This window comes from Peromyscus eremicus, chromosome 1 (assembly GCF_949786415.1).
Source record: "Peromyscus eremicus chromosome 1, PerEre_H2_v1, whole genome shotgun sequence".
Lineage (NCBI taxonomy): Eukaryota > Metazoa > Chordata > Mammalia > Rodentia > Cricetidae > Peromyscus > Peromyscus eremicus.
Genome location: NC_081416.1, coordinates 43,477,256 through 43,621,434, shown reverse-complemented (window position 1 = coordinate 43,621,434; position 144,179 = coordinate 43,477,256). Strand labels below are relative to the sequence as shown.

General features: G+C 40.9%; 1 long non-coding RNA gene across 3 annotated transcripts; it reads right to left on the bottom strand.

Moving 5' to 3' along the window:
- Nucleotides 1-66,744: 66,744 nt before the first annotated feature.
- On the bottom strand, nt 66,745-106,018 carry LOC131896893 (uncharacterized). Of its 3 annotated transcripts, none has more exons than XR_009375541.1 (7): nt 105,613-106,018; nt 100,302-100,452; nt 99,498-99,580; nt 93,923-93,990; nt 91,937-92,051; nt 91,362-91,636; nt 66,745-67,162 (listed from the first exon to the last, which is right to left on the bottom strand). It is a non-coding gene; the product is annotated as an uncharacterized LOC131896893 (long non-coding RNA). The 3 variants fall into 3 exon arrangements; XR_009375543.1 differs by lacking the exon at nt 66,745-67,162 and adding an exon at nt 69,176-69,293; XR_009375539.1 differs by lacking the exon at nt 66,745-67,162 and having other exon boundaries at nt 91,213-91,636.
- Between the last annotated feature and the right edge of the window lie 38,161 nt (nt 106,019-144,179).

Genomic DNA, 144,179 nt, shown 5'->3' with positions numbered 1-144,179 from the left:
AAATATTGTTCATTATTTTGTTTGTTCGTGGTGCTTAGAATGGAACCCAGAGCCTTGTACATGCGAGGCAAGGGCTCTACCACTGAGCTATATCCTCTTCATAAATACCACTTTCTATAAAGGGAACATGAGCTTCTTGTGGAAATGACAAATTCCAGAAGTAAGGGGGAAATGTAACCAAAGGATTCTGAATCATCTTGTGCCAGAAAGCAAGGCAGCATTCAATAAGTCAGTGAATAAACACATTGGCATGTCAAAACGATACAGGATAACACTCTTCAAAACTGCCAGTTTGACAAAAACAAGGAATGTCTGAAACTTGTCACAATAGTCTAATGACCAAGACAGTTGAATATAATGTGCCACCCTGAGAAGGATCCTAGAACACAAAAAGGAAAATGGAGGAAGCTTATGAGTGTAGTTAATAGCAAGGGTCAATACTGGCTTTTCATCTGCTATAATTGTGTTATAGTCATATAAGAAGTTAATAGTTGGGCAAAATAAGTGCAAGGCATGCAGAAATAATTTATTGTGTTTTGTAATTTTGCTGTAAAATAATTCTAAAATCCAATGTTTTTAAAAATACACTTCAGAAAAGCAAAACCGTAAGGGATCACCTTGTGGAGGCTCCCACTGGCTAGATCTAGGACAATTGTATAATAACAATTACAGTATAGTCAATAAAATAGGAATCTGTAAGTATATACTGATAATAAGCATCTTGGTGACACAAGACGGTCAGCTCTCGAGTGTGAATGGAACATGCATTAAACATCCCTCCATTCCACACCAGAGTTAGAGGTTCAGGCAAGAATCTTCAGTAGGTGCTAAATCTATTCAAATTGGAATTTGATGAAAACCATATATTTTTAGTCTATAATGTTTTCAGAGAGATGGCTTATGAGTTCCAAGTGTGTAAAACATTAATTTTACTATGAAAAAAAAAACCACTCCAAATCCAAGAGACTGGGTGACCACCATCAGCTTTTCTGATGAGGAACAGGTGGCCATGCTGCACTACTCCAGGACCAGGACTTTGTACAGCATGCTAGGCAGTGAAACACACTCAGATCTAATCATGAGGAAATACAAGAAACAAACATGAAAATCCTCCATCCCAAAAGTATGTCACAGAAGACAAAGCCGAGCCAGGAAGAGGAAAAGATCTCTCCTTGTAAAGGAGCAGAAAGGGACCACAAAAGACAGGAGACAAGTGACAGAAGCAGGAACCTAGACTGAAATTATATCTCAAATGTACATTCCTGTTGAAGTTCCTCAACAGAACTGTGGTTGTATAAGACAGTAGTATTGTTTCTAGGAGAAATAAAAGAGTACTCTTGTTTCTAGGAGAAATCAATGAAGAAATACTAAAAATTAAAAGAATAATGCACATAGTCTACCTTCAAATGGCTCAGAAAAAAAAAGATAAGAGAATGAGAGGGGAAAAATCATAAAGGAACTTTGGGGTGTTCTTTGTATTATTCTTACAAATTTTACTTGGGTTTGAAATTAAACCTAAAAGGGAAACTGAAAATATTTTTTATTTCTAAATTTTTATTAGAATTTTACATTTCATTTTGTAGGGGTGGGAGATGGAATATGTGCCCAGGTAAACACGTGTAGGTCAGAAGACATGTGGGAATTAGTTCTCGTCTTCTACCATGTGGGTACTGGATTGAACTCAGGTCATCAGGCTTGGCAGCAGGCAGTTTTACCTAGTGAACCAAACATCTCTCCTGCTCACTAGCCCAAGGTGTGTGTTTGGTGGGGGTGGGATGCGCACATGTGGGTGAGTGCACGTGCATGTGTTCATGTGTATATTTATTTAAGATATGTGTAGGGCTGGAGGGATGGTCTAACAGGTTAAGAACATTTGCTGCTCTTTCATTTGACCAGATTGCCATTCTTATCATCCATATCAGAGAGCTGACAACAGCTGTAACTCCAGCTCCAATGGATCTGGCACCCTCTCCCAGACCTCTGCCAGTACCTGTGTGCACATGCCTCTACACTCATAGAGATACACATAAATAAATGACAGAACAAAATCTTTAAAAATTGTATGAACACAAATGATCAAAATGTCAACAAACATCAGCTTTTTTTTCTTGTTTGACTAATATAATTACTTGAAAATCATTGCAAAAATTCCTGAATGGAGAAAAAAATAACTATCAATTTTTTTTCTCCCCTTTACTAGGTAAAGAAAGTAAACTAATATCCCAGTTTCTCCCTCAAAGAAAGGAATATAAAGTATTTGAGGGTTTGGATCACAAGGCATCTTTTTTTTTTTTTTTTTTTTTTTTCGAGACAGGGTTTCTCTGTGTAGCTTTGCGCCTTTCCTGGAACTCGCTTTGGAGACCAGGCTGGCCTCGAACTCACAAAGATCCGCCTGCCTCTGCCTCCCGAGTGCTGGGATTAAAGGCGTGCGCCACCACCGCCCGGCCCCAAGGTATCTTTTACTTGGTAGCTGTGAGCTTTATAATCTTTATATGTTTGTGGTTTCATATGTAAATGAACTGAATAAATGGATCACATGTATGTGTGTGTGCGCACACACACACAGAGACAGAGACAGAGAGAGACAGAGACAGAGAGAGACAGAGACAGAGAGACAGAGAGAGACAGAGAGAGACAGAGAGACAGAGAGAGAGAGAGTCAGATGGTCTAATACTCAGTTTCCCCTTTAGATACTGAGAAATACCAGGAAGAGATTGTTGCTAAATAGAGGAGTGGGTGACCTTTCTCTTTCCTTGACGAATCTGTAGGAGTTTTACAATGTGTTCATTTAGAGCACACCAGTGTATTTGGACACACCCAGATTAAAAGATACAGCATAAATTCACTTCCATTTGACAAATAAGACAAGATTGTGAAACAAAAGGAAACTAAGAAAAGCCTCAGCTAAAACAGGCATCTGGAACTGAATTGACCCAGATATATTCTGTATGTGTGACTCCTTAACAATCCCTCTACACCCAAATTACTCTTGAAGACAATATTTAGGTGGTAACAGGAAGTGAACTGAGACACTGGGTGTGGCTTGAGCATGTATGAGACCTCAAAGCCTGCCTCCACAGTGACGCACTTCCTCCAACAAGGCCATACCTACTCCAACAAAGCTGCATCTCCTAATAGTGCCACTCCCTGTGAGCTTATGGGGGCCAATTACATTCAAACTACCACACCTGCCTTATTTATTCACACAGCACATCCAAGGAGAATCTGCGTTTTCACTGAAATGATTATACTCTGTAGCAGGACTCTTAAAAGTTCTTATTAATAAAATCAAACCCGGGGCCAGTTATTGGGGTGAAATGCTGGATGGTCAGAGAGACAGAGCAAGCCACAGTTAACCTTACCTGGCCAACTTCTCAGCTGGTCTTGTTCCCTCAGACTGGAAGCCTCTGTGTCCTCATCCCAATGGCTCTCAGCTGAACTGTGCTCCAAAGCCTGAAAGCTTAACCAGCCAAATGCTTAACCAGCCAAAAGCTTCTAGTTTCTGGTCCTCATGCCTATACATCTTTCTGCTTTCTACCACCACTCCCTGGGATTAAAGGCTTGCTTTCTGGGATTAAAGGCGTGATGAGTCACCACGCCTGTCTGTATCCTTGAACACATGGATTTCTGCCTCTGGAATGCTAGGATTAAAGGCGTGTGGTACCACTGCCTATCCTCATGTTTAATATTGTGGCTGTTCTGTCTCTGACCCCAGATAAGTTTATTAGCATGCACAATATTTGGGGGAATACAATACCACATTTCCTCTCTTCTTGTCTAAAATTTAAAAAAGCTTATAACTAATACAAGAAAAATTATATCCAGTAAGTATATACAATATACACAGTCAAAATTGCATTAACGATGTCTAGTCCATTAACATTTGACAGATTCATATAAAAACTCCATTATATATATTAACAATGTCCAGTCCAGTAACATCTGATAAACTCAGACCAAAAAATTTTCATTACTTATCTTATTTAAAACAAGTAGTTCCTTTTTAAAAGTAGATTCCATAATCTCCCTTTTTATCTTATCATATCCATATTCTCTCTTTTTTCTTTTCATAATACATTCAGTAGTCCACCTTTTGTCATTTTTATATCTTCCCCTTTTTCTTCAGTGTAGATTCAATGATCTACCTATTTATCCTATTATTTCTTTATCTTTTTTCTCAGAGTAGATTCAATGATCTATCTTATATCTTATTCTCTTTTTCTTTTTGCTTTCTAGGGATGAAGATATCTTTAGGGAATCTTGAAAAGAAAATTTTTGGGTTAATTGTCAAGTCCTATATCATTTGTCCAGTCTCTGCATAATAGGAAAGTTCAGGGCTTGTCACAAGTCCTTGTTCGAGTAGTCTGTCAGGCTGGATCATCTCGGCTAACCATCTCGAAATTGTCCTGAGTAGTTTGTAGTCCAAAGTCAATCTTTCCTTGGTGTTAATCAGCTTAATGGCTTTACCATAGTCCATGTGCAATCATCTTTGTAAAGTCACTGTTAGGCATGGTTATAGTTCTCTGCAGATTTTTTGTGTGTGTGTGCCTCCTCTGTAGTTTGGAGTAGTCACAGTCTGATAAATGTCTGTCTCTTGGAACCATAAACATTCTTCCCTAGAACAGAAAATCTTCACAGCAATTTCTCCCACCATTTGTCTTGCCAAACTTTTCCAAACTGACCTTTGCCGATGCTTTCTTGCAACATGATGGTCCTGGCAATTCTTCTCTGAACCAGCAGCAGTAAACCCTTCATCCCAGGTAGCAGCATCACCACAGTCACCAACATGATGAGAAGGAGCGGGCAACATGGAGCAGTAGCCACTTCCTCCATGGTCCCACTGCTGTTTGTGGCTTGGCCCCAGTCGAAGTTTCTCCTAGGTTGGCCTCAAACTCAGGATCCTCCTGTCTTTGTCTTCTTCAGTAAATCCAACCAGCGTGCACCACCACAACAGGCAAGCAACTTTTTCGTGAATTCATACCACGAACATTGAGCGCCAGATGTAGATGTAACCGACCATCTTATTAAATAAAAAACACAGAACCAATGCAAAGAAGAAAGCCAAGAGATCAGAACTAAGAGCCTTACCCGCCTGCTGCAGCTATCCTCTTCAGCCAAGAGACCTCTCTGAAAGAGAGCTACTTTCTATCTGTCTTTATATAGACTTTCTGTTCTGCCTTCTCATTGGTTGTAAACCCAACCACATGACTGCCTCGTCACTGCCTGTCTGTACAGACCTCCAGACACACATTGGAGCATGTGTCTCCAATGCTGGCTGTATCCTTGAACACACAGAGATCTACCTAGCTCTGCCTACCAAGTGCTGGGATTAAAGGCGTGCGCCACGAATGCCCAGCTCTGCTATGGCTTGCTATTAGCTCTGACCCCCAGGCAACTTTATTTATTAACATACAAATAAAATCACATTTCAGTACAATAAAATATCACCATAATACTCAAAACCACCATCTTCTCACATTTGAACTAACAACATCCAGTCACCTAGGGTGATGTGTAAACCCAACAACTCAGCTCAATCCCTATGGAAATCCCATTAGCAATTTTTTGTAGAAGTATTTTTAAGCAATCTTAAATTTTGGTGGAATCTAGAAGCATCCTAAATAACTAACAAAGTTTTGGAGGAAAAAAAAACAAAAACAACTTAGGAGGCCCCACATTTCCTTATTTTGAAATATATTACAAAACTACAGTAATCACTTTGATCCTGCTGTACAGACAGAGGTACAGATCAAGGGATGGGATAGATGGCACAGCTAAGATCATCAAATGGTCTTGACAAGGGTACTAAGACAGCATGAGGGGTAAAGGAGAGTCTTTCCAGGGATATTAGAGAAACAAACAGTCACGTGCACGAGAATGGAGTTGGGCCCAGGACATGGGCAAGCCACCATGAGCTGGGTTTCAGCTCAGCCCACAAATTAGATATTTATTTACCTCAAATTTATAACTACTTAGCTGAAGAACACACAAACTTTATTTTAAAAGGGCAATGCATGTATTACAGAAATGCATGAGCTATAGTTTAGAGCCTAAGATCCCCACTGTTCCCCATGTGGCTCTCTCTCCAGCTTGCCACTGTTGAAAAACAGTAGAATCTTTAAGAAGTATAGCTTAGAAGGACTCCTATAAGTCATCTGGGAGCATACCCCCTAAACAAGATAGTAGGTCTCCAGCCCCTTCATCTCTCTTTTACAGTGTCCATGAACTTAGCGGCTTTGCTTCACCACACACTCACTGTGATCTGCCACAACAGATCCAAATCAATCGGAACAATGGATATTGTACCAAACACCTTATAACAGTGAACCAAAACAACTATTTTTTTAAATATGCTGATTATGTCAACATTTTAGTTATCGATTTAGATTTAAGTGCTGTAAATCTCACTAACAACCACGTCGATATCACAGTGAACTATCACCCAACATCTGTTAGAGTATCTGTTATCAAAAAGACAAAAAATATTAACCATTGGAAAAGATGTGGAGAAAAGAAAGCCGCTGGCCGTTGTTGGTGAGAATGTAAAACAGTACAGCTGCTGTGGAAATGACATGGACCTTCCTTGAAAAATCTCAAAGAGGGATTAACCATACAATTCAATGCTGTGGATTAGCTATATGTAAATAAACTCTGATTGGCCAATAGCCAGACAGGAAGTATAGGCGGGACTAACAGAGAAAAGAATTGAGGGAACAGGAAGGGAAGAGGGAGACTGCCTGGAGCCACCGCCAGGACAAGGAAGATGTAAGGTACCAGTAAGCCATGAGCCATGTGGCAAAGTAAAGATGAATAGAAATGGGCTAAATATAAGAGTAAGAGCTAGACAATGACAGACCTGAGCTAATGGCCAAGCAGTTTAAATAATGTAAGAGTCTGTATGTTTATTTTATAAGTGGGCTCTGAGACTGGCAGGACTTGGTGGCGGGAGCTGGAGAGAAATTCTCCAGCTACAATTCAACCAGCCCATTCATGGAAATAAATCCAAACTACTGAAACAGAATCTCAAGAAGTCCGGTAGCCGTGTGCATAGCACACTGCTGTGGGATGTATGGCAAATGTGTTGCTAATTAATCAATAAAACACTGATTGGCCGTTGGCTAGGCAGGAAGTATAGGCGGGGCAAGGAGGAGAATAAAGCTGGGAAGTGGAAGGCTGAGTCAGAGAGACACTGCCAACCGCCATGATGAGAAACAGCTTGTGAAGATGCCGGTAAGCCACGAGCCATGTGGCAAGGTATAGATTAAAGGAAATGGATTAATTTAAGCTATAAGAACAGTTAGCAAGAAGCCTGCCACGGCCATACAGTTTGAAAGCAACATAAGTCTCTGTGTTTACTTGGTCGGGTCTGAGAGGCTGTGGGACTGGCAGGTGAAAGAGATTTGCCCTGACTGTGGGCCAGGCAGGAAAACTCCAGCTACAGAACACCAACCGCAACAGCCAAAGGTTGAAGCATCTACATGTTCTCATGTATAGATGAATGAGTAAAGGCATTTTGGTACACAGATATAATCAGATATTCTCCAGGTTTGAAAAAGGAGGAACTCATAAAGTTAAACAGGATAATATTGAAAAAGTCATGCTGAGTTAAATAAGCCAGTCACAAAAAGACAAACAGTGTATCATTCCATTCAAATAAGAAATGGAATTGATAGAAAATAAAATGACAATGGCCCAGGCTGGGGAAGGGAGAAGGGCACTTAGCCGGCCAGTGGCCATCACATCATTTGTGCAAGAGACGTGCACAATGGCATGCATATGACTTACACCACCGAACTATGTACTTTTAAATGGGAAAGAGGGTATACTTGATGTTATGCCATGTTGTTGGTTTTGAGATCACAGTTGGATTTAAAAAAAAACTAATTTCTGGTTTATATAAATGTCTTCTCAATAATCTTGGGGGGAGGGGCACTCTCCCCTAGATATTTTCTACCATTCCTGAAAAGTTTGTAATCACTTCGGGTTCTGTGCTGGAAGGAGGTGAATAGTGAGGTCTTTAGGACCTGTTCCTTGATTCAGCCCAAACCTGATAAGTGACAGGATTTTCTCATGTGTTCTCTTGTGCCATTGAGTTCCACTAAAGATTTTACTACTGTTTACACATTTTCATTTGAGCACTCATCATTTCCATTTCTTTCATCATTTTTTAAAAAAGTATTCCTTCCTTGACATATAATTGCATAATAGATTCATTTATTTATGTATTTACTTGAATGCATTCACTGTACATAGTGCTGGGTTTCATGAAGGACATTTCTTTTGAGTATTTTTGTCCTTTTGAGGTCCCTGTTCCCCCTCTATTTCCTGCCTCCTGCCCCTTCCTGGCAGTCTCTGTCTTCCTCCCTTCTGCCTTCATGTCATGTATGTATATATTACAAATTCTAGATCTCACACATAAGGGGAAACATGTTATCACTCTGAGTTGGGCTTATTTTGTTCCATATGGTGAATTAAGTATAAAAATTTATTTTATGTACTATTACACAGAAAACAAAGTATAGCATACTAATGGCTTAGAGATGTATGGATTTACTTTCCTCTCATATAAAGAGAGATTTCACTAAGATCCATGTTGCCTCATCTTTCTGCCCATTAGCCTTTAGCTCTGCTGTCTGTCTTTAAAGTTTCCTCATATTTGGTACGCTGCGATCAGAACTAGGAACTCCAGATGTGTTCCTGGAAGCTGGTAAGAGAAGGGCAAGAGTTGACTCACAGGAACCATTGATGACATTCTCCAACTTACAGTGTTCCTCCGGCTAGAAGAAGAGAAGATAGATTCAGGTTAAACAATTAGCTGTCTCTGCTTGGTTAAAATTGAAAAATTAGCCAAAGTTAACTAATTTTGATGACAAAATTGATTCATACTATAAAAGACCCACAAAACTGATATTTTAGATGGAAGCATGATTGTTGTTTACTCACGAGATGAGGAACCAGTAAAGTATTGTTTCCTTATATGAGCTATTTAATGCTGGCTATTAGAAATAAGTAAAAATAAATTAATTAATTAAATTAAAGATTTCTTTAAATTCCTAGCAGAATGCCTTAAGAATATTACTTAAATAATTTTAACTTATCAAAAAGAATGATGTTTGGTTTCCTTAACATTTCAAAGAAAGAAATTTTTAGCTATTGCACGAATGCCATGCTGCAGAACTCAATGATAGTAGACCACGTGTGCAAAGGCCTGAGACCACTCTAGCCAACAAGGTGAACCTCAAATAGCCTCCATAATTAAAGCAAACAGAAGAAAAGCACATGGGTTGGAGCTTGCACCTCCAAATGAGTCACCTTCCAAACTCTGGATAATTTCTAGAGGTAGGAACTGGGACAGAAAAAGACATTGTCTCAGGCGATGGTTTATGAACCTCATGGGAGTTTTCACTTCAAGAGGAATGTTACTGACCCCAGCACTTGCAAAGCTGAGACAGGAGGATCTCACATTTGAAGCCAGCCTAGCCTACATGTAAAGGATTTGTCTCAAAGGAAGAAAAAGACAATGATGGAAGAGGAAGAGGAAAATGATCAGAATTCAGTAATGGATCCTCTAGTCCTGGCTCTAAAGGGCTTTTCTTTGCTTCCAGTAAGATTGGCCTCCACTGAGACTGCTGGCATCTATGCACTGAATTTCATCAATTCATATTCTCGGGCCTCCTTTTTTTATCTGAAAATTATGTGCAAGGACAACACAGACAGTCACCAGGTTCTTTGCAGAGCGACTTCAGTGCGAAGTCAGGTCACCACCAAGAAATTAATTTATTTATGCATTGGTTAGCTTATCTTAAGATTTATTTATTTTTAAAACATTTTAATTAATATATAATCATATCACTTTCTCCTTTTCTTTCCTTTCTCCCAGCCCCTCCCATGCCTCCCACTGTCAAATTAATAACCTCTTTTTATTATTGTTATATGCATTTTCATACATATCTGTGCACAGAAACTTAAAGATAACCTACTGAGTTCAGTTTATTATTTATGCATACATGTTTTCAGGGCTGACCACTTCATACAGTATAGCCATTTAGGTGGCTCATTCCTGGGAACAGCCAATTCTCCCTCTCCCAGTGGATTATAGCTATTTGTCTAAGGGTGGCACTCCAGGAAAATTTTCCCTTCGACATTAGCATGTCTATTGATATTACTATTGCTCTGGTATTATCTATGCAGCCATGTCTGGGGGAGACTGTTTCATAGCAGACTTTCTAGTACTCTGGCCTTTACAGTCTTTCTACTCCTCTTCTATGATGTTCCCTGAGCCACAGATGGAGTAGCTATGGTATAGATCTATACCATAGATCTATATGGTATAGATCTTGGGGCTGAGCTTCCCGTGATCCATTGATCTCTACACCATGTCCAGTTGTGGTTTTCTGTTATGGTCTCCATTTGCTGTAAAGAGAAACTTTTTTGATGATGGGTGGTAGCTACACTTACCAAGATAAGATTTAGAATGTAGTAAGAAATTATGCTGGTATACCACAATGGTAGAAGCTGGGGGGAAAGTGGAACCTCATTCACTGTTTTGGGTGACACAAATTGGTGCAGCCACTTTTGAAATCAGTATGAAGAATCCTCAGAAGACTAAAAATAAACATACCATGGATCCTGAAAGTCTCCTTCCTGAGATCTAGCTTCCATGGTTCCAGAAAACACTACACAAGCTGCCAGGGGAGGAAAACAATTAATAGTTCTATCAGTTGTGACCCATATGAGCCATAACAATGGCTCTAGATCTTCTTTGAAAGTTGGGTCGAATTCTGCTATGAAACCATCCAAACCTATACTTTTTTCAGTTGTAAAGATTTTAATTACTGTTTCAACCTCCTATTTTGTTATGGATAGGTTTAGGTTATTTGTCTCTTCTTGGTTCATCTTTAACAGTTTGGATGAATCAAGAAATTCATCTACTTATTTTACATTTTTCTACTTAATGGAGTACAGGTTTTTAAAGTATTCTGTAAGTAAATTTGTTGCAATTTTGTGGATTTGGTCCCAGGTTTTGGCACCAAAATGTGAGTTCTGCAACTCTGGGAAAGGTATCCTGACTACTTGGTTAGTCAGGCAACATCCTGAGCTGCTTAGGACAGCTCTGATGGCTGGAGCTGCAAAGAGATAGTTCAGCCCTGGAGGGTGAGTATCCTAGACACCTCGAGCTGCTCAGAACAGCTCTGTCCTGGAGGTACCCCAGACACCTAGAGCTGCTTAGAATAGCTCTGATGGCTGAAGCTGCAAAGAGACAGCTCAGCCCTGGAAAGGAAGTTTTTTTGACTGCTTGTGATAGTCAAGCCTGGAACCGCTTCATCAGGGAAGGGTCTCCTGACTGTTTGGGAAAGTCAGGCCTGGAGCTGCCAGGACAGCTCTGCAGGGAAGGGTATCCTGACTGTTCTGGAGAGTCAGGCTATACCTGGTGTGATGGGGGATGGTCTCCCCACAGGATATTGCAGTCCTCCTTTCCTGGAGAGGCACTACAACTGAGCTTTGCTCAGCCCCCACTTAAGGGGGCTTCCCAGCAGAGCTCTGCTTCTCCAGCCTAAGAAATTGCAGAAATGTAGCAATCTTCTCCGGCTCTGGAGAAAAGTGTTGCTTTTTCAGCTCTTTCAGCTCTCCCTTGCTTTGTCCACTGAGGGACATCTCAACAAAGATCTTCTGTTCAGCTCTTCCTTGCATTGTCCACTGAGGGACATCTTAGCGAGGATCTTCTCTATGCCAGTGAATGAAGATCTTCACACCCAAAACTCTTTTGAGAAAGAGATTTATTTGGGAAGAAGGAGTCCAGGAGAGTAGCTGCCTCTACCAGGGTGGAGAGAACAGCCCACAACTGACCAGGCAGAGTGATTTATACAGGATGTCTTGGGGGCAGAGTCAACCAGTGGTTGGTTAGTTTTGTTCTGCCTAGGGATTTGCCAGTTTTGTGGGCGAGGGACAGAGATGGTCCTGATTTTGGAGCCAAACTGTGTTTCTTTCACTGGCCTTTCTTGGCTTTTTGACACTGCCTCTAAGACCAGGGCACATTTCTTTCACTGACTCTGATGCTGGGGACTGAGAGTGTTATTTTGGCACTAGTTTCAGAGTCAGAGCATGTTTCCTTGGTTCTGGGTTTGGGGATAAAGTGTTCATTTCTCTGGCTCAGGTCCCAAACCCAGGCTGTGTTTCTTTCCCTGGTCCTGGGCCCCAGGGCCAGGATGATACTGTACTGCTCTGTGATTGGTTGGTTTCATAAGTCATTTGGCCAGGGGCAAAGATGGCTCTGATCTCACTGAGCCCAGGGCCAGGGTGCTGCTCTGTGATTGGTTGGTTTCACAAGTCAGTTGGCCAGGGGCAGAGATTTCTTTCACTGGCCTTACTTAGCTTTTTGACACTAATTCTAAGGCCAGGGCACACTTCTTTCATTGACTCTGGTTCTAGGGACCAAGAGTGTTTCTTTGGTACTGGTTTTAGAGTCACGGTATGTTTTCTTGGTTCATTTCTCTGGCTCACGTCCCAAACCCAGGCTATATTTCTTTCCCCGGTCCTGAGCTCCAGGGCCAGGGTTCTACTGCCCTGCTCTGTGATTGGTTGGTTTCACAAGTCAATTGGCCAGGGGCAGAGATGGCTCTGATCTGAGCTAAACTGTGCTTCTTTCACTGGTCTTATCTGAGCCATCTTTCCCTAATTCTGGGCTCCAGGGTCAGGGTGGATTTCTTTAGCCAGCCCCCTTTCCCTACATATTCCCTTGTAATATTCTTAATTTTTGATGTTTGTTGTAATGTTTCCTTGCCCTTTTCTGATTCTGTTAATTTGAGTCCTCTCTTTCTTTTTGTTAGTTGGGCCCAGGATCTGTCTATCTTGTTTATCTTCTCAAAGACCAGCTCTTAGATTTATTAATTCTTTGTAATGCTTTCTTTGTTTGTATTTCATTAATTTGTCCTTTGATTTTTATTATTCTTGCTGTATACTGGGTTTGGGTTTGGTTTGTTCTTGTTTTTCCAAATTCTTGAGTTTCATCATTAAACCATTTATCTGTGCTCTTTCTGATCTTTTAATGTAGGTACTTAAGGCTGTAAACTTCCCTCTTAGAACTGCTTTTAATGTGTCCCAGAGGTTTGGTTTCATTTTCATTTTCATGTCATCTCATTTCATTCCAGGAATATTTTCATTTCTTTCTTGATATCCCTTTGAACCATTTATCATTCAATAATGAGTTGTTTAATCTTCCTGACTTTATATACTTCCTAGAGTTTTGTTTGCTATCATCCTTAAGTTTTATTGAATAATGGTCAAAAAGAACGTGGAACCATTTTAATTTTTCTGTATTTGTGATGGTTTGTTTTGTGTCCCAGGATGTCATCTGTTTTAGAGAAGCTTCCATGCCCTACTGAATAGAATGAATAATCTTTGACATTTGAATGGAATAATCAGTAGGTATCTGTTAGGTTGATTTGATCTAAGATAACATTTATTTCTGGAGTTTCTCTGTTTACTTTTTTGTCCAGATCTACTTGAGGAATGTGGGATGTTGAAATCATCTACAATCATCGGGTTTGTGTTAATCTGGGTCTTTAATACCATTAGTGTACTCCTTTCATGTTCTTTTTACAATCTCTCAAGTTCTTTGATCATTTTGTCTAGATCCTCTACTTAATCTTGGTTTATTCTACTTGTAAGGCTTTTCCCCTGAGTCTAACCAGGATACTGAGGTTTTTCTTTTCAGTTCTATCTTAATTTCAGCTGTGTATTCTTCAATGAGTCTATCTCTTTATTGAACTCAGTTTTCAAATTCTGAATTATCTTTGTCATTTCTTTCAACCATGTATTTGCATCTTCTTGAATATCACTCAAATATTTATTGTTATCCTCTTCAAGTTTAATGAATTGTTGGTTCATGTCTTCTTTAAATTCCTTTCATTCTTTGATCAGGTTTATGAGTGGTCTTTTGAATTCTGTGTTCTGGTCTTCATCTACTTAGTTTTCTTTAGAGAACATTTTTATATAGAACTAGTGGGTTTATGAGAAACATGACATCTTGGCCATTCACATTGATTTTGTTTTTGTGATTTGACCTGGGCATGTGGACTTCTTTCTTTGGTTGTGGTTCTAATGTGATAATCTGGACTCTCTGATTGGATCAGTACAGAAGGTGTATGAGATGAGCTAGAAAGTGGCTTAATCAACTGTTTAATTAGACCAGAGAGAAATGGCTCCCAAATCCTAGGCCTGGAGCTAGCATTGGGAATGAAGAGATGGCAGTGGACAGAGGGAAGGATGGGAGAGAAAAGAACCATCTCACCAGTCAAAAGTGGTTCTTGAAGAAAGCAGGTCCAAAGGCAACCAACCTGGAGCTAGGCCTTTGAGGTGTGGACATGACGACAGGCATAGGAGTTGGGGTACAATGAGGAGATGAGAAGATAAGAAAAGGAAGAAATGACTTACTTACCCTACAAAAGTGTCTGGGGAACTAAGGTTTGTAGGTCATGATCCAAAAGTAGGCTTGTGGATTTGCAGATGGCTGTGGGTTGGGAAAAGGACAGCAAAAGGGAGATGTGACCTGCCCAGGAGAGGTGGCTACCTAACAAAGAGGGTTCATGGAACTTGGCTCACTTAATAATTTATAACTGTTTATTTACAAATCTCATTTTTGCTTGAATTAAAAATATTGATTACTAAAATCCCCACAGTAACACATTAACACACAGACATGCATATCTTGTATGTACATATGAATAAAGCAAATGAATATGTACAAAGTTTTTAGGAAATAAAAATAACCTACTACTCAAAACTTAAGCTAATTTGTGTTACTTTCATGGTGAGTTCTATAATATTTAAATTTCTAAATGGGAAGAAAGTCAGTAAGGGGAATTCAAATTTAATAAAAACTGCTGAAAATTAGGCCACTGTTAGCATTTTCTGTCACTGTCTTTATGGTTCACAAAGGCCCCTGCAGAAATGTCCTTGTAGCTGTTATGCAAACAACCTGGAGTTGTTCTTAAAGCTAACTTTCAGACAATACTATTTCCAACCTAATAGTTGCTCAGTTCCAGTATCTGCATCTGTATCTGCATCTACTTCTGCATCTGCATCTAGCACTTCCTCCCAATGCTCAGTCTTAGCCCCCAGAGATCTTCAGACGTAACTATAAGTCTGCAGCTCTGTGAGGATCAAGTACCAGGAAATACAAGGCTCGCTTTGTAATGTGAGTCCCAAGTTGACTTTCTTAAAAAGTATGCTCTGATCCATGTCCTCTTTATAAATCCTGAGTTGCTGCATGCCAAATATTCTTTGCCCATTTCCACTGAATGGCAAACTTTATAAGCATAGGCATTTCAACTAGTCATGTCTGAAGACAATGTGTTGCCAAGACCGTAGGCCGCAGCTTGTATTGTGAACACAGAAACCTTTGATACCCAGAAGAGTATTAAATTTATCTGAGAGGTTTCAATTTTACACTAAATCGGTGTTTCATTTTGTACTTGCTGGATTTTTCAAACTGTTTACAGATGAAAAGAACTCTGTGTGCATTGAACCATTCAATCCATTTTGGTTAGAAGTATGATATTTTCATTTCTAACAAAAGTGCCTGTAAATCCCAAGGCAGCCTCATGCTGAGTTTTCTTTAATGTAAATTACCCCCGTGGACTGCTACTTAAAAAGTTCAGCCAATATATAAATTTCCTGTTCCCTGCAGTCCTTCTGAGGGCATTTTCTACAATCTAGCAAAACTCAGCTAGCCGTAATCAGATTTCTATGTTTAAAATAAGAGATACAAGCAAGCTGATTTACGACAGCTGAGCCGCCAGTGATGGCACTAGTGGAGCATTGATACAACCCTGTGCACATCTGGCTGATGCTTTGAAATCTTTGAATTCTTGTTGGTAATCACAGAGAAAATGGAAGGCAGAAACCATGGGATAATAGTTGAGTTGCTACAGTTACCAACAGGGGAGGGAACAAGAACCATGTCAATGGGCCTAAGAAGACAGATTTATGCCAATATTTATCTGAGCTCAGGGAAATACACATGCAGAAAGTGCATAGGAAGGTCACAGGTTCACAGAATCCTGGTGGAAACAAGTGGTAGCTGTCTAAGTACAACAAAACCTCCTTTATCCAAGTCCGTGTCTCAGCAACAGGAAGGACAAGAAGCCCACTGGGTTGTTATGGTTAAAAGTGTGTTTGGCTCATTCTGTCTGGGGAGATAGTGTGTGCTTTTCTCCACTCCATCTGTACCTCATCTTAGAAACCTGCTTTCAACAGCAGCTCTTAACAAAGTTCGGGAGGGCAAAGCAAAGCGGACCCAATGCTGCTTCTTTACCTCTGGCTCCATTGTGTGAGCAGCTTTGCTCACCCCCTCCTCACTCTCTGCCGTGGTGCTCTGCCACACCACAAGCCAACCTGACCAAGCTGAGCAACCACAGCTGACACCTCTGAAACTGTGAATGCAAATTTTCCTCCTTTTATGCTGTTTACCACATTAGTTTTGTCACAGGCAACAAAAGCTAACAAAGAGTACAGACTTATCAGAATGTCCAGGAATCAGAAGGCTTTCTTTATTGTGCTTTTACAACTAAAAAAAGCTGAGAACTTGCTACTTCCAAATATACCTGAATCACAATGTCAAATGTTCTGTTGGAAACAACTCTCCCTTCCCTTTTTCCCCTGTTGAAGTTCTTGCAGCAGTTTGTTAAGGCTTGGCAGTTGGCTCGCTCAGAAATGGCCTCAAGCTTGTAATTCACTTCTTTAAATCACAGAACACCTATTGGGAGATAATAGGACCTGTTAAATTGACAGACTCTAATAAAGCCCTATACTGGAAATAAAGCTGATTTAGTTATCAGTCAAGTGGATAAGACTGAGATAGGATAGTTTTAAGACATCCTAGAAGAGTTTAGAATGTTAGATTCCACCATTTCAGAGACAGAGCTAACTAAATGAGTTGTAATAACTGTTCTTATAATACTTATGTTCATATGTTTACACAATTTCCTATGTTGTGGGATCATTCCACGTTTATCCTCACCCCCTTCTCCTAAGATCTAGTATATCATTTAGCAGCAGATTGTCAACAGAATTTGGTGAAATGAGTCAGTTGAAGTTGGTGCATCAGTCAATCAATGTCGCATTTGATGAGAACATCTTTGTGATAGTTTGCACACCATGTTTACCATCCTTCCATCTGAGAGTAAACTGTGTTGCTTCTCTGAACTACAGAATCTACAGATGATCCAATTAATCATCATCTATAGAAATTTTCATGTTGAAGTTTTAAACCATGCCATGTAGGAACACAAAATTTCCTTACAAATGAAACAATGAGGTCTTGCTTGAGTCCTTTAATAATATTTTATATCTTTCTTCATTTCAGTCTTATGTTTCTTTTTCTTGTGAGGTTTTTATCTAAGAGTCACATAGTTCCAGTACAGCAGCTGTTTCCTGTATAGGACACTATTATCAGCTTTCATTTTGTTCAGTTACATAAACAAGTAATGTTTACCATCAAAACAGTATTGTCAATTACCCTTTCATCATATATTATAAAATAATAAGCTATCCCCAAAGAGAAAAGCTTAAAATAAATGCCATCACTTGATCTCATGGCTTTGGGTAGCATAAATTCAAGATCTCAGTTGACAAATTTTGTTGGTATGCTATCAGCTAGACTTAACAATCGGACAACGCTAAAAACATGGATTGATTTTGAGGACCCAGGAGGACTTTGCTCATAAACTTGCTATCTAAACGGGAATAGGTTTAATGACTAAACCTGACTGATTGGGATCTATCTATAAGCCTTTATTCTTGGGACCTCTATACATTGTCTACTCATCAAGATATTTGTACTTTTTATCCGATGGCTTAAAATCCCACGATAACAAGGTGGAAGTTTGTAGTCCTCCTAGAAGGCTGGCCTCAAAATCAGTGTGATATTACTCATGTCATGCACTATGGATTAAGTAGCTGCAGACCTGCTTAGATCCAACAGTACCCTTTTAAAAATTAAAATAAAAATAAAGCAAAGATGTTATCACAATTTCCTAAAGGAAAATATCTTCTGGACGTCTGGGTTAGATGGTAGATTAAAAGCCACATTGGTGCAATCAGATGGAAAGAATAGGATAAAATAATAGATTCTATTCATGTACGAGAAATATCTAAAGGAAAGGTTAGGTGGGAATCCTACTAGTGCCCAGTCATGCCATGCTTACTCACATTGGCTTAGGTCAGCTGTAACTATTAAAAAATTGTCTCAATGGTGGGCATCAAAAGATCCAGAGAGAGAGGGTCAATGCTGTGGAGATGCAGCAAGAGGCTAGATATGGCATGCATGGAGAGAAGGCCCAGGCAGAGAAGGCTGTGGAGACTGAAGCTAAACAGCAGCATAGGAGCCAGAAGTTAACACCGGGAGATGTTCACCTCAGCCCTCACCTTTCCCTGGGCAAGCTACCCAGAATTGTGCCAAGTGTGCTGCAGAACTTGGCACAGTATCTTTATGGGTTCCAAGAAGACAAATACAATCACATGAGCCCTCCACACCCCATCAGCCTCCTGCCTACAGAAAGAACAATCCAGAAATAACAGAGACAAAGTTGTTCAGGCAGCTGAACGGGGAACTCTGGCAGAAGGTGGACTCCAGCCACAGAACTTCTCCTCTGGAAGGACACACTGACTTAACTTGTTGGAACTGCTGAGACCAGAAGCCCTCTTCTCCACCTGTGAACACTTAGAAAAAAGACAATCCAAGGACAAGGCGAGGACTCAAAATTTTAATGAGGCTTAACTGCTAACTGAGGTCATAGTACCTTCCTTTTCATTTCATTGGTTTTAAAATTATTTACACTTTATACTTTAATTATTTGGTTGTGTTTTAACTTGTATCTCATTGGTAACAGCTTTTATGTATGTTCTTTCTTTCTCTCGCTACTCCACAATATTTTCTCCGTGACACATCTAACCCATATATTTTCCTTCTCATTCATGCCTTGCTCCCTCTTTTCTCTTCCTTCTTCGTTTTATTTTTTAAATATTGCTGCCTTTAGCTCTAACAATAAAAATAAAAAATGAAAACTGTGTGTTCCCCAAGCTGTACCCTAGCAGTATCTCTGAGCCTTATCAGTGACACATGTGAAATACACAGTATCTTTTATTTCAAGTTAACACCAAGAATGCTGTCAAATCCTGTTACTGCAGTGATCTTCCCTTCTGAAAAGTAGTAGGGAATATAAATCGCAGTGAAGACTTACATAAAATCAAACAAACAAAGAGAATGGGGGAAGGGGCCGGGGGAGGATTAGAGGACACATTCAACCCAGGAAATGCATAAAACACAACAGAAACACAAAAATATGAGACAATAATCTACTATACCACCTCAGTGAGCTCATAACTCAAGACCAGAAACCAAAGATAATGAGATACCTGAAATGCTAGCAAAAGATTGTAGAGTCTTCATTAAAAGAATTGATGACCACGTGAAAGTGTTCAAACAAGTAGATGAAGGAAATAAGGAAATCAGTTCAGGATTGAGACAACAAAGCCAGAGAAGAGGATGCATGGTCAACATTTAGAAATAAAAAAAATTAAAACATGAAAAACTTTTAACAAGAGAATTGAACTCTAAAAAAGACCCAACAAATGGAAGAATCAATCAAATAAAAACACCATGGAAAGTATTATCAATGGCAGTTATTGCAACAGACTTAAATAAAATACAGAGTTCTCAGGATGTAGGTAGAGTATAGCCCAATTCTTGGTCCAAATATCCCATGAGTAGTCTCTAGCTCAGATTCAGATAGAATCCTTGTTTCTCTCTGAAATCTCCTGAGCTGGGCCTCCATGGTCCATAGTTCTCCCTGTGGTGTTATCTACTAAGCCTTTTGTAACCCTAAAATTCAAAGTCTTGTACTACATTCTTCTCATAAATCAGTTCCACATGCCTAAATCCACATAATAAGGTTCATCACATCACCAGCTCCACTTCTTAATACCAGGATTTTTTGCATTTGTTACTGGTTTTGTTGATGTGATAGAATACTTCAACAAAAGCAAGCTAAGGCTAGAAGGGTTTGTTTTGGCTTACAGTGTGAGAGTACAGCCTATCATGGTAGGAAAGTCACGGATACAGGCAGCTGGTTAAACTACATCCACAGTCTGGAAGCAGAGAGTGATAAATGCTAATGCTCAGTTCACTTTCTCCTCTTTATTCAATCTGGGATCTCAGACCATGAAACAATACTACCCACATTTAAGGTGAGTCTTTTCACCTAAACCAATCAAGACAAGCTCTCATATGCATGTCCAAAGATTTGTTTCCATAGTGATTGTAAATTCCTTGATCTTCACTGTTAAGCATCTTATCACTTAAACAGCATTGAGGACAGAAATCTCATGATTGTCTCAATAGATATACAAGATTTGTGTAACAAAAATCAACATGACTTTATGATAAAAGTCCTGAAGAAACTAGGTACAAGCAGAACACATCTCAGTATAATAAAGGCTATATACAATCAATCTGTAGCAGAAAATATGTTAGTGGGGAAACAGAGAAATCCCTTCAAAATGTAGAACGATACAAGAGCACCCACGCTCTCCTTCTTTATTAAATATAGTACTCAAAGTTTTAACTAGCGATGTAAGATGAAATAAATAAATAAAAAGTGTATATGTAGGAAAAGAAGTCAAATTACCCATACTTGTACAGGGCATAATCTAATAAACCCTACAAACTACACGAGAAAACTCTTAGACCTGATAAAAATATTTTCAGTAAACTGACAATATATAAAATCAATAGATAAAAATTAGTAGTTTTTCTGTATACCAACACTGAACATTCAGAGAAAGATATTAGGAAAAGATACTCCATTCACAATAGAGTCAAAAAATTGCTAAGAATAAACCTAGCCAAGGAGGTGGAGGACCACTATAATGAAAATGTCAAAGGAAGTGGAGGATGGTACTAGATGATGGAAATACTATCAATGTTCAAAGATTGGCCATGATTGTAGATGAATTTCTAAACCGTCTTATTAAATAAGAAACACAGAGCCAAATACAGGGTTACAAGCCGTAGAGATCAGAGCAATAGCCGCCAACTAACCTTAGCTCACCACGTCGCCATAGCTTCCCAAGAGAGCCTCTCTTCCTGTCTAACCTGCACCTTTATTGCCTCCCGTTCTGCCTTTTCATTGGCTCTAAGCCCAGCCACATCACTTCCTCGTCACTGCCTGTCTATATAGACCTCCAGGTCTCTATATTTGGTACTGGGATTAAAGGCGTGTGTCGCCATGCTTGACTGTGTCCTTGAACACACACAGACTCTGCCTGCCATGTGATCAGGTTAAGGGCATGTGCTACCACCATCTGACTTCTATTTGTGGCTGGCTATGGCCTCTGATCTCCAGGCAAACTTTATTTATTAACATACAAATAAAATATTACATTTCAGCACAAATAAAATATCACCACACATTATAGTAGTGTAAATATGGCTAGATCACCAAAAATGGTTGCTGTGAAGAAGTTTCCTTAGAGATTAAAAGCTTCCATTTAAAGAGAAGCTCATTAAGACACAGGGTATTAAAGGGGAGGTAAAACAGGAGAATATTTTAAGATAGGATGTTAAAGAGTTGGACACATTGCTCAGCAGTTAAGAGCACAGGGTGGTCTTCCAAAGGACCCTGGTTCAATTCCAAGCACCCACACAGTGGCTTACAACTTTCTGTAACTCCAGGTCCCAAGGGATCTAATATCCTCTTATGGCCTCCAAAGGTAATATGTGCATGTGATACACATACATATATGTAGAAAAAACACTCATACTCATAAAATAAAAATAAATGAATTTCTGTTTTAAAAGATAGAATACCAAAAGTGAAGTAAAACAAGAGAATGCTCTCAGGGAAGGTAAAACATTCCATCCTGCAGGGAAACTAGTTAAGTTCAGGAAGTAAAAACTCTCTACCTTCAGAAAGTCCCTGAAACAGAGCAGATTAACTAGGCCTCTCCCTCATCAAGCATAAATAAGCAACAAGGACTGCTGATAGTGACTTTCAAACAAACTGAGTTGCCTAAAAGAGGTTTAGATCAGCTGAGCCACCTGGAAAAGATGGAGATCATCCAAGATCTCTGCCAAAAGCAGAGACCAGCTGAGCTTCCTGGAAGAAGCTCAAACCAATTGAACTACCTGTGAAGAACACTGTCAGACGTACAGCTGCCTGAGGAATTGTTTGTTCAGGGAGCTCATTCAGCTTCCATAGGAGTTTTGGTGATGTAGCTGTCTTTGAATGGTTTCTGTTCCTATACATAATCCTTCACCCATATTCTTGTCAGTAACCCAAATAAAGTTCATGAAGTTGGACATCAGTTCACTACCTGGGGTGAATAGCCTTTGTTCACATCTCTTCAAGAATAGTGCCACACAGCACTGGTCTTTAGATTCAACACATTCCCCATCAAAATCCCAATGATGGCCAGTGCATACCTTTAATCCCAGAACTCAGGAAGCAGAGGTAGGCAGATCTCTGAGTTTGAGGCCAGGCTGATCTAAAGAGTGAGTTTCAGGACAGCCAGAAAAACTGACTTGAAAAACTAAAGGAAAAAATTCCAAGGATGTTCTAGGAAGAATAATATCGAGACTACACAAAGAACTCACATAACAAATAATCGAGAAAACAAAAGACCTGATCTACAGGCTACAGGTCTGGGCTACAGATTTGAACAGAGAATTCTCAAAAGAAAAAAAAAAAAAACAAGTAAGAGTTATCTTTAAACGTGTTCAAAATCTTAGCTATTAGGGAAATGTAAATTAAAACTTCTTTAAGATTTTATCTTACATCAGAATGACCAAGGTCAAGTAAACAATTGTCAACCAGTTCTAGTAAGGATGTGAGAAATGGGGAACCTTCATTCACTGTTGGTGGGAATGCAAACCTGTGCAGCTACTATAGAAAGTAATATGGAGAATTCTTTTGAAATTAAAACTAAATCTACCATATGACCCAGCCATACCATTTTCCTTGAAGTCTTAGGAAATGCTCTATTGCTATGAAGAGCCACTATGAGCTTGGTAGCTTTGATAATGGAAAGCATTTAATTGGGCTTGTTCACAATTCAGAGGTTTAGTCCGTTGTCATCATGGTAGAAAGCATGGTGACATGCAGGCAGACATGTGCTGTAGAGTAGCTGAGAGTTCTATATTCTGATCTGCAGGCAGAGACAGAAACACTGGGCCTGGCTTAAGCTTTTTAAACCCCAAACCCCACCTACAGTGACACACTTTCTTCAACAATGCCATACCTACTCCAACAAAGCCATACCGCCTAATAGTCCTACTCTTTGGTGACCAAGCATTCAAATCTATAAGCCTATGGGGTCATTTTTATTCAAATAACCACATGTGGAATATCCCTAAATGCAATTTCCTACTCCACTAATATTGCTTAAATATGTTCATTGCCACTTTATTCACAATTAGCTTAGGAAACAGAAACAAGCTAAATGTCCTTCAACTGATGAATAGAAATGAAAATGTAGTACAAAAATACAATAGAATACTGATGGGTGATGTCATTCTGTATGCTGTGAAAATGTGTTGCTTTGATTGGTTGATAAATAAAGCTCTTTGGCCAATGGTGAGGCAGAATAAGGTTAGGCAGGACATTCTAAAGAGAGAGAGGGGAAGGAAGAAGACAGAGCAGGGGAGACACTGCTAGCCGCCACCAGAAGAAGCAGCTATCTAATTTGGCTTCAAGCCCTGTCGGGAGGGAATTCATACCTTGTAGTGTAAATATAGATGACTACCTGGGAAGACCATGGAACGCAGAGAAGAATCTGCAACTGCCACTTTCCTAAACAACTGTAATGCTTAACTGTATTCTAAATACTTATACTGACACACCTGGGTAAGTTTAGTTCTCAGCCCTCATAAAAGAAGATTCTCTTTGCAGCAGACAGACAATTACAGAAATCTGTAGCTGGTCCAAACGCAGAAGACAATTGACAGTGGGGTAGACAACCTCAACTGAAAAATCTATACCTATACTTAAGGGTAAGGGAACATTGACAAAGAGAGGGAAGAAAGATTGTAAGAGCCAGAGGACCAGGGTGTGCACTGCAAGATGGTGTCTTCTATAAATGACAGGGAAGGTGAATCTATGCATCTTAACAGTATGGTTACCTAAATAAGACCCACATAATGATAACACTATTGTCATGCTAATGCAGATAGGGGAAGTCTAACAAGGCTTAGCCCTAGATGAATAATTATAGGCCATTAATGACTACAGAACAAAAGAGTGTCTTCTCTAGGGACAAACTCCCTGATAGGTTATCCTGTCCCAAGAAGTAATACCTAAACATATACATAAGAGAAATACTACATGGACCCCATCAGAGTTCTCTCTCTCTCTCTCTCTCTCTCTCTCTCTCTCTCTCTCTCCCTCTGTGTGTGTGTGTGTGTGTGTGTGTGTGTGTGTGTGTGTGTGTAATTAAAGAGGTCAATAACTTGAGAGGGAGTGGGAGGACTGAGAAGGAGTTGGAAGGGGGAGAGAGAAGACAGAAATGACATAAATACAGTATTCATGCATGAAATTCTTAATTAAAAATTTAAAGAAAAAGTTAAATAAAATTTTATTTCATGTCAATATGAAGTTGAATAACAAAAGTCAATCTCCATGCAGAAAAGTGCAAGTAGATGCTTCAAACAGACCACCATCTTAGTAGGTTTGGGGAGAAAGAAGCAAATATTTGCACATCAAATAAAGTGTTTATCATTGGAAATATTTCAGCTCTTATCTATACTGATGTTAATGGTTCAGGGGAGAAGGAAAATTTGCCTACATACAGTAGTGAGAGAGAAGTGTTAGCATGATGTCCATGAGTACTCAGGAAGAGCTGTGACCCAGCAGGTGTGGGTCACAAAAGAGGGAGGGAAGAATACAAGGGCACAGATTTTAATGAGTGAGTGAAGATGTAATAACATAACTGGGAGAAATGAGGGTGAGAGGGTCTTAGAGATTGTAAAAAAAAAAAAAAGAGGATGTAAGATAATTAATACAGAGAGTAAATAGAAGAAGAGATGGGGGCCTTGAGAATGCAGAAAATTAGATGGATCATCCATGGAGCTTCTGAAGTTTCCTGGGCAGCTCTTGAATAGGAGTTGGAATGACTTTAAGTATTAGTCTTTCTAAGCACATCATAGTAACTACCTTAGATGATATATCATTGCTATACCAATCATTTTGGCAAACTCCAAGAGTTAAGTATCACACAAAAAGCATGGCTCAGGAAGGGAGACACACAACACTTTCAAAACCTTTTGAGGTGCTGTAATTAATAGGAGATAAGTACAAAACCTCTACTGTGACTGCCCTACTTTACACGCCCGCAAACAGTGCAACAGTGTTCAGATCTCTCTGCCTCATTGTGGACTCCTGATATTTTCTCCTACTTGGGTTTTGTTCATGGCACTCTAATGACTATCAGATACTATTTTATTGGGTTTTGGTTTTCCTTTCCCTGATAATTGGTAATGTTGAGTGTCTTTTCATGGACCTGTTGGCCGTATGTGCCTTTATTTGGAAAAATGCCTATTCAAGTCCGTTGCCCTTTTTCCAAGTAGGTTGACTATTTTGTTATTGAAATATAGCACCATATGTGTTTTAGATAATGTCTTATCAGATCAATTACTTGCAAATATTTTTGTAGGTTACCTTTTTCTCTGCTAATTGTTTCCTTCACTGAACGGAAGCTTCAGGTTGGATATAAAACTAGCATATATTCAAGGAATCCTACTGAGCTCTTACATGAAACAATTGAAAATGGATCTTAAGACAGTATTTGCACCTCAAGTCCATTGCAGCATTGTTCACAGTAGCCAAGACGTGGTCGCAATCTTCATGACCATTCTCAGATGAATGACGCACAACTGGCACACACTGCTTACTTCACGTAGAGTAGGAGCCCAACAACAAAGACACAGGAAATGGATTCCTGGTACCAAACCATTGGCATACATAACAATTGCTGATGTAAATATCTAGCTTCACATCCACATTCACACATAAAGATCTTGTTTCACATTCCCAGATTTTCTAATGGCCTAGACAGTGCAAACATATCATAATGTGCTGTAACCCAAAGCCTCCTACCCATCCACCAGTAAAGACCCACACCAGCTATACAGCTATAACAGTGTGTTATTTCTTACTTTCATCAACTCAAACAAAATGAAAAAAAGGGGTTTCTTCGGTTTTATTTGGGGGTAGTTTATTTATTCATTTTCCTTAATTTGAGAATCTGGTTAGCCAATTCTAACACTGCTAATCTCCAATGACTAAACATTGGATTTGAGATTTTTGTGTCTCGGGGTGACTTCTCTAGTATTGTTTGGTTTCACATTATCTTTCTTCCTGCTAGCACCCTTCACTAAACCAAACCAAAGATCTCCTATCAACTTCTACCCCTACGCTGATCCCAGCCCTCAAAACCAAAACAAACAAACAAGTGTTTACTACAGTTGCTTGTTGTTTCATCTTTTTCTGTCTCTCCTGCCTTTAGGTTGGATATTCAGCCACATTCTATTGCAATCCTTCCTTTACCCATTGATAGAAAAGCAGCCAATGCATTCCCAGTTCCATGGAGCTACATGGAGAGAAGGCTGGATGCCTGAATCCCTGGGAATCTGGAGAAAGAGCTACCAGAAGAGGATGCCCGCCTAACAGACAACATAGATGGAAAGTAAATGGCTTCTGTCCAAAACCACAGAAATTAAGTTTGTTTCTGATGCATTCTCTAGCTCCCCTCTATCCAATAAAGCAGCCCAGATAATGTAATTTACCATGTGACTGTTGTGTGTTGTTTTTTGCTGTGGGATGATCTGTATGGCAAATGTGTTGCTAATTAGTCGATAAATAAAACACTGATTGGCCATTGGCTAGGCAGGAAGTGTAGGCAGGACAAGGAGGAGAATAAAGCTGGGAAGTGGAAGGCTGAGTCAGAGAGACACTGCCAGCCGCCACGATGAGGAACAGCATGTGAAGATGCTGGTAAGCCACGAGCCATGTGGCAAGGTATAGATTAATAGAAATGGATTAATTTAAGCTGTAAGAACAGTTAGCAAGAAGCCTGCCATGGCCATACAGTTTGTAAGCAATATAAGTCTCTGTGTTTACTTGGTTGGGTCTGAGTGGCTGTGGGACTGGCAGGTGACAGAGATTTGTCCTGACTGTGGGCCAGTCAGGAAAACTCCAGCTACAAATGGCGTCCAATGTGGGGGCAAGAGTTTCCACCTAAAACCTGAGAAAAGATTCTAAAATGGAGCTAAAAACAGTTCCTAACTGTCTCTCTCAAATGAGCTGCAGCTGCCGGTTTGAGCTACTTGTGGGTTCCTGGCGTCTGCGCTCGACCTGCATATGGCGGGAATGAGGCCTCTGCAAGTGGCACATTAAACTGCATGGTGGATTTAGACTTTGCTAGTACAAAGAAAAAAAAAGAGGTTTCTGGGCTACACACTGCTTGGATAAAAGCATAGACCCACGATAGCTCCCAGAGCTGGAAGTAAACTACCACCACCATGTTGGGAAGCTGAGGTGGTCGGAGCCAGCAGCCACAGCTGCTACAGTTTAAGGCAATAGATTCACAATAAGACAGATTCAGATGTAATAGTTTACAATGTGTGTAAAAGATATGTAGGCTTGAAAGAGACAAAAAAGGTGATATATAGAGTTATAGAAACAAATACATAGTTTTAAAAAATAAAGTCTTTAAAGAGACAGTAAAGGTAGTATAAAAAATAAGCCACGTAAAAATGGATATTACACAGAGAATCTGGATTGTGTTGTCTTTGGGATTTTTAACTGCAGAAAAACATTTGATTGTAAAAGCTGTTGAGTTATGCCAAAATGCATATTTTAAAGATATCTTGACTTCAAAATTTGGATATAAGGATATGTTGCTTTGGAAAAGAGTTTCTTTTGTTTCCACAGAAAGCCAGAGGCTATGGATTTGTTCCAGATTAAGATACATCAGGTTTGACCAGCCAAGACCCCCTGAAAGGTCTCTGATGACACCATGGCCCAGATGATCCAACATCTGGAATGGTTTCAAGGCAACTGGCTCAGACGATACACCCTCATGGACTACTCTATAATCCTAAAATTTTCTTTGTATCCCCATAAGATACAGCGCCCCCCTCCAGCAGGAAGTAGTAAGAGAAGCTACGCCCAAATTCCCAAATTATATGTAATTTTACTTTGTTAAGGTTAAAACCTTCCTTTTGAAAAAAAAAGGGGGAAGTGCTGTGGGATGTTCTGTATGGCAAATGTGTTGCTAATTAGTCGATAAATAAAACACTGATTGGCCATTGGCTAGGCAGGAAGTGTAGGCGGGACAAGGAGGAGAATAAAGCTGGGAAGTGGAAGGCTGAGTCAGAGAGACACTGCCAGCCGCCACGATGAGGAACAGCATGTGAAGATGCTGGTAAGCTACGAGCCATGTGGCAAGGTATAGATTAATAGAAATGGATTAATTTAAGCTGTAAGAACAGTTAGCAAGAAGCCTGCCACGGCCATACAGTTTGTAAGCAATATAAGTCTCTGTGTTTACTTGGTTGGGTCTGAGTGGCTGTGGCACTGGCAGGTGATAGAGATTTGTCCTGACTGTGGGCCAGGCAGGAAAACTTAAGCTACAGTTTTTCTTTAATGAACACCTAGGATACTGTGATTTTACATCAAGGGGTCTTACTGTACAGAATTACTCAAAGTTTCAGAAAGAGCTTGGGCTTGCCAAGGATCCCTCGAAAGCTGCTACCACAGATTGTGTGGGAAGGATCTTCATCATGGCCCTGCACATCCTGTGATGTGCTTTCTCCTGAAAAGCACATGGCACCATCCAATAAGACTTGACAATGACTTCATGGTTATTAAGTCAAAAGGCAGAGATTGTTGTGGTCTCAGAGAAGCCCGATAGAATATTTTCCTACACTGCTAAAGTCAGCTCACTTCAAGAGAGTACATGGCCAAGCGTAGGATCACTAGGCAATTAGACTTTATCCTACATTAATCTCAATCCCAAGGTGACACACCCATTACTTCTTAGCTAGACATTTTACCTTTGAAGAAAGAATTCGTCTAGCCTTGTATTTAAAATGAAATGCATCAATTGCTTTTAGGTATGGTCATAAATGATATTTAGCAAACCCATGAATACAATTCTTGCCCCTGACTAGTCAGGCTGTTTTCAGAAAGAGAGCAGCAGAGACAGCTCTTCTAACAGCTCCTGGCAGGACACTGTCTGTGTACTGCATGTCTGTGCAACAAGCCTACAGATCATCTGCCTCGCTGATTGTTTTGAAGTTTCCTGGAGCTGACACATCCTGAGCCCCACATGAACATCTCCGAAAATAAATGATAAGCTTCAGTAGTAGCCTGCAGTGAGTAACAATAATAATAACAACAATTCCCTGTGTTACTTTAAGTTGAAAGGCCCAGCCATTTTTCTGAATGTTTGATTTTGGTTTTGTTTTTTTTCTTCTTCTTCTTCAAAAAATGTACTTTCCCACTGTATGCTCTATTTCTAACCATCAGCTGACACTCAGAATCACTTAGAAGTCTGTTCTGATATTGGCATACTGCTGTGCCTGGGTATACCTGTCTGTGTATGTATTCCTAAGTTGCAATGTGACCTTACACATTATTTAACACCCAGATTTTTAGCCTTAAAATCTTCTGAAGAGCAGTGCTGATGCCTACTCATACCTAAGTAAAGAACTCGCTTCATGTCATCCTAAGTGTAGGTTCCGATTTCAGCTCTGCCACCTACTGTGTGACCTTGAATGAGATTCCTAAGCTCTCTGAATCTGAAGTTTCTAGTGATGGTTCCTGTGGCCTAAGAATTAAGGAGGTGATATAAAAGTTCCCTAACTCAGTGTGTGATACATTGTAAATATTCAACAAGTATTGATTCCTTACAAAGTACTGTGGGAAGTCACTAGCCTAGGAGTATTCCAGACCATAGGGAAGACCCCACAATCATTCTCACTGGATCACTTTCATCCAGATACTACTCACAGAGGGAGAGCTGAGGTTAGTTACGACTGTGCCTGTTTGTACTAGGGAGGGAGAGGTAGGGTGTGCAAAAAACAAATGTATCTTGGTTTTATGACATCCAAGAGTCAGATTTTTTTTAAAGAATGGCTATGTATGTTCCTGTCAGACAGGTGAAGCCCACTGTCCTAGGGTCAGAAGATACATCAACCAAGAAGCTAATGAAGAAGGAAAGAAATGACGTTCCCAACACACGTCATCCTACCACAATTCCAAAGTAGCTACTGGTTCTGGGAAATGTCAGAGGAGGACTATATGTTCATCCATGGAGCACCAGCTCAATCAAAGCTACTGCACTGTAGCTTCAGGACCTCCAAGATTAAACCCTTTGAGGCAAGAATCTTTAGAATTGAAGTCAATCCCTCACACTTAGCAGAAGCATTAGGAAGGAAAGATTGAATGGGAATAGGACTAGTGTAAAATGTACTAAAAGTACCCAGGGGAATCTGAACTCATATTTATATCTTTGGCCCAGGCTCAGTTTTGAGGACAGTGAAAGCATACAGGGGTCTGTATGACTGTTTCTAACTTGATCGTTTCTGATTGGTACTGCCAAAGGCCGTATAAACACCACATTTTCTTCTATTCTATGTCTGTACTTTCGATGAATGCCATTTCTTTCTTCTCCAAACTTGAGCAAGTTGCACATATTTTCTCTTATATAGAAGAGGTAGAGAAGGTCAACAGCCATACAGACCTCACAGTCCAGCAGCCCTGAGTTGAAGGTCTGCCTTTCCCCTTAACTCAATACGCTTAGTTCTTGCTGAGGCTTAATTATCTTAAACACAACATGGTACTACACGCAAAGTTGATGAGCTTTAAATAAAGTTCCACATGTAAAACATTAAGCAGAGTGTCTGGCTCATAGCAAGCATTTGAAACATTATGGTTATATTATGAATGTTCCCGTTCTCATTGTTTTCTCTCTCGTGCTTTAGCATAAATTCTCAAGGAGTTAGAGCAAGGTTTCATCATGCATGGCTTCCTCTGGAGGACTGGACTGAAAAAGAATTATGAGGAAATGTTTGCTGAGTGTATTTAAGTTGGATGTAGTGTTTAGCTTTTGTCAGGATGATTTTGTATCTGATGGAGACCACAGTTAACCAACTTAGACAAATGGGAGATTCTTATGAATAATACTGAGTCTTTTACTCATCAGAAGGCCATCTGACTGAGATGGAAAGTGAGGCAGAAGGAAACCTGAGAAAGGAAGAAAGGCACCCAGATTTGAACACCAAAATTTAATAGAAAATGATGTACAAATAAGGAATGAAAGGAGCATTGTTTTTCATAATAAAATAGCAGCTCATGGGGCAGTGGTGGTGAGCGCCTTTAATCCCAGCACTTGGGAGGCATGTGGATCTCTGTAAGCCCGAGACCAGCCTGGTCTACAGAGCTAGTTCCAGGACAGCTAGGGCGGTTACACATAGAAAACCTGTCTTGAAAAAGAAAATAAATAAATAAATAAATAAATAAATAGCCGCTCATTTCTTACACCCCCCCCCAAAAAAAATAACCATCAAGTAAACCTGAACTAGGCTTTAAGCAATTATGCCCATGATCTCCTTTTAATATGTTACCTGGATATCATTGACAAATCAAAAGGGTTTGATATGACACACTAAAAACAGAACTAAGAGAAACCCATCCTTATCAAAATGACACTGGAAACAAAGAGGACCCTGTTTTCACTGCTTGAGGGGCAGTGTCAACTCAACTTGTCTAGTACACCAGATTCTTGACCAGACAAACACCAGAGAAGAATTCAGCAACTCAAGGCCAGTGGCAATGGTGCACTGCCATGTCTTTGTGCTTACAAGGGTGTGGGAAGGTTGAGTTTACTGAAGACAGAAACAGAGAAGGCTAAATATTGAGAGTCACCAAACACAACTGTAGCCTCTCTCTGGCCACCCTGCAAGGAGATTGCCATGGAAACAAACTCTTGGCCTTTCTCTCTTCCATCCACTGATCTGCTGGAGCTCTCAGTGAAGCTTCTGGCCAGAGTACAAGATTGGCCTCCAGGCCCTACAGCTAAAGTAAACTGTGTAAGCATTAGACTCAGGTCACCAGGAAATGGCCCTAATATACACAAGTCCTCTGATGGTGTCACGTCAAGACTTTAGTCCTCACTCACTCCATCCACACGGTAAGAGATTTACAATAAAATCGAAACCTCGTATAATTTCATATTCTACAAGCTGGGAGAGAGCTGAAAGCATTTTCTGCTTGAGCTCATGGATTTAGCGAGGACTGTTTCCCTTCTCCTTCCCTGGAGATCTGAGGTATTCACAGAACATCATTAAAGCAACACCAGGGAGCAGGCTGCCCCTGACGGCTCTTAGGGACAATGACCTTTGTGGCACAAAGCCCTTATTCTACCCCGGCCACATGCTCTCTTGTAGCATTGGGACTCAGGCTCCACTGCACAGCTTCCAGGGATCAAGACCCAAGCCTGCTCCTGTGGTGTGTGGTGTCGACAGAATTATGGCCTCTTTCCTCAGGGTTTCTGAAAATCCCCACAAGGGAAGCAGGGGGATTACAAGAGGGGAGTACACATGGGCTGTCTTACGAGGCTTCACATGTCCTTGCACAGACCGCAGAGAGGCTTTTGCAACGTGCAATTGAAGCCACAAGTGTGTCCAACATAAATTTTTCCATCTCTTGGGGAAGCATTAAAATTGTTATTCTAAAACTAATACATGTATTACCAAACGATATCTCGCCTGAAGTGCCAGCATTTGTTGCATTCCATAAGAATGGAGAAGTCAGCTCTATTCCTCTCCTTGCAAGTAGCTTTCTTACTGGAATTCACATTAGACATAAAAGATCAAAATCTTCACTCCCAAATGAGCTTTATGGAACACTCAACTACAGAATCGGTTCATCATTGCGGTCATGATTCAGATAAAATACTGAACTCAGAAAAAAAAAAAGAAAAACAAGAAAACATATTTTTGACATGATTTGCAAAGCACAAACACAGGATTTGTTGATTTTTTTTTTCCTAACTATGATTGTGTGACATAGTAACTCGGTGTTACTACTGTCCTTGCCTTAAGTTATGACTCGTTGACACCTGTCAGTATCATGAAATTTCTAAGTATCAATACCTAACCCAAAACCTGTGTACTTGGCTATTGATATCATGACCTTTAAACGGTGCCTTGATTTTTATGAAAAGGAGCGTTCCACTAGCACAGCATTGCCTATGAAGTAGGGTGTCACAAAAGTCACCTCACAGATAAACAAATAGATGGTTAAAGCAAACTCCTGTCTTCATCAACTAGACCTATCTATAGCATACCACAAAAACAAACCATTAATCCTCCATAGCAACCCAATGCCTCAGGACTAATGACCGTTGAATGCTCTGATGTTCAAGACTAGCTTGAAGGGCATCGTCTAGTTATCCTCCCATGTGGAGAGCCCATTTGTGGTAGAATGCAGTTCCCCTTGCTCACACCTTTGCCAAGGAATAATTAGTAAAAAAAAAAAAAAAAAAAAAAAAAAAAAAAAAAAGGAGATGTTGTGTCTTTCCCCCTGTGATAACGACATTGGTGTTTCTTCTGTTCTTAGACGGGGTTTTGTTCTGTATCCCAGGCTCACCTGGTACTCACTATGAAAGCCAGGCTGGCCTAGAACTCACAGGAACCCTCTAGCCTTAGATTTGGGAAGCTGAGACTATAGGCATGTGCCACTGTGCTTGGCTGATATTTTTAGCACAATCAAAATCTTCAATACTTCAAAAATTTAGCCAAAGGTTCTGTAGAAGCTCCTGAGTTTGCTCAAATTTGGAAAAAGTAAGTTCAGTGCATACAACCAGATGAGACAGTGTGTGTGGCATTATCTGCACAGCACTTGCCACTGTGCAGACCATTAGATAGGGATGAATCTGAATTATTTCACTAGGACTTTCTATCCTGGTCAACATACCATTTTGTATTAACTCTAGAGAAGGGAAAAAAATAGTGATTTATTCTTCATCTTTCTACTTTAATAGGCAATCATCTTCACAAAGTTATAATGGATTGGTGAGAGAATATATGATTCAATAATAATATGATACTAAAATTAATAATAATGGCCAAGAAATATGTGTGTGAAGCATGAATTCAGAAGAGGTAGATTCATCTTTCAAGATTGCTTCTCACTCCTTACAAATTTATCTGACACTGAGACCATCCTGAATTTATTAGTAAACGTGTGATTTATTTTGCACATGATTTAAGATGAAGGAAATGTGTTCTTACAATCTTTCCTGGATGATGAGAAGTCACCAGGGAATTGGCTCATTTTGTTAGACTGTTTGCACCAGCCATGAGTCATGTCTCTGCCGCCCGTGCTAAATTCCCCTCTTGATCCTCTCTCTCCCTGTGGAAAACACAACATGCTATAACTCAGCACATATATATGTGCATGTGTAATCTGTGAGATCACGTGACCCAGTAGCATGAAATGCAGCGCCATTGATTCAGTTTCTTTTGGAGAGACTAGGCCCTCTGCAGTACTGCGTTTCAAGACTCTCTTCCTCCTCCTTAATGAAGAAGTTTGCACTTTCTGTCTTCTGGCTTCCTTTTTGGCCTGGTGTTCAGAGAAGAGAAAATATCCTTAAGTGTCCTTCAAAACATTATTTTCTCAATAATTTCTTAGTGAAGTTGGTTCATTAAGTAAGCTTGAGCCATTTCTCTCTCTCTCTCTCTCTCTCTCTCTCTCTTTCTCTCTGGATTTGTTGCTGTTGTTGTTCAGTTTTTTTGGAATAGCTCTATCTAGCTCCCAACTCTATTTGTTTAAATACACATCTCTTTTCTTCTTAGAAGGAAAACGGCAAGAAAAAAAATTTCAGTGTGAATTTGCATTCTGGAGAATAAACATGAGCAGCTAATTAGGTGGTCAGTTGTATTAAATTTTGATCCTTGAAAAACAGAGGCCTTAGCTGACAGTTCAGCCACACACTATAACTCAGCATATACGTGTGTGACAAATGGTGGAGTATACTCTTTGCTCGTGCTGCTTCAGCCAGGGGCCACTTGCTGTCACCCACTGCATTTACAAGTGTACACAATTAGAAAACGCACAGGAAACATGAGTTCACATCATCGATCATATCACCGTTGTCTAAAAACGGAACGTTTTCTCTTACTCCTGCTCCTCGCCTTCCTCCCTCGTGTCCTCTGACATTTGTAAGGAGCTCCACAATGAGCCAGCTACAACACCAGGACTCGTCCCTCACTTCTTTTCCCATTGCTAGCCAACCGTCAAGTCCAATGCATGCTACATATCATTTGAAGTTGTTAAGTTTTCTCCATCTGTGCTATTACCACCTAATTCCAAATGGATGTCACCATCTTGTGCCCTGACTGTAGTAATAAGTGCCTTTTTGTTTTCTACTTTGTGGCCAGTGATGAATCTCAGTGTGTGTGTGTGTGTGTGTGTGTGTGTGTGTGTGTGTGTGTGTGTGTATGTGTGTGTGTGTGTGTCTGAGCCCGTGAGTCTGTGTGTCTGTGCGTGTGTCTGTGCGTGTGTCTCTGTGTGTAGAGGCCAGAGACCAGCGCTGGGTATCTTCCTCAATAGCTTTTCACCTAATTTTTAAATAAAGTCTCTCGGTGAACCTGGAGCTTGCTGACCGGGGCTAACAAGGCACGTGGGTCTTCCTGTCTCCCCCTCCCCTGTGCTGGTACTGTAGGTGTGTACCACCCACTCTGACTGTTTTTACATGAGTGCTCAGGATACTTGGGTCCTCATGCTAATGTGACAAGCACTTTACTGAACAGAGCAGTCCTAATATTTTCTTTTGTAAAGAATCTATTAGCATATATTCATCACATGAAATCCGACTGATATTCTCATTCAAGCATATCATGTATTTTGTCCTTCCCCATCTCCCCCTCCTCACTCCCACTGGGTCTAGTCCTCTTCTTCCTCCCATTCCCTGATAGACCTTTTTCTTTCATATCAATCTCCTTCTCCATCATCACTTGCTGCTTGAAAGCGAGAAACAGGAAGAACCTGTTCGAAACAGGGTGAGGTAACATAAAAATGAGTGCAGTAAAAAGATGGAAGACACGGAGAGAGAAGACGAGAGGAAGAAGGCAAGTAGGGGGGAAGAGCATGTCACTAAGAAGTCAGTCTGGACCCCCAAGTCCGTCCTGATGTAGCAGGGTGGAGGACGACAGAAGCTGCAGAGAAGGAGCTAGAGCAGCTGGATCAGCCAGTACATACTACTGTGTGTAAAGTTTAAAGAACGATTAGTGAAGGGTCACAAGGAAACTAGTAAAATGAGACTGGTTAATTCTGGAAAAGAACAGGAATTATATCACTCCGTAGTAGAAGGGGAGTTGATGTGAGTGGAGTTTTGCTTACCATACTTACAAATCACAGTGCCCCAAATTGGAAAAATAAAGTAAGAATTCTATTTTAAATGTAGCCTTTTGGAAACTAAAATCTAATTTTAAACGTCTGCTTCTTGAAAATTGGGATTGAAGAGTGGTAAACATAGAATGTTAGGTTTTTGTTACACATTACAGCATAAGCTGACACTTCAATTTATGGTTATGAGGCTGGGGAATGGCTCAGGGGAACAAGAACTTGTCCTGCAAGTGTGAGGACTGGAGCTCAGATTCCCAGAACTCACTTTACGGCCAGACAAGTATAGCAGATACCTGTAATCCCAAAACACGGGACACAGACACAGGCAATCCTAGGGGCAAGCTGGTTAGCTAAAGTGGCCAGTCAACAAGCTGTGGGTTCCGTGAGAAACCCTGCCTCAAGAAATAAGGTGGAGCCCCCGGACTTCCCTTCTGAAGCACAGGTGAGTGCCCTAGCTTGCCCCCGACCCCATCCCTGGGCACCAGCCACTCCGGGGAAGACCTGCCCAACTTGGGCCCAGGTTCTGGACCCCGGGCAGGTGCCCTTCTACCCCAACCGGGAAGGATCCCCTTCTCCAAGACCCCTGGCAGACCCTGAAGTCTCCACGCCCTGCCCCCACGCCCATCTGCCTGAGCCCCAAGCCTCTTCCTGAGACTTAGAGGCCAGCCCCCAGCTCCCATCTTGCCCAGGACTTCCCTTCTGAAGCACAGGTGAGTGCCCTAGCTTGCCCCCGACCCCATCCCTGGGCACCAGCCACTCCGGGGAAGACCTGCCCAACTTGGGCCCAGGTTCTGGACCCCGGGCAGGTGCCCTTCTACCCCAACCGGGAAGGATCCCCTTCTCCAAGACCCCTGGCAGACCCTGCAGTCTCCACGCCCTGCCCCCACGCCCATCTGCCTGAGCCCCAAGCCTCTTCCTGAGACTTAGAGGCCAGCCCCCAGCTCCCATCTTCCCCCGGACTTCCCTTCTGAAGCACAGGTGAGTGCCCTAGCTTGCCCCCGACCCCATCCCTGGGCACCAGCCACTCCGGGGAAGACCTGCCCAACTTGGGCCCAGGTTCTGCTCCCCGGGCAGGTGCCCTTCTAGCCCCACTGGGAAGGATCCCCCTCTCCAAGACCCCTGGCAGACCCTGCAGTCTCCACGCCCTGCCCCCACGCCCATCTGCCTGAGCCCCAAGCCTCTGCCTGAGACTTAGAGGCCAGGCCCCCCAGCTCCCATCTTGCCCAGGACTTCCCTTCTGAAGCACAGGTGAGTGCCCTAGCTTGCCCCCTACCCCATCCCTGGGCACCAGCCACTCCGGGGAAGACCTGCCCAACTTGGCCCCAGGTTCTGCTCCCCGGGCAGGTGCCCTTCTAGCCCCACCGGGAAGGATCTCCTTCTCCAAGACCCCTGGCAGACCCTGCAGTCTCCACGCCCTGCCCCCACGCCCATCCGCCTGAGCCCCAAGCCTCTTCTTGAGACTTAGAGGCTGGCCCCCAGCTCCCATCTTGCCGTGGATTTCCCATCTGGAGGAGAGAGAGAGAGAGAGAGAGAGAGAGAGAGAGAGAGAGAGAGAGAGAGAGAGAGGAGAGCACCCATCCTCCCCCGGACTTCCCTTCTGAACAAGAGCTTCCATCCTGCCCCGGACTTCCAATTTGGACAAGAGAGCTCCCATCTGGACAAGAGAGAGAGACTTCCTGAATCTGTCAGCTCTGAACCAAGTGTGCGGATAAGGCCAGGAACGAACCACAAGGAGATGGGCAGACGTCAAGGCAGAAACACATACAACAAAATGAATAGTAATACACCATCACCAGGCCCTAGCCCTCCTCCAACACCTAGACCTGAACATCAGAAATTGGAAGAAGCAGAAGAAAATAGCCTTATGAATGTCATCATGAAGAAGCTAGAGGCTCGTGTAGAGGAAAAGACAAAAAAATGTGAAGAACGCTGTAAACAACTAGAGGAAAGGGCAAACAAATTAGAAGAAATCAATAAAGTCCTGGAAGAGAACAATAAAATACTGAAAGAAAATCAAGAAAAATCAATGAAACAAATGAAGGAAACAGTCCAAGACCTGAAAAAGGAAATAGAAAAAATGAAGAAGACACAAACAGAGGGAATGCTGGAAATAGAAAATCTGAGAAAACGATTGGGAACTTCAGATGCAAGTATAATCAACAGAATGCAAGAGATGGAAGAGAGGATCTCTAGCGTTGAAGATACAATAGAAGAAATAGATTCATCAGTCAAAGAAAACACTAAAGTCAACAAAGTCATGAACCAAAATGTCCAAGAAATTTGGGACACCATGAAAAGACCAAACCTACGAATAATAGGGGTAGAAGAAGGAGAAGAATACCAACTCAAGGGCACAGAAAATATATTCAACAAGATCATAGAAGAAAACTTTCCCAACTTAAAGAAGGAAATGCCTATGAAGATACAGGAAGCCTATAGAACACCAAACAGACTAGACCCCCAGAAAAAGTCCCCTCGCCACATAATAATTAAACAATTAAACGTACAGAATAAAGAAAGAATATTAAGAGCAGCAAAGGAAAAAGGCCAAGTGACATATAAAGGCAAACCTATCAGAATAACACCCGATTTCTCAATGGAGACTTTGAAAGCCAGAAGGTCCTGGACAGATGTAATGCAGACATTAAGAGACCATGGATGTCAGCCTAGACTAATATACCCAGCAAAACTTTCAATCGTCATAGATGGAGTGAACAAGACATTCCATGACAAAGCCAGATTTAAACAATATTTATCCACAAACCCAGCCCTACAGAAAGCACTAGAAGGAAAATTCCAACCTAAGGAAGTCAGATACAACCTCGAAAACACAGGCAATAGATAAAGCCACAGCAGTAGACCCCAACGAAGAAAAGTACACACACATCACCACCAAAAAATAACAGGAATGAACAATCACTGGACATTAATATCCCTCAATATCAATGGACTTAATTCACCTATAAAAAGACATAGGCTTACAGAATGGATACGAAAGCAGGACCCATCTTTCTGCTGCATACAAGAAACACATCTCAAATTCAAAGATAGACACTACCTAAAAATAAAAGGCTGGGAAAAGACTTTCCAATCAAACGGTCTTAAGAAACAAGCGGGTGTAGCCATCCTGATATCCAGCAAAATAGACTTCAAACTAAAATCAATCAAAAGAGATCAAGAAGGGCATTACATACTCATCACAGGAAAGATCCATCAAGATGAAGTCTCAATTCTGAACATTTATGCCCCAAACACAAGGGCACCCACATATGTAAAAGAAACATTATTAAAGCTTAAATCACATATAAAACCCCACACATTAATAGTGGGAGACCTCAACACCCCACTTTCACCACTGGACAGATCCCCCAAATCGAAACTTAACAGAGAAATAAAGGACTTAATTGATGTCATGACTCAAATGGACTTAATCGACATCTACAGAACATTCCATCCTAACAAAAAAGAATATACCTTCTTCTCAGCACCCCATGGAACCTTCTCTAAAATTGACCACATACTTGGTCACAAAGCAAATCTAAACAGATACAAAACAATTAGAATAACCTCCTGTGTTCTATCAGACCACCATGGTCTAAAGTTGGATTTCAACAACAACAAAAACTACAGAAAACCTACAATCTCATGGAAACTGAACAATACCCACCTGAATCACCAATGGGTTAAGGAAGAAATAAAGAAAGAAATTAAAGACTTCCTAGAGATCAACGAAAATGAAGACACCACATATCCAAACCTATGGGACACTATGAAAGCAGTACTAAGAGGGAAATTCATAGCACTAAACGCCCACATAAATAAGCTGGAGAAATCTCACACTAGTGACTTAACAGCACACCTGAAAGTTCTAGAACAGGAAGAAGCAAAGTCTCCCAGGAAAAATAGATGCCAGGAAATTATCAAAGTGAGAGCTGAAATCAATAAAATAGAAACAAAGAGAACAATACAAAAAATTAATGAAACAAAGAGTTGGTTCTTTGAGAAAATCAACAAGATAGACAAGCCCTTATCCAAACTAACCAAAAGACAGAGAGAGAGCATCCAAATCAACAAAATCAGAAATGAAAAGGGGGACATAACAACAGACATTGAGGAAATCCAGAGAATCATCAGGTCATACTTCAAAAACCTCTATTCTACAAAACTGGAAAACCTAAAAGAAATGGATAATTTTCTGGATAGGTACCACATACCTAAATTAAATCAAGACCAGATAAACTATTTAAATAGTCCAATAACCCCTAACGAAATAGAAACAGTCATTAAAAGTCTCCCAACCAAAAAAAGCCCAGGACCAGATGGTTTCAGTGCAGAATTCTACCAGATCTTCAAAGAAGAGTTAATACCAATACTCTCTAAATTGTTCCATACAATAGAAACAGAAGGAACATTACCAAACTCCTTCTATGAGGCTACAATTACCCTGATTCCCAAACCAAACAAGGATACAACAAAGAAAGAGAACTACAGACCAATCTCCCTCATGAACATTGATGCAAAAATACTCAATAAAATACTGGCAAACAGACTCCAAGACCACATCAAAACAATTATCCACCATGATCAAGTAGGATTCATTCCAGGGATGCAAGGATGGTTCAACATACGAAAGTCTGTCAATGTGATACACCATATAAACAAACTCAAAGAAAAAAACCACATGATCATCTCACTAGATGCTGAAAAGGCATTTGACAAAATCCAACACCCCTTCATGATAAAGGTCTTGGAGCGATCAGGAATACAGGGAACATACCTAAACATAATAAAGGCAATTTACAGCAAGCCAACAGCCAACATCAAATTAAATGGAGAGAAACTCAAAGCAATTCCACTAAAATCAGGAACGAGGCAAGGCTGTCCGCTCTCCCCATACTTATTCAATATAGTACTTGAAGTTCTAGCCAGAGCAATAAGACAACATAAGGAGATTAAGGGGATACAAATTGGAAAGGAAGAAGTCAAGCTTTCCCTATTTGCAGATGACATGATAGTATACTTGAGCAACCCCAAAGATTCCACCAAGGAACTGATACAGCTTATAAACACCTTCAGCAACATAGCAGGATACAAGATCAACTCCAAAAAATCAGTAGCCCTCCTATATACAATGGACAAAAAAGCGGAGAAGGAAATCAGAGATACATCACCCTTTACTATAGCCACAAATGACATAAAATACCTTGGGGTAATACTAACCAAGCAAGTGAAGGACCTATATGACAAGAACTTTAAGTCCCTGAAAAAAGAAATTGAAGAAGATGTCAGAAAATGGAAAGATCTCCCATGCTCATGGATAGGCAGAACTAACATAGTAAAAATGGCAATCTTACCAAAAGCAATCTACAGATTCAATGCAATCCCCATCAAAATACCAACACAATTCTTCACAGACCTGGAAAGAATAATACTCAACTTCATATGGAAAAACAAAAAACCCAGGATAGCCAAAAGAATCCTGTACAATAAAACAACCTCTGGAGGCATCACGATCCCTGACTTCAAGCTGTACTATAGAGCTACAGTAATAAAAACAGCTTGGTACTGGCATAAAAACCGACATGTGGACCAATGGAATCGAATTGAAGACCCTGATATTAATCCGCACACCTATGAACAAATAATTTTTGACAAAGAAGCCAAAAGTGCACAATGGAAAAAAGAAAGCATCTTCAACAAATGGTGCTGGCAAAACTGGATATCAACATGTAGAAGGCTGCAAATAGATCCATATCTATCACCGTGCACAAAACTTAAGTCCAAGTGGATCAAGGACCTCAACATAAATCCAGCTACTCTGAACCTGCTAGAAGAGAAAGTAGGAAGTAGTCTTGAACACATTGGCATAGGAGACCACTTTCTAAATAGAACACCAGTAGCACAGACACTGAGAGAAACAATCAATCAGTGGGACCTCTTGAAACTGAGAAGCTTTTGTAGGGCAAAGGAAACGGTCAACAAAGCAAAGCGACAGCCTACAGAATGGGAAAAGATCTTCACCAATCCCACATCTGACAGAGGACTGATATCCAGAATATATAAGGAACTCAAGAAATTAGACATCAAAATGCCCAACAGTCCAATTAAGAAATGGGCTATAGAACTAAACAGAGAATTCTCAACAGAGGAAACTCAAATGGCTGAAAGACATTTAAGGAATTGCTCAACATCCCTAATCATCAGGGAAATGCAAATCAAAACAACTCTGAGATACCACCTTACGCCTGTCAGAATGGCTAAGATCAAAAACACTGAAGACACCTTATGCTGGAGAGGATGTGGAGCTAGGGGAACTCTCCTCCACTGCTGGTGGGAATGCAAGCTTGTACAACCACTTTGGAAATCAATATGGCGATTTCTTAGAAAATTGGGAATCCATCTCCCCCAAGATCCAGCTATACCACTCTTGGGCATATACCCAAGGAATGCTCAACCACACCACAAGAGCACTTGTTCAGCTATGTTCATATCAGCGTTGTTTGTAATAGCCAGAACATGGAAACAACCTAGATGCCCTTCAGCTGAAGAATGGATAAACAAAATGTGGTACATATACACAATGGAATACTACTCAGCAGAGAAAAACAATGACATCATGAGGTTTGCAGACAAATGGATGGATCTAGAAAAAATCATCCTGAGTGAGGTATCCCAGACTCAGAAAGACAAACATGGTATGTACTCACTCATAACAGGATACTAGATGTGGAACAAGGATGACTGGACTGCTACTCACATCACCAGGCAGGCTACCTGGAAAACAGGACCCCAAGAAAGACACAGGGATCGCCCAACGACAGAGAAATGGAATGAGATCTACATGAACAGCCTGGACAGGAGTGGGGGTAGTGAAGGGCGAGGGTCGAGGGAAAGAGAGCTTGGGTGAGTGGGAGATCCCAGCTGGATCAAAAACAGAGAGGGAGAACAAGGAATAGGAGACCATGGTAAATGAAGACCACATGAGAATAGGAAGAAACAAAGTGCTAGAGAGGCCCACAGAAATCCACAAAGATACCCCCACAACAGACTGCTGGCAATGGTCGAGCGACAATCCGAACAGACCTACTCTGGTGATGGGATGGCCAAACACCCTAATTGTCGTGCTAGAAACCTCATCCAACTACTGATGGACCTGGAGGCAGAGATCCATGACTAGGCCCCAGGTGGATCTCTGGGAGTCCAATTAGCGAGAATGAGGAGGGTTTATATGAGAGAGAATTGTTGAGACCAAGGTCGGATAAAGCACAGAGACAAATAGCCAAACAAACGGAAACACATGAAATATGAACCAATGGCTGAGGGGTCACCAACTGGATCAGGCCCTCTGAGTGGGTGAGACAGTTGATTGGCCTGATCTGTTTGGGAGGCATCCAGGCAGTGGGACCGGGTCCTGTGCTCATTGCATGAGTTGGCTGTTTGAAACCTGGGGCCTATGCAGGGTCCCTAGGCTCAGCATGGGAGGAGGGGACTGGACCTACCTGGACTGAGTCCACCAGGTTGATCTCAGTCTGTGGGGAAGGCTTTGCCCTGGAGGAGATTGGAATGGGGGGCGGGCTGGGGGGAAGGTGAGGGGGGCGGGAGGGGGGAGAACAAGGGAATCTGTGGCTGATATGTAGAACTGAATTGTATTGCAAAATAAAAATTAAAAAAAAAAAAAAAAGAAATAAGGTGGAGAGCAGCTGAGGGAGACATGTGACATCAACTTGGGCCTTCCACATACACGTGCACACTTATGCACCTGCATATTCACCTGCACACACACATTCAAACACACATAAGCAAATATTCATACCACGTACAGATGGACAGACAAAAAAATATTAATTAGTTAACTAAAATAAAATTATGGCCATATATCACCTTTGTGAAATTTTAACTAATTTAAAATTTAACTATTCAAAATGATGGAAACCATAAAAACATACTGATAAAACATCAACCAAAGGAATCAACATAAATATTAGGTAAAGTAGTTTAGGCAATAGCATTATCAGAATAGTGAAAGTTTTGTTCAACTTTAAAAGGGAGAACTTATGAGGAACTTACTATTACTCCTTACCTGCATTTCTCCAAAGACATAAATTCAGATTATAGGAAGTAAAAGTCAATGGAGTTATATAAAGAATATTTTTTAATGCCACAGCAATTTCAAAGAGGTAAAACAGCAGAGAAATGCATACACCTAATGTGTGACTCAGCCAACTACATCTTGGTTTTTTAACTATCTTTCATGGCATGATTACTTACAGCATAATCACATTAGATTAGCCCCAAACTAGACAAAATGAATCCCTGTCAGACAGTATGTAGTGGACAAATAATTTATGGTATCTTCATCAATAAAGACCTATTAAGCAATAAAAAAAGGAAAGAACTGCTGAGCCCTAAATATTAATAAAGTCAAACCCTCAATCTGAGTTTTATAAAGTAGTATTATATTTAAGACTGTAGAATAAACAAAACTAATCTATGGTGACAGAAAGTAGAAGACTGGTTTTCTAGAAACGCAAAGGAAATGGAGAAAGAGAGCATTGAGGGCAAAGGTGTTCCCAGGGAATTTGGAAGGTGGTGATGTTCAGTGGCTTTATTGGTCTTACACATTTGTCCTACTTCATTTAAGATATGGTGTGATATTTATTTGCAGGTGACAATTTGACAGATCTAGGAATGCCCAGACAACTGGCAAAGTGTTTTATGTTTTTAATTGCTATCACAAATACTTGAAAGAAACACTTTAAAGTATAAAGTATTCATTTTGGTTCATGGTTTCAAAGGCTTTCATGGTCTTCTGACTCCATTACTGCCTAAGGCAAAGGTGAAACTTCACAAATTAGAGAATAAGGCAGTCAGGAAGCAGGAGGGGTTGGGCAAGCAAATCCCCCAATGGCCTACTTCTTCCAACTTTCCAACTAGGCCCCTCCTCCTAATAGCCCATTTAATTAAGAACTTGCAGAGGGATTGATCCATTTATGAACTTGGCAACCTATTTATTCCCCTGCTTAGGGGTCATGTATTTAACATATGAGGCCTTTTAGAGGAGACTTCATATCCAAATCATAATAATATATCTATGAAGAAAGTTTTGAAAGATAACATCTGAATGGGTAGACTCAGTAAAGAGGATTATCCTCCCCAAAGTGAGTGTATTTTGATTAATCAATTTCTATAGTGGTATTGATTTTGTTACCTTTTAACACAAACAAAAATAATAATAATAATTGGCTATGGCCAATTTTGGTAAAATTAATTTGTCTTTATAGACACTTAAAGACTTATAGAGCCAGGAGTTTATTTTTGCATTGAAAGGGCCTGTGTGAATCCTAAAGCCCAGGACTATGTCTGAAGAAACTCATGCACTGACTGTTGGCATGATCTATTCTTAGCAATGTTGAGATGCATGAAATGATTGTGACTTATGTCCGGTCGAACCTGGAATCACAAGAGTAAGAAAAAAAAAAACTGGAAAAAATTACAGTGTTCCCAACAGTCCTAGGACAGAGGACCCTGAAATCATGGGTGAAAATGTAGTTTATGGGCCAGTAGGTTCATGATCATAGGTTTGCTACATCTCACACAATTCTGGGGAGGGAAACTTCAGTGAGATTTGAGATAAAGGCTCTGGATAGCCAATATTGAACGATTGGTTTCATCTCAGAAATTTAAAGTAAGACCTTACTCCTGAAGACACCACACACTTAGGAAGAGGCTTTGAAGGCATGAAGCCTGAACTGACATAGAAGCCTGCTCTCTGAAGGCCAGCTCTCATAGTATCAAAAGGAGCTAGGCAAGCTTCCAAGGGAAAAAAATCAATCAGTGACCTTATCCACCCATAAAGCCTTTGGACCACAACAATGTCCTGAACAGTAAGATATTCCAAAAGGTGCGATAGTGGCACTCATATCCAAGATAAAGCCAACAGTCCTCTAATTGGACTTAAGGCCAATTCGGTAGGAGGGAATCCATGCCTGGTACTGTAACCCTAGCAAAATACTTGTGGCTGATGAGACCATGGACTTAGAAACCAACCCACTACTGCCAGTTTTCTAAACCAGCATAATTTCTCGCTGCATTCTGAATACTAATCCTTATTACAGATAAACTTAGCTCTCACTCCTTATCAAAGAAGCTTCTTTTTGCAGCAGGCAGAGAGCACAACTGGTCAAGAAACAGAGGAAAACTGGCAGTGGGGTGCCCATCTTCTAGCTGATATATCTACAAAACAACTCTTTTGGTAGAAGGCTCATGGAACATCACAGAAGAATGGACCAGAAAGTTTGCAAGAGCCAGAGGACCAGGACCACTGCTGAGAGATAGTGTTATATATATGACAGGGAAGCAGAACCCATGAAATCTAAAAAATGTGATGACCTAAACAAAACCTGCATAATCACAGCATCAGTTGACATGACAGCATTAGATGACCCCTTCCTAGATGAAGAGCTATAGGCAATTTATGGCTGTTGAGAGAGGGAGAATCAGTCGTCTCTAGGGACCAGTTCCCTACAAGTGATCCAATCCCAAGTTATCAGCCCTAAACACATACACACAGAACAACACTAGACAAACTCAGTAGATTGTATTCATAATCTTATATATATGATGATGAATTATATATGTATACATATATACATAAAATAAAAGGCCATGAATTTGAAAATTAATTGGGAAATACTGAAGGAGTTGGAGGGGAGAGAATGTGGGAGAAGGTTATGTAAATACAATATTCATGAAATTCTCAAAAACTAAATATTTTTTAAAAGGAAAAAAAGAAACCAATAACAGCTTAACTTGTGTTACTTTTCTAATTTCCTCACTAGCTGGACCTCTAGGTGACAGTGGCTACCTCCTTGGAGCACTTAACATCCAAACTAACAGAACCATTGTAGTCCTCAATGGTGATGAAATCCTTCAACCGGGTCTGCTGGTCAGCTCAGGTATGCTTCGGCAACAGTATGACCCTTAAAACCTTATCCTAAATGGATGTTCATAAGAAAAAGTCAATAATATCAGATCCCTTGATAGGCAGGGAGAACATGTAGATCTCCAGGACCCTGATCTTTATGTTCTTGGTCAGGGGACCCACTGTGGTGACAAGGATCTAATTCTTATCTAGGGCTTTGCCTCCATAAGTTTCAGCCTCAGCCATGTCTGGACCATGATCACATGGCATGAGAGGCTGCTGCCAGAGACTATGTGAAGCTGCCACGGTTTCCCAACCCTGAGCCCCTGGGTCCTCCTAGCCCTCTGGGTTAGCAGCCCTCCTGCTGCACTGATGTCATCTGACATTTCCTGAGGAAGTCACATTAGCTGACATTCTCATGGTGCAATGGTATGTTGTTTTTTAAAGCATTTATGGCTCCAAGTTTGTTATCTCTAGAGAATTAGTAAAATGACTCAACCGTCCACACAGATGCAAACTTCAGACTAATGGGCATATAATCACTCTGGATTTAATGAGCATAGTTTGCCAGTTATTGCCCACAGCCAAGAGGTCCAAGCCAACTTGTCTTGTCCAACTTGATAGGTTTTGTCCTCTTTCTGAAAAACTGCAGCTGGCAACACAAATAAAATAGGCACATGACATTCAAAGGTGTGATAATCAGAGTTATAACATGCCAGATAATGATGTCTCACAAGAAAAAAAAAAAAACCTTCTGTGTGGAGTATTGCCTCATTTCCAGCACGGCTGATTTGAAACAGGGGTAATCTTTCTGTTAGTCTTGATCCCGGAAAACAAACATGACAGCATTTATCTGGCCTCAGATAGACCTCAAATATTATAGACAAATGTCCTTTTATTTTGCTACACTTGAATTCCTTGAGGTAAATGTAGTTAAAGGAAGGAATGGGCTACCCAAGGTCAAGTGTCTTTCTGGGTAAAATGAAGCCCAAGGTAAATGTGTTCTCGTCATAGAAGAGAACTGGATGTAACATGAATTGCTAGACAGTCTTATTAATAAAAAAAAAAAAACCCTAAAGCCAGATATTGGGGTGAAAACTGAAAGATCAGAGAAACAGAACAAGCCACAGCCAACCTCACCAGCTCCTCAGACCATCCTGTTTCCTCAGACTGGAAGCCTCTGAGTCCTCACCCAAAAGTGCCTCTGCTGAACTGCTGCTAAAGAGTTTCTAGTTCCTGGTCTTCACACCTTATATACCTTTCTGCTTCCTGCCATCACTTGCTGGGATTAAAGGCGTGTGTGCTACCACCATCTGGTCTCTATGTCTAGTTTAGTGGCTGTTCTGTTCTCTGATCTGCAAGATCAGATATATTAGAGTGCATTATATATCAACCACACCTGATATCTTCTTGTATCTTAGAAAAGCAACCAGGTAGGCTGCTCCAGAGCAGAGATCTATCTGAAATCAACACTACCTTTGGGAAGAGGAGATACAGGAGTGGACCACCACAACTAACAGTGCAATGCTTCTTAAATCACCTTTTAGTCTATTACATTCCAGAAAGCATCTTTATGTTCTTTAATATTATGATTCTATGTGAAAACTTAGTGTCATCTTGGCCAGGGATGATGCCAAGGACCATGTCTGGGTCTGTGGCCCTACCACAGACAGGGTCTGTGTTGATGTCCACGGCCCATGATACCAACAAAGGCCACACAGATACTTGGGGTCTGGGCTACAGCCTGTGGCTGTGGTGTCTGAGGGCCATGCTGCCAGTGGGGTCATGCCAATCTTGGTGGCCTGCACTGCCACACAGGGCCCTGGTGTCATCTGGACCTGGGCTGATGCCATGGACCATATCTGGGTCCATGGCCCAGTAGCAGCCAGGGGCTGGGTTGATCTCTATGACCCCTATTGCCACCAGAGGTTGTGTGGATGCCCAGGGTCTGGACAGACACCTCAGACCATGTTGGTGTCAGAAGGCCTTGCTGCTTCCAGGGCCATACTGATCTGTGTGAGCCATGCTGTTACTGGGGCCATGGTGATGTCTGGGCCCTAACTGCTGCCAAGGGCCAGGTCTGGGTCCATGTTCCTGCTGCAGCTGGAGTCTGTGATGATGTCCATGGCCCAGGTTAGAACAGAGGGTCATAGGAATCATGTCTGTTGAAATCCAAAGGCCATGCTGAGCAGGTCCTGCCCCTCACTGGACACTGCAGCAGATGACCTGGCTCCACCCTCCATGGGAGAGCTGGCACCCACACTCAGGAGAGCTGTCCTGATCCCTCACCACTGGAATGGGAGAGCTGGCCCCAGTGGCATGGGCCTAGGAGAGCTGTGTCTGCCCCTCACTTGAGGAGGATGGTCCCAGTGGCCCAGACCAACCAGCTCACTTCCCACTTAGATCCCTATCTGGAGGCAGAAATTTCTCCAGTCCTGCCTTGCCCAGAAGTCCAGACAAATCTCTCCTACTCTCAGTCCCACAGCTGCTTATAAAGAGTCACTCAGAGGCTTATATTAATTAAAAACTGTATGGCCTATGGCTTCAGCTTCTTGCTAGCTAGCTCTTTCATTTTAAATTAACTCATTCCTATTAATCAATATGTTGTCATATGGCCATGGAATTACCGGTCTGCCGGCATCTTGTTGCTTTTTTGGTGGTGGGCTGGTGTCTCTCCTGACTCTGCCCTTCTTCTCTCTGATTCTCTGCTTGGATTTCCAGCCTGGTTGTAAGCTTTCTTGCCTTAGGCCAAAACAGCTTTATTTATTATCCAATAGGCGCCACATATGTTCACAGCATACAGAAAGATATCCAACAGCACATATCCTGAGCCTTGGGGTGGCCCACTCTAACATCTACTCCATCTATGATCCGCTGGAGTAGGTGAAGAGACTGGTCCTCCAGAACAATAACCACAAGATCTTGGGACAACAGCAGGGTACCAGAGAGGAGTTTTAATGAGGATCCAATGATGATGGTGTGCCAGAGGCCTTGAACAAGACCAATGACTCATTGCAATGAACATTTTAGATGTGGGGATGATTGGAAAAAAGGGTGTACTGTGTGGTACATGTCAGCTCCCAATGCCACTAGCATGAATAAAGAGGTATTGGAAAGACAGAAGAACAAGGTGGGATTTTTGTTTGTTTTGCTTTGTTCTTAATTAATTTTGGGGGGTCCTCAAAGGAAGAATGCTGCAGGGGTGAGGGGCAGATATGGAAAGACTGAAAGGTGAGCAGGATTGGGGTGTGAAATTCCCAAAGAATCAATAAAGACTTATGTTTTAAAAAATGAAGATGGCAATAATTGAACAATTGTATTATAATATCATCACCGTTATTCTGTCATGCTCTCAGGATAACTAGTGGAATTAGAAGAAGGTTATATAACATAGAAAGATGATTAACTATTAATTGATCTTCCATGTACCTGACTAAATTCTTCATCTCTGTGGTAGTTAGGTTCTGTTTTAGGTTGCCTGTTGTTAACAAACCTCCAATTCTGGGGCAAAGCTTTCAACACTCTACCAGAGACCAACAGAGACCCCTGAGGTCATCTGGGACATGGGTAGAGACTTGCTGAGATCCTTGAGGTCATCTGGGACATAGGTAGAGACCAGCTGAGATCCATGGGGTCATCTGGAACATGGGTAGAGACCTGCTGAGATCCATGAGGTCATCTGGAACATGGGTAGAGACTTGCTGAGATCTACAAAGTCATCTGGGACATGGGTAGAGACCTGCTGAGATTCATGAGTTTATCTGGGACATGAGTAAAGACATGTTGAGATCCCAAAGGTCATCTGAGACATGGGTAGAGACCAGCTGAGATCCAAAAGGAGGTCCAGTGCACAGCATCAGCTTTTTTCTCTCTTCCACAGAATATTTAGCCTGCACCCTTGACTGTGTATATCGAAGAATGTAAGCTGTGGATTGTGTTGCTTGTTTGATGCTAAAGTATTAAAATCAAGATATCAGATATGCTTGTACATAATCTGCCTGAGGCCTTGGGTGATGTTTTTGAAACATATTAGAAGCTGAATATTTTCACAGAAATTGGCATCTAGATGTTTCAAAATTTTTTGTGTCCTGGTCGAATATATTTGCAGTGAACACTTAGAGACAGGCATTTTTTTTTAAATGAAGAATAAAGCATGGCTTTTAGGTAAGGGCAAAAGCAGGTAACTAAAGAATGGGGTGACTGTCTATGGCTTCACCAGAAAAGTTTTCCCACATGGCAGCAGTTTATGGGTTCTTTTTCGTGGAACTCAGCAAATCATACTATTGGCATCTTTTTGTTAAATCTACCTCTGCTTTCCAGAGAGAAAGCCATTAGGAAAAACCATTTCACCCTCTTGTTAGTTTGATTCATGTTCAAGGGTCCTTTCAACCGTTAGGAGATGAAAAGTTTCATTAACATTGTTCTCTCTTTGCAGATCTCCTTCTACAGGGTTAGAAACAGTCTGTTCTTTCTTCTGCTTCAAGAAAAGTGTGGGAGATTGCAGCTGAGTAGGACTGTTTAATTGCTTCCCTCCCTTGGTAGCTTGCATAATATTTTCTGGAATCATGGAAGCTAGACCTCAGGAAAGAGGCTTCCAGGTCAGATCCAGCTTGAATCATCTGAGTCCTGTGTCGTAAGTGTTCAGCAATAGGGATCCACCCTCAACCCCTGAGAGGCAACCAAGGGCTACATCAATAATCTATGTTGTTTTGGGAGTCACCTGGACTACCCTAACCAACCTTGCAAAGGGAGGTTTCTTCTGCTTTGTACTGTGAATTCCGTCTGTCTGTAGTTCTTGTGCAGAGAATTATCAGCCCAGGTGACTTAAATGCCTCTGATGTAGAACCACCATAATTACCAACATGACAAGATAGGCATGAAGGCACAATAGTTCGCACTCACATGTTAGTGGTAGCAAAAATCTGTCTAATTAGACTTAATGTCCACTCAACAAGAGAGAAATCATGCCAGGTACTGGAAACTTATATCCACAGATAAGTGTAGCTATCACCCCCATCAAGGAAGTCTCTCTTTACAACAAATGGAGACCATTACAGAAAACCACAACTGGACACAATGCAGAAATCACCAATAGATGTGGGAAGCCCAGCCTCAAGGGATACATCTACATTACAGCTCCTACATCTATGGCTCAGGAACCATCACATAATAGGGGGTGGTAAGATTGCAAGAGCCAGAATACCAGGAAATCTGCTGTGAGACAGTCTTTTCCAGAAATGGCATAAACAAGACCAGAAAATGTCAAAATCAATGGATACGATAACATGGAAGGGAGAATATTTCTTGGGGTCCCCACCTAGACCAAGAACCACAGGCAACTCATGACTGCTGGGAGAAGGAGAATTCACTTTTCCCAGGGATGATTCCCCTTTATTGATTGTCTAATGCAGAGTGGTCATCCTTGAAACCTTATACCGCCACCAAGGATGAATTCAACAGGCTGTATTTGTACATAAGTGCATACAGACAGATATGTATACATATATGTATATAACAATAATAACCAAAGAAAAAGAGTCTGTCAACTTGAAAGGTGAGGGGAAGACATGGGAGAGGTTTAAGGGAGGATAGCTGAGAAAGGATGGGTGGAGGAAAAGGAGGGGGAGAGTGATGTAATTCTATTTCAATTAAAAACATATTTTAAGAAGAAAAAAAACTTCAGGGGAAAAGACAAAACAAAGAGAAAGGGGGAGGGGGGAAACATGTGGAGACAAGTCAGATGATTAGACACAGGTCTTGTGACCTAATCACTCTTGATTCATTTTTCAGTAACATGCCTGGTTTTCCCTTACAGAGAAGAGGACAAAGGTGATGTGAAATAGTCAGCTGGCCACGCAAAGCAGTTTCAAAGCCCTTGTCATCTCCAGGATCTCCACAAATGTACTTAATAGGAAAGAAGCTATGTACTGAACAGCATGAACAATTGTTCTAGTTTCGTTTCTGTGATAAAATACTGTGGCAAAAGAAACTTTGGAGAGAAAGGGCTTTCTTTCAGCTTACAATTCTAAGTTACTGTCCATCACTGTTGAGAAGTCACGGCAAGAACTTCAGACAATTAGTCACATCATATCCACAGTCAAGATCAGAGAAAAATGAACGCGCACATGCTTGCTTTCTTGGGCTCAGCTCAATTTCTTCTCCCTGAGGTCGGAGCTCCCTGCCTAGGGACTGTGCCTGGGTGCCTACAGTGGCCTGGGTCTTCTCACATTAAATAATTGAATGAAGACATTTCCCCAACTACAGACAGTCCAACCCACATTTTAAAAAGAAGCCCATGAGACTCTTTCCCAGATGATTTTAGGAATGTCAAGTTGGCAAAGCTAACCATCACACTAAAATATTAACATTCATGATTTTTAAATATCTGTACTAATGCACACACATACACATAAATTTTTCTATGAGTATAATATGTCTCTAGAAATGCCAATAAAACTACTACCATAATTATAATTACCTTTGTTAAAAATGGGTGGAGTAAAGATAAAGAAATACCTCTTTGTATTTTTTAATTTGCTAGACCATTCATATGTATTACCTGGTTAAAAAAATCATTTTATGATAATATAAAGTAAATGTGAAATGAAATTAATGTATTGTAATCTGTGTCTCATCTGGCATTTGTTGAAAAGGAAGATATACCAATATTAGATAGGTTTTAAAGACAGGGACTGAACAGGGACTTTCTCCTTTATGTATTTGGACATTTCAAAGAAGAAAGTGAACATTTCTAATAATTTCTCCCTATAATTCAATGACTTTTTTGCCACATTCATCCTCTCAATCAAATTGTGACCCTCGGGAAACTTCTGTCTTGTAGAAAAGGTACTCAAACTGGAGTCATGGTTTCTAGTCTTGGCAGCTCACCATTTTCTGAATCTGTTTAATTCTCACTTGAACATCTCTAAAGAATGGGGTAAGGTTGTTGCACACCTTTTGTCCTTTTACTCAGGAGGCAGAGGCAGGCTGATCTCGGTGAGTTTTGGATAAGCTTGGTCTACATAGCAAGTTCTAGGCCAGCCAAAGCTAAATAGTGAAACCCTGTCTCAACAACAACAACAACAAAAAAAAAAAGAAATGAAAACGAGCAAAGAAAGAAAGAGTATGGAGCAAGTGAAGAAATATGTACAGCAATCATTTTTGGAGGGGAAGAAGATATCTCAGAGCTTCCAATAGTGGTTGTACCGTCTACAGAGACAGAAGTCAACAAACTTTTCCTAATACCTCTATACCACCTCTCTATACCTCCCTTATTCTTTATGCAATATTTGTTACCAATTATATTTTTGAAACTTTGAATTCAGAACATTTACTTTAGACTGAATGGCTCTGAATCCCCCATTGCAAAATTGATAAATGCTGGCAATAGATGAATATAGTCAAGTTGCAAGTAACTGTGCTCAAGTGGGCTGTTCTCTTAAAGTATGTAGCATTTTATGTCTCTTTCCAAAAAGTATGTAAGCATGGATCTATCGCTATGAAAATGCTTTAAGCATTACTTACGGAAACATGCAATATACTCTCAGTATTCAAATGGATGCACATGTGATGTCCTCCACAATTTTTCATCCCAGTGCATGAAGTTTATCAGAGAAATAATTAGTGAGTATTTCAATAAGTTCCTTAGATTTCATTATTTCCTTTTAAAATTAAATCTTCATTAGATTGTACTTTTGCTTAACTTCTCAATAAATTTAGTACCCAGCCAAATTTCAATGTGCTATTAGATGGGACCTCAAAGAGAAATTTTTTTTATTCATTTTACATACCAACCACAGATCCCCCTCTCATTCCTCCTCCCGCTCCTCCCCATTCTTCTCCCTCCAGCCACACACCCCTCATCCCCTCCTCCAAAAGGGTGAGTTCTCTCATGGAGGGACAGCTAATGAGAAATATTCTTGACCAATGAAGTAAAAATCCTTAATTTATGGAACACTTTCTCAGGCACATGCTGTTCACATTATATGGAATAACTTATGTGCTTGTTAGTTTATTGTCAATTTGACACAAAGTAGAGTTATCTTGAAAGTGAGAATATCAGTTGAGAAGATGCCCCCATAAGATTGCCCTGTAGGACAGCCCATGGGACATTTTCGTGATTAACAATTGATATGGGAGATCCCAGCCCACTATGGGTAGTATTACCTCTGGGCAGGTGGTATAAGGAAACAGACTGAACAGACCATGGGGAGCAAGACAGAAAGAAGTATGACTCCATGGCTTCTGCTTCATATCCTGTCTCCAACTTCTTGCCTTGAGTTACTGTCCTGACTTCCCTCAGTGACAGACTGTGATGGAGACATTGTAAGCCAAATAAAGCCTTTCTTCCCCAAGTTGCTTTCGGTCATGGTGTTTACCACGTCAATAGAAAGAAAGCCAAAGCAACTTTCAAGGTGCTTTTTTTCCAAGTAAGAAATGGAAGGAATCGGTGGTAGCAGCACAAGAAGGGCTTTGTCTGGAAAGAAAGCCAACTGGTAAAAATGGAAAGGCTTTAAATAAAGAGCATGTGTGGTTCTTGACAGCCCAGACATATTGGCCCGAATTATGAAGCCAAGCAAAACAGAGAAAACTTCAGGTCTGAAGCTACAGTCCTCTTTCTATGGTGCTTCTGGGAAAACGCACAATATCCTGAAGGATGCAGTCTCTACTTAGATTCAGAACCACATCATCCACTCTCTCACCCCAGCCCTTCTCTCCTCTGAATTGTTCCAACGAAGACAACCGCCTCATTCCCATGATATTTCTGTTATGTCTGAGGATTTAAAATTCACTGAGAACTGGTGAGCAAGGTAGTCTGGAGGGGGATGGTTACTTCCAGTGCAGGCTGTCTTCAATCTGTCAGGGACCATCAGGAAAATGACATTCTAGTGTGGTTGGTGAGAAAGTACTTTCCATTGTATGCAGGTGTGAAAAAAAAAAAGTTGCAGTTGTATTGTCAAGAATGTTTCCTTAAACAGGAAGTTAAACTGGGCCCAAATATTGCTAACTATTTTAAAATATAAGAATCAAGACTCAGCAACAGTCTGCATATATCCCTCAACACAGCAGACTCAATATCACTCTTTAAACATAAAAGTCCACTTCTCTAGACTGCTTAGTACATCTAAGGAAATGCCGGTGAAAAGCCAGCTGAAAAGCCAAAATATTTAGTCAAATAACTCTGAGTGTGCTGTAGTGAAAACCAAGTAAGACTGAAATAGTTTCACCATCACCATCCCCAGTGAATTGTTGGATAGTAGGCAAACGGCTTCTCACTGCGTTTTGTGATTATCTTTGCCACTGGATTATTCTATCACATTGAAATCTTCATTCTCCATATAAAACAAATATCTTGAAGGATAAGACCATGAGTTAGTCATTCTCCATATAAAACAAACATCTTGAAGGATAAGACCATGAGTTAGTCTCCTTTGTGATTCTCTGTGTGCCACATGATGCTGGACAGGTCATAGGAATTTGAAGGACTTCTCTAGAGCTCACAAGAACTGAACTGAATTTACTCTTGACAACAGGTAAACACAGACTGACAGTGATTATACATACATACATACATACATACATACATACATACATACATACATACATACATAGTGCTGTGGGATGGTCTGTATGTCAAGTGTGTTGCTGACTGGTCAATAAATAAATCACTGATTGGCCAGTGGCCAGGCAGGAAGTATAGGCGGGACAAGGAGGAGAATAAAGCTGGGAAGTGGAAGGCTGAATCAGAGAGACACTGCCAGCCGCCACCATGACAAGCCACATGTGAAGATGCTGGTAAGCCACGAGCCATGTGGCAAGGTATAGATTAATGGAAATGGATTAATTTAAGCTGTAAGAACAGTTAGTAAGAAGCCTGCCACGGCCATACAGTTTGTAACCAATATAAGTCTCTGTGTTTACTTGATCGGGTCTGAGCGGCTGTGGGACTGGCAGGTGACAAAGATTTGTCCTGACTGTGGGCCAGGCAGGAAAACTCTAGCTACAACATAAAGATACATATATCCAAAGACTCCTTCTAGAAAAAGAATGCCTTCCTTGTGAGATGGTATAACAGGAAATCAAAGTGAAGTATATTTCATGGGACAACTTGTGAGTTCAAAGTTGATGAGACACTGAGATCTGAGGACTCACCCAGTAAGAAACAAGCCATTAAGAAACGGGAGTCAAGTGAGTTCCAGGAAAAGGTGCAAAGCTACACAGAGAAACCCTGTCTCAAAAACCAAAAAAAAAAGAAAGAAAGAAAAGGGAGTCATCATCCTTGGACCCCATTTCATTACACAAATGCCCTCACCTGACTCTTGGGTTTTCTCTGCAAGTATGGCAAATTTGCAAGAGACAAGCAATGTGGTCTGCTCCTGCCACTGATGGACCTGGACTTGCAGAGCTTTGCCTCGTTTTGATATGTGATGTAGGAGCTTGCTCGATGAACTCACACACAAGTGAACTGAGAAGAGCAGTTATGTCTGCAAAATACTTTGCCCTCCTTAGAAGACAGATACTCCTTTTGGAGGACTGGAGTTTTAGAAGTCTGTTTTTATGTAATTTGGTAGAATTCAGTGATGTTCCAGACGGGAGGATGTTTATCCAATCTCGTAGTCTGTCTTTTTTAACATAAATGTACCATTTGCCATTTATGACAACACTTCTAAAACTCAAGAAATGAACAGATTCTCTGTAATGAAAAAGCACATTTCCCTCGGGAGCCCTGGCGTTAATGTTATTTTAATGGCATTCAAACCTGTACAACCCTAAACTTACAGTTATAAAAACCCTTATGTATCTAGCTCTCCAACAACTAAAAAGTTCTAAATTAAATACAAACAAAACTCCAAGCCAATAAGTTTTTAATTAGCAATCTTAATCCGATGTGATGGATGGAGGTGCGTTGCTGGAAAGCATACTAATCACTGCTTGTAATCTGCGTTCTGCATCCATGACCATAATGGGTCCTTTCCTTCTGCAGGCTTAAAAGTGTAGACATCATCTGAAGACTCACTTCTCTCTGTGGAATTAGCAAGAAACCTTTCTTCATAAAATGTGCATCATTTACATATTAAATCTGCCTCTATTATTTTCCTATTATCTTGAGATAATTAAAGTTGTACCACTTGGCAAGAAAGACACTGGCAGTATTTGTACAAACACAGGCACTAAATTCATCCTAATGATCTAGGTACCTTTCAGGATTCCTTTTAGCTGCAAATAAAGGAAAACCTAACTTCAGCTGGGTTATAAGTTAAAGAAACCCTGCCTGTCACCCTGCAGGGGCCCTGGATAGGTTACAGGCTCCTCTCTTAGGCCAGTGTAAACATCATTGGAGGTGCTACCCAGAGCCATGGCTGGAGGCCATCCCACGCAGGCTTTGTGCTTGCACAGGGAGAAAGGCAGCTTCCAAAGGAACTTGCGGTGCTGTTATGAAGAAAAATCAGACAAAAACATACCAGATAGTGAACAATAAATAGCTACTACACACTTATAGTTTCAGATTATGGTTAAAATACAAACACAAAGTCTGAAAAACTATTGTGGAGAATTCAGATGCTGGGGTGGGGGTGGGCGGAATGGTCCTTAGATAGCCCAGAATTTGTCAGATCCCAGTTTGAGAAGTATTTATTTAGGGGGCCGTATCCTAATTTCTTTTTTTCCTTTCTTTTCTTTTTTTTTTTGTTTTTTGTTTGTTTGTTTGTTTGTTTTTCAAGATAGGGTTTCTCTGTAGCTTTGGAGCCTGTCCTGGAACTCACTTTGTAGACCAGGCTGGCCTCGAACTCACAGAGATCTGCCTGTCTCTGCCTCCCGAGTGCTGGAATTAAAGGCGTGTGCCACCACCGCCCAGCTTCATATCCTAATTTCAAAACCTACTTTAAGATTTCAAAAAAGTGAGTCCAGATAAGTAGATAGAATCTGATCAACAAAATACATAAATTCATCCAGAGTCTACAGAAGCAAGCCATTGTCATTATTTAGATATGATGGTTTTATGATTTATATAAATAAAATCAGACCCCCAGCAACACACATGCACACACCTCACATCAAGTGGATTTTCACTCAATTTGAAGTTCACATTTGAACAAGCTGACTTAAACTGAGGCTGTATAAATTGATGAAATCTACATGGGGAGCTTCTAAGAGGCACATTAAAAAAATCAATAGTTTATCTGGGGAACCAGGGGATTAAGGACACTTAACTACTAATAAGAAGAGAGATGTCATGTATCAAGATAAACAACTGCAGTTTCCAATGTGATATTTACATCAAATGTTCAAAGAGTAGATACCCTGTGTAACAGGAAGCAGTTTACCTCTGTAAAGAAGCGGCTTCTCTGGTAACACAACAAAGCTATGGAGACAATACTGGCTTATTGGTTCAAGTGGTCAACAATTCTTATGAACAATATGTGGGAAGTCATCTGGATGATTACACAAAATAATGGGGCCTCAGTGAGAGCACTCGTGGTTGTTCCTGCATAGGTGATTTGACCTAGACAAGTGGTAAGGTGAAAGTTTGGATTTCTTTCATCTTTACACCATTTGGGCTAACATCCAGTCTTCTGAAGACTGACTTCATGAGGTACCCACCGTTAGCCACATTTATCAGTATGTTGACAGTCATCACCACATGGAGCAACACAGGGCATTGACACTTGTATGGGGAGGCGGGGCATGCTTCCTTCCTCTAGTGGTCAAAAAACACGTCTGGAGGCTGCTGCTGCTGGAATCTGGTATTCAAAGGAACAATTTCTCTACACTTGAAACTTTTAACTTCCAACCCAGTTGTGCATCTGAACAGCAACCATGCCCTCCTGATTATGCCAGTAACTACATGGAGGACTCAGGACAAGTCACTTAACGTTTTTATTGTTTAATTCCTCTATATATGAAGAAGACAGTGACTTTAACTCAACCCCATACATGAGATCTGTGAAAGAATAAATAAAGGGGATCTCAGATAAGAAAATGTTGTAAAACCTGAGTAACAATGAGACAAAGCCTGATTCAATTATATAAGTATGTCTTGGCTTTCTATTCTTTCCTTCGACTGTTGTTGATACCCTAGTGTTGCAATAGGTCAAAGAACATATAAATTCAAGTTCACAAGATTATTCCCCAAAGTGGCCCAAACCAGAGCTTTGTGGTGATCTACAGATGTTGATTGCATTTCCCATAAGCAGTCACATAGAAGCGCATTTGTGTCTACAGAGAACCGGAGAGGAATGCAGCTCAGCCTCTGCCCTTACGTCTTATTACTCTGCTTTAACCAAATTCTTCTTCCTGGTGCTTAAAACCATGAAAATCCAGACACACTGGAAACAGAAAATCATTAAGTCCCCATTCATTTACTCACAGGATTCTGTTTTAGGACACAAAGAGGACAATGTTATGTTGTAATTACTACTCTTAATAGCAGTGAGTAATACCAACCCATCACCCAAGCACCAGAAATAGATGACATTTTTTGTGCCCTGTGGCTGCAGGCTACTCCCCACACCACCACCCAAGACTGAGAAATCCAATAACATTTTTCATCATGGGCATGATGTGACTTGAGAACTATCTGCTTATGATTCACACTAAAGAGCAAGAACCATCTGCTACACACCAGTAAACTGCTTCTCCTCTGAGGAAAACACATTCTGTGTTGTGTTAACTCAGTTCTGAAGCAGGATAGCATACTTACATCATCCAATTAGAGACTGGGTAGACAATGCTTTCATCTACTGGTCTGATGTCCTTTCCACACCAGGGACATCAAAGGGAGCTTACAAAAGGTTGTGTACTGGTATTGTCCTGCCTATCCTACAGTAAGGCAGCTGACACAGAGCAACGACAGTTAACCTCTATCTTGCTTAGAGATTTGCATCATTCATGACAAAGAATAGTATTCTGATTCTAAAAAATTCAAATCTATAAACTTAAATAGCCAACAAAAATACTAACTATAGTGTTAGGTTTTGGTCTGTTTCTTCCTCCCTTTCTCTGAGTTTAAGTTCGCCTCCAAGTCAAGTCTAAACTCTAAGAACATGATGAAGTGAACCATTTTTATGTGTAGAATCTTCAATTCCCACTTTCTCCTATTCTGGAGGTTTTTTTTCCAGTTGCCCACCAAGGATCACATCCCCTTGTAGAATTGCTGCAGGTTAGCTGCCCCAGACAGAAAGCAGTCTGACAAATGTACAAACCACTCACCTATTGGTTCTTTCATAAGTGCATGCATTGAGCTATGTTGTAAAGTACTGTGCTAAAATCTCTGCATTCGAAGACTGGTAAGGCAATAGCATTGAGAATATAATGTAGTATTTAATAGGCTACCACTTGGTGGGAAAGGGGATTAGATTTAAAATATGGGGGAATGATGTATTATGTGAGAATATAACTAGAACACTTAAGATGCTGCTAAGGAATGATCATGGAAAACTCTGTCAAGATTCTTCATTCTTGTTCACTGTCTCTATAATTTGCTAAAGTATGAAATCAACTCTAAGTACTTAAGAGCTTTCCAGATAGCTTTCCTGTATCCATATCCCTCTTTAACCAGTTCAGCACTGTTTGATATCTCCCAGAACCAGAAACTGTGCTCTGTAAATGTCATTATCCTTGAGTAGACACTTTATATCAGGTGAGCTGATGACCTAGCACACAATCAGTACAGCATGAGTGAAGTGAATACAGTATTGGGAGGTTGTACAGCACGCTAAGAGTATGAAACAGTCTAATTTTGTCATGGTAATTAAGAAATGTTTTCCAGAACAGGCAAGACTCAAACAAAAACTCAAAGCCTAAGTATAAGGCATACAACATCAATGGGTAAAGAGTATGGTACACAGGGCCTAGGCACTACCCTATGAAAGGCAGAAGACTTGGCCAATCTAAGCCCAAATGCTTATGTATTACTATGACTGCCAGAATTGAATGATATGTCACTTTGTATGGCCCACTTGGCCTACTTAATTTACTTACCTGCTTAATGCTATAAGCAGTTGAGTTTCAGATTCCTGGTGTGTTGATTATAGCCTGAGTTCATATGACCACAAAACAGTCAATGGATTTACTCAACTATATGCAATTATCACTTTATTTTGTTATTTTTAATTAGATTATTTATTGGTATTTTATAACAAATTTTAACACTTAAACATCTATTTTAACTATCTATAGCCATGATCCAAAATGAAGAATAAATGTTGATGACCAAAGCAATAATTAATTAGTCTGTAAATTTTAGACAAAGTTGTTTATGTTCAAGATGATATAGCAATAAACTGTTAGGTAGATTTTAGAGCAAATAGCCTTACAGATAGCCTTGTGTTGGTTAGTTCTGTGTCAGCTTGATACTAGCTAGAGTCATTTGAGAAGAGGGACTCAAATGAAAAAATACCTCCATGAGATTGACCTATACATGTTTATCTGCATTTTCTTCATTAACGATAGATGTGGGAGGGCCAAGCCCACTCTGGGTAATGCCAACCCTGGACACATGGTCCTGAGTTGTCTAAGAAAACAGGCTGAGCAAGTCTTGGGGAACAAGCCAGTAAGCAGCACCTCGCCTTGGCTTCTGTTTCAGTTCCTGCTTTTGGCTCCTGCCTTGAGTGCCTACAGCAATTTCCCTTAGTGATGGACAGTGACCTGGGAGTTTGAAGATGAAATAAACCACTTCCTTCTCAGGTTGTTCTTGGTTACAGTGTCTTATCAGAGCAATAGAAACCATAACTGAGGCAGCTCCAAAGTTAACATGGCCCACCTATTCTTGTTCATTCAAATACCACCTTCAGCCATGGCAGTTGATACTTTGAATGGGTGCCTTTACATGGGTGGTACTGGGTCAACTATACCACACAGATCTTGCCTATTCTCACATGGTACAGTCTACAGTGCTGCACTGGCAGTGGCAATGCCCAGATCACATCCCACAGTCCAAGTTGAAACATCAGGAGTCTACCAGCCATGACTCCAGTTATACATCACAATGATCCCATAAGCCCACAGCTGACTAACCAGATTGCAATGCAAAGAGAGTCACAGTTTGACCTCCTTGTCTAAAGTTAGGTACATCTGAAAACATCTGAGTAGCTATCTACAGGAAAAAGTACATGCATATACACGTATGTGATACATAACTCAGAATGCATGTTGTTACCTTTTAGAAAAAAAATTAGATGGCTGTGTTGAAAACAGCCCCCGACAAAAAATATTCTATACCTTCTACAAGGAGTTTACACGGGATGTGGAAGATATAGATATTATAACTATATCTAAAGAAGGCATCAGAATGTAGCTGCTTGCTAAGTTTGGTTTTGTGAGGCTCTGTTTCCTGATTAGATCTGACTACACAAACAGCCTGAATGGCATGGTTGACTTCAATGTATCCACAGAGTTGAATAACATGCATTAAATCTACTATCACACTTTCATTCCAAAGTCAACACATTGAGCCTCCTCACTTCCCATTGCTTTATTTACTTCATTCAAAACCACTTCTCTCATGCAAGATGAAACTGGATGGTGGTTTAGGGTGTTTTCTTTATACAAGAAGATGGAGAACAAAGTGAAAACAGCAGTAGATTTGAAAGCGAGTAGAATGTAAGGAGTAGATGAGAACATAGAGTCAGTGTGTGTGTGTGTGTGTGTGTGTGTGTGTGTGTGTGTGTACACAATAGCCTTAATAAAAGCCTTGTAAAAATATGAACAAAAACTGAATTAATACTCTAGAAGACTAATCATAAACAGTGGGTTTCTTCAGGAAAATGTTTTAAATTGGTGGTAGGTGGGAGTATGTCTGAAAATTCAGATTCCAGCCATTCTTCCTGATTCATTTTGCCCAGAGTGTACTTATTCACTGTAATATTAGTCTCAACTATGTGGTCAGAGCTGCCAATTTGAATGCTTTCTATAGAGCCTCCAACTCCATATGGCTGCCAATTTCAACTAGAAACCAAAGTTGTGTCTACACGACCAGGTAGAACAAGAAAAAACAAAATTCACTGGTGCATTTCCCAAAAGCTGGCTCTACTAAGACCTTAAAAGGGGTGCCCTTTGTGGGAGACATCTTAACAAACCAGGGAACTAAATCAGCTCAATAGCCATCACCTTAAGGCAGACAAAGAGAAAAGTTGACTCACATCAACTCTAAACAGGATAAAATGCCCTTTCCTGAAATACAATACAACCATTTGTAATAAAATTTAACAACAGTTGAGCATAAAATTTTGATCTATTCTGATATATCACTACTGATAAAACTTTTAAAGCTGTTTAAAAATCTCGGCTGAGGCATTCATATAATTTTTCCTTTCTTATAAGAATGAAAACGCATACATTTATGTTTAATCAGAACAGTCTTGTGCTTTGCCTTTTGGCATGTTTTATTGTATTTATTTTAATGTTACTTATCTTCATAATACTTGGTACTAAACACTAGAAAGAATTGTTTCCAAGAGGCCAACCAACAGACCCAAGTATTTGCTCTACTGTCTTTGAACTTAAGAATCAAAATATATGCTTAGGGCTTTGTTGAAAAGCCATCAGTCCCTTCTCATTCATTAATCTAATGTTCATCTTACACATAAGACCTTAGGTGTATCTGAAAAATCACTGTGTGTCATAAATTGTCATCTACTAGGAATCAGAGAGGACTACATGGAAGAAAGAGTGTAGCATAATTTGTAGACCGCAGCAGCTGGCAACAGTGTGGATGGACCCTTCCTGCCTCTCTCCTTTGGATTTTCTTTCTAAATATACCATTGCTTCTTATACTAAACTTTCAGCTTTGGCCTTTCCAAAATACCTGTTATATATTTCTCATATGGAACCCCAACCATTCCCCTCCTAAAGCTCAAACCTCAAGAAGAGTGCTAAGGAAATGGAGGAGTGGCAGTGTAAACTGATTGTTCTAATAAACATTGAATTTCTACGTTTTGGAAGGAAGGCATCCCAGCTCACTAAGAAAAATAAAAGCTCTAAAGTGGGAAAGATGAGGAGTTAAGACTGATGTTGGCTATTGTTGGTTCTCTTTTCTATGAAATTGGAATGCCTATCTGAAAGAGTTTACATGGGATGTTGAAGATATGTACCTGTTGGGCAGCTCCAAAGGCTTGAGTAGGAGTATCACACAGACTGAGTGGACAGAGCCTCCTCTGGAAGTATGGGTTCAGATAACAATGGAGGATCTCAGCATGTTCTAGTTAGCTAGTAGCTTCCACAGCAACTCTCCTGGAAATCAGAGTAGAGGCATGGGGGACGACAAGATACCAGTGCCTAGAACAGGGCTCTCAACCTTCCTAATGCTGACACCCTTTAATAAAATAGAATTATTTTGTTGCTACTTCATAAGTGTAATTTGGGTTATGTGTCTGATATATGATCTTCTGTGGAGGTCGCAACTCAAAGGTTGAGAAGCACTGGCCTACAGGACCTCATTGAGTCTGGTTCTGTCATAGTGCACCTGAGATCAGCACAATGGTTTCCTGTGCCTTCTAGGAACGCAGAGCTCCCTCTGAGAGCAAGGACTGTGTTCTCACCTGTTCCTTATTGAAGAACAGCCACCTTTGTAGACTGAACAGTCTATGACCCTTGTTAAATGATTTCCCATTCCTGACAGGGAGGGGTGTTCCCACACGTTGCTGAGAGGTCACTCTGAGCAGCAGTTCTGATTGCCCAGCAGCTGGAGTAGATGAGCACATTTCTACTTACCCTTTCTCCTGGGTCAGACATCGGTGGGGCTGATGGTATGCAAGGCAGAGTAGTCACCAGTGCTTGCTACCACAGAACAACCGGTGGAGGCTCCTGCCTATGAATGAGTAGCTGGGGGCGCAGCCCAGACAAGGAGACTATTTTCTGCAACAATGAAGATGAAAGGAAAGGATGGCCTGATGAAGAAGTGTTCTGAGAAGGTAAGAGTAACGAGGAAGCCAAGCCCATGGGTGCAAAGAACCAACTAATAAAATCATATTGAATACTACTAGCCTTGAAAACAGTGCTTTTCAAGAACAAAAGAGAACCAGAGTCCCTGCCTTTCAACATGCATAAGCTCATGCAAAAAGCACCAAAATCATCTAAAATGAAGTAAGAATAGACGAATTATATCATAGGAGGAATGATACCCCATACACGAATAGAGGGATGAATAAACATAGATTATCGCATACAGATGACAGATCAGAGATGACAGATGAATGATAATTAGATGATAGATAGATAGATAGATAGATAGGCAGATAGATGGCAGACAGATTGGTAGGTAGGTAGGTAGATAGATAGATGATAGATAGACAGATAGATAGATAGATAGATAGATAGATAGATAGATAGATGATTGATAGATATGAGATATTGTATGCCATGTGCTCTCATAAGGATATTACACATACATTTTATTTTAAACTCCATAATAATTCAATTATGTACTTACACTCATTTTACAGATTCAGGGAAGCAAACAGGCTTAGAGATGATTTGAACCCCTGATCAGGCGTACAGCACTAGGAAGTAGTTAGAGCTGGAATCTGAACCAGAAATCACTCCGTAGCTGCTGTTTCGGAGCTCTGTGGTGTGTGGAGTCTACCTCTGAGCATAGTTGGTGTTGCCTGGGGAGATGCACTCCTTGACAGTTGACGGGTTTCTTCTTCACTCTGCTGACAGGTTGGCTCAGCACCAGGCTTTCAGCTCGACTTGTTCTTACAATTGGCATATTTCTGCTATCTGGTTCATTTTATTGCAGCTGTCTTTTTGACTGAGTCTCAGTAGCAACCAAAATCTGAAAGTGGAGCAAAATTTGTTGCCAAATATGTTGCTCACACACAAACATAAAAAAAAAAAACTGACACAAAGTCACCAAAGGAGAGATGCTGTGATGCTTTTGATGTTCCTGCAGGGGACTCTGGCCACAGAGAGGTGGGACTCAGGTGGAACCACTGACTGACAGAAGCAGGAGCCTGTTGGAGCCAACTTCCTATATGTATAAGAAAGACAATGAAGGAGAGACAGGGAGAAATCCCAAACCAGGAAACTCTAACAGTTCAAGCCTGAAGATAATTTGAACATATCTACAATGTCCACCCCCTCTTTGGGTAAAGAGCCTTCGGGTTCAGCACCTCTGCTTGTTCAATTCAAACAGACACAGCCGTCCCTTTGGGGAGAGTTTGTCTTTTTTCCCCTCCACAGCCTGCCTTCTAGGCAGAGCACTGGTCCTTGGCTAGAGTGACAGGTAGCCTCATCCATCGCAACAGGCTTCGGATGCACCGCTCTAATGTCAGACGTACTTCGAGAGCCATTTCCCTTCCGTAAGCTGTTCTGAGGAAGCTCAGGTTTCATTTGAAACACAGTATCAGCTTTCCTTGTCCTCTGTGCCCCCTTGAGAAGTTTGCAAAGCGAAGGGAAGGCAAATGGTGCAGTATCTGCAATCTCTTCCTCATCGCTTGCCAGCAGGACTCTGGGATCCTCAGGTGAAGGAGTTACTCCATGGCCCCAGAATTCCCAGAGAACATCACCAAGAGTCATAACCTTTAGGACAAAACCACTTGCTTAGCCTCCGGGGGAAATTTTCAGCTGTGAGAAATGAAGGGCCTGCACAGTCCGACTGTGAAGTATGACTTTACTCACATGCCTCAAACTTGAACACTTACATCTTCAACCACCTGTCAGCATAAACCAACACCTTCTCAGAAAGGAATGCTTTTCCTCATCATTGCCATCACCAAGAAGCATTTATTAAATACCTCTCTGTATATGGTGCTGGGTACAGTACAGCACCAGGATCTTTATATGCTTGGATTATAATTCTGTGACGTCCGCTCATTTACTTTTCTTAGCTTTGTGTAGTAAACAATGAAGCAACTTCTACCACCAACAGATCAGAAGCCAGAAAGCCAGAGCTGCACAAAGAAACTTGATCAGCTGCCAGAAGAATGGACGTTTTTCTACCTGGACCCTACGACAGATACAGCACCTGAAGGTGTTTTACACCAACACTTTTAGAGGGATTGCTCTTAAAGACAGAACTGGATGCACAAAGCAGCAGAGAGAAGGATGGATGTATCCTGATTTGGCTTCCTTTTTGCCACAGACTTAAAATTGATGTCATGTGTGACACATACTAAAGAATGCATACAGCAAGTGCGTGAATTATAAAACAATAGCAAAATAAACATTCTGGACCCACAAACAAACTTGCTTTCCTTTCAGTGCCGAATCTACCTGCAGGCTTGCTCCTCCTGTCCCCAAACATGCCCTCCTAGAAATGGACGTTGTGCTGCAGTCGGTGACCATCACTGATTTGCCTTACAAACAGGCAATATGTTATTTGCTCTGGTTTGCATTTGAATTTTATAGAAGAGCTCCTAATTTGCATTCTGCTGCTCACCAATAAAGTTGAACATCTTTTGAAGTGTGTGTTTGCTGTAATTTTAACCTCTTTAGCAAGAGGCCTTGTATTTCCTTAGTTAGGTGGCTCTAGCTCTTCCCTTTTTAAGCTGACTAGTAACTCTTTTGTTGACTTACAAGAATTTCTGTGGGGCCAAGTGGTCAATTCTATTTGTTATTTGTTAGGCAAATTTTATTCCCTTGCACTTTATCTTAAAGAGTTCTCAATAACATTAGGCTAGTGCTTTCTGGATCTTATTAGAACATGTGTCACTGCCCAAGGTTGCAAATCTCCCATGCATTTTAAGGAAACCTATGCCTTTCATACATATGCATTAATTTTACAATTATTTCTTTACAGTGCCTGGAAAAAAATTTTATCTTTTTTCTACCTAAATTATTAATTCTAAGCAACAACACTATTCCTTTCCTAATTGCTCACAGGGCCAGCATTGTCACGGAAAATTCCCCATATACATTCATTTGCAGAGAGTTTATTCTCTTTATTTAGTTGAATCTGTAATTTCCTGCAAAAAAAATATTTCTCAATTGACTGTAATCACATTATGCTTGGCTATCTGATAATGTCAATCATTCTAGTGTTTACTTGAGTCTGGTTTTGGCTATGTTTGAAGTAGCTTTAAGTATGAGAATTAGCTTGTCAAGTTTATCAAAATGTACAGTAGGAATTTTGACCAAAGCTGCTGAAAATCTATTGTCCAAATCAGAGGGAAGTTATCAGTTTATAGTATCTAAGAGCTCTACACACAAAATGATACATTTCTGATTTTATTTACCTGTTAACAACTTTCAATAAAGTTTTATTGATGTGTAAACACTTTTCTCTGTACCAATCTTGGACATTGCTTGTTAAATATATCCTTAAACTTCATTTCTACTGATATTGTCTTATATTTTCTGTGTAACTGTAAAAGTCCAGCCCTCATCATTGAATCTATACTCATGTCTTTACTACAGAGGCAGTTTCTAGCCGTGAATAGGAGTGAGGAACTGACGCCCTTGTCTTTTTCAGATTTTAATGTGAATGCTGGGGATTGGAGAGATGGCTAGGTGTGTAAAGAGCTTGATTTGCAAACGCGAGGACCTGAGTTTGGATCCCCAGTACCCATGGAAAAGCTAAGCTTTTGGGAGCACAGCACAAAGGTCCTTGTGCACACAAATTTCCGGAGTAACCGGGAATGTTAAGCATGCAAGATGGTCTTTCCAATGGGAAAGATGAAAACCCTGTTCCTCCATGCAGGAAGCTGGGACTTGGAAGTGATTAATAGCCTGGTGATCTGTGTTATCTGTTGGGCCAGGCCATGTCAAACTTCCACAACCAAGACTAACAGCTTCAACAACCTCCATGCTATCTGTATGATGGAGACCAGGCCAGACCCCTCCTTAGTCCCTTAAGCTAGTACAGGCAGCCTATCTCTAGAATCCATCTTCCTGGAAGAAATGACATGTACCCTGAGTTGAATTTCAATGTAATTGCACTTCCTGGGCAATGAGGATTGTATTACACCTGGAAACTCTTTTCCCAATTATACTGTGTTTAAATTTGTTGGGAATAAACCACTCCCAGTCTTGATCCAGGCTGAGGAAGTCAATGTGAATCCAGTTTTCATTCTCACCTCTTCGAGGTTTGCTTCCTTGACTGCCATGGCCACCTGCAGGATCCCCCCTCACCAGGCATGTCAGCGTGAGCCTGTAACCCGGTGCTGTGGAAAGCGGGAGACTGGTGGATTCTAGGGGCTCAGTGACAAGCCAGTCTAAAAAAAAAAATGGCACGCTCCAGGTTCAGCAAAAGAATCTCGTCTCAAAAACAGAGAAAGGGGAAAAAAAACACGAAGTTAGGTGGGTGGGTGTTGGGGAGGATCTGGGAGGAATTACAAAAAAGGAAAGAATATGATGAAAGTATATTGCATTTGAAAAATATTAAAGATAGGGTAAGATCAAAAGAAGAAAATACCCAAAGTCAATCTCTGCCCTCTACATGTACACACAAAGGCCATGACACCTGCACACATGGGCATATATGTGTACATCACACAGATAGTCTGCCCACAAATGAATACCCTTCACAACTCACTGTTGAGAGTTATGTGTGATGTCATATGTTAAATAGACACCATTTCAACACATTCTTAATTTATTCAGAATTATTACCCATACAGTCATCTAAAACTGTTACACTCTGTCTTTTAACTTGTTATTTTAGTAAAGTTATATTTACTAGATTTCTAACATTAACCCAGCTTTGCACTCCTAGGAGGAATGTTACCTTGTAAGGCTGCATTCATGTTTTCTGTACTATTTCCCCTTTGCTAATATTTTGCTTAATGTCTTTGTGAAATGAAACATACCTATCCTTTAATACCTTTATGGGTTTTAAGATCGAATATGAACTGTATTGGTTCCCTGATTCCATTTAAAGTAGAATTCATATACTATTGAAATTAGTTATCTGTGCCTTTATTGTTGTTTTGTTTTTGTTGTTAGAATAGGATGTCACTCTGTAGCCCAAACTGCCCTGAAACTCATTATGTCGTCTCCACTGGTCTCAAACTCACAGTAATTCTCCTGCCTCAGCCTCCTGAGTGCTGGGATTATAAGCATGAGCCACCACACTCTTATAAAATAATTTATTCTTTCAGTTGCTTGAACTCACCTAAGATGTCACCTATAGCTGGAGGAAGATACTTAATCATTTTAGCTTTCTTTTCTCTTATAGCCAGATTTGTTATGTTTTTAAATAATTTTATATTTTTCCTCTGTTCAGGTAAACTGGCATAAGGTTTTCATAGAGATCCGTGATTAGTTTACTTATAACTATATCCTCTCCTTTCCTCAGCTTATGTTTTTTCTTATTCAGTCTGAAAATGAGTAGATACATGTTGACAATCTATTCAAAAATACAATTTTCAAATTATTAATATTTCTGTCTGTTAGTTATTCTATACCCTTGAGTTATGATTATTTCTTGTAAAGCACATTTAGCTGAATTTTATTCTTTCTATGATGTGATAACTTTATATAAACAATAAACAATATATTACAAGTCATATATTACATATGAATAGAGTTCTATTACCCATGGTATATTAATTAGAATTCTCTAGAGGAAAAAAAATGACACTTCATAAAATATAACCTGGACAAACTGACAGAAAAAATTAAACATTGTTTTAGTTTTTGCCCCTTTTCTGTCTCTTTGCTTTTCTTTGGGGCTTTTTTTTGGGGGGGGTCCTCTTTTGACTTTTTATTTAGACTGGTTGACTCTTGTATGTGGCAAATGTCACATCTCATTCTATTTGTCTCTTGATTTCTTTTTCACATTTGAAAACTATTTTCTTTGTGATGTGTTCCAGATCACGTTTATGGTTATACCTTCTAACTTACCAATTGTCGCTGCAGCTTTGACTAATTCCATCAATTTCAGTAATGAATTCAGCTCTTAATTTTGTAATTCATGATGTTGTTTCTAATGCACTACTTGACTGTTTTATAGGTCTTCCTGGATATTTTGATGTTGTTTTCACTGTTTCTCACTCAGGTTTGTTTTTCATTCATTCTCTCCTATATTTCTTTCAATATTTCAAGTAGAATACCTTCATATTTAGTATCTGATAATTTGTAAGAGCTGAAATACATAAGACAGTCTAATTCTGTTTTTATATTGATTTAAAACCATAATATGTCATTATTTTCTCTATTTCTTTAAATTTTCAGTTTATATTTTTGTAGACTTAAATTATAGACCACTCAAATGCTGCAGGGAAAGTTCATGTGATTTCCGTGAGAGCAAAGGGGACTTTCAATTTGATGCACTTGGACCACTTTGAGGATCCTAGCTCGATGAAGGACTCACTCTCTCAGATTTAGTACCCTTTTCTTGACATGACTTAGTCATCCTGACTCAATGTGGCATTGGCCTCAGGATACCACTGCTTTGAGATCATTTAATGTTGACCTTCTTGATGCTTCACTGTGCTCAGCACCGCAGCCTTGCATGCTGCAGAAGGCTCTATGTGTACGTGACCTGCACGGCCACATATGGACACCTTGCTTACTGTGCTTATTAACTACCACCCCCTGGAGACTTCCAGTTTTATGAATAAACTCAGAAATGCATGGGAAACATTGATTGCAATTTTTCAAGACCAAGTGGTACTTAGTGAAGCCCATCAGAGTACCTATTCTTCCAGAATGCAAAGAGTCTATCTTTGTCTGTTCATTCCCCACTGCTTACTGGATCTCTGAAATCTGGTTTCAGTATCCTTTGGACTAGTGGTGTAATAATTTCAGTTGTCACTGGTTTGCAAAACCCCCTACTCTTTTTGAGAGGCAGCTGTGCTCACCTCTACACCATGGTACCACTGAACCTTCAGCTTCTTTTGACTACAACTCTTTGTCTAAGTTTATCTGTTACATCTTTTCCCAGGAAACTGCCCTCTGCCTTAATCTACAATCCCTATTGTCTTGATGTAGTCAACAATACACTGATAATCAATTTACTCATCTACCATTTACATTTGCTAGACACAGAGCACTCGATGCTAGGTCACAAGAAAACATTTCGAGGCATATTTTGGTTTTAGAGTACTCAAGGAAAGTTCCAGATGGAAGGCAAAGGTAAATGGAAGGAAACGTGAACAGAGAGGTCACTATTTGACCTACCCCTCACAAAAGCTTCTCAACTGTGAAAGGGGAGAACAAGGAGAAAACAAAGAGAGGCTCTGTCTGTTTAGTGCCTCTGTAACGAAGCACTGGGGTCGTTCATAAAGAACAAAGGTTTATGATGTGTTTAACCTCTGAGCCATCTCTCCAGCCCCAGGTTTATGTGTTTAACCAAGGCTGGAGGACAGCAGGTTCAAGGGAGAGGCCTCAGTCTGGCACGGGTAGAGACAAAAAGGTGAAACGCTGACCAGAGCGGTGGCATGAGCTGCATTCGCTCTCACAAGCAATGACTCTACAAGCAATGGCATTAATCTACACATTTAAAGTCGGTCTTGACTCTGTTGCGTTCAGGGCTAAATTCTCAACACGTGAACTTGGGAGATACATTCCACCCACAGCAGGCCTGTAATAGGTCATGAGATGGAGACCGGACCAAAGGAAATGGGATGGCAGGAGAGCTAAGATCCAGACACCTTGCTGCCTTATTCTTGAACACCATATATTTGTGTTAACATCAGAAATGCATGCGCATGCCCTGCCTATGCCCCATACCACCCTTTTCAGTTTTAATGAGCAGGGCATTGCCATCCTCCTCCTTAGCATTCAATGAGTGCCTTCCAATGTCAGCAGCCAGCACTTTCTCATGCAGGAACTCTAGTTAGACCTGCTTCCTGCTGATCACATTCCTGCTCTGTCTCTCCCTTCTTGCTTTTCATCATTGGATTTGCCTTTCCCCTCCCACTTAACTACTTGCTAACTGAGAGTTCATTGTGCCCCACTTCCCTGTCTTCTCTTTACTCCTCAATAACAAATGCACACCCATGTGACTGTATCTGAACAAAAGTCAAACATTCTTCTACAGCTGCATATGTTCTAAAAGATGCCTTGGAGACAAACATGGTGATATACAGCTATAATCCCAGGACCCAGGACATGGAAGCAACAGGATCATGAATCTAAAGCCAGCCTGAGCTACAACGACCAAAACAAACCAAAAACTAAGTGCCATTAAACTACTAATGGAGCTTGCCTACAAGATGAGTCATGATGATGTGGACACATCCTTGGAGAGTGATTGGTGATTGACCCTGAAGGGCAGGAGCACCACTCTTGCCTAAAGAGATACAAGAGAACAGTAGCATGGAACAGCCCCCCCCCCCAAATGATGGCAGCTTGATGAAGACAGGACTCCTGCTTTGTGGGTAATTGTTTGGTAACTATATGTTTGACTCTGCAGATGGTTTCTCAGCAATTCACTAAGACATTTCCAACGTCTCACAGTGGTTGCATCAATAAGGTGAGAGCTTGGTCACTGGTTCTCAAGCTTTTCTCTAATGTGGCAATGTGAACGTCCATTCATCTTGAGGTGGAGCCAAGTGACCCAGACAAAGTGAGCTGGCCCCTTTCCACTAATCTTAATTTTATTTTTCCTTTGAATTGAAGCATAATAAACCATTTTCAAAGTCATAGAATGAATCAAACTTTACCTTTTAAAAAGGAACTCTGCTGCAACTTTATAGTCACAATAACTTTCTCAATATTTTCATTATTTGCACATAACAGAGACAACGAAAAGGCCAAGCACATTCTCGGGTCATTAACGTCAGTGCCAGAGTCTATTGAATGCCCCTGAGATGTGTGTAATTGCCTCCAGTAATGCGCACCTTGTCACGTTTGTTGCCCAAATCATTAGTGACCCTTCACTGTTTCTTATCCGTCTCCCACTTGATACAGCACTGGGGTTTGTAGCAGGCCTGACATTTGCAACAACATCATTAGTTGCTAAAGACAAGGCAAAGAAGATGCCCTTGAAGCTTCAAGAAAGCAATATTTACAGGCCAAAACAGAAAGGGGGCAATTGTTTGCCATGAGGTGGTTTGCTCATTAGCTGTTTTTATTTCTCCAAACTCTTGTGTTTGATGAAATGACTTTATGTCCAGCATGTTCCTTGCGTTGTTGTAGGCATATTCCCACTTACACATTCTCTCTCTCTCTCTCTCTCTCTCTCTCTCTCTCTCTCTCTCTCTCTCACACACACACACACACACACACACACACACACACACACACACACACAGAGAGAGAGAGAAAGAGAGAGAGAGAGAGAGAGAGAGAGAGAGAGAGAGAGAGAGAGAGGAACAGTAGCAGCAGCAGCTTACAGATATCCAGAAGGTTCTTTGGTCAAACCAAGCACTTCAGGAGCACACTCAGCACACTCAATCTTACTCAGACAAACTGTGTCCTGAGTGTATCTGTGCTACCAGAGACTCTTTCAGGTGCTGGGCTCAGGAAGGTGCAAGCTCTCACTCAGGGCAAGGCAGTGAGGTTTTTTTTTTTCAGTATAGACTTTCATAAACTATTTCTTGAACATATTAACACATGCAAGCTGCAGTTGGTCACATCGACAGCAACATGCAATGTTTCCTCAAGTCATGTTTTCTTTAATATTTTTGTCTTTTGCTTCCCAAATGTGGTTTTTTTGCTATTGACTAAATAGTGGGATATTTCACCATATGAATGAGTTCTAAAAACTCTTTTTTGAATCCTGGGAAGCTTTACTTCTTTAGTTACCTCCTTTTACTCTTAAAAAGAAGAATAACTTTTCCTTCTTCCTCACAAAAAAAAAAAATTAGAAAGAATAATATTGTGGCTTCTAAGACGTTTTCAGATTCCTACGTCAATGTGCCATAGAAAGTTAAAATGTGCCGGGTGGTGGTGGCGTATGCCTTTAATACCAGCACTCGGGAAGCAGAGGTAGGCAGATCTCTGAGTTTGAGGCCAGCCTGGTCTACAGAGTGAGTTCCAGGACAGCCAAGACTGTTACATAGAGAAATCCTGTCTTGAAAGACAAAAAAAAAGTTAAAATGTGTCATAAAGTCACCTAGGATGTACAAAATCCTAAAAGTGATGATGCCTGTGTGACTAGGCTGAGGAAGGAGAAGAAAATGTGCAGGAATGCACAGACAGACAGAGGCACTGATTTGAATACTTGCATCAGCAAGGTGCTAGGAATGATGCAACTTTATTAAATCAGCACCAATGAAATGATAGTGCTTTAATGAGAAAAACCAAGAGGGTGGCAGACTTTATATCGTTACTGGTATGAATTTACTAGGAAGCACAACTTCATGGAGACAAGACTGAAAGACTGAAAGATTATTGATGCTAGACAAATAAATTTTATGGTAGCTTCAAGATTTATTTTTCATCATTTTCAACTATGTGTGTGCAGGTGTGTCCGTGTGAGGGTAGATGCACATGAGTGCGAGTTTCCAACAAGGCCAGAGGTGTCAGAGCTCCCTGAGATTGCAGTTAGAGTTGGTTGTGAGCAGCCTGACAGAAGTGCTGTCAACAGAACTTGAGTTCTTTGTAAGAGCAGTGTGTAGTCTTGACCACGGAGCCTTCTCTCTGGCCCCGTTTTCCAATATTTAACTTCAAATTTCTTTTTTGTGGCTCTTACATGCAGATCTTGTTTACTGTATCAAATGGGCATTGCCAGGATCCTAGACAGAGGGTCTGTCAGGCCCAGGAAATTGCCCTTTCTATCCCAGTGTCAGAGAACATTTGCCCCATGTAAGAGAACAGCTACCTAAAAGTAATTTTGACAACAGCAATGTCTTTGCTTTTGTGGCAATACTTGGATGTAGAGTAGCTGTGAGACTAGTTAATGCCCTATTTAAAGAATAGACCACTATTGGGAGGCCTTGATGGTCAGATGTTGCAGTCCATTATAGCCTGCCAGCTCTCTCCAAAGCTCAACAACATGAGGGATTCCCTCCCCAGTGAGACATCCTGCTCTCTACCTGCCCTTATCTGGAGAATGTCTCTAGGCCCAGAGGACTGACCTTATCTGAAAGCTGTCTCTAAGCCTGGATGCCTGATTTATCTTTAGTGTGACCCTTGGTATAGTTACCTGCTAGAAGCCTTCCCCCTGCTGTACATGTGGTAACTAAGACTTATACTAGGAGCTTTGCTGTAGGACCCTCCTGCCACATACAAAACCTTATGATAGGAGCATGCCATCTAATGCAAATTAGGATTTGTCCCCAGGCTTCCCAATCCTATCTATTTCCAATACTCTAGAATAAAGTTGAGCTGATTCAATGATGTGATCTCCTGGAGGGCTATCTCTGTCATGTTCACGGGCCATCCAAGAATGTCTGTCATCGCTTCTGCCCCTTTGTTCTGTGGACTGGTGGCCACACAGACCTCAAAGATAAAGGGGGCCCCATAGACCACTAATCCTGATCTCAAAGTGGTGTTTGAGTTCTAGGCACCATACCCTCACAGAACTTTCCATAAAAGCAGAAGTGGCAGCCTATCCCTTCATCTTTCTTTTCAGCAAGGAAGGAATTTTTACTAGCAGCCTCTGAGATGGCACATTTTCTCATCGCAGAAATGGTCCTATTATTTGGATCTTTAATGTCCCCCCAAAGCCCAAATGTTGATGACATGCTCCCCTGCCTTACTGGCATTGTTGGGAGATGGGAGAACTTTAGAAAGTATGGCCTTATGAGAGGAAATGGTTTGTGACCATTTCTACAAGGGAGACTGAAAGATCAGTCCTGGGCATTCCCAGCCCCTCTGCTGCTGGACAATGCTGCTGTCCAAGCAGCCTGGAGCAGAGAGCTAAGCTTGTCCTCCTGAACATCTCAAATTCTCTTTCTCTAAAATGAAAAAAAATTAAAATCCCCTAAGAAAACAAAGTGAGTGCATCTTCCTGGGCTGTTTTGCCAGTTTTCAGTCAACTCCAACTTCTCTTCTTTCCTTTTTACATAGTTGTTTCATTTCCTGGCTATTCCCACCCTTATTTTTTTTTTTTTTTGAGTGTGGGGTGGGGGTTGGAGGACAATATCTTCCAGGACACTTTGAGGATAGTAGAAACAGCCTAAGACTTGGCAAATGATGTTCTAGGTCTGAGAATCTGCTGTCTTTCATTACCGTGTGGTCATAGGCAAGGCTTTTGGTCTTGAATCCCAGCTGTGAGGAGGAAATAACAATCCCTGCCCTGCCTATTTCTGGAAGTAATTGTGGGGGCCAAATGAGGTAAGATGTGTGAAGTTGTTTTGTAAGCTGTCAAGCTCTGTGCATATTAAAGGCAACTGTGACATCCTAGTACCCTGTTTGCACTTAAACACTGACACCTCCAATCACTGTGTCTCATCCACTAAGCTGAGGTCATTCTAAAGAGAAAAGTTCTTTGTGTGAGTGGGTGACTCCCAGGTACTGGCAGGAAGGCGCCATGGTATTCGTTCACTAGTGAAGAGCACACATGTGTCTGCACTTCAGATCAGAATGAGGCACAACACCCCGCTCTCCCTTTGACTGCTACCCTAGACAAGTCTCCACAGCTAATTAGTTGAGTGGGAACTATCTTCAGTGGAGTGTGGGTACACACTTAAGAGGCTGTGAAGGCTCCACAATTTGAACCTCCCCCATGCACTTGAGCTTGTCACAATGCAGAAGAATGTGGCAGGGAACACAGGACAGAACAAAGGAGCTTACTTCATGGTAAAGCAAGAAGGGAGAGAAAGACACCAGATCCTAATAGCCTATCTCAGCACGTGACCCTAATGATCTCATTTCCTCTCATAAGTCATAGTTTTTAAAGTTCTCCCATCTCCCAATAATGCCAGCAAGGCTGGAGAGCATGTTATCAACATTTGGGCTTTGGGGGGACATTTAAGATCCAAATAATAGGAGCATTTGTGATATTCTGGAAGTTAACCCACATACACAGAGGCATGGGGAGAGGAGGGAGGAAAGGAGAGAAACATAGATGATAGATAGATAGATAGATAGATAGATAGATAGATAGATAGATAGATAAATACAGACTAGAAAAACTAAAACAGGAGAGATTGTTCAAGAATATTGCTCAATGCTAGTTTCAAGAACAATACAGACATTCTGAAGTTACCAGACTTTTTCTATCGAGCTCAAAGAAGAGAGATAAGGAAACTAGGCAGGAGCATTGAAAAGGACATCAGGTAGCGAGAATGGTCTTATGTTTACAAGCAAATGGCTGGATATGGCCAAAGGTCAGGACTGGACAGCAGAACCACAATAAAGGAGGGACCCCTACAGAGCACATGCACAGAGCAGAGAGATGGTAGGGATTGGGGGCATGGTTGACAGTGCTCTATGTTAGACTCTTGTTTCACATCCCACTTTGGGGAAAGAGAGATTCTTTCCTTTTCTTTTTTCTTCCATCCTTTCATAATCTTCGTGTCCCATTTTCCCCTCCCATAGTCCTTCCCATCTACCAAAAATCACTATCTGGGAAAGACCTAGAAGACCTATGGATGAAAAGCATCTTGACCTTTCATTTAAATCACACCTTACTGTAAGAGACATTGTTTCCTACCAAAGACATTTCATGAAGACTAAAAGACATCACAGTCCACAACAGACTGAAAACCAACACCACTAAAACATATCTGAGTCTGTGCTCTAGTCAGGAACCTGACCTGTCACATTGACCAAACCAGATAACCCTTCTACACATCTGTGTCCCTGTCTCTGGTAAGATAATTCTGTCACTGTGATATCACAGAAAGGCCCATGAAACAGCCAACCCATAGAGCTAAAAGATATAACTCTGTGTGGACAAGAATGCTCACTCCACTTCATTAGTCTCTGGGCATTCACAGGCCCCAGGACAGTCTCAACAAGAGGCCAATAGCTCTCAGAGGCAAAGATCTAGGTGGCCTTCTGTATATTCTCCCATGCCTTACCCAATCTCCCTAATCATAGATTTAAAAACACATAGACAGCATGTTGGCTTTAGCCAGATTAGTCAAGACCACTGGCATACTTGCATTTTTACCCAGAGCATTTCATACACAAGAGCAGTGAAAAGCTATTAGAACCAAAACTCCACTTGGACCTTTTCCTCTCACAGGTGTTGAGCATGAGAGTACATTGGCAAAGCAGAGAAGCAGCTCTTGTGATAGTATTTGTTGTCAAGTTAACTGGATTGAGCAATGTCTGGGACTGGTGAAAAACACCTCTTTATGACTCTGTATGACTGAGGGAATTTCCAAGGAGAATTGCTATGTGAGACTGTGACTGAGAAGAAAGACTCATGCTGAATACAGGCCATATCATCCCATGGCTGCTCAGATGAAGCAAAACAGCATAAAAGCAGCACATGCAGTATGCAAGTCCCTTTCCCGCCTGTATGAGTGCATGCATGCTGCAGCTGTACTAGCACTGCCGATCTTCCCAGATTGTTCAGCTGCCTAATACGCTGCCTTTCTAGCATGCAAATGGCCACCTTTGGATTACCCAGCCCTGTCCTATAAATCAACCCAATCTACTATTATAACAGGTACATACATTTTCTTGGTTTTATTCCTTTAGACAGCCTTAGGTGATGTATGCCTCGAATCTGAATTCTGACCTACTTTCTTTTTTCAGTTCTACTTTTACCTACCCGTGGGAACTTGAATAACTCAACCTGTCTCTTGAAAGATGACTCGTGATTGTGGAGGTCTTGGCCCATTTCTTCTACAAACTGACAATGATATCACTCATCCTATCTACCACCCCATCGTAAGACACATTCTGCAAAAGTATGTTTTGTTACTGTTTGTGACTGTGAGAGAAGAGCCTCTGGGCACTTTTAGATGCTTTTGAAAGCATAAGTTGTTCTAAGGTCTAACTCAAGCCCTACATTCTTGGGGGCAGCTTCCCAGTTTTCCAGAAGAAATTATTCTCCACCCTCTGTGTTTCTGAGCACTTTATCATCCTCACCAAGGCCCTTGAAACCCACAAGTCCAGTGTCTCATACCTTTGACTCCCTGGAGCCCAGCACTGTCCTGTACATTGTTTTGGTGCTGGAAGTACTTGGATAAATGAGACTTCCTCAACAGTGAATTTGTTCTGGACTTCTTGCCTTTAAGCAGGCCATGTTTGCCTTGCAGTCAGGACACTTTTTGGAAACTTGTCTACAGCTCCAGAAGGGAAACTCAGGAATATGATAGAATGGGGATATCCGATGCATTGTGGACTATTTCATACTCAATTTTCATTGTCCTTGTGGCTCTAAAGTCAAGATGATTTTATTCTTTCTTCCTCTTCTATCTTAAAAACTATATCCTTAAGATGTTTCTAATTGAAACACTGGACTTAGAAATGAGATCACATGATCTTATGGATGAGTCCACCACAGAAAAACTGCCACTAAAACAGCACTACACTGAAGCTTGAGCTCAGGGCTCTGTAAAATACACAGTTCTCTATCCCCAGGTGCCAAGAGACATAAACAAGATACTTTCACTGTAAAGCAGAGGAATGTAAAGCAACTAGATCAAAAAGTTTTGGGGTTTTTTTTTTCCTCCTTCAGTGTGATCTCAAGCTGAAATGCAATCCAGCAGTTAAAAATGGAACAATTTGAAGGTGTTTGGTTCCAAAGCATGAAACATGCAAAAATGTAGTCTGAAGACTGTTGAGTCGGCTGGCCGTCAGACTTGCCAGCCATTCTTGCGTACTTTCTAAAGGGAAGTATTACTGGGATTCAGCAAAGCCAGGCAACATCCCAACAATATTAACATCATTTGCTCCACTGCTTTCCATAGTAAGAAGAACATCCCGTAATGGTGTGTAATCATATTGCACAATATTGTGTCTAAAGACATGCTTTATTAAAGGGGAGATGTCCACTGATGTGTTTCTCTGTGTGATAGAGTAATCATTACATTTTAAAAGCATCTAACACAAATGGAATATTACAAATGGTTCAAAACGCTATAGACAGAGTTCAAATAAATGGGTTGTCTGTACCTCTCTAGTCAAGATGCTGTTCTTTGCAATAAAATTGTCTCTGGAGAGGAATGTGTGCTGCTTGGGGTTTGGAACACATGTGTGTATGCTTCTGCTCAACAAATCAGAATTCTCAATTGTTAAGTTTCAGGAAATAGTTTACAACTCTACTCTAGACAGATGGACTTGCACTATGAGCTCTCATACTGGGTTAACTTACTTCTCCAAGTTCCCTCATTTAATCTACTTAGCAGTGCTTTTATTGGGAAGTAAAACTTGGGCTTAAGGGAGTAAAGGCTTATGGGGACTGTGCCCCTGGCCAGTGCTTCATGACTAGTAACTAGCAAAGCTAGCTTCTAAGTGGGATCTTACTACCACCAAAGTCCACAGGCCTGCCTTTGTGCATGAAGACGCCGCAGCTGAGTGAGGTTTAAGCCAGAAGCTGGTTAGACTGCAAAGCTGGGAAATCAAGCCAGGGAAGCCTGATTCTCATTTAGGTTTTTCCCTATTAGAAAGTCATGTGACTCTTGCATCCCCCTGAAGTTCTTCAAATCCTTTAAATTGGAAAATGGGGTGGTAACTCCCAGCTTTTCCCAAGGACCAGCCTTTGGGGGCATCTAAGAGGTGTAGGAGTTCGATGGACTCCTGAGGGCTAAGAGAACAAGGCTCTGTCATAGTTTCAGCTGTCAACTTGATACAAACCCAGAGTCACCTGGAAAGAGGGATTCTCAACTGAAGAATTGCCTCCATCAGATTGGCCTGTGGGCATATGTGTGGAGCATTTTTATTTTCTTGCTAATTGATGAAACAAGGCTTAGCCCACTGTGGGTGATGTCACAGAAAGTTAGCTGAACATAAGCCCCAGTGAACGAGGCAGTGTAACATGAATCTTAAAAGGTCTAATAAAAAAACAGAGCCAGATATTGGGGTGAAAGATGAAAGATCAGAGAAACAGAACAAGCCAGCCACATTCTTAACTCCATGAAGACATCAGCCTCAAGATAGTGAGTTCCTGTTTTCTCACTTATATACCTTATATACCTCTCTGTGTCTTGCCATATTACTTCCTGGGGTTAAAGGCATGTGCCACCACTGCCTGACTCTGTTTCTCTCATGTAGCCCAATGGCCTTGAACTCACAGAGATCCAGACAGATCTCTGCCTCCCGGGTGATAAGATTAAAGGTGTGTGCCACCACTGCCTGACCTCTATGTCTAATTTAGTGGCTGGCTCTGTCCTCTGATCCCCAGACAAGCTTTATTGGGGTACACAATATATTACCACCAAGCAGTAAGCATCTTCCTCCATGGTTGCTCCTGCTTCAGTTCCTGTTTGAGTTCCTACCCTGACTTCCCACAATGATAAACTATGACCTGGAAGTATAAGACAATAAACCCTTCCTCCCTAAGTTGCTTTTGCTCATGGTATTTATCACAAGTTGCTTTTGCTCATGGTGTTTATCACAGCAACGGAAAGGAAACAGAACTGACTATGCCATTTCTATGGAACCCCCTGTCAAGTCTGTTCTGGAGCCAAAGACCTTGTTCTCTCCGTGTTAGAGTGTACACAAGTAGGTCTGGACTACAGGAGTCTTACTGGAGGCATCAGTAGTCCATGGCCTTGAGCAAGCAACCTTCCCCTCACAGAGTGGCTGAGCATCTCCCAGGGATGCAAAGACTTATTTTTAGTATTTTAAATTATGTGTATCTCTATGTGTAGATATGCATATGTGCAGACAGGTGCCTGAAGAGGCCAAGGAAGTCAGATTCTCCCTAGAGCTGGAACTACAGGCAATTGTGAACCTCCTGGAATGGGTGCTGGGAATTAAACTTGGATCCTCTGGAAAAGAAGTACATGCTCCTACCTGCTGAGCCATCTCTCCAGCCCTGTCCTTTGGATGTAATAAACACATTTAGACCGTTTGCTCTTTGCTTGAACAGAAGAAAGCTGTAGGGACATACAAAAGCATAGATGTAGGCCCTGCCCTCAAGGATAAAAATCAAAACTGACAATTAGCATTCATCAGAGATATTCTGTGGTGGTTTGAATAAGAACATGTTGCTGGGCGGTGGTGGCACACGCCTTTAATCCCAGCACTTGGGAGGCAGAGGCAGGTGGATCTTTGTGAGTTCAAGGCCAGCCTGGTCCACAGAGCGAGTTCCAGGAAAGGTGTAAAGCTACACAGAGAAACCCTGTCTTGAAAAACAAACAAAAAAAATGTCTGAATGCTTGGTCACCAGCAAGTGGCATTATTTGAAAGGATTAAGAGGTGTGGCCTTGTTGGAGGAGGTGTGGCTTTATTGAAGAACGTATGTCACTATGGGGTGGGCTTTGGTTTTTCAAAAGCTCAAACCAAATCCAGTCTCTCTCTCTCTCTCTCTCTCTCTCTCTCTCTCTCTCTCTCTCTCTCTCTCTCTCTCTGCCTATAGATCCAGATGTAGCACTCTTAGCTACTCTCCAGCATCATGTCTGCCTGTGTGCCCACATGCTCCCCACCATGACAATAATGGACTAAACCTCTGAACTGTAAACCAGCCCCAATTAAATGTTTTGTTTCATAAGAGTTGCTGTGGTCATGGTGTCTCTTCATAGCAACAGAACACTGACTAAGATATACCCCTAATCCTGTCACATGGCATGCCCCCATGATCAGTACACCTAATGTTCTCCGTTACAGATGAGGACACTGAGTCATGCATGAATATACTTTTCCCATGAACTATGCTCAGACACAGACAAGAAGATGATCATTGTTAATCTAGGGGAACAGACACTGAGTCCTTGTGAAGGCATGGTGACAGGGGCTGACAGAAAGGCTTTTAGCTGAGCCTCGGGTCAGAAAAAGCTTCCCAGAGACCATAGAATGTCCTGGAATTGGCCAAGCGAAGACATGAGACACAGCATGTGATAGAGGAGAATAAGGCACCCTGGGTCCTGGAAAAAGTCAGTGTTCTGACAAGAGTGAAGATGATGCCAGCAGGTAGGATCTCAGCAGCCTGGTCCATCGGTGGCACATTGCCCAGGCCGAAGAGCCTCTTCCGAGGATCACAAGCCAAGGATCTTCTAAGCCCCGACCATAAGTGAGACTGTTAGCCAATCACAGGCAGGAAGGCGTGGTGCATCTTTATTCACATTTTCCCCTTTTTGCACCAGATGAATTCTGGGTGTGTTGCTGCTGTTGTTTATTCTATTACTTTCTGTGTGGATGTTTTATCTGCTCGTATGTCATGTGCATGTCTGGTACCTGCAGAGGTCAGAAACAGGCATCAGATCCCCCTGAACTGGAGTTAGAGAGAGTTGTAAGATATCATGTGGATGTTGGGAATTGAACCTGGGTCCTCTGGAAGAGCAAGAGGTGCTCTTAACCACTGAGTCAACTCTCTAGCCCCTGGATATATTGTTTTACGTCCATCTATGATGATAAAAAGAATTAGGAAAAGTAACCTTGTCTCCATAACATTTTCCACAGCAAGCTCTTTACAAGATGCTAACATGGCAGCCCATCACCTCACCCAGGCAGATATAAGCAAGCCCAGCGTACTACATGAACCTGGGCCCCTTTCTAATCCTTCTCTGAGAACAAACCTCCCCTAGAAGGACATCTCAAATCCTTCCCCTCTGATCATGTCATCCTAAGAATCCACTTTTTCCATATCTCTTAAATTAAGGACCCTTGGACTTGGGGTTGGCTGTTTACATGCAAGATAGCAAATGAAAGGAGGCACCCGATATCAACCTCAGGCTCTACATGCACCCACATGCATCAGAACTCACACATGCATGTACATGCAGCATGAAAAAAATTAATGTTTTCATTTTTAACCTCTTTTCATTAGCAAACTATGTTTTCTTTAGAATGCATTATTATGAAATGTAGAATAGTACAACTGTTTTTTCACAACCTGTTGATTTCATTCTTGAATCCCCCTAAAGATCTCACCAAGTTTTGAGATTCCCTTGTTAAACAGTGTCTGATATTTAAGTATCTGCTTTTAATCTTAAAATATTTTTATGTTCCTCCTCACTTCTTGGACCTCTCAGTCATAATTCACAGATCAGGTCATTATGCCGAATGGGCTTCAGAAGGCACAGCCAGGTCCTCACTCCCTCTCCTCTGCCTTGTCTCCCCTCCCCTCTGGCGTGTTTCCATTCAGCAGCATTATTTGAGCACCCACTTTGTACCAGCGAAAGTCTTAGGGGATCTCACATGTTAGATGCTAAAAAGCTCTCTGGGTGCCTGTAGAACCCTAACAGCTCACTTGCATCTACTACACAGAAACAGCAGAGAGAAGCCCGTGACGCCGCGTGCTTCTGGAGTGTTCTGCCTTCCTTTCAGGCTGACCCCCCCCCCATTCTCCTTTTTATATTTAGTCTCACTCCACTCCAAACTTGCTAAAGATTGGTTCTTCAAACTTCTTTAAATGAGTTTTTAAAATATTGGCTTCAAGACTGAATAATGCCTATGAATACGGCCTCCTAAGGCCTTTCCTTTAAATTGTTCTGAAAGTGTCCTGGTGAGAGCATTTTATCACAAATAACTGCTTTCACAAAACATTGCACATTCCAGCCTATCATCTTCTAAGCCCATCGGCAAGAACTTGGGAGGTCTGATGTACCTCTGAGCTTCCAGTGTCGAGCTCTTGCTACCTGGTGGGTATTTCTACTCTAACCATTAATGAAACAGCACTCCCTTGGGTCTCCAGGTTTTTAACTAGAAGGGCAACAGTGGCTATGCTTCATTGTATGTACTTCTGTGGATGCTTCCAAGATAGCTGAAATGGGAAAAGGAATCCAGGTTCCCCTAACCATGGAGGACAAGGTGGTAGAAAAGGGAGTCCTTTCTCCCTTCATAACCACAGGACAACAAAACCCAGTAAAGCCAGTCCTTGCTAGCAATTTCCAGTTTGACCTCAGCTGTCACAAAAACAACATGCTTATTAAGGAGTTTTTGGTTAAATTTCCTCTCCTCTTCAGAGCCTGACAATGCGATGGTCCATAAACCCTCTGTCCCAGCTCAAACAGACCAGGCTGGGAGACCTAAGCTGATGGAAACTAGAACTGAGTAGCATTGTGTGCTATAAGCTTAGTTGCCATTTTATAGATAGGGGATTTTTTCAATAAAGAATTATTCTTGCAGGGCTGGAGAGATGACGGAGTGATTTTGAACACTTTTTCTTGCAGGAGACCAAGATTTGGTTCTAGATTTGGTACTAGGCACCCAAATGACAACTAGTAACTGTCTGTAAGTCCAGTTCCCGGGGAACCAATGCTTTCCTCTGGCCTGCTTAGGCATTGCACACAGGTGCATAGATTTACAAGCAGGCAAAGCATCGATATATAGAGATTTTAAAAATAAATATGTTTAAACAAAAAGTATAAAAATTTATCCTTGGATGAGAAAACACTGAAAATTCCTTTTTGAGCACCTAGACAAGTTCTACGAAAGGCTACCTCTCAGACAGAAGGGAGGAATGTGTGAGAGAGATCTTCCTGTAAGAGGGAGACAGAAATAGTTTTCAATAATGAACTTCAAAACATGCCCTGGGTATTTTCTCGGTGACTCCTCCCATGTGCCATTTCTCCCTATAAGCTCTTGAAAGGGATCACTTCATCCCTCCCAAAAGACTCTGGGATTTGTCAAATGCTGGATGCTTCTCAGAGACACCTGGAAAGGGGAGGGAATGAAAGGAGGAAGGAAAGGGAAACCGGATATCAAGTAAAATTCCCTAGGGCATGGGATGCGTGCCAGATGAAGAAAAGCATTCTATTCCTCAACAAAACTGAAAAACTTACTGAATAAGGCAAAATGGGTCAGGAGGGAAAGTGGGCTGACCTAGTCTTGGTTTTCATGACTTTTATGAGTATAGGAACACCTGAGGAAAACCCTTAAGAAAAAAGGTTGATCGATAAATTCATTCAAAGCTGCTCCATTTGCCTAAGAGAGGAAAATCATTTCAAAAGTGTCTACAATGTCTTATTCACACAGCCTTCATTTCATCAGACCTTGAAGATATCAGGCCATGTCTTTCTGGTTCATTCTTCCCTGATAAGGTTGGGTAGTCCCTAGAAAGAATGTGTGTGTGTGTGTGTGTGTGTGTGTGTGTGTGTGTGTGTGTGTGTGTGTACACACGCACATGCACGTGCGCACGTGCTCAAGCATGCACACGAGCACATGTGTGTATATAATTTTGTAAAGGCCATCTTGAATGATGTTTTTTCCTCCCTATTACTTGTGTGGGCTTTTCAGCCCAAGCATCTTTTAATTTAATACAACTCATTTAAAATGGTGCGAATGTTCTGTCATCCATCTATATGCCTCTGGAAAGAGAAGGAAGCCATTCTGGTTATGACTTTCCATGAATACCAAAGATTGCCATGCAGCCTTTGCATAGTGTGCTCTGGCTGGGAGTCAGTGCAGACTGAGCATCCACGGCCAGCGTAAGCAATCAAATGCAGATGTTCCAGACAGTCTATAAAAAGAGGAGCACAGAATGTATCAGCCTGAAGTTATGACTAGGAGCCCACAGTGGGGCCTTGTGAGTCGAATCACTGCACTGCGGTCTTGTGGGTGCCCTTGCTTGCTATCTGTCGCCTTGTTGGTACCCTTGCTTTCTATCTATCCCCTTTCTGGAGTTTTAGCCCTCCCTATTCGGTGCCATCAGCCTCCCCGGTATGTTTATCTGTACGCCTCCTCTGAATTTTGAACACACAAACTTCCTGGTCTTGTCCTATCTGCCAGGTGTTTGATGTATGGCTTTGCTCCCAGAGAAGCGGGTTTTCTGGTTTGGGGATACTTGGCTCTGTGCTGTCTGTGATCTAAGGCTGAGCTGCTCATCTTGATCTTGACTCCAAGATACCCAAGCCAATTCTTGGAAGTTCAGTGGCAAGCAAAACAAATCCTTCTTACCTTTACCAGTGTTGGCATCTGGTGATGAAGGCATACATTAACCATCTTACTCAATAAACATGTAATTCCTAATTACGATCCAGACAATGGAAAGAACGTAGTGTTGTGAAACAGACTAACAGAAATGGCCTTTCCAAGAAAACGATATTAAGATAAAACCTAAAGAATTAGTAGGACAAAGAGCTTTCCAGGCAAGAAAAATAACATGGTCAAGGAATTGCTGCCAAGAAAGAACTTGGCACAGGCAAAAACCTGTAGTGAGCCAGTGTGACTACGGAGCAGTGAGCATGTGGCAGACAGACAGGGCTGCAGAATGAGGCAGGGACAACCACATCACTGTAAGGTTTGGGTGTCCTAGTGTTGGTCCATAGCAACACTGAGGATTCTAAGCAAAGGAAGGACTATAGTACCATTTACGTTATTTAAAGTGTGAGACTGATAGGAAGCAGAGCCATCAGAGAACACTGTCACACACTCTGGGGACAATGATTGGGCCAAAGAGGACTCGCTTTAGCTTGCTCCCACTTGAATCTCCTGTCCTAAGACACAGCTGTGAACTGTTCCCGTCCTGGCTGTGTGTGTTCCTCTGCTTTTGGGTGTCTGGGAAATCCAACCCCACATGGCTTGTTCCACAAGAATCAGATATTTGGAAGGGATCGCCTTTGTTTTCAACAATCTCCTCTTCTGCCACACAACAGTCTCGAGGGATCAGCTGTCCCCCTTTCCTCTGTTCCCCCCACAACCACCACCACTAATACAGAGTCATGACGTAACTTGGAGTGAGGAATTAGAAGAGCAAATCCGGAGTCTTGTTTCAAACATTGCCAAATACTGTTATTTAGAACATAAGCTTTCCCCAAGATCCACATGGCAAAGGCTCGTTCCTCAGCTTGTACTACTGGGAGTCAAGACACTTTGAGATGTAAGGCCCATTCACCTGGCCACAGTGTGAGGTGTCCAGGTCGCTGGAGCTATGATCTTGAAGGGGATGATGGGTCCCCAGCCAGTGTCACTTCTGGCCATAAGGGGAGCAGTTTCACTCTGCCACATACTCCCTGCATGATACTGCCTCCTCCTAAACTGAAGAGAAACAGGACCCACCGATCAGGAACTTGGACCTCTAAAACTGAGCCAGGATGAACTTCTCCTCTTTAAATTTCATTCTCTCAAGTGTTTTTCCTGGTGACAGGAAGCTAACACACCATGGTAATATGAGCATAGGTGGAAGGTAGAATGGGCAGTCTCAAAAATGCATGAAAAACTTATTATGAGAAATAAAATATAGCAACAGGGTGTCTCTTGACAAAATCCAGAAGTTTTATGTTTCTGTTTCAGGCACTGTGTCAAATCATCAAAACCCAAATGTCTGTGAGGGAGAGCCTAATCCTTGATCCTAGAGACTAAATTATTAAATAAAGCAGAAAAACTAAGTGACCCAAACTGCACATTTAAATAGATAATCCAGGTGCAAGCCCTCTCAGAAATATCATTGAATCCTCCCAGACACTAGGAGGTCCTGAGGTCAGAGGTCATGAGAAGGAAATGTGTGCTTATATAACCCCAGGTGGATGGAAGAGAACTTTTGTAGACATCCTTTTCCATGGTTAGGAAATTAAATAGTGTTGAAATCAGTCCTCACATAAAAGTTTTGATTAGAGGTCAGAGTTGTCTTACAGGAAAGCTCCAGGGCCCATCAGTAGTAAATATTCATAGAAAACCACAGAGAAAGTTGCTGAATTTTATGCACTGTATTTTAATGTCTGTATAACCCTTTGTGTGCTGGGGGAAGGAGAGAGGTTAATGATGTGTGTTGTGTGCTGTGTTTTTAATTTCTCTGAAATAAGGGTAATAGTGTGCTTCAAATCACTGATGTATTTCAGCATGCCATCAAGACCATGATACTGTCTTAGCTTAGGGACAGACAGATTTTTTTCTTTTTTCATTTTTGAAAACTAACTAAATAACTTTAGTTAACTCATTTTACAACCTGTGTTGTAAAATCAAGTATATGTCCAGCTAGATGGAAGTGGGCTTCTCATAGTAGGATCCTCCCCTGATGATACTTATAGAGAGAGCTAAACCAAGGAGAGCGAGAGGGAAGAGGCTTTATGTTCAAGCTATGAGCTCTTCTGTTTGATACTCTGTGATGGATGGTGTATTGATTCCAACCCTGACGTTTTCATGATTCCAGAAGAGAACAGAAAAGAAAAGGTTGCAGTTTCTGTGGATTCCACATTTACCTCCGATGCAGTACCCCAGAGTCCACACACTCAGCGTCCTGAGCTTGGGAGAGCAGGGAGCTGGACGAGGCAGGAGAACTGTTACTCCAGCTCCCACTGATGTGGGCTGTGTTCTGAGACTTGATGGCATTTTGTCAAAACCCAAAAGAGTGAGTCATGAGACAGAGCAGGAACCAGAAAAACGTTCAGGTCATCCCAGACAGGAACTTCGTGTTTTGGCTGTCCTGTCTGTCTTCTAGTGTTGGCGGTGGTGGCTTCCCACAAGCCAGACATGCCTGTTGGGACCATAAAAACAATGCTGGTAAGAATAATTCCGTATTCGTCCATCATACTATCATCACCTTGACCCAAAAAACTAAAGCAGTCTACCTAGAAAGTTAATGGAATGTGCTCTTTGAGAGTTGAAATTGTATCCAGGGAAGAGATCATTTTTCTTCTTTATTATTCGTCTAGATAACACTAGAAGACAGCATGTCTTAAGAGAAACCCAACCCATAAAACAGGTCCAAAGTTTACTAATGTTTCCTGTGAAGGTGCTAGATCCAGCTGACTCCTTCAAAAATGTGTTTTCTGACCTGGAAATGTAGTTCAGTTGGTAGAGTGTTTGCCTGGCACACACAAAGCCCCCGGCTTCATCCTCAGCATACATCAGACATGGTGGCACATGCTAGTGATTCTTAGACTCAGGAGCTATAAGCAGAAGGATCAGAAATTTAAAAACACTCTTTGCTACAAAGCCTGAGATACATAAGGCCCTGTACTAAATAAATAAAATATAAGAACATGATAAAGAGAAAAGAAGCACATTTTCCACTTAAATGTGATCTGTATTTTCCCCCTCAAAGTCAGAATAGCAAATAAGACAAATTGGAAATAACTTCAAGATGGTGCCCGGTGCTGGCTTTGGTGTTAAATGGCTGAACAACCTTGAACATGACAGTGAACTTCCCCGAGTCTCACTCACATCTGTAAATGCAGGAGGACCATTCAGAGATGGGCAACTGCTTCCTAGTGGCCTTGTTTAATCAAGTTAAAACATGGACCACCCTGGAAAATGTATCTGGACATAGAAATTCCTAAAGCTGTGGACGTTCTTGGTTGATAATCCTTTTAGAATCACCAAATGGCCAACCCTCTCCTCACCCTCGATTTTACTTATCCATATGTTGAGTTGGGCAGCCACTATGAACGTTAAAAGAGAACATTGTAGAAGGTCCAGATGCGGTTCAGAGGCAAACAGGTGCTCAAAATACATTTTCTTCCTCACCAAAAAGTTATTATATGGACTTACAACCAGAAAACACCATGAACAAGAGAAAACAAATGTAATATTTTTTTCCTTTTTCCGTGGCAAGACCTTTGAGTGGGAAGCCATGGGACCAACTCAATGGAAATTTCTATTCATTAAAATTTCAGATTAGGGGTTCAGCTCAGTGGTCGTGTGTTTACCTAACATGCATGATGCCTGTGTTGATGTCTCAGAGCCACCAAAATAAGCAAACAACAGCAACAATAAAAATCTCCATAAGTAGCCAAGCAGTGGTGGCACACGCCTTTAATCCCAGAACTCGGGAGGCAGAGGCAGGTGGATCTCTGTGAGTTCGAGGCCAGCCTGGGCTACAGAGTGAGTTCCAGGAAAGGCTCAAAGCTACACAGAGAAACCCTGTCTTGAAAAACCAAAAAAAAAAAAAAAAAATCTCCATAAGTAAACCAACCAAATTTTAAGAGGTTAAAGATTTTGCAGAATTGCTACATCTCTGAAATTTTTATAACAGTTAAAAAGAGAGAAAAAAATAAAACTGTTTACCACCACTTATAAATATGTTCACATTTCTGTGCCCCAAATCTCCACAATGTTTTCATTTTCCTCAACTGAAACTTGTCCATTCAATAACTCATGCCCCGTGCTCAGCCTCTGGTAACTGCAAATTCTGCTTGTCTCCTGGCCTTTGGCATAAATTTGACTTCTACAGACTCCCACGTGAGTGGGATCACACAGAATGTGTCCTTTCATAACTAGATTATTTAACTTCATACAATACCGTAAAAGTCTCTCCATGTTGTTGTGTGTGCTAGAATTTTTTCTTTACAAAGTTAAGTAATATTCCACTATAGGAACATACCACACTTTTATAACCACTCAATTCAGTTCTCTTAGTAGTCATATCCAAATCTCTTAAAGATACATAACTCCCAGGTCTCATTTTATGAGACTCCAGCTCAATTTTAGTACATGTAGCTTGTTCAGAGGAATCAGAACCGTGGATAAAAGAAAAGTTATTTGTGCCCCCTGTTCCCACCTTCTCATCTTTAAAATTACCATATTGGCAGTACAATTTCCTATGTATTTTTCCATTGGATTTCTAGTTCTTCACTTTCTAACAGGTGATGATTTCTATCTAGATTTTAAATTAGTCTAATCTTGCTTTTATTTCCAGCTGAACCACAGCAGGGAATCTTAATGACCCTGAACAATAAAATGGCAAGGTCCCTGCTCCTTCTACTCTCCAAGATGGCTTTCAGGATACAGGCACAGAACCCAGGGTCTGACCCAACATTACCTGGAGAGCCAGTGGAATCAAAGACTCCCATGGGTTGAGCCTAAAGAGGACAACAGGGCCTTGAAGATCTAGAATGCAAGAGAAGTAGTGTTCAGCAGTGGTGAGACGGACCAAAACTCTCCACAAATTCAGCCTAGGTAATACATGAAAAGCGACTATTCCATCAAGACTCTAGAACCATCTGTCGGAAGCCTTAGTCCAACTTCTTCAATTTCTTCACTTCCAGTGGCCAGAGAGATATACTTGAGCATGCTCCTGCCTGCTGATCTTCCTTTAGTAAAGACCCCTTTACAAGAAGATCCAGGGGTTTTGAAGTGAGTGCTGTCACTGGGCTTCTAGATGTTCCCCAAGTCACTGACACTGTCTATGAGATTCTTTGAACATGTACTGCCTCATCTCCATGAGAGCGATACTGCTTTTTGTGGCCCCTAGAGATGAAGCTTACAGGAGATGCCCTGCCTCTGGTCCTCCTGTGCCCATAGCCTGCAGATGTGACTCATCTTCAGCTGCCAGGTCTGTTATGCCATCTTTTTGCTCTCAGCCATCCCCACTCTGACTGCTAACATGGCAGATATTATATGTGTGTCTCTGGGGACTACTGGTAAGATGAACCAGGGAGCTGCCAGGTTTTCCAAGAGAGAAGTTTTAGTGGATTTAAAGAGAACCTGAATGCTAGGAAGTTCTGGGAACTGAAAATAACTCTGGAGGCTTAAACATGGAGACAAGTGTACCCTGGTCCACAGGTGGCCACATATACTTCATATACTTCATAGCTGCATGTGCTCTCATATACTTTACATGAAATTAAAACTATATATGATCTCAAACTTAGCTTCTCAGCCATGCTTAAGACACTAGCCATACATCAAAGTGATCAAAAATCGCATAGGACCTTCGACTCTATGCACAGATACAGAGATCTTCAATCAGTGCAGAAAAGCTCTTTTTCACAATTGCAGTACTACTCTAGAGAATTCTAGAAAGTCAAGTTAACAGCATGAGCTCAATATGTATTATCAATAGCATAGCAATCAATATAATGCACTATCCAAACAAATCCTTCTGAGAGAGTAGGGCAGTCACTAATGTTAACATATGGCCTGGGTGTGTGCCCACAAGAACATCACATATGCAAAGCCCTCAGCTCCATCCCCAGCATCAAAACAGAAAAAATAAAAAGGGCTCTACTGGTAATTATGCTAGGATATCAACTAGCCCTGAAGCATTGTCACCTTACCAACACATTCCTCCTGGGTACCACATGGGTAGATTCTAACGTTGACATGCACTGAGGGGATCTGAGAAAACAGTGTGATCTGATTTCTATGTTTCAGTATTACTCTGGGTAAGGGTGGGGGTGTCCAAGTGATTAAAGAACTTGCTACAAAATCATGAGGATCCCCAGGACACACATAAAAGGATAGATGTGACAGTGCATATTTGTGACCCCAGCCCTGGGGAACAAAGACAGGCTGATCCTAGGGACTTGCTGGTCATTCTAGCCCAGAGGTTAAGCTCCAGGTTCAGTGAGAGACCTGGCCTCAAAAAAAAAATCAGATGAAGAGGAAGACATTCATTGTTGATCTTCAACCTCTACACACACACGTGCAAGTATTCACACCTGAGTACACACATACTTACACATACCACAAAAGAAACACAGAGAGACAAAAGGAAAGATACAGAGACAGACAGAGAGAGAGAGGAAGGACAGGAAGAAGGGAGGGGAGAAGGATGGAGGGAGGAAGGAAGTGAAGGTAAAAGGGAGGGAATTGCTCTGGATGCCTCATGCAAAGTAGACTAGAGCATTATCTCTCCAGTGGGATTGCCATGCCAGCAGCATGGCTCTACCTGGAAACTTGCTAGCAATGTACATTCCAGACTTCCTAAAAATGTGGATAAAATCTAATAGTCAGTGCTTCAGTAGTCTTTCTAGGAGATTTTGATGGGTGAAGACAATGTGAAATTGGATCATGGGAACTCAATAAGGAGGCTTTCTTGGTTAAGGTAACTATTGCTGTGATGAAGCACCATGACCAAAAGCAAGTTTGGGAGGAAAGGATTTATTTTACTTTTGTTTCCACATCACTGTTCATCACTGAAGGAAGTCAGGACAGGAACTCAAGCAGGGCCAGAACCTGGAGGCAGGAACGGATGAAAAGGCCATGGAGGAATGCTGCCTACGGCTTGTTCCTCATGGCTTGTTCGGCCTTCTTCTTTATAGAACCCAGGACCACCACCCCAAGGATGGCACCACCCATAATGGGCTGGACCCTCCTACACCAATGACTAATTAAGAAAATGCCCTAAGAGCTTGCACACAGCCCAATCTTATGGAGGCATTTTATCCATGAAGAATGATAAAAGTTTGAGGTTCCCTCCTCTCATATGACTCTACTTTGTATCAAATTGACATAAAAACTATCCAGTACAGAGGTCATAGGTAGGACGCTGCCTTTCCTGATACTTCTGTGCTTACAGACTTGCCCCTTTACCATGGAAAATGAATGTAGAATATCCTGTGAGCAGTGTTGGAAGGGAGGGGAAATCAACCATGAAGATATTCTCCTGCCTTCTGTCAAAAGCAGTCATTTAGACAAGGTTGTTAGAGATTTTCTTTCTTAGTCTTCATCTTTCTTGGTAAAGGAAGTGTATAAATCAAAAGTCTACATTCAGATCCTTTAGCTCAAAAAAAAATGAAAACCCAATACTTTTCATATCTATACTACACTACTCAAAAAAATTGAATAATATTGCAAATATGGAAGACTGGTTTATTTAAATCCCATGCCTTATATAGACCAAAGTCTATAGTTTTCCACCCAAATGCAATGTGATAAAGTGTGTTCTAGCTCAAGAGTAAAAGTAATTAGTAAGTATGGTTACAGGACAAATCCTATTATATGCTCAAGAGGGAAATTTATGTATTTCCCCTTAAGAGGGCAGAGGAATCCCTTTTCTGTGCATACTTACACACACACACACACACACACACACACACACACACACACACACACACACACATATATATATATATATATATATATATATATATATATATATATACCATTACTAATTATGGGACCTTTTCTCAGTCATCAGTGAAAATACGTTCTCTGGACTCCCTGAGAGGAACTATTATCAAGGTTTGCTGAGGACAGCCACAACCACAACATCTGGATTTCTGAGGAACCTGAGAATCCCTATAAAATGCAGACTTTATGCTGACAGAGTAAAACACGCCCATGATTGTCACTCCCAGCACTGATGGCAATAAGTTTAATGGATTATTTGGTCAGCCAGCTAAACCAGGAATAGTGTAGCAGCTGGCGGATGAGGGGTGCAGAGGTAGGGAGAGATTCAGGGCCATTAATCTCTGAGCGCAGAGGAGACCAGAATAAGGGGTGTAATAATCACAGGAGAAAGTGGGTCATTAAAAAACAGGAAAAGACTAGAAACATACTGGAGTAGAGCGAAAGCTAAGGATTGGCATCCACTTAATTCCACCCAACACTGCCTCTTTCTATTGAGTGACACTGAGCAATTTACATTAATTCTCTAAACCTCAGTTCACCTATCCATAGGGTGGGTATCTCAGTTAGAACTACTTAAAAGATATATTACAGGAATTAAGTTTAATATTGTATTTAAAAGACAGGAGCTGTACTCAAACCACAGAAGGAAATAGTAAATATGAGTGTTTTTCCCCCCTCTGGGTTCCTTTCATTGAAATTTTAAAATCTCACATTTCTAAGGATGCTTGGCTCACAACCTCACTGAGATCCCAAGCCGAGATGGTAAACAGCTTCTCAATCCTTAAGGGATAGCTATGTGTCTTCATGCCCCAGCTCAGAGCACATACCTTCCATGGATGTCCACTCCCACAGGATCTAATCAGCCAGCTAACACACCGTAAACAACCCTTCTGTCTCGTTCCACCAATATGTACTTTAAAGCCCAGTACATGGGCCTGCAATTCCACCGTTCCTTAAAACTCACCCAAAGCATTCAGGAAGGTAAGGATGAGCAGAGCATCCAAAACTCCTCAACTCAGAGGCACAAGTGACAATCACAAATTTCCCCCCAAAGAACATCTTTCCCATGGTACAGATATTTGTCAAAGTCTGGAAAGGACTTTGGGCCACACAGACCTAATACTAAACAGATTAAAATAAAGAAATACAAACCAAAAAGAACAAAACAACTTAGTGACTTGACCACGGTCACATAACAAATTAGGATAGCATCATTGACACCAAATCCTATCAACTCCAAGCTCTTCTCACAGGGCACAACTGTCCAGCTCAGCTTACAGGACACAATGTTCTTCGAACAATTTGTACTTAGGAAGTAAAACTATCTTTAGAAATCCTCACTGTTCTCCCGAGACCAAACACTACAACATTGGTTTAAAAACGCTTACATTTTAGAAACACTTGCAAAATAGAATCATTCATTAAGCCCCAAAGCAACAAAAACCATCCCTGCTTTGCCACACTTTCAATTGATATTCTATTTGTAGGGAAGTGTCCTTTCTCCCCTGCTATCCAACACTATTTGTAGCCTAATAATTGGTTCACAAAATATCTCCAGTTTATATGTGTTTCAGATACTGCCTCCCTGGAAGATTCGGTATATTTAATGATAGCACCACAAATACCCCGAATAAGACAGGGCAACGTGCAATCTAATAGAAAAGGGTATACTAGCAACACCATTTGGTTTATGTATAAAGAAAAAAAAGCCTTTCCTTTGAATGAGCTGGCCCTGAGACGTGCCAGAGAGTGCACGTGTTCTGAAAGATTAATACTCAGCCAAAGCCAAGAGCTCGGGTCATAACCCACGGCCGACGCTGGAAAGGCAGCACTAACTAAGAGAGAGAACACATCCTACTCTCCCAGTCTGCTCTGCATGCCATACATCCCATCCTGCAATCTGTTGCCTTTTGTCCCAATAAAGAATAAAAGGACATGGACAAATTAAAACAAAATGGAGTATTAATACAACCCACTAGCTGAGGAAGTCACTCCATAATGTTAAGATCCAACTGATTGATATCCAATGTCCCCAAGTAACCATCTTAAGCCACAGGGCCAAATTACTAGAATATGTGGTTTCCTCCTCTTAATGGCTGCTTTAAAATATTCAAGTGTCTTAGAGCTTCAAAATTCCACATAAGAAAAGAGATTGAATAATTCTGACAGGACATCAAAAAGACAGTCCTTTTGTCTGATGGCTCCACAGATGCTGCTATGGAGCTATAAAGTCCCCTGTGTCACCCACCACCACTGCCCACTCAAATCCCCACAGAACTGTGCTGGATCTTCAGGGAACAAGGGTCCTGCACCCTCCACAATACACTGGATCCACACCAGCTTTCCCTTCGAAGCCAACTCACTAAGGCCATGTCCATTTCCCATCACCATCACTTGAGCCCCAACTTCTGCTCACAGTAGACTCAGTGCCACAGTCTCAGTCTCTTGTTTGGAATCCACTATTTCTTTCCTGGCTAGTATCAGGCAGCTTCCCTGAGTCATCCTGCAGAGGACGAGAGAGGAGAGGTCTACCCACTCACCATATTGATGGGTTACCCAGATTGTCACTCAAGGATCCCATGGTTTCAGAGTGCTCCCTCTCCAATAATGTGCTGTATGAAGTCTGCAGGAAACACACAAGGAAAAAAGAGGTAAGTGTGAAATTAAAGATTTCAGTTCTAAATGAGCAAGATGAATCTTTATTAGATTCATCTTCCTTCATTAGAGTACAAAAATAGACGAATCAAGTTCCACCCAAAATGAGATATTTATTACCCTATCATGAGCTGAGAGCTAGAGAGCCCTACACGTATCATTTTCACTAATATACCTGTGCATGGCTGGAGTCTACCATCCCTCTCTCCAATATGTAGTATCACTACTTGATGTGCTCCATATATTTTGTGCACATGATGACTAGAAGAGAGTCAAAACTGAAAACCAGCATATGTGTTAAAATATGTGAGGTATTCAGCAGAGCTCTGCTTGGGCTTTCATAGGCATCTATGTCGTTTATCTGAAGCTTCACAGCCTTGTAAGATATGTGTCATTAAGTTTATTCCAACAGTAAGAGACATGAAATTCACAGACATTTAAAATACTCAGTAGCAAATGGTTAGCAAGTCTGAATTTAATTTTCATTTTTTCCTCAGTATTTTCATATTTATGAAAATAAATATGAAGGAGAAGACATGAAAAAGCTTAGTCTTCGAGCTTCTAAAATAAGAGGCCCAGACTGAGATGCAAGAAAAAAAATACTCATCCTTTTTCTTAAGAATCTTTAGAATAATTTCAATTTTGAGTGCTACCATGATCCTTACAGAACCCTTGGTGAAAACACAGACCCTGTCTGCTGAAGTGGAGCTCCATGTTGGAATTTGGAGATGATCTGGAAGGCAGCTTGTGAGAGATCAGGGACATTGCACCAGGAAACACCAAGTTGAGTGCTCACCACAGAAGGCAAAAGGTGAAGCACAGCTCGAGATAAATATACACCTAGATGGAGAACCAAGTTGGTGAGAGGAGCATACAATTAAAAAGATTCAAAGTTCTTGGAAGGATTTCCTCTTCTTCAAAAGCACTTCCAGATACAGAAGTAGCAGGCTGTCCTGGTACCAGGGGGAGCATCCGTCCTCAAAGACAGCAACGCTCTGCAATCCAGGACTCCACTTCCCTGTTGCCCAGGACTGTTCTAGTGCCCCACTCAGCTGCTTGGGTGACAAAGAAGCAGGGATGTTGGTAGAAAATCATAAAGACATTGCTTGCACTCCCAGCTACCTTTGTTTCTCAATGTCCTTCCATTTCATCTGGTTTGATGCTGTAACCCCTGAAACTTGGACAGAGGCAAGAAGCGTGGCTTATTGGGAAGTTGGAAGGTTTCGATATTAGAATTCCCCTTCCTTGATCTTCAGCCCTACAATTATACTAGACAAATGAGAAAGGAAGCTGTTTTTGTTCTATTGCAGTGATGTAAAACCATCACGAAATGCTTTTAAAAGGAAGCACTTAATCGGGGCTTGCTTACAGTTTCAGGGGGTTAGTCCATGACTATCAAGGTGGGAAGTATTGGCAGCAGGCAGGTAGGTGTGGCACTGGAGCAGTAGTTGAGAGCTCGTGATGCATAAATTGCAGGCAGACAGAGATACTGGGCCTGGTTTGAGCCTTTGAAACCTCAAAGTCCACCCCCAGTGACACTAACAAGGCCTCTTCCAACAAGGCCACACTTCCTACTTCTTCCCAAAACAGTTTTACCAAGCAGGGGCCAAGCATTCAAATATATGAGCTTATGGAGCCATTCTCATTCAAACTATCACAGAGACTAAAGAGGTAAATTTCTTTTCCCAAATAATTTTCATCTACTCACTCTTGCTCTCTCTTCCCCTTTACATCATACACACATGTACATGACTACACATACATGAGCACACACATGTGCTATATACTTAATACAATGGTTTCATTAAGGAAAATATGAACTGGTATGTGAAGACAGTGCAGGGCATGTTTTGCACAAAGGATGCAATGAATAAGTTCATAGGAGTTTGTTCATCTTTTGGAAGAATTCTTGAATTTCTTAAGATCAATAAAAGAAAAATTTGTTTCTTAACATCTAAGTCAATCAAAAAGAGAGTGTGTAAAAAGAAGCCAGGGTTCTTTCTTCTGCACTGTCCTTTTAGAAGGGCATGCAGTCTGGTGTGAGGGCATTTGGGCCTTGATCACTGTTTGTCTGCCTCATACTTGGGCATGATGTAAATTTTTTCTGTGATTTCCCTATACATTAGTGAAAGGATAATTGCTCCTAAGATGAAATTTTGGCTCTTTGTGTTATGCCACCCTTAAATCCAGGACACTGGGTCTTCATTTCCATAGAAACCACATACTTCTATGACAAAGAACCCCACTCTAAACTTGCTTCACGGCAAGGGCACAAATCCACAGGGCCAAGGGTAAATGACCACCTGATATCCACGTTCACCTGTCGCCCATCCCTCTGACTCTATATTGTTTTCTCTGTACCTGGGACTCACCTGGAATATACTTCAGGGCCCACATAGTCTCCTATAAGGGAGAAGACTCCTGATAACAGACTACTCCATGTCAAGGTACCCAGGTTGAGTTGTATTCAAGGAATTTGGGGGTTGAAAGAGAGGTCAAACTGATGGATCTTGAACATGTGGATGTAGGTGTGTGAATGCCATGAACAACAGAAAGAAGAGACAGAGGGTGAGCCCCAGAAGGGTAGAAGCTTGAGGTAGGCAGAGAGTCTCCATTTTTGCCCCTGACCCATGCTATGAGTGAGATGAATGGAATGTGGACTGCCTCTGTCAATGCCCAAGAAGAGAAGTCTCCTCACCCTACTTAAACCTCTTCTATTCAGCTTCTCCATAACACCAGACACAATCTTATCAAGTCTAGTTGGAAATATCCCATGGCATTTGCTGCAGACAACATCACAACCAAGTTCTATGTCCTCCATATTTACCTTTCCTGAAGAGGCCCCACGGCCACCACTCTCTGCTGTATTTTATACACTGGCCACCTCAGACAATCTTTTGATTTTTAAATAATGAACTTACTAAAACTCATATCCCTTTAATCATAAAATTTCCTTTGACTGGATAGCTTATAGAAGATGCAAAATAAGCTATTCTTGATTGAGCTGCCATAATGATTTAGTGTTATGACAGGCTCACAGTGAGGCGGTGGGAACACCTATGGGAGGCATGTGTCTATCTCATGTCAGATGGGAAACAGCTAGGGTAGAAGGGACCAGGGACCAGTTATAGATTCTAAAGCCTACCCCTTCGGAACTACTTCCTCCAACTAGGTCCCACCTCCCAAGATTGTACCTCAGCTAGAGACTGAGCTTTGAGCACATATGCCTGCACGGACAGTTCACATTCCTATAGAAAGCTTCCTACCAAACTCAAAGCTTTTCTTTGTATACTAAAAAAAGAAAACTGCACTTTCTCAAAGAATAGTGATCCAGAGGGGATGTAGTCTTGGACAAGGGGAGAGATATTTGAGAGGAAAGATGCAAAGGGGGTAGAAGAGAACTTCCAGAGACAGGGAAGGTATAGAGATTGGCACATTCCTGAATTTGATGTCAGTGTCCTCGAGGAGATAAGTCCTTAGAGAGGTTGAAGGAGTATAGATAGAAAAGATGCTGAAGCAAGCTTCAGAGTTGGTTAGCACACTGTCAGGATATGCATGGCCCCTGAGTCTTCTGAACTACTTACCTAATAAAGTGTAGTAAGTTCTCATCAGCTTTTATTCAATGGACAAATGCTAGAATCATAACAGAAACAGCCATCCGTGCTCAGGGAATGGCTGTGTGGCTCTAGATGTGCTCAGTGCTGCCATGTTTATATGATTCTCAGGTGCCAGGTTAGCTAATGGAGCTTCAAGGGATTTCCTCTGCCTACAGGTATAAAGGGAAATGTTTTCTATCTACTTACTATTTGTTCCCTTCATCCCTCAGTATTTTCCTGCGCTGTAAGCCAAAACGATAGTGTGAGGCTCATAATGGAAACTGAGCATTGACATTCCCTGGGAACTGTACCTGCTAGCTTAAGGAAAGACATTTCCCAAAGGATACACACAAGAGCTACCTATTGAGGAATGTGAACCTGAACAGCTCAATCTCAGATGTTAAAGGTAGGTCTATCTAACCAGGATGAAAGAGAAATAATGGAGAAAACTATAACACAGTTTTCACAATGGAGGCTGATCATTAAAATTCAATTTAAAGACCAGCAACTACATTCGAATGTAGCACCTAACCTCTCCCTGCAGTTCACAGTAAGTCTCCTAGGCACTGTCGCCTCATTACTGCTGCTGAAGCAGCTTGTAGGCATTTCACAGTGGGTCTGTCTGCATGCAACACAAACTATTTGTCCTTTGCTTAAAACTCATCACATCATATCAAGGTACCAGCCTAGAACTCATGTCAGAGCCTCTAGAATCAATCAATCTAGTGTGAACGGCAACTTCAGAATGACCTTCTTTCCTTCTCTTCCTAGATACGCAGTTGGTTGGGTAATGTCAACCCAGGCAACAGTGCAAGCCAGTTTGATAATCTACCAACTGCAATGTTGGCAAAAATGTTATATAACCCATAGTAGTATTCTGGAAACAGGAAATTATTCAAGAAAACAGAATAGAAGAAGTTAGAAGAGCCTAGTTTAACCATGCCTTCAGATTTGTTATCAGATGCGGGGTCTTTCAGTTGCCAAATCACATATTCAGTCTTAGGTATTTAGAAAAGAAAACAAAGAATTGGTGAGTAAGAACTGAGAAGTGTTAGCTGTTCCCACTCCCTAGTTGAATATACATTTCCCATCCAGCAAGAAACCTGCATCAAAGTTTCCCACAGCTTCCTCATCAGCCTTAAATTGTGTAACTAGCAATGGAGCTCTGCACGCCACCCTGGGCTGCTGCCTTGTCCCTCTTCCTAAGAGTTCCAAGCGTTTCATTTACACCAACACTTATACATGTTGGGATGAGCAAACAGGAGGAGAAAACATCAACTGTTTGACAGACCCTCCAATCCCCTCTCTTTTGGATCCCTCCTCAGCCAGAATTTGCAACTTGTCCTAGCTGTGACAGGAGGTCCTTCTACCTGCAAAAGTCCTTATTTAAATGTAAATCAAAATCAAAACACTTCAGATTGGAAATGCTCACAATTCAGTCAGACGTTGTCCTATTGCGGCAAAGTTGAAAACATTCTTTTCAACTCAGTGAGCTCAGAAACAGTTATAAGTGGAAATATGGGTGGGAAATTAACATTTTAATATCATTTTTTTTTAAATTTGCCTCTGTTCCATTTGAGCTTCAATACTGTTTTAAACAGGAACCTTTTGCACAGTGTTGAAAACTCAGATGATCCAATTTAACTTTTAAAACTGTTGGGCGCTCTAGGGATGCGGTGTATCTCTATGTCTAAGTTAACTTCTGAGTGTCCTATTTGTGGGAGCTGTGAATATGATAACAAAGGTCTCCTCTGAGAAGAGTTTAAGTGACTCTTTGGATAATGCATTACTGGATTTTCAACAATGGTTGGATGGTTGTTTTCTAGTACTTACCTCAGTAGGGGCAAAGGGACAAGCTCTCCTGTCCTCTGCAGCACAGGAAGGTCTGCTGTTTACAAATGAATCAGCATCCCCCACTGCTCCACAAGGAATGCTAATGTAGCCCCCCAAACCTCTGTATCTCGAGAGGATCTAATTGGACTGTGTTGATATTCAGAAGGTACATGGAGAGCCAGGTATTAGAGTAATTTTCATTTATGTAAGGAATTAATAAGCCCAATTATCCGGGAAGGGAGAGGGAAACAGGGACATCGAGAGGGCCTGTGAGGACCTGGAGGTTGTCCTTACATGCCCCTGTGCCTGGCACTGTCGCTATGAACCCTATGAAGCAGACAGTTGGCATAAGTTGGGAGATATATAATATTCAAAAGGAGTTTGTCCCCACACCACCTGACAGAGCTGCTTAAGAAGTGCACCTGTGCATGCCAGGCTGCTCACCCCTCCCATCTTCCTCCTAGGTTACAGCAAACAGCCTGGGTAGCATTAACAAAACCCAGCTTTTTCTGATCTCTACAGTTCTTTTGACAGTGTTCTCACTGCTGAGAAAGTCCTCCATTGTTATTACCTTTCAATCTTACACAGTGTTCTCTTTCCTGAAGTTGATCTCACCGGGTAAGATCACGCCCATTTCTGAATTGCCACGCTCCCAATAGTTTCGACACCTGCACACATTATCAGTCTGATAAATTACACATAGAGAATCCATTTCTTCCTTTCCTGCTATAAATACTAAGACAAAGACTCTATACTTCCTTACTCTTTTTTCCTAGTCCTCCAGGAACCAGCACAATTCCTTGCATATAGCAGCTATTCAATAAATATTGACCTGAGAACATGACTAAATGAAGATGTTAATGGGTGCCCAGAAGCTGGAGTTACTTTCAGGGAGAAATAATGAATGAATGCAAGAAGGACCGAGTAGTAAGATGGTCAACTTCAGCCCTAACTTCAGATATGTTACCATTGGTAGGTTAGTGTGTGAGTAGATAGAATTCTAGAATTTGTCACTGTTCTGGTTTGCCTCTCTGTTGCTATGAGAAAAAAAAAAAAAAAAAAAAAAAAAAACACTGATCAAACACAACTTGGAGAGAAGAGAGTTTACTTTACCTTACAGTTCCAGGTAAAAGTTCATCACTGAAGGAAGTCAGGGAAGGAACTGAAGCAGAGGCCACAGAGGAATGCTGCTTACTGGACTGATCTCATGGCTTGCTCAGCTTGCTTTCTTATATAGCCACAGACCACTGGTGTAGGGGTAGCACCATCTACAGTGAGCTGGATCCTCCTATAACAATCATTAATCTCACAGATAGGACCAGAGGCCAAGAACCTCAGCTGAGGTTCTCTCTTCTGGTAGAGGTCAAGGCAGAGCTCCACACTGCCAACTGCTGCAGCTTGACCTCAGCTTGAGTAAACCTGGATTCTTAGCCATGCCAAAGAAAAGAATTACAGGATAAGCAAATGAAACAAAGTTGTAGTTTGTTAATTTTTTAAAAAGTACACAAAGAATAAGGCACACTTGAGAGTGTGGGACTAGGCTTCTCAAAGAAAAATGGAACTTAAGTATGTTAGCACTAGCCATAGATACCGTAGTCCCGAGTAGCTGGGAATACAGACGTGCTGGTAGTGCTCAAGATACATCTCAAAGAGGTGCCAAGAAACTCCCCCCTATGGTGATATTTTAATGGTACTGAAATGTGATTTTATTTGTATGTTAATAAATAAAGTTGCCTGGGGGTCAGAGCTAATAGCAAGCCATAGCAGAAACTGGGCGGTGGTGGTGCACGCCTTTAATCCCAGCTCTTGGGAGGCAGAGCTAGGCGGATCTCTGTGTGTTCAAGGATACAGCCAGCATGGAGACACACATGTTTAATCTCAATACCAACCATAGAAGACCTGGGGGTCTATACAGACAGGCAGTGATGAGGAGATCATGTGGTTGGGTTTACAACCAATGAGAAGGCAGAATAGAAAGTCAATAAAAAGCACAAACACACAGGAAGTAGGTTTCTTGTGGAGAGGTAGGACAGCAGCGGCAGTGAAGGGTAAGATTTTTAATCTCAGCTCTTAGCTATTGCTCTGACCTCTTGGCTTTCATCTCTGAATCGGCTCTGTGTTTCTTATTTAAAAAGATGGTTACATCTACACCACCACCACCACCCCCCACCACCACCCCCCACCACCCCCACCCCCTGTGTATGTGCTCTCTTGGTACCTTGGGTAGGACTACAATGTGATAAGCTAAATCCAGGAGATGCTAAGCTTCCACAAAGAGGTTAAGACATTCCTTTTACTAGAAAGCTTTTTGAGTGAGAACCCTAGAAAAATGCAGGGTTTCAGATGAGAAGAGGCCTTAGGCCAATGTTGTTCCCTTTGTTGGCATTCTTGACTTGGCTGGCAAGAGGCTTCCATTAGACTCCTGAGTCTTGGGCTCCTTTCTCCTCCTATGTCCCCATAATTTTCAATGTCTGTTTATCCTGCCTTAACCCAGTTAAAGAGTAACTTTGCTCCATTTGTGCCTGGCGAAGTGAAGTGATATGCTTCTCTACCACAGGGTGTGAGAAGTGAGATATGTTTCTTCCATGTGTCTTCCACTGTCATTTTTCTCCCCTGCTAGGGTCCACATAGCGTCACACACGCTGATTAAGGAGATGATGGTAGAGCCACAAAATGGAATGACTCTGGGACCCTAGATGACATTACCAGCCTGGATGACATTACCAGTTTACCCAGACTCCTTGGCAACCTGGACTTTTACCTATGAAAGAAGTGCATTGATTTAAAATGCTGTTATTATTCTGTTACTATGTTTTATGTTAAAGCAGACAGACCAGCATCCTGACTAACATGGCATGTCAACAATGGTCCATGCACAGTTCTTATATTTAGAAAATTAAGTAAATTTAAATGAATGTATGTGTATGTGTATATATGTATGTATATGTGTGATTGTGCGTGTTTGTGTGCATGCATGTGAATGTGTGTGTGTGTGTGTGTGTGTGTGTGTGTGTATGTGTGGTGATGGCCAAGATTTTGCATAACCAGCACTGGAAATAAGCCATCAAGCAATTGGTAAAGAAGTCTCATTAGTCTATAGGTACCCACACCAAGTTTTACACAACTAAAATTTAAGTCTAAATAATAGAAGATAAATAAGAAGGTTAAAAAAAAAAACACAGTTGAGAGTCTTATTTTGTTTTTAATGCCTAGCACCTAAAATAGTAGTTTACTGAATAAAATGGATGGGTAAACTCATAAGCATACCTGAGATACACCTTGTGTACCAAATGTACATACTTTCTTTGAAAACCTTAACTTCATATTTAGCAAAGTAAGTATATTTCTCTCATCCATAATGTTTAAGTGATAAAGTGCTGTATTTGCTATGACTTCTTATTTACTTGAAAATCGAAGGTGAGTTTTCCCCATCATGTTAACACTATGTAATATTTCAGAGCAGAACAAGGAAGGTGGTCATTATATAATACACTATGAAATCAGAAGTCAAAAATGTCACTAGTGAGCCTTGTCACTAAAGCTTCACTACCCCTGAGCTAAAATAATCCAAAATAATGCAACAAGACAGATGATAAGTTTTTTTATAACTTTTGCTTAAACCACATGATGAATTGTGAATTTCAGAATTAAATGGGTATAAGAAAATGAGTCATTAACATCATAAAAGAATTCATCCAGGTTTAGAAATTTGCATATAATTCATAAAAGGAAAGGAAAATTGAGTAAGATAGGAAATGAAATATGACAAAGGTAAGCACTGAATGTTTATGCCAAAATTATGAAGACCTAAGGAATTCAAAAATACAGATAACATCTGCTGTCAATCAAGAAGGACTTATTTGTACAGGTACTTCCCAAAGAGGTAAGCAGCCTAAAAATACACACATTATAAATGTTTTGTGAATTCTTTCTTCTTGGCTTTTCTCAAGCACTGGAATTTAAAAGGATGGACAGGAGAGTTCTCTATTCATTTGCCAGTGATGTCCTGACTAGCATCCATTTGTCTCTTCTTATTATTCTATCCACCTTTCCTGCTTTTCCTGTGTACAGATAGAATTTTGCATTTAATAGTGACAACAACATGAGCCTGTCTAAATGCTTTAAATCTCAAAGCACTAACATGATCATCTTATTTGATTCCCAAAATTCTAGGTGGAAAAAGGAGAGTCCTATGTTTTTATATTATCTTGCTCAACTTAATGATGGTAAAGATGGGATCAGAGTTCAGTAACTTAGCTGAGATCTGATTGATCTCAAATTCAGGATTCATAATGGGTTCCACACCATTCCAACTGTACACTGGAGTGTGGTTCAATGGAAATGCCTGAGTCTTTATTGTCTAGTAAACTATTTCAACTTGTGAGAGAATAATCACACTGCACTCAATATAATGCATACATAAATTCACTTACCAAACTTGCGTGAATCCTACTGTGTACTAGGCTCTGTGAAAGATACTGAGGACTCAGTGAGCATAATAAACATGGTCCTTGTCTTCTCACAGCTTGCCCATTGAAGAAGAACATGACTTAAATTTCATCCTAAAATGCATGTGCTGAAATCTTCAGTCCATATCAAGTGGAGGTTTTTAGCCACAGTCTTCATGAATGAAATCCCTTCCTTTGTGCCATGTGAGGACACTTGCTATAGTCATCCTCTTAGACTGAGGAATCTGCCATCTATGAAGCAAGAAGGGGGTCTTCACCAGATAAGAATCTGCTAATGCCTAGATCTTTGGCTTCCCAGCTTCAAAAACTACGAGAAATAAATTTCTGTTGTTTATAAGCCACCCAAGGAATGGAATTTCATTACAACACCCAAGCAGCCTAAGAGACACATGAACAATTACACAAGAATTTGCATATTCTATTATAAATTTATTGAATGAAAAGCCAAGATTGCTAGAAGAGAAAATAAAAAGGAATTTATTTAACATGTGTGCTTGTCTATATGGATATTACGTGTGTATGTGTGTGTGTGTGTGTACATGTATGTGCATACATATGTCAGAAGAAGCATTTAGGCTAAGAGTAGAAAAAGAAATGGGATTGGAGGATACCTGTGAGAAAGATGAGCATGTACATATGTTCTTAATGTTTAATACCTTCCAGGCACTAAAGAAAAAACTCAAGGTAGCTGCATTTTCTAGCACCAATCAGGAGAATTTTGTGAAGTCATGAAGACTGTTGTCACCACTTTGATAAATCTCAACATTGCTCCAAGTACAGCAAGAGGCTACAGGAACCTGGAAGAGACCAGGTCTAATTGTCATAGAGAATTAGTTGAAGTAGGGCAAAGTGCAAAGTTAAGGCAGAAGGCTCCTGGAGCAGTCTGTCTAAAAGGTGATGTTGCTTAGATTGAAACAGCAGAAAGGGTTTTGATAAAGCATGAAGACTTAAGACAGACTGTAAGTAAAAATGAACAGACTTTGGGCTGGAGGAATGGCTCAGAGGTTAAGAGCACTGGCTGTACCTCCAAATGTCCTGAGTTCAATTCCCAGCAACCACATGGTTGCTTACAACTGTCTAAAATTAGATCCTGTGCCCTCTTCTGGCCTGCAGGCATACATTCAGGCAGAACACTGTATACATAATAAATAATTTTTTTAAAAAGGAAAGAAATAAACAGACTTCAAGTGGAGAGTGAAAGATGGGAATCAGGGCCAGCTGGCTTCTGTGGGTACCATCCATGGAGTTATGGCCAAATGGATGTTTTCCCTACTGCTGTATTCATGGTCAAGCCCTCATGTAATCATGACTTCACATAATGAGATTCGTGTTCCAGTCTTATTGACATATCACTTCTTATTCTAGGCAGTAGCAACCTGGTGGTATTTTTAACAGGAATTTATTCTTCTCATATTCATATTGAGATTATGTTAGCGCACATAAAGATGTATTTATACATCTGAAAGTGAGGGGGGAAACTGGGATTTTAACAACTATCTGTGGAAAGGCACAGATGTGATTTTTTTGGTAGTTACTGAAAGTGGAGAAAAGATATCTTCTGCCCTGAAGATACAGAAGATAAGTCTAATTCTTCTGTGTTTTATAGGGCCTTTAAAAAAATAAAGATGTTAAAGACAAAGTGGAAAACAGTTGAACTGAAACCCCCTCAGACTCACCACTTACTGTCATACATACTTCATATCTTCTGTTCTGTGATATGTGCTAAAATGACACTCATTTATTTATTGTGGTACAATAATAGAAACAGTTGATAATTGTAGTTATTAAAACAAGTGTGTGCATTAGAATTTACACATGGCTTGTAAGCATATTATTTTACTGTGTCCTTTTATTGGGAGTCTGGGAGTTCTTGGGTTTTTTATGTACTGATGCATTTAGTCTTTAAGAACCCTACTATTCTAAGGATTTGAGGTAGCGACAAGAGCATCACTTGGAAGCCAGGGCAACTACAAGCAATGTCTCTGGTTTCTTGGTATTCTACAGAATGGCTGGTTTGGGGCTCCAGTGGAATTAAGGGCACTGTGAGCTAATGAAGAGGTTGTGCTCCAGCAGAGGGCACTGCATGCCCACTTCTGGTATTTTTCTCAATCTGGGCCAAGCACCAGATCCATCTGATATAAGCAATTGTCTGCATACCAGGTCATCTGAACTTCCATGCATTCTGTTTACAACTCTGGCCAGGAAATCTAGCAATCCAGAGACTAAAGATTCCAGTAAGACTTGAGAGGAATAGCACCACATCTATACACTGCTTGGAGGAGGAGGCAGCCAATCTCACGAGAATTCGACATTTGACACAGCTACCTTGCCCACCTAGGTACAGACAGAGGCTCTGAACTTCAGCCAGCATGCACCAGCTAGACTGAAATGATTTTGCAAGACCATTTTTAGATAGGCTTGCTTAATATTCCATATATCACCACCCTTTAGACACAAATACTATTCCCCCTATGCAGATAGAAAACCTTGGCCTGAATAATGTGGTTTGTCCAAGGTGGCCTCGGAGCCTGGGGACAGCTTCACCACATATCTTCCACATTACAAAGCAGACAACTAGCCCCTTGTCCCTGTGACAAATGTGAAGACTGGGCTTGGACTGAGCTGGTGATCGTGCTGACAAACCCTCATATAGTGGAGGCTTAGAGTCTGAGGGACACCATATGAGACCTAATCTAAAGTCTAACCGGGGTGAAGGCCAGATGGTTAAGAGCCAAATATGATTCCAGTCAATTTGATGCCCCAGAGTTTATCTCAGACTGTAAGTCTACATTAGCCTTAAGGTCTTAGGTGTTGGGGCTGTAGAGATGGCTCAGCAGTTAAGAGCACTGATTGTTCTTCCAGAGGACCTGAGTTCAATTACCAGCAATTACATGGTGGCTTACAAACATCTATAGTGGGATCTGATGCCCTCTTCTGGCATAAAGTCATATATACAGATAGAGCACTCATACACAAAATAAAATAAAATAAAACTAAAAAATAAAATAAAATAAAAAATCCTTAGGGTTGCATTTGTGACAAGGTAGGACTCTAACCAAGAAAGCATCCCAAGCTATGTGTGCTGCTGACTGACTAGGAAAAATATAGAGTAAGAATGCCCCATTTTTAGAAACTATTCCATTGTGAAGCTTCAGTGAAATGCAGCACTTATATAGAATTTTCCAAGATGGTGGCACACTATCTGTCACGAAATTCAAAATAACAGGAGACCTGAATTTAAGTTCTAGCCAATGGTGCCATTGACCAAGTAACTTCACTCTCCAGAGCCCCATTTATCAATAATACATAAAGATAATGGATTAGGTGATCAGCCCTCATGTATTCCTTAACTTTTATAGGAGAAAAAATAAATTATGTGTATTTCTTTAATGAATATAATAACTACATACTATATAATAAATATGTGGGATCAAATAGATCTGTGATGATGTTTCAACATACGAATATTAACTGTCAGAATACAGAGGTTCGTTAGATGCTTGGTCCCAACTTGGTAGTTATCTGTAGTGTTCATATTCAGTGCCTCATTAGTACACTTTAATAATGATCAGAGGAACCTTCAGTATTAGTTCTGGATGGTGAGTCTTACTTCACATGGGCAGAGCCTCCAGGAAAATTATCTTAATCAAAAGTGAAAATCTTTGATCAAAAATAAATATTGCCAAGTTGAAAGAATGTCTGCATTCACATTTGCCATCAGAGGCTAGGATAATTACTGACGACTGAGTTAGCACCTTCTGAGTAACCTCAGTGAGTGTGCTTCTAGGTGTCAAAAGCAATCACATCCCCTTTCAGTCAAACCTGTACCGTTCCATATCTTCCTGAAACTGTGTGTGCCCACAGTGGCACATCAGGATCCCAGGAAGCAGGCACCTGCCACCTCATTTGGAAAGGTGTTCCCACATGAAGTCATTCCTTCCTGGCCCACAGATGTCCAGATGTCCATGCAGACTGTCTCTCATTTCCTTTTTAAAAGAAACCCAAATGCCGTGAAAGCATTCTAAAGCTAAGGCTGTAACTCAAGATGAGTTCAGAAGAATCTACTCAGAAATTTATGAACTGTCAATCCTCTTATATACATAATAGATCAAAATTGATAGCAGTAATTAAACTTTAACTAGGAAAATTCTTGAAGCTAGATCTCCCAGCCTCTTTCAGATGTCATATGTAAAGTGTTCATCATGTATTTTAAAAACATTTTTGATTGCTAAATATGTGGCATCTTCCATGCCAATCAAGAAGCTTCCAATGGAATGGAAACAGTCTGTGAAAACACACCTATGACCTACCTAATTTGTTCAAAGGACAAAAATATGGTACTTTGAAAATGTTGATAGAGGTTGTTATTCACAAGGCATCTTCGTGCACTCAGATATTCTTTGTCTGCTATCCAACTAGGACCTGAAAAATAATACCCAGGTCTGATCTCAATCTCACAGACTGGGCAAATACATTCCCTGTCCAAAAAATGGGCTCTGGCTTCTGACAGTCTGTGTGACTTGGAAGACTTTGAAATGCTTAGCAGGAACTGTTATTTTGAGGCTGAAACCATTTCTGTTTTAAACAGCATAAAGCTGTATCCCAGGAATCACAGGCATGCCAAAAGTAATTTCCAGCATTCCGAAAGATTAAGAAATTGAAAACCAAATATTTGGGGTGAAAGCTAGTGTATAATAAGTGTTTATCCAAAATTTTATATAAGAATATCACTGCCAGCACATGTTGACCTAAGATGTCTGGATTTCGTACCCATTCTTCCTGTTTCCATGTAATCAAGTGGCACATAAAATTCTCCAGGCGAATACACAAAGAGCTGTTTCTCTTCACTCTCTTACATATGTATTTCTCCATCCACCTTTGTAGAACTGCAGAATGGGCAAGAATCTGAGTGGTCATTTCCTTCTACCACTTTGTGTATGGGGAAAGGAGGGAGGTCTGAGGGACACAATCCTTGTCTGAAATCATGGAGTCACCCTCAGAAATGTGAATAGGTGGATCTGTAACTTCAGAACCCCGATTCTCCACTCAGAGTTCTTGCTACAGAGTCACCTGACCAGGCTCACATATAAATATTGATCTTTCTCTCTTCCGTTGAGGAGGGAAGGAGATTGCGGCTACAGAGAAACCATCTACATGGTTTTCATTTTGCGGCTTCCCTTTGGTTCCTTTCTTCTGACCCCCAAGTACTGAGCTCTCATCCCTACCCTATTATTCTCCTTAAAGTGTGTCCTTCATGTCAGCCTCCCTCTTGAATGAACAAAAACAAAGTGAGCTACAGAATCCCAGAACCACTAACTATGAGATTCCTTGAGTCATGCCTCTTCCTTCAAGACTTCTGAACTCTCTGGGTTATTTTTTTAAAAATGTAATTTTAATCACTACCATCCTCTTTAGGATTTCAAAGGAATCACCAAGCCATTCATCTCAGGGATGCAAACATGTCCCTGACTTGCTCATTTATCTCAAGTCACATGTAGAAAATTCTCTGGCAGCTGCTCAGGAGAACAAAGGTGAAACCCCCAATTAGGAATGACTTATATGTAGTTCTCCAGCCAAGAGTCACCCTATCTTGTTAACCTCCATTGCTCTGCCTTAAGTGGCAGGAGATGATACTCTCAAAATTCATTTATTCCTGTTAAGGGTAATTATCTCAAGTTTTGATGATGCCTCCAGCTATTGAAGAGTAATTATCCCAGGAAGAAGATTCTCTGCATTTGGGAAAAAAATACAGGAGACTTTGTAGCACGGATTAGGGCTCAGTTTATAACCATGGCAATTTAATAAGCCTCTCAGAGCATGAGATTCAAATTTAAGCTTCCCAACAGGCTGAGCTTTTTATGTCTTCACTGTGTTCTTTAAATCTAAATGACAGCGGGGATATAGAGCAAAGAACTATGAAGGCAAATTTTGTGATATCAAAGGACAGTCTTTATTAGAAGAGACAGTTCCATGACTCTGAGTGATGGGCGGCCTCTGAGGTAAGGTTCTAACACACCAAGATGGAATGGGCTCAGATTTCTCCCATCTTAAGACAGTCATTCCTCCCTGCCCTGGCTTCCTGTGCTGTTCATATTCTTACTCATTCTCCCCTCCCCCTTTCTCCCCTCTATCCCCCTTTCCTCGTCTCCTGCCCTTTATAGCCAGTTTTTTTTTTTAATTATCATTGATTCCATCTAGTCACTTCGAAATAATCTTTGGGTTCTATCTACACCATTTTATTAAAATTATATTTTCCAGAGTAGTAACACCATGCTTGTGGCTAAATTCCATAAATATCTTCAATCTTTTATAGAATGAAAGCATCATTTGTGATTTTTTTAACTCTGTGTCCTGAGAGAAATTGCCTTAATCATCCCCTCACTCCTCAGTTCTATGGCTTTTGAATGCCCAGTCCTCTCCCACATGCTTCATGAACTTTGTAAAGTATCTTCCAAGAACTACAATGTGCAAGGACCATGTACACAATAATGATGTGAACTAGGAAGTATTGGTGTTCTTATTTTTGCAGAGTAAAACACTGTAGCTCAAGGTAGCTCCACAGCTAAGAAGCTGAAAGCCCAGGTGTGCACTTGTCCCAGACTTACAATGAGACCTCTCTCCACCTCTGCCCACCCAGACTCCAGGTCTTTTTCTCATCCCCCGTGTCAGTTTCTCTCACCTGCTCTCCCTCTCTTTCTATACCTTCTTCAGCTTGTTAGTCAGCTTCCCATTGCTCTGAGGGAAAATTTCCTATATAAAAAATATAAAGAAGGAAACCTTATTTTGTTCGATGGTTCCAAAGATCTTAGGGTATACCGTATCACCGTTGTTTTTATGCACGTGGCAAAGCAGAAATATTATGGCAGCATGGCAAGGCAGAGGAGTCTGCTTACCTCACAGCAGCTAGGAAAGGAGATCAAGAGAGAAAGAGACTAAGGAGGAGGAGGAACAGGAGGAGCAGAAGAATCAAGAGGAAAGGACAAGCGAGGACAAAATGAATCTTTCAAAGACATTCCCCAGTGACTTACTGCCTTCCATTAAGTTCCATCTCATAAAGCAGTGGTTCTTAACCTGTGGGTCGTGACCCCCTTGGGGTCACATTCAGATATCCTGCATATCAGATGTCTACATTATGATTCACAACAGTAGCAAAATTACAGTTATGAGGTAGCAATGAAATAATTTTATGGGTGGGGGGGGCACCACAATATGAGGAACTGTATTCAAGGGTCGCAGTATCAGGAAGGTTGGGAACCTCTATAAATTTTCCATCCCTGCCCAACACCACCACCAGCTGGCCTTCATACTACATGAGCTTATGGGAGCCATTCCATCTCCATCTCCGAATTATAACACGGGTGTCATAATTACACCAATCACTTAAATCAAACAAATGTTTGTTCATTTTCACAGTTTAGTGATATTCTGGGAAAGTGTCCCATCAGCCAGAGAGTTCCCTGACCTTCTCATCTATCTTCTCTGCTGTAGGATGTCTTTCTGTATACTGTGAACATATGCTGTTCCTATTGGATAATAAGTAAAGCTGTTTGGGCCTATGGCAAAAAAGCTTACAGCCAGGTGGGAAATCCAAGCAGAGATACAGAGAGAAGGAGAGACACCAGCCCACCGCCAAAGAAGCAACAAGATGGCAGCCAACCAGTAATGCCATGGCCACATGGCAACATATAGATTAATAGGAATGGGTTAATTTAAGATGAAAGAACTAGACAGCACAAAGCTGATGCCATAGGCCATATGGTTTGTAATTAATATAAACCTCTGAGTGATTCTTTTTAGTTCATTTTTTTTTAATTTTGCAATACAATTCAGTTCTACATATCAGCCACGGATTCCCTTGTTCTCCCCTCTCCCGCCCCCCTCACCTTCCCCCCGGCCCACCCCCCATTCCCACCTCCTCCAGGGCAAAGCCTCCTCCGAGGACTGAGATCAACCTGGTAGACTCAATCCAGGCAGGTCCAGTCCCCTCCTCACAGGCCGAGCCAAGCGACCCTGCATAGGCCCCAGGTTTCAAACAGCCAACTCATGCAATGAGCACAGGACCCAGTCCCACTGCCTGGATGCCTCCCAAACAGATCAAGCCAATCAACTGTCTCCCCCATTCAGAGGGCCTGATCCAGTTAGGGACCCCTCAGCCATTGGTTTATAGCTCATGTGTTTCCATTCGTTTGGCTATTTGTCCCTGTGCTTTATCCAACCTTGGTCTCAACAATTCTCGCTCATATAAACCCTCCTCATTCTCGGTAATTGGACTCCCAGAGCTCCACCCGGGGCCTAGCCATGGATCTCTGCCTCCAGATCCCTCAGTGACCCCAAAGATTACACCAAGGAACTGATACAGCTTATAAACACTTTCAGCAACATAGCAGGATACAAGAACAACTCAAAAAAAAAATCAGTAGCCCTCCTATATACAATGGACAAAGAAGCTGAGAAGGAAATCAGAGATACATCACCCTTTACAATAGCCACAAATTACATAAAATACCTTGGGGTAACACTAACCAAGCAAGTGAAGGACCTATATGACAAGAACTTTAAGTCCCTGAAAAAAGAAATTGAAGAAGATGTCAAAAAATGGAAAGATCTCCCATGCTCATGAATAGGCAGAACTAACATAGTAAAAATGGCAATCTTACCAAAAGCAATCTACAGATTCAATGCAATCCCCATCAAAATACTAACACAATTCTTCACAGACCTGGAAAGAATAATACTCAACTTCATATGGAAAAACAAAAAACCCAGGATAGCCAAAAGAATCCTGTACAATAACACAACCTCTGGAGGCATCACAATCCCTGACTTCAAGCTCTACTATAGAGCTACAGTAATAAAAACAGCTTGGTACTGGCATAAAAACTGACATGTGGACCCATGGAATCGAATTGAAGACCCTGATATTAATCCACATACCTATGAACATATAATTTTTGACAAAGAAGCCAAAAGTGCACAGTGGAAAAAAGAAAGAATCTTCAACAAATGGTGCTGGCAAAACTGGATATCAACATGTAGAAGGCTGCAAATAGATCCATATCTATCACCGTGCACAAAACTTAAGTCCAAGTGGATCAAGGACCTCAACATAAATCCAGCTACTCTGAACCTGCTAGAAGAGAAAGTAGGAAGTAGTCTTGAACGCATTGGCATAGGAGATCACTTCCTAAATAGAACACCAGTAGCACAGACACTGAGAGAAACAATCAACCAATGGGACCTCTTGAAACTGAGAAGCTTTTGTAGAGCAAAGGATACGGTCAACAAGGCAAAGCGACAGACTACAGAATGGGAAAAGGTCTTCACCAACCCCACATCTGACGGAGGACTGATATCCAGAATATATAAGGAACTCAAGAAATTAGACATCAAAATGCCCAACAGTCCAATTAAGAAATGGGCTATAGAACTAAACAGAGAATTCTCAACAGAGGAAACTCAAATGGCTGAAAGACATTTAAGGAATTGCTCAACATCCCTAATCATCAGGGAAATGCAAATCAAAACAACTCTGAGATACCACCTTACGCCTGTCAGAATGGCTAAGATCAAAAACTGAGTGATTTTTTTATAAACAGCTGCGGGACCACAGGGCCAGGTGGGACGGAGAAATTTCCCTCTACACTCTCTCTCACCCTTCTTTCCCAGAACTACTCTGTAAGACCTCTAAATTATCTTCCTAGCCTGAAAATTAACCTTTCAGTCTTCTGAAACCTTGACATGTGGTTTTATAGTCAAGAATTTCCCAAGATTTCTTCTTTTCTCCTCAAGCTTGTATTTCCCCACAATAATAACCCTGGCATGATACATTCAAGACAAACAGAAGTGATAGTTCTCCCTGACTTACAAATTCCCTGCCCTTCATAGCATGTTTTTTTGTTGTTTTTTTTTTTACCCTTCACCACTCTCTGCTCAACATGCAATCTAGTTTCCACTTCTGAGTTGTCCTAGACCCTTAATTTTTCTTTGATTCTTCTAGGTAACTCTATTCAGTCATCTTTTGGGGTGATTTTTATTTGACTCAGCTCTATGATAAATATGTCTTTAACCATCCATGAATATAGGTGTGCTTCTGGAGTATATCTCAAGTCTTTTTATTCCTTATCTAATACATCTAATCCAGAACATTTCATCTCCAATCATGGCTTTAGTAACATTCATGTCTCTCATATTTATATCTCTGCCCAAAACTCACGTTAGTGACTATAGTGGTTTAAATGAGAAAGGGTCATGTATTTAAACATTTGGTCCCCAGTTGGTGGTGCTGTTTGGGGGAAGTTATGGAACCTTTAGGAGGTGCAGCCTTAAAGAGGAAGTACATCACTGAGGATGAGCTTTGAGGATTTAGAGCCTCACCACATTTTGTGCCCACCCTCTCTGCTTCCTGGGTGCAGCTAAGATGTCATCTCTCAGCTTCCTGTTCCTGCCTCCATACTTCTCCTGTCATTGTAGACTCTTGCTCTGGAACCACACACCATAAGTAACTCTTTCTTTTGTAATTTGTTTTTTTCTTGTCACTAAGTCATCTTCAATACTGATTGAAATCACGCCTTCAAATATTCTCATCAAAACCATCTCTTCATTATTCAATTCATTGTCCTTATTTTTAATTTTATATCTATATCATTTCTTCATTTGTCTAATAGGATGGCTGCAGGCAACACCAGGATTCAACTCTGCCAATTTGCAACCCCAAATAAGGTAACTGTAATAATTCCACTTACAGTTCCAGGAATTCCTGGTTCCAGAGAAGTTCAGTGTGTGCATTCCCTCTGAAACTTTAAAGATATATTATAGGAAATAATTGTTTAGAGGATAGGAGGGGCATCAAACTTAAATTCCTTTAGAAAAACATTTCTCAACTTGTTTTGGGTTTTTGTATTAGTTTCTTGGGGTTTCTAGGGTGTATAAACATAATTTTTGTGAGCTGTAGTATTATATTTCCAAGATTTTCACAGCTCAACTTCTGAATGTGACTATTCTTAGAATAGTCATAGAAAGTTACTGTTAGGAGCTATGTGGTATTTTAATATCTCAAGGAAATGCTTCATAATAAAAATCAAAAAGGCGTGGCCTTTTAAGTTGCTGAACCTAGATCCAGATATAATTCTTTGGATGGACTTATTGGAAACAACTTGTGCAAATTGTCCTCATAGCATGCTCAGCGCCTCATATTTAAATCAAACTGACACAATCCTCTTGTGGGAAAGAAATATGAAATGCCTTTTATAAAATATAAAATTCTGATATTATTTCCATTTAATTGTTTATGCCATCAGGCAATGTTTTGTGTGAGAGACAGAGAATGCAAAGCCCCACAAGGCATGCACCTGTTTGCCTGAAGTCCCAATGCACTTGGGGAAAGAGATGCTTAAACACACCCTGGCAATTATTACGCTAGAGAGGGTCTTAAGTCAGTAGGACAGAAAGGTGTGATCAATTTCACCAAACATTGATTTTAACTGAAAATCAACTCTATTTTTAATGAAACAATTTCAGTATTTCACAATTTATTATAGTACTTGCTATTGAATTTTGGCAAAAAGACTATTATATTTAAATAGTTTCCTTTATTTCTATCTTTCTTGGAATTTTTATTAGGAAGAGCTTGAGGATTTTATGATGCCTTCCAGTCATTTATTGATATAATCATTGGTTTTCTTCATTTCCTTTGTTGATATAACAAATTATATTGATAGGTTCCCTAAACAATCCTCACTGTTTCAGAGTAAACTCTACTGTTCATGTTACATTGTTCATTTAACATACAGTCAGAATCAATTTCTTTGTGCTATATAGAATTTCTGTATCAATATTCTTATAGGAAACTATAATTTTTCATTTTTAATATATAAATCAATTTATAGTACTAAAGTTATTCTGACAGGAGAAGAATTAGGAAAGTTTAGTAGTTTTTTTTTTACTTTGATGTTCTACAGTATTTCAAATATGTATTAAGAACTTAAAATTTCATGTACCTGGGATAAGTCCTGGTCCCATTGCCAGGGGACCCACAAACACATCAAGCCATGCAACTGTCACCCACATTCAGAGGGCCTAGTGTGGTCCCATGAAGGTTCCCCAGCTGTATGTTCTGAGTCCATGAGCTCCCACTAGCTTGGGTCAGCTATCTCTGTGGTTTTTCCCATCATGATCCTGAACCCCCCTTGCTCCTATAATCCCTCCTCCCTCTCTTCAACTGAACTCCAGAAGCTTGGCCAAGTGCTTGGCTGTGGGTCTCTGCATCTTCTTCCATCGGTCACTGGATATAGGTTCTATGATGACAATTAGGGTAGACACCAATCTAAGTACAGGAGAAGGCTAATTCGAACACCCTGTCCACCGTTGGTATGAGTCTTAGCTGGGGACATCCTTGTGAGTTCCTGGAATTTCCCTAGTTCTAGATTTCTCCCTAACCCCTTAATGGTTCATTCTGTCAAGATATCTCTTTCATTGCTCTCCTTTTCCATTCCTCCCCCAACTCAGCCATCTTGAACGCTCATGTTCTCACCTCCCCTCTCCTCTACTCCCTGCTCCCAGTTTACCCAGGAGATCTTAACCTTTCACCTTCCTGGGGCAATTTATGCGTGTCCCCCTTAGGGTCCTCCTCTTTACCTAGCTTCTCTGTGGTTGTGGATTGTAGCCTGGTTACCCTTTGCTTTGCATCTAATATTCACTTATGAGTGAGTACATACCGAGTTTGTCTTTCTGGGTTTGGGTTACCTCACTCAGGATGATTTTTTTCTAGATCCATCCATTTGCCTACAAATTTCATGATGACATTGTTTCTACTGCTGAGTAGTAATCCATTGTGTAAATGTACCACATTTTCTTTATCCATTCTTTTGTTGCAGGACATCCAGGTTGTTTCCAGGTTCTGGTTATTGTGAACAATGCTGCTATGAACATAGTTGAGCCCATGTCCTTGTGGAGTGGTTGAGCATCTTTGGGTTATCTGCCCAAGAGTGAATGGTATTGCTAGGTCTTAAGGTAGGTTGATTCCCAGTTTTCTGAGATACCACCATACTGATTTCCAAAGTGGCTGTACAAGATGGCAACTTGGTTTGCCAGTCTGTGTTGACTACCCAAGGGAATCCTTACCACCCTATGAGAAGGGGATGGGGGTAGAATGAGGGGGAGGTGGGGGGAACAGGAGAAGGAGAGGGAAGGGGAATGGGGTTAGTATGTAAAATGAAAAAAATTAAAAAATAACTTAAAATTTTTTTTGAAAACTCACATATGTTATTTCTTGAACAACTCACTTCCCATTTGGAACAAAATAAATTTAGTTCTATAAAAGGCATGCATTCTCTGGGAAATTGTCTGACCATCTAGGACTCATTGTCATAGGCTGGCTTCCCTGTAAGAAAGATTGAACTGGAGATGTCAGTGTAGATGGTTTCAAAGAACTTCTGGGAGAGTGGACCTGGGAGGAAAGAATTTATTTCACTCACGGTTCCCTATAAACGCTCATTATCGAAAGCAGTGAGGACAGGAACTCAAGGTGGTTAGGAACTTGGAGGCAGAAGCTGATGCAGAGGTCATGGAGGAGTGCTGCTTACTAGCTTGCTCCCCATGGTTTGCTCAGTCTGCTTTCTTTTAGAATCCAGGACCATCAGGCCAAGGATGTCCCACCCACAAAGGGCTAGGCCCTCCCACATCAATCACTAATTAACAAAATACCCTATAGGCTTGCCTACAGCTGATCTTATGATCATTTTCCCAACTGAGACTTCTTCCTCTCCAGCTTATGTCAAATAGACATAAAACTATCCAACACAGTATCCTTTTCAGTCCTGGTCCAAAGGTCTGAGAACTGAGAACAGTGATGGAGCTAATAAGGATGAGATTGAAGGCGCAACTCAAGCAGTCAGAAAGAGACAAGAAATTCTCTTTCCTTCCATCCTGTTGTTCTGTCTGGGTTCCTAGTGTCGCAGGGCAGAGACCCAAAGTCCGCTCAGCATGACAAAACATGAATTGAGAGTCTGTATCAAACAGGCCAACAACTGCCTGGAGAGAAATATTTCACCCAGAGCAGCCTCAAATACATGTTGCAGGGAGATTTTAAAGGCAAAGAACACAAAAACTACAACCTGGTTGGCAGTTGGAGGAAGTAAAGCAAGCAAGTAGTCTAACAGAAGCCAAAAGCATGCAGTTAGGTGAGATATCTTGACCCCGAGTTTCTAGAATGGGGTTGGGTGCTTCCCCATGGGACTTTTCACAATGACGTAGAAAAGGTGGGATGGGGCAGGGGTTCCAGGTTAAATCAAAGATGGCTCCAGCTGAGTCAAGATGGAAGAATCTTTTTCCTGTTACACCCAATAGTTTGCATAGTGCCCACCCACTGGCAAGAACCTTCTTCTTCATTAAGTTCATAATTTCAAATAGTAGTGTGATATTTAATGAAATGTGGATCATTTTGTAGTTCAGTCAAATAGGCCCACAAATTCTTACAAAGGTGAGTAGAGGAGCAGGCCTTTCTATCTTTTCACCAACTGGTCATCAGATCTGGGTACCACCTCACCTCCCTAGAGCCTAGAATGGTCTTAAGAGAGCCTCAGTGGTGCACCTTGCATAGCAGCTGAGGGGATGTGAGTGGGGGTATCTGGGTGGCACTAATACCTGAACTGCATGTGTTTTGGTTGAGCTAAATTTTGAGCATAGCAGGGATCAGCAATTTGTAGAGTTTCCAAGACACCCCTTATACCTTTATGGCAACTAATTATTGTTTCACAACTCTATTCGGTAACCTGTATGTTAAATTGTCTTTAACATGCTGGTTTTGAGATGGAACCACTCAAAAATAAGTGGACAGTTTTTGTGTTTGGCAGATGTCTGATTTTGGTAGTCAGAAATAAGTTTTGAGTCTCTCAGATGAGCGTTTCCTCATAGCCTTAGCACAAGTGTAGCCATCGTGTTATGTTCCATTTGGTACACTCTGTTTTAACATTTTCTGTCTTTGTTGGTCAAATAATGTTCTATGGGACTGTAGAACTCCACATAATACTTTTGCTCCCTGATAATCCTGCTTTGAAGTTAAATCTTGTGAAATTATTGCTAAATATAGCAATCCCCTTATCTGTATCTCCCTGAGACACCCTCATTATTTGCCCCCAAGGTCACATTTCACGTATTGCTGTGGATACGGTATTGATTAGCAGGAGATTCGAAGCTCTCCAGGATCTGTTCTGCACCTAATTTTATAGTCTGATGTCATGGTGCATGCCTTCGCACCTGCCCACCCCCAGTGCTGCCGAGTGCTGCATGCCAACACACGCTCTAGTAGAGCAGTTCACAAGTGCTGTCTTCACCTGGTTCTGAAATCACAGCTCAAAATCCTCAATTCCTCCTCTGAGGAAATTCAATAATTCCACTGTCAACGGCCTGCTCTTGTCCTATCTCAGGAACTCTGCCTTCCATGTGCCCCCATGTCAAAGTTTTACATCTGGCAGTGAAAGGAATCTCAGTTTTACAGAATATATATTTGCTTTTAACTTTTTTTGGTTTGGTTAGTTTTGGTTTTTTTTGAGACAGGATTCCCCAGTGTGACAGCCCTGGTTGTCCTGGAGCTCATTTTATAGAACAGGCTGGCCTCAAACTCAGAGATCTGCCTGCCTCTGCCTCCTGAGTGTTGGGATTAAAGGCGTGGGCCACCACCACCCAGCTCCTATTTGCTTGTTTATGACTGTGTTGTCTCTGCCTCCTGACACTTGTCTATGCCCTTTTCTCCTGTGAGACATCACCCTGCTTGCCTCATCTGACTCATGACTGTGGTCACTTTTACTCACAGATTTACCTGAAATTTTTCACCTCCGAGGACCCTTTCCCATGCCTGTGCTCTCCATCTGCCCTGCAGTTCTTCAGGCCTCTCTGGCAAAGCCAGCATCCTTTGCCAGATGACAGTGCTTTGTGGGCAGAGCTGTTTCCATAAAGGGCAGGCCGTTCCCTCAGTTATTTCAAAACACTGCAGTATTTTTGTCTCTTTGAATTCCTCTCACTGTCTGGCACGAGAGCTGTTGTAAGGTAGATATTTCTTTAATTCCGTTACCTGGAGCCAGACTACCATACACTGTCTAACCCGCCAGATGTTAGTTAGTAACTTACATTCCTGCCATTTGTGGGAAGAGTGGAGTGGAGAGAGGGAAATGAGGAAATACAAACTGGAAGGAAGCCTACAGACAGACCTGCACTGAGGAAATGCACAGACAGGTTCAGGGATATGAGAACATTTCGTTTGCTACACTGCGGGAATTAAGGGGAAGGATCAAAACTGGCAGTTTTGGAGAAATAAATCTTAAGCATGAGAAAGTATATGATTTCGGTGGGGTTGGAGTGAATTACCCTTTGCCATCATTTATACTATTCCAAAAATTATAGAATGTCAGGATAGCTGCTCAATGGCCTGACACTTAGCACCCTGACCCAGAAGAGAGAATTAAAATCGCTTCTCGTGTCCCCAGTCTCTCGGGTGAGACTGTGGTGTGCACACTCACGAGCCGCAGGAGAAGGGTCCTTGTTGTCCTTAAGTACAAACCTAGACCCCCGGCCACTTCCTTGCTCTTGGGTATCTTGTGAGGACAGGGTCACTGCTATGGTGATCACAGCATTTCCCTGCAGCCCTCCTTCCGCTCCAAAGACTAACCTTGCCGAGTCTTTACGTTCTCCTAGTTTTCTACCCTTTTATTTCCCTGTTTACTGAAATTTATTTCTACATGCTTAGAAATAGACATGAAAATCTAGAACAAAATGAAAAAATAAACAGTCCAAACCTTTTCTCTGGAACATAAGTTGAAATGTGTTCAAGTGACTTTTTTTAAAAGATCTAAAAATGTTCTGTATTCATTACAAATTGAAAACAACTCATTAACCACTCTTTGCCACTCAAAAAGTAATGAGTTCTGGGCACCGTAAGTTTAATGCAGTCATATATTAACAGCTGGGGCACATTCTGATAAAAGTGTCATTAGACAATTCACCTTGTGTGTTCCTCACATAGCATATTTTCACACACTAAGATGGTATGGGTCAGTCACCCAGTGTGACCTTGAGATGCCACAAAAACATACATGTTCTTGTTGGCTTTCTGTCAACTTGATACCAGCTAAAGTTACCAAGGAAGAGGGACCTCAATTGATAACATGTCTGTATCAGATTGCCTGTAAATATGTCTATAGTGCATTTTTTTAATTAATAATGGATTTGGGTCGGCCTAATCCATAGGGGACAATCCCATCCCTGGGCAGGTGTCCCTGAGCCCTGCGCCATAGAAGAAAAAACAGGCTGAACAAGTCATAGTAAGCAGCTTTCTTCCATGGCTTCTGCTTCAGTTCCATCCTCCAGGCTCTTGCTGAGTTCCTGCCCTGACTTCCATTAGTGCAAATGGAAGTGTAAGCCAAATAAACCCTTTGCTCCTCCAAGATGTTTTTAGTTGAGGTGTTCTATCACAGCAATAGAACTAAGACAATATAATAAACACAAGACAAGTGAGGTTCCTGTCAGAATAGAATAGCTTCACAGCACACTGTTTTTGATCAGTAGAAGTCCACTCTAAACTGCTGGTACAAATACAGTGTTGAAAATACATAAAGCAATAACATAGTAATTTATTCTCATTGCCAAGTACTATGTTCTTTATATGACTGCATGAGCTATGTTTTTATATAACCAGCTGTGTGGTAGGGTTGTTTACTCCAGAATCACCACAATTATGGAAGTAATGAACCAGCTGTGACAATGCAGAGCTGTAGGACTACAAGCTGAAAGCCAGTTTAGGCAACTTAGAAAAATCCTTATCTTGGGGCAGGAGGAGGGGGATAACATATTGAGCAACAAATTAGGATAACTACAATGTCCTTGGTGATAGGAATTTTTCATCTCCGTTATAGCCATCTTGGACCACAGCTGTATGAGTGAGCTGTCACTGGCCAAAGCACTGGTGTGCACTACATGAGTCCTTGATGCCTGAAGTTAATCTCACAAGAACCCCATGAGGGAATATCATCATTCAGTTTTTACCAATAAGTCATCTGTAGGTCAGATAACTAATATAGTTGGAAACAGCCAACTAGTAAATGCTGAAGGCAAGTTTTAAAACTAGGCCTTCCAACTCTTTTGCTGCTATAAAGTTCTACTGCCTCCACTGCTTAGATATGGCTGGAGTTGGCTTCACTGCCTCTATTATTTCCTCCTCTATTATTTAGAACTCTATTCATTTGAGTAAACTTTCATTTGAATGTCATTATGAACACACAAAATGAGACTTTATGGACCCTGGGTGTACTCTACAGTATCCTTATCTGCTTTATAACTCACCCATCTTTGCTTGAGTTTCTATTAATCTTCACTAGAATGCTTTTAGCTAAAACTAACAGGTAGCCAGCTCTCAAAGGCTTCAACCACGAGGACATTTTAATAGAACAAGATTCCAAAAACTAATAATGGTTGAAAGGTTGGTGAGATTGAATTAGTTAAAATAGTTTCACTTCTCTGTCCATTCAGTGGTACTAAACTGGCAGGGAGGTGGGGGATAGGTGAGGATAGATGGGGGTGGCGTGAAGGAGTAAAATAGCTCAGGGAGATAAGTTTGTTATTCGTAATCTCCTTTCTTTCCCTCAAGAATGTGTCTATGTTTAATGTCAAAAGATGACAGAAAGGTTCCTCAAAAAACTCCTCTGTCAAGGGGCCTCAGAATAGCACACTCAATACCTTTGTTATCTTGCTGGAAGCAAGTCAGCTCCAAATGGCCTGCCTTGACTTCAACGGAGAAACTCCTTACTCCTCCAGGTGGAATATTTCATGTTCTGGTCCCCATGCAGCACTGGACCCACTGTACCTTGTTCATGGTCTCCAGGCCCTGATTTAGGAACTGAATAAAAATCTCCAAAAATCTAGGCTTAAAAAAAAAAAAGAAAAGAAAAAAAACAGGCTTTTGAATAGTTATGCTCCATCAGTTTTCCTACATTAGCCCTGTCATCCTGTGTGTCACCTCGGGGTCACAAACTGACCATCTCTACAATATCATTCCAAGCAGAGAAAAGTAAGTGAGAGGAAAGCATCTTTTCTCTGCATCATATTAGAGCAGGAAATTCCTTTTCAAAGTCTACCAAGCAAACTTTGTCGTAGCAAGGTACTGTTGCTACAGACTTGGTCAAAACCAAGTCACATGACCACCTAGCTGCAAAGGTTGCCGGAAAATGAAAATATACTAAAAAGAGTTCTATGGCTGACTTACACAGAGGCCAGCTCAGTCCTTGGGGCAGAGCACTTTGCCTGTCTGCCTAAACTGTGGGCCTGACTACAGAGGAGGTAAAGAAGAATAGATTTCATTACACACCAGCAGTGTCTGGTATATGAATGCTCCATTCAGCATATTTAACATTTTTTTGTTTTGCATAGTTCATGCCTTGGGAGAGAGATTGGTGTGTTTATATAATCTCGAATTAAGCAAAACACTGGATCCTGTCAAATGGTTTCTCTCGATCCAACTTCACAAGGCAACCAAACTCTGTCCTTGTTTTCGTGTGTTTTGTTATTTCGTTTCAAATCTCTAAGAGGTCTCAATTTTATTGCCCAATTTCATACTTCATTGTGAGTCATTCTGCTGGTTGCCACTAATAAAGGCTGTGCAATCAATTTCCTAGCACACATACACAAAAGCTCAAGAAAGACCAATTCCAGATGTCACCTCTTACCCTGAGTTTTTAAGCCCAGTGATTGATGGCTTTCAAGCCAAGCCTGCCGGTGACAGGTCTGCCAGGTTTCCTGCACTGGTGGATGATTGCCTGGTCCAAATCTTCACCAGCCTGGCTGCCTAAAACTCATTCTCCCAAGGGTCTGTATTTGAGAGTTTCTTTTGACAGGTAGCTTGACCTTGAGACCTTTCGTTCCCCCAGATAATCAATAGTCACCCAAAGTAAATTCTCAAACACTTCCATGCTTTCTCTCTTCCTTTTTCATCTCTGAATGAATTAAAAGAACAAGTGATTTCCATCATCTCTGACTTTATCAATATTATTTTCCCTCTACTTCACTATCTTCCCAATACCTCCTGATTATTCCAGTATTTAATGCTTCTTCCTAATTGAGAATTGCCCTTGTTCCAAATTCAAAATACACTGCTACTAAATCATAGATAGGTTAGTGGCCTTCTGTAGTAATCATGAACATTGAACATTCAAAGTGTCATTTCACTTTTTTTGTCTGCATCTGTAGGCCAGCATTTAAAACAACTCACCGTAATCATGTTGTGAGTACAAAGACGGGAGGAGGGAGAAACTCTGAAAAAAGTGTATGAGGAGTATAGCTTAATAAATATAAATTCGTCATATAACTAATGGTTAATAATTTAAAGTGTAATGGAAATAGGATTTGCATCAGTAACCTCCATGTTCTAGACTCTTCAAACTACAGTAGGTTAATCTAGACATTCATCTCTCTCTCACACTGCTTGTAATTCACTAGCTATATGATAGGGCAGCCAGATGGAGGCAAAGACATGGAGTCAGCTGGGTGCCACTGGGCTCAGCCTGATGAAGGATGGGGCACCAGTTCTTCAATCAGATGATGATGTGCTTTGCTACGTATTTACAATCAGTTACGTAAAGGAAGGGGAGAACTGATAGATGTGGGGAGATGATGGTGATCTTTGCTGCATCATAGGTCACTAAAATTATACACAAGCTCACTGTAAAGATTTGTTTATGTTTAGTTACACGTGTGAGTGCTTCATCTGCATGAATATATGTGCACTGCCTGCCTGCCTGCCTGGTGCCCATGAAGGTCAAAAGAGGGCATCAGATCCCATGGAACTGGAGTTATAGATGGATGTAAGCCTTTATGTGGATGCTAGGACAGAATCCAGATTTTCCTGGAGGGCAGTGAGTGTTCTTAACCGTAGAGCCATCGATCCAGCTCCACAAATCTCATTTTCAATGTTTTTTTTTTTAATATAATTTGACTCATGACATTCACCCTTCCAGTACACACATGTTCCATAGGGCAACATAACTCAAAACGGTGCTCGGAAGGAGGAAAACAAACAAACAAACATTTTATTCTGAGTCTCTTAATGTATATAAATCACAGGAATACGTACAATATATAATGTATTTTCTGTAAGACTGTGGGATTTAAATTCCATCCTGGAGGCTTTTAAGAAAACCCATCTCAAAAGCTCTCTGGATAGGGAAAGGTTCACACATTCCCACTGTTGACGAAGAGCTACATGAGGTCAATGGATGCTGAAAGAGGGAGAATCAGTTTCCTCCCAGAACAAGCTCCCACACAGATTGTCCAATCCTGAGTGGTCAGTCCAGGACACATGAACTCAGGAGCAATGAAAAACAGATTCATTAGAGTGTGCACGCACACACACTAATTAGGTTTCTGTTGCTATAATAAAGACCACGACCAAAAAGAAGAAAGGATTTATTCATCTTACACCTCCAGGTGACAGTATATTGCTGAGGGAAGTCAGGGCAAGAAATCAAGACAGGAACTGAGGAAGAAGCCACAGAGGAAAGCTGCTTACTGGCCTGCTCAGTTTGCTTTCTTGTATGTCCCAGGACTGCCTGTCCAGGGATGGTACTGCTCCCCGTGGGCTGGGACCTCCCACATCAATAATTAATTAATTAACTAATCAAGAAAATATCCTACAGGCTTACCTATAAACCAATCTGATGGAGACATTTCTCAGCTGGGGTTCCTTTTATAAGATAACTTTAGCTTGTGTCGTATTCACAAAGAACAATATGTATAAATATGTAGCAATAATAATTAAAAAAGAGATCATGAATTTGGGAGAGAGAGGGAGGGTGTGGGAGGAGTTGGAGGGGGAAGGGGCAGGAACGATATAGATGTGATGCACATGTATGAAGTTCTCAAAAACACTTTCATAAAAAGGCTCTTTGGGTACCAGTAGAAAAGAGAGTGAGCAATGACTGAGAAGCATTTTTCCAACTTGACACAAGAATCTCAAAACATACCTCAAAGTTGGACAAGGAATCATCTCTTTTACATATTTTGCAGTCTATACAGTACAATAAACAGGAAGAACACATAAGTTCCTATTGGGCCATGGGCTGACCATTCATCCCCTCAACAATTATTTTTCAGTGCATATTATATGTCAAACAAAAACCTGCTGGGTATTTGGGGTGTAGCCAGAGTGGAGCAGACCATTGTGCCCTGCTGGCACAATAGGCTGCCAGAGAAGGCAAGGTTTGGACTTCAAGAGGCTCATGGATGGGGGACTGCAAGGTTAAGTGCCCAAGGTATCTATCTATATACAAGCATCAATTCTCTTTGTCACATTAACAATCTAAAAAAATTATTAACTTGTAATAACACAATTTCTATGTCCAAGTATCCACCTTTTATGAAGATTTAGTAGGATAGAATTGTGTATGTGTTGTGACCACACCTTATACTCAGCAAACTGTTTAAGGAAAATTATTCATAATATTATTTGTGGTTTCCTCATGAATTTTGGCTGAATTTGTTTTTCTCCCATATTAAATAAACCATCATATCCACTCATTGCATCCTGCTTTACCTTCAGTTCGCTACATTAAGTACTTTCTGATGGCTAGATTCCCCTAACAACTGGGTTTAAACCTAGTCTGAAAGGTCCAGATAGTCTGGGCCATACAACCATCTACATGGTTTCATGTTTCCATCTAAAATGTTTGTCAAATATGCACTCTGTGATGGACTGTGTTGAGCTGGATGCTAATGAAATTGGAAATAACAAAATGGACCCACAGATCTTTGTTGGGTGGGTGTTTTGTTCCTTAGGTACTCTTTGCTCTCTGGATTTTCAGAGTCTGATGGCTACATATTGCCTCATTCCCTGGTCTGTTCAGCTGGTGTGTTCACATGGAACATGGGTTAGCAGGTTGTGCCTGCTGGGGTTGGGTGGTGTTTCCCTTTCCGGCTCAGCCGGTGTGTTCCCAGTAAATGCCCGCTGGTGTTGAAGGCTGGGATAATGGGATAACTTGGAGGAAGAAAGGTGGGGAGAGAAGATCTTTGATCCTTTGGGGATAGTGTCAGAGAGGAAAGGGAGACAGCAACAGTTTTCCTACTACAGAGCTGGGGGTTGATGCTGGAGGATAGGATCTCAGGAAGGGAGGTAAAGATGTGGGTCCATCTTCAGCCTACCTGTTTCCTTGAGGGGCAGTCCTAAGGGGTAGCAGGAGCAACTGCTGGGGCTGGGGGTTGTAACAAAACAGTGAGTCAGGGGAGGGAGGTTAGAAGGGAAAGCTATGTGAGATCCACAGGAGATGGGAGCAGGGGCGGGACAGGGAAGGCTGCCACAAATGTTCTGCTGCAGAGTGTTGGATGAGACTGTGGGACTGGATCTGAGGGAAGAGAGGAACAAGGGAAGGTCTGCAGGCAGCTTACCTGGTTTTCTGGCAGGTGTGACCTGTCAAAATTTGGAATTCTAATATCCCCTTTAGGAAATATTTAATGGAACCCTAACAAGATATACCCAACTGATACTTACAATGTAACCTAGAATTGCTAACCTCTGGAGGTCAAAGTGTTGTGTATATTCTCCCAAAGCTAAAACAATAAAAAATAAATAAAATAAAATAAACAGGGAGGGAGGGAGAAAGAGAAGGAGGGAGGAAGGGAAGAAGAGGAGGAACCGCAAGAGACCTCCCACAGCAGCAACGATCACCACCTGCCTTGCTGCCTTCAGAAAGAAGAGTTTCTTCTCTGAGTCTCGTCTGAACCCCTTCCCTTGCTCATTTCCACAAGCCTGTGATTCCTGTACTTTTGCCAAGCAACTAGAAAAGGGATTCCTTTGGAAAGGAACAGGTATCAATGTCACCAAGACAAAGGATTAATAAATATTACAGTTTCTCTTCTCTCTTGGTCTTTATCCCCCACGTCTTGTTCTGTCTCTTTCCACGTTTGATATTGTTCAGCTAGGTGGAAGTTTATGTTTGCATTATGTGCAGTTTAATGCAAAAATTCCTTTCCCATAGAACTGATTTTGTAATAAGTGGATCAAAGCAGGTAGGTCAAACTTCAGGTGAAAAAAAGAAAGTTTATCTAAGAAATCCACAGAACCAGGGTTGGTGGCTCATGCTTATAATCCCAGAATGTGGGAGGCTGAGGCGGAATGATTGCCACAAGCTCAAGGCCAGCCTGGGCTACATACTGAGTTACAGGCCATCCTGGACAACAGTGTAATATCTGAACAAGAGAAAGGGACAGAGAGACAGAGACGGAGAGAGAGAGAGAACTGTGGAAATGGCCAGTTTTATGACAAAATGTGCTGCTAAGAGAAAAAGTAAGGTTGCTGGCAAGGAGAACATTGGCCTCTCCACTCTCTTTCTTGGAGCTTTGGAAAGTCCAGGCATGATGTATTTTTTCAGAAGACTTCAGAAAGATCAACTAGTATCTAAACAATCTGAGGAATGCTTGTGCCCGGTTATTTCTGTGGTTGGTTGTGGTTTGTTATGACATTTTGGAATCCACCTATTGTTTCATGAACCAACCAAGCAGGTTGTTGGCTGGATTTGCCGGCATACCTTATGCATCTATTCAGCACACAGGAAGGATGAGGCGGGGTTTTTTTTTTTTTTTTCTTTTGGTCCGTTTAGGCCCAGCCACCCTGAAAAACATTTAAACCAGGCATGTTTCTCGAGGCCTTGCTATAAATGAGCCGTGAAGACAGCTTTCATCCTGGCCTTTCATCTCAAGGCAGCCTTTCCAGAGCCCCAGAGGTTGAGCACATCCTGACAGGTATTCTACGAGACTGCACCAATGCAAAAAAGGCCCAACCGGGATAACGCAACATTGTTAAATCAATGCCAGTGTCCTACCAGCATCTACCTCCCAGAATCTTCTTTTAGATTCTTCCTCCATTGCTCTGGGAAGTGGAGAGGGGAAACTGGACACCTTTCTTGACCCACATCATTCCTGAGAGCTGTGTCAAGTCGAGGAAGGGGACACATGACTCTGTTTCTAGCCTGGAATTACAAGTGAGAAGGTTGAGAGGCAGGGCACTAAAGAGGAATGACAATACAATGGCCTTAGAGCCTAGACTCCAGACTAACAGCCAGGACTAACAAGCTGGCTATCACTTCACAGCCGTGGGACCTTCAGCAAGCCACTTAAATGCTCTGCCACAGTTTTCTTATAACATATATAAATCAAATATGATATTAATAATGTATCTCCTCAACTGGCTGTGAGGAAGAAATTGGGTCATGTATATGTATAAAGTACTGAACACATTGCCTGGGGCATAGAAAATACAGAGTGATGTTACCATTATTTTAACTATTATGATTATCAGGAGCAGTCAGAGACTTACACAGTCTATAAGCTGGTGGGAAACTGATACATTTCTGCAGAAACAAGAAACTCTCAGCCATGCCCGAGAAGAAATAGCCCCCCAGACCTCAGTGGCTCAGTACAAAGGCTGTTTTCCCACTTCACTTATAGTTTTAGCTCCTGTCAAAAGCTCACAGAAGCTTGGCTTGAATGGAAACCTCTAATTCACCTCATTCAAATCAATATCTAATATAGAACCACTTCCTTCCTGTTGCCAATGGCTTTAAACACTTGATCATTTTTTCTACAACCCTTTTTCCATCTGAATGACTGAAACAATGGACACTCACTACCAGAGCAGGTGACTGGACTATCATGACTTTTAAAATGATTGTTTCCTTGTCTTCTTGAGCTAAAATGTAGACGAAGACAAATTCCATTCTTTGTCCTCTTGGAATACTGGTGGGGGTTGGAAAACTAGCTTCCTCCCAAGAAAGGCTTCCCAACACTTATGGAACACCCTGTGGTCATCCCCATGTCATTCTTCCTGGCCTGTCACTTTCCATGGTGTTGGAGCTCCTAAGCCCTCTGTACCTACAGAGTTGAGCTACCTCATAAAAAAGAAGCTTCTAAATCAGAGTCGAACACATTGTGAAGCAGTTGCAAAGAGTGCTGAAATAAGAAGGTTAAAGGAGTCTAAAAGGCTAAGATTGTCAAGCACTGTCCTGTTTGCATTCGGCTAATAAAGAGTAATGATGTTCTTTCAAAAATACTTTGATGGGGAGGGAAAAGAGTGAGTTTTACATTACAAAGTGAACAATTTATTCTGCAATATTAAAAAGGAAGGTTGCCTGATCTCTTTCTGAGATGATCTCATTTTTTATTAACCACAAAAGGGCCTGCTTCTGAATTATTTTCTAGAAATAATGGAAAGTATATATGAATAAAACAAAGAATTTTTCCAAATTCTACCTAACCTTCTAAGGCCATGCCTCTGGATGAAGAACTGGCCTCCATCCCAAACAGTGCAGTGAGTCGAACTTCATAGAGAATAACACTAGAATTTTTATTTGGAACATCCACTGATCTTAAAGCTACAAGTCACATAACAGGATGAGAATGAGAAGGTTTAATTTGCTTCAAGTTGATGTGCGTGCTCCTCAAGTTCCAGATTAAAAGTTATTTTATGCAGAACTCTCTCCTGGCATGCATCATCATGCATCCTCATTCATTATTCTAAGAGTTGCCGAAGTTCCTCTTGTACTTTGAGCACCTTCTCTTGAGGTGTCAGCATCCCAGCCCCTTCTTGATCTGCAAGCCTCTCAACAAGCTCTATTACTCTTTGAAGTTGAGTTTCCCTGAGCACAAATGTACACGTACTGCAAACGTGCACAAACCCCCCAAACAGCATCTCAATATATTATTTTGCCTTGTGTCCTCGGTAGTATTATCACTATGTGAAGTTTTCTTTGGTAAATCCATGTATTGTTGAGCCACTTGTCCCCACTAGAACGTAATCCCTGCCCACTCTAGCAAGAGCCTTTTCTTCCCAAGATGGGAACCACATTTTGGTCCAAAACAGATCCTCAGTATTGTTTGATTAATATTGTAGTTGATTGTTCCTGGGAACCAGACTGAAGCAAAGATGTGTATTCAGGAAGTTTACAGGTGGTGATCTTAGGGGAACTCAGAAGAGAAGCAGAACCGACAGAGGAAGGGGATGATACAAGTCAGGCGCAATAAAGCTAGCATGGCTCTTCAGAGATGTACCCAGCCTTGCAGTTCCACAGGGACAAGTTATTGTGAGTTGTCCTGGAGAACCGGTCACTAGGGATAGCAGCTCCCTTCATCCTGGACCAGGCCTCCTAAAGAAGTCTCGGCTGTGAAGCTCCAGCCACTGACAGTCAGGACAAGTAGCAAAGCAGGTCTCAAACCTGGAGGGGATTCTGGGCAGCATCTTCTGACACTTTCTGTAGTAAGTGAATGAAGAAATGGATTTTCCCCCAGCTAAACTTAAATAAAAGCATCTCTCATTGAGTTGGCCATGTCCAATAGTTGAGGCCATCATATGACTCCCATTTATTCATTTTTATAGCCTTATGCATAAGATGTAGTCACATCTACATATTCCTAAATGTACTGAACTATTATAAGCTTTTTTAAAGCTGTGCTTGTGCTACAAATGGGTCTATTTATCATATTTTATTGTAATCCTTAAGAAGAAAGATGCTGCTCTAACAGACTTATCGTAAATATTTCATGCTGATTTGGGACTCCAAAAATGAATCTTTATAAAGTTTTAGATTCGTTAACAAAGAAATCCCTGTTGATATTCATCAATCCCCGAGGTGTGTTTTATTTGGTGGCTCCTGACTACCTAGCTATTTTCCTACATTTAGCCATAATGAAAACTGGGAGCTGGTGATCCCAGGCCCTCTGCTTCCTCTTGGAAACTGGCTTGTGAACATCTCCTGTTTTTCTATTTGGTATGTGAAACATTTGAGGTAATAACAGCCATGATGAAAGACAGCAAGTCACACACTGAAAAGTCTGGTGGGTAAGTAGAAATGAAAGACCAGTCATTTTACTAAAACAGTCCAGGTTGAAGGAAACTAGATACCAGCAAAGAGTTTTAGAGTTTTCATGTACAAGGTTGATGTACTGATGGAGGAATATTTATGACTGAAGTGACCCAGCAGGGTACTTCTTCCTCAGTAGAACTTTCTTATAAAAACACCAGTGGACTGCAGAGAAATTAGAAAGCACAAGGAACTCCTTTCAAGTAGGAAAATGAACTATCCACACACAGAAACACATGTGCACGTGCGCGCGCGCGCACACACACACACACACACACATACTCACACACTAAAATAAGTCCAACATCTTTTCCTCTCCAAGCCAGATGATGCTAGGCATTAGGTTTCTGACTAGACAGAGAATCTGAGGTCATCCACCTCTGGGATGAGGAAGAAGGGAGCCATGGGAGTGAGTCTCAAGAAACAGGAGGAAGGCAGACCCTAGTAAATTAATTCCCGTAGCATGAGGTCAGCTTCCCTGAACTAGTTGGCACACAGTGCACGGTTGGCTTGGCCTGGCTTACTACATCAAAAAACAGTAAGCATGGAGGAGGTCCCAACCTTAAAATGACTAGAAAAGAACTAGCCTATGTCATTAACAGTAATGATGAGAGGGAGGTAAGGAAAAGGCCCACTGTGGTGTACAGAATGCATTTCTAGCTAATTCTTCCTTATTCCTCAGACTGACAGATTAGCTGCTTTTGGTAACTTGGAGGGTCAGCCTCCAGTCACCACCAGGATATGCAAAAAAAAAAAAAATCCATGAAAGCAGTGAGGGCTATGCATTTTCCATTTGAGGGGAAAAATTAAGGAAACACACACACTTTCTGATGATAACTTTTTCTTTTATTTCATCTTAAAAAAAATCTCTTTTTCTGAAAATCTCTGTCTCCACACAGCTACATCTCTATACATACACTATGTATCTCTCTTTCCATACATACATCTCAGACTCTCTTTCTGAAAATCTCTCTTGCTCTCTCTCCTGCCTAGCTACTCACATTTTCTCCTTAGCTCCCTCTGAACACCCCCACACACACACACACTCACACACTCTCTCACTCCTCCTACTCCTCTCTCTTACAGCCAAACTCTGCACAAACATGAGTTACATTTTCAGGGTCACAAAGCATTTCTTCAGTAAACAATCAGAGACAGACAAACTGATACATGTAAGGAATCACACGGTTTCTCTCTGGCTAGGAAGGCCACATTGACTGGCCAATGAGTAACGCTTGGCCAAGCACATTGCCTGAGTGGTTAGCTTCCCAGACAGGGAATGACATTGAAATTCAGGACTTAACAATAACAGTAGTTGGCTGAACCTTGAGTGGCTGGGGTATGTGCATAAAGAGAATTATTGCAGGGGGTTATGTCTACCAAAGTTGCTTCAAGTCTGACCTCGATTCAGCAATAAACACCTGGAACTTACGCTTGTGTGTTCTCTGCAGGGGCAGCTAGTCTGTTTTTGAATTTGTTCTGAAGTCTAAAATTAGCTGTCTTCGTGATGGAGAATACTGTTATTTTCCTATGTCAGCTATGAAAAATATTCTAGTATTATCAGAATTCTACAGCTTAAGTAGAAATCATCTTCCTGACCATCCACAGCTATATGTGTACCCAAAGATGTAAAACACATTACCAGTGGGCTGTGGAAAGAACCCCACAGCTATTCTTTTCAGGGAGGTAAGTGGTGGCACATGAGAAAGTTACAGTCAGAAAACAACTGGTTTCCTCAGCCAGTGACCCCATGAACTTTGCCTAGTAGGGCTCCCCAACAAAGATATATTCATCTGGTAGGTCAAACTGTTAAACACTAGTTGTCAACTGCTGTATACCCCCACAGCCTCCTGCAAGCTGCACTAACAAAGCTTCCTAACATCCTGAGGCCCAGTTTCCACCAAAGACAGTGACCAATTTCAAATGCCCCATTCATTCACCTGTATGGCAAGGAACCCAGGAAACTGAATCTTGTTCATAAGGGTTATTAGCTGTTTGTTAAAATAAGAGACTGACAGACATGACAGAAAGAAGATATAAAATGAAAAGAAGGAAGAAATCTGATTGGAGACTAATACTGAGATTGTGGAAGGAGCATGTAAATATGGAGTGTTATTAGATCTGAGAAGATCCAAATAAGAAAATTTTCCACTGCATCTGACAAAAGATGGGGTAGGTTATGACCTGTTATAATTTATGGGTTATGATTTAAGAGAAAATACCCCTAGCTCATTTGTTAAATCTAATTGATTGGAATGCCTTTTCCATCCTTTTATCCAAAGTTGGTGCCTGTTTTTGAGAGTTTGGTAAATACAGAGAAAATACTCCATTATCTATCCTATCTTGGAAAGTTCAAAGTTTTATACCCAAGTTACTTTCTATCTTAACTTGTATTACTAACCCAAAACTATCTTTGTAGACCTCAAAACATTTTCTTAAACAATTTAAGCTCTTATGTCTCTCAAACTTATACACTTTCCACCTCTTTTGTGAGTTTCTTTTCTGAATTTGGTAACAAAGAAAACCAACAATATTTATCTAGTCTTCAACTCCATCAGAGACCCGAGAAGGATATAAATTACTTGAGTAAACAGAAAGTGCAGAGCAAACAAATTCTAAAACTGTAAAAATGACAGAGACATTTGGCTGCCTATACAGTCATCCAAGGTTCCTCTGCAATGTTTGGGCAACTATCTTCAATCTACAGACCTAGAATATCTGACAGAGTTTTCTATGAAGCAGGAATTTTGAGTGATTGTCCTATCTTGTTTTGGCAAAATTCAGCAGTTATTTCCTCTTGTGTCTTGCTTGTCCAGTTTAGACAGCATACTGTCAGAAGTCAAGGCATGGGCAGTTTCTTATCCAGTGGCTAACTTTACAATAATGAAAGCAAACTTCATATGGAGGTTCTTTGAGCCCGTCATTCTTTTTTGACCTAAATTGGTGCTGCCAAGAGCAGACATATCTTATTGTCATGAAAAGCTTTATGTTATTGAAACATCTTAAATGCCATATTCTGTAGGTCTCTGAAGTGTTTGAAGACCATCTGTTTATCTGAAATATATCTCTGCTTGACCTTGAAAACATACCTAACATGACCACAAATTTGATTGATATAAATGACCAACTACTAACCTACATTTCTGAGTTATCTTAAACAATTTGTAATAATAGCCTTTAAGTAACAGAACTTTACCTTACATTTTAAAATGAGCTGCATATGTATAATATCTTAAAGAAGAGTGAAAATATATTTATAGCATGTTAAAATAAAAATAACCTCAAATTTGTATCAATATACAAAAAATATCTTAAGAGTAGAAACATATATACAGTATAACAAAAATAACCTTAATTTTATATCAGTATACAAAAATTCATAGCAATGTAATATATTTAAGACTAGTAGTTACTTGTCTAGTTTAAAAGTAGATTCAATAATCTACACTTTTATTCTATCATTCCTATATCCCCCCCCCATTTTCTTTATAAAGAGATCACTGATTCTAACCTCCTTTACTTAGATTTTTCCCCCTGACCATAAACAGTAACAACTTGCAACCAATGACCCTAAACAATAACAAACATCCATAATCCATGAATGACCAAAAACCACCCACCACACCTTGTGGGGATATCGGCATTATGTTTTCTAGACTGCTTCCTATTGTCTGCAGTGATGGCATTTTTAGGGAACCCTGAGAAAATTGGGATAATGGTCAAGTCCCAGGATAGCTACCTATATTGTTTTTTGTTTAGTTTCTACATGGTTGGAAAGTATGGAGCTTATCTGAAGCCCTGGCTGGAGTAGTCTGTGACACTGGACCATGTTAGCTAACTACCTTGAAATTGTCCTGAGCAGTTTGTAGTCCAAACAAAACCCTGCCCCAACCCTAACTTCAGGCATTTTCCCTTTTGGTAGGTTATGTCTGATCAAATGAAAGTAATTTGTTAGTCTTATAAGTTAGTTTAAATTGGATAGCCATCCTGTTTGATGAGCTATTGCCTCTCCTAATCAAGAGGTCTCTCCTGTTTGAATCTAATCTTTATCAAACTTGATGGTATCCATAGTTTTCTTCTCCTGTGGAAACAAAAGCAAAACCTATTCCCCAGTGTAACAAGTATCCTGCTTTCCATTCTGACACCAACACATCCTTAAAATATACAGGCTGATTTAATTCAGCAGGTTTTTTTTCTACTATTAATTGTCTCTCTGCAGCTATTATTCTTTTCTCAATAGCATTTAAAAATTTTAAAGTTAATAGAGCACTGTGTAATCTTTCTCTGGGGGTCTTTATTACACCTTTCTGTTTATTAAGCATATCTTTTAAAGTGTGATTAGATCTTTCTGTAACTGCTTGTCCTATAGGATTGTGTAGTATACCTATAATATGCTTTATTTTGTAATGTACAAAAAAAAGTTTCATTTTACTACAGATATATGCTGGATCATTGTCAGTCTTAATTTGTTCAGGTATCCCAATAATGGCAATAACTTCTAACAAATGTATAATTACAGAATCAGCCTTTATAGAACATAAAACAGTTGCCCATTGAAATCCTGAATATATATCAATGGTATGGTACACATACTTTAATTTTTCAAACTCCACAAAATGAAACACACCTATTTGTCAAATTTCATTTCCTTGAGTACCTTTAGGGTTACTTCCTGCAAGTAATGGAGTTTGGTTATACAAAGAACAAGTAGGACATTTCCTTATAATTCCCTTGACTTGTTGCCAAGTGATAGAAAAATCTTTCTTCAAATTTTTGCTATTAACATGGTGTTTCTTAAGAAATTCTGAGGCTTATTGCACATTTCTTATCAATAGCTGATCAATTTTATCTTTAGGTTTTGCCAGAGGGCCTGGTAGACCAGTATGGTATCTGATTTGTGTTATACACAAGGGATGATTTCTACTTCTGACTGTTTCTTGTAGTTAAATAAATAACAAAGTTAATTCTGAATCATCTGGAATAAGTTCAGTGGTTTCAATGTAAAACAACATTTTCTACATATTTAGAGTCAATAACTATATTAAGATGTTTGGGAAAATCTAATAATAGCATGAGAACAGAACATAATTCTGACTTTTGAACAGAATCATGAGGGCTTTGAGCCACTTTACTTAAATTTCCTGACTTATAACCTGCCATTCCTGATTTATTCACATCAGTATAGAATGTAGACACTCCAGAAATTGGTGTTCCCCATGCAATGTGAGGAAGGATCCATTTTGTTCTCTTGCTTTTGGAATATTTGTTGCTAATCTCTCCCAAAAAATTACTGCAAGCTCTTTACCAATGTTCATTTTCTGTCCACAACAAGGCAATTTCAGCATTAGCAAAAGGCACCACAATTTTTGCTGGGTCTATTCCTGCTAATTGATGAAGTCTCAATTTTCCATTCAGAATCAATTTAGAAAACTTTTCTTGGGTCTTTAATTTTTTACTCTGTTTGTGTGGTAAACCAATCCATTCTAATATATTGTCTTTTCTCTGCATAAGAATTTCTGTCAGAGACTGAGTAGAAGGTAGAATGACTAGGATACAATCAAGTTCTGGATCTAAGTGAGCCACATGTGTATCCTGTCATTTCTTTTCTACCAGAGTCAGTTCTTTCTCAGCCTCAGCTGATAATTTTCTTGGACTATTTAAGTCCTATGATCTTGTAAGGTTTGAAATAAATTTCTATTTTCTTGAGTAGTTAATCTAATTATGGGTCATAGCCAGTTGATACATCCCAGCAGTTTTTGAAAATCATTAAGAGTTCATAATTGATCTCTCCTGATTTGTACTTTCTATGGTTGAATTTTTTGTAAGCTTATCTTATATCCTAGGTAATTAATAGAGTCTCTTTGTATGTTTTCAGGAGCAATTTGTAATTCCAAAAAAAATAAAATTTTCTTTACTTCTTCAAACATTTTTTTCTAAGGTATCTACATCTGAATCAGCTAGTAAGATATCATCCATATAATGGTAAATTATAAATTGAGGAAACTGTTTATGAATTTCTTCCAATGGTTGTTGTACAAAATATTGACAGAAAGTAGGGCTGTTTAATATCCCTTGTGGAAGAATTTTTCACTGATGTCTTTTAATAGGCTGAGAATTATTATAAGTAGACAATATTAAGGCAAATTTTTCTCTATCATGTTCTTGTAATGGTATAGTAAAAAAGCAGTTTTTTAAATCAATCACTATAATAGACCAATATTTAGGTAATAAATAAGACAAGGGAATTCCAGGCTGTAGAGAGCCCATTAGCCAAATCACGTTATTAATAGCTCTTAGATCTGTTACCATTCTCCATTTTCCAGATTTCCATTTAATAACAAATATTGTCCTATTAATTTATAGGACAATTCCAAGAACTGTTTGATTCTTCAATATGTTGAGTGTTTAGCTGTTCCTGTAACAACTGTTCCAGTGCCTGCAATTTTTCTGATGTCAAAGGTCATTGTTCGACCCAGACAGGTTTGTCAGTTAACCATTTTAAAGGTAGGGCTGTTAGTAACTTTGAAAGACCAAGCAAGTTGTATCCTGCTTATGTACAACCCATGTTGTTGGAGACTGTTCTTGATAATACCTTTTAATATTTTTCTCAGAAGCATACATTAGTTTAAGGTTTGTTTCTGAGACTGGAGGAATGTTAAACTGAGTTTTCCATTGTTGTAACAAATCATGTGTCCATAAATTTATTGCTGTGTTAGGCACATATGGCTTTAATTTTCCTATCTGTCTTTCTGGCCCTATATGCTCAACCCATCTTGCACTTTATT